Consider the following 133,338-nt stretch of genomic DNA (forward strand, 5'->3'; position numbering starts at 1 on the left):
GCCTAGGGGAAGCTCGTCTAATTTATTTTTACGTTCCTCTGAAGAGAAGAGATACCTTTTAGTTCACCGTTATGTGGTGCGAGTCATCGAGCAGTCAAAGCTGTATACCTTGTCATAGAGTCATCTTACTATGCTTGGAATTTCTTCTTCTCAAAACCCTTCGGAGCAGAACAGCGATGCCTGTTTCGCTTCCATTGTTGGATGTTGTACGTAGACGATGATCTCTTCACTTCCCGATTTAGCATACATGCAGTGAGAGCTCATTGCAGAATAACGCCAAGATAAGAGAGGGAGAATAAGAGAATGCAGTCGGACGTGCCGAGTACAGGGGGCCATTGTTGTACTCCTTCTTTACTCGCGCAACACACTCCCCTGTTAGATCTGCTATTTATTTGCAATGTGGAGAACATGAATAAAGTATTAATTTTGAGTTCAAGGAAAGGCTCGTATACTGCTTGCGTTCGTCTGCATTGCTGCGTCAGGGCAATCAGCGATGACTTGAAGTTCGCCGAAAGTTGCCGTTCCAATTTCCGAAGCCTTCCGCCTTAGCTCCAATTAATTCCGAATTTGAGATCCGATGGAATCAGACAAAGTCCTCCATGGGACGCTTCCTTCGATCTCGGTAACACCTCAGCCGAGGGAAAATCAAAAGCCCGGAAATCGTGAAATTTTTCCTCCTAGGAAAAATCTCCGAGGAAGAAGGTGGGTGATCTTATCCTGTTCGTTCGGAACCCACCGCCAGCAACGATGAAAAGACCTTTCCAGTGACCCGTGGAGATAACTAACAAGTAAACATTCTTTTTAGAAAATGACAATCGCCTGGTTTGACATGCTTTTCTGGAAGTTTCCGAGCCCCGGAGCAACCCCGAGTCGTTTTTCCCTGCTGCCCTGCATTTCATACCCCTTTCCTGCAGGCTCCGAAACCCGGAAAAAACACCATTTACATTGAAATCCGGGATATTTTTCTCGGATTTTGATGGAAATGTTTTTTCCCCAGGTTCCGAAGCGCGGAAAGACTCATTCCCATTGATATCCGAGCAAAATATCCCGGATTTCGATGTAAATGGTGTTTTTTCCGGGTTTCGGAGCCTGCAGGGAAGGGGTATGAAATGCAGGACAGCAGGGAAAAACGACTCGGGGTTGCTCCGGGGCTCGGAAACTTTCAGAAAAGCATGTCAAACCTGGTGATTGTCATTTTCAAAAAAGAATGTTTACTTGTAAGGTCGGTGGTGCCGTGGCCACTGAGTCAGAAAATCGCCGGAATCAGGCATGAATGAGTTTATTATTGATCCCTGGCCGCTGCTGCTCGATCGATTAGGATCTGGCAAGTCACTCTTTACTCTTTAGATACCGCCGTTGCTCAAGCATCTCTGCACACTCAGTCAGACCCGACAACGATTTCGGCGACTATATCGGGCTCCAGTGAAAACGAAGATTTATTTCTAAAGAATGCGGAGTGCCAAAGATCACGAATATGCGAGCCCCGATGCCAAGAAAACAAAGAAATCAATAAAGGCCCCTACGAAACCCTGTTCCGATGAAGATGCCGAGCTCGAGGTGCACCCGTCTAAGAAAGTGACGACGTGCGGAGGATTCCCCATGATAAGTGATGGCGCGTTGACTCTCTACCTGGCGTTGATGGGATGTGAATTCTTGACGATCCTCGTTGCAAGCGGCTTATCTCCGAATGTTTACTATGCGCCCCTGCTGAGAACAATAACATGGTCTCAGCTCTTCACAAATTGTCTCGTCGTCGTGATTATGCAAGTGTCCGAGAATACAAGTGAGTATTGTAAATTGAGAGCACTGACTCAGTGCGTATCGAAGGCCCATTCAGCGAATTCGCTCCCTGAGCTCTCCGATTTGAACTCGGAACTGAACTGATCTGTAGCTTTCGTTGCAGCAATGCCGGAGCTCTACGAGCTGATGCATCATTTGAATGCAGTCGTGCTCCAAGCGATAGTTTTCTTCTTCGTCATTGAAACAATATTTTTTCGTTCGGTAGTTTGATGCTCACGCTCTTGACTGTGGGCCAATTGGCATTATCGATTCTATTCTTGTCCCTGATACATCCGATCAACATCGAAGTCCAAGAGCCCAATGGGGAAGCACGTCAGAGGAATTCAAAGACGAGTAACACGATTGAGGATACTCTATGATATTCAATTTGTTGCTTTGTATGATGTTCGATTGTACATACATATTCGCTGTGGACGAATCGTCATATCGTGATTGAGTTTTATTATTCTACGACCAGCTATCTTCATTTGATGAAAAAAATTTAATGGGGTAGACGAAGACGTATAGCTGCTCTTCGACAGGAGTCAAGATCCGTTAGAATCCCTCCATTCGTTTTTTTCGGGGTTACTCCAAGAATAACACGATCGCATTGTGTTCGATCTTCCCTTGCTAGCTGAAAATACGTGGGATTTTGGTCCTGGGAACTCGTTGCCGCAATCTAATCTCGGCTTCTGACGAGCTCTCGTTTTAGAGTCTCCACACGCCTTGACGGATCCGCTCAAGGATATTTTCGTCGAAGGGCACATACTGCTGTCTAGTCACGTCGAGAATAAAAAGCGGATCTTTCACTTTGTCTAGGTCGTAAGCTTCTTTGACGAGCTGTGTCTTGATGAGCTTGAAGGTGCTAGTTGCCTCTAGCTTCCTGGTCAGTCTGACCATGATTGGGATCGCGTACGAAGGTAGTTCGGTTTTGATTCTCGCCAGTAACTCCTTCAAGTGTTCTCCCTTGGCATAGTCCAAGTTTGGATCGAGCAACGCCACCATGCCGGCCTTCCCGTCAACACCGGGAACAGAAATGCCGTACACGACGCAATCGTTCATGATGGAATACTTGCTGATCACGTTTTCGACTTCTGCTGTCGATACGTTTTCCCCTTTCCATCGGTACGTATCACCAGTCCGGTCCTTGAAATATAGGTTCCCAAGCTCGTCGTACTCCAAAATGTCACCCGTTGCGAAACACAGGTCTCCCTTGACAATCACGTCGCTGTAAGTTTTCTTCGAAGAGGATGATTTGTCTGTGTACCCGTCGAAGGCGAGTTCCGGTTTCTTCGGATTTATGGTCGCCACCCACTCTCCAGCTTCCCTCGGACCGCACAACATGCACAATCCGTCCGGACCCCTCAGGGGTTTGCCCGTGAGTGGATCCACCTTGATCAGAAATCGATTCCACGATAATCTTGCTGCGGTCATACTCAACCGACAGATCGTCGGTATGCATCCAACACTCCCTACAACGTTATCCATGTTCATGATGTTGGCGTTGCCTTCAGAGGCGCCGTATAACTCCTTGATGTCTCTGACGTTGAAGCGCTCGATGAATTTCGGCCATAGGGAAGCTTTCATGCCGTTGCCGTACATCATTCGTATGGAATGAGCTTTGTCCTCTGGCCTCGGTGGTTGCACGTGGAGATATCGACAGATTTCACCAATGTAGTGACTGACAGTACAATTGTATCGGATACAGTCACTCCAGAACTTCGACGCGCTGAACTTCGGTGCCATGGCACCCGAGGTCCCGAACAGAATCACGGGACCGACTCCCATAATTCCGCCGGATGTGTGATACATCGGCAAGTAGATGTAGAGCGTATCTTCCGATTTCAGTCGAGCTAGATATTTCGCGACGGCTGCGCACATGAGATACCGATAATTTTTCACGATTGCTGCTTTCGGAAGGCCAGTCGTTCCTGTAAAGAGGGCTTCCGATGAGAAGTTACTCAATGAGTTCTAGATTCTAGAGCGGAGGAAAAATCCGAATGAAAAGCCCGTGAATCGCGGGATGCAGGCATCGAAAGATACCTGAGGTGAACACATAGAGGAAGCGGTCGTCGAGTTTTCCTCGGTAGGTCGGGGGCGTTGCGCTCTGTTGAGAGATGAGCTGTTTGATCTCTGAAGCGCCCAAGTCCTCTACCGATCCACACATGCCGTAACAGAGCATTTGTACGCCGCCATCGGTCGAGAGCGATTTGATATCCTGTCGTACTTCCATCAAGGAGCCAGCAGTCGTGGGAGTGAAAATTACGGCTTTCGTTTTCACGCTCCGGATAGAATGCAGAAGTGGTGATTTTCTGAGATTCGTGTTCACCAAGGCGGAAGCCACTCCGATCTTGGCTAGTCCTAGGAACATGAAAACCATTTCTGGACAGTTCTCCATGACGATCGCAACGTCGTCGCCCGCCTTGAGGTTGAGGTCTTTGAAGAAGTTGGCGATTTGGTTCGTATAACGATCTGCCTCCCCGAAGGTCCAAGTTCTATCGCCATAGTAGAACATCGGTCTTTCCGGGTGTTTCTTGGCGAACTCTGCGAAAAACATGGTCGGAGTCTTCTGCCTGAGCTGCGTGAGCCTCAAAAAGGAAACCAGCTGCAAGTATCTCTTGATGGCCACGGCATCGCGCGGCAGCGTGCGAATCACCAGCCATGCGGTCTTCCAATTAAGAAAGACCGAGCTCGTCACAAGTAGCACCAAACCAGCGGTCCATCCGACGATGTAGGTGATCGCAACAGCGGCGAGGACAGAAATTCTGGACACGAGTCTAACAAGATCGACAGACATGTTGCCAATGACGGCCCGCGATGATTTGATCGAAAGCTCTTGAGAGGACTGCATGCCGAGTTGTGTTGCGGAATCCGTCATTGTTCCAGGCTATCTCCGCATGCTGCACTTTGATGCTCGGTCCCCACTGGAGACAACGAGCTTATAATTCAGAGAACTCAATACTCGGGGACAAGGTAGTCACAGTGGCTGACCTCGCATGAGAATTGATACTGATACACAAACACGGGAAAATGGAAGCTTTGCGCAGAAAGTTGACCTTCGGAATTTCAAGGGTTCCGGTAGAGGCGGTCGTGACTCTGGAGTATGGCAGTGGATGATTGAGATAATCGAGCTAACGTAGGATGGTCAAGTCATCGGAGAATTCTTTGAGACTCATGAGCGATTCCTGCGCAGGAAGAAGTCCCGTTCCGAATGAAAGGACGAATACCCCTCTGTGGTAGACGACATTTTCCTTATGCGAATCCCTGGAAATCCCTCTGCGAGCCGCTCCAGCCACAAAAAATGACCACGAGAGCACCGCTCATCAGAAAAAGAAGCGCTTCGGCTTGATTCTCTCGCTTCCTTTTGCATATTCGATCTTGACGCCTTGCATAGAGATGATTTTGATCCATCGGAGCTTTAATCTGAGTCTTCTTTTGAAATGAGTTTTGAAAGCGGAACCAATACCCCTCCTCGAAGCGTCTCCAAAACTCACTCAGTAGCGGAGAAGAGGGACTGGGCACGGAGGCTCCGGTCGTCCACAATCGTTCACTCTCGAGAACGACAGTAATGGAGCGGGAAGCAGAGAGGAGGTCAAGGACGATATGAATGCGCAGATAAGCTACTCATCCACTGAGCTGCTCCGGTGATGGACCGCGCTATCCGTAATCCCTTTTCCAACGATGAGCGAACCCCTTCTCGGGTAGAGACGGATCCACTGCCGTGCGGCGACATCGATTCATCGTCGTCTAGATCGAGTCATCCTGGCTCTTGACCCCTATAATTGCAACGCGACGATCAATCCCTGCGGGTCGAATTCCTCGCTCTCGAGCGGGCCCACGTGTCCCGTCTGTCGAGAGCGTCTTTCACTCTGCCTCGTGGGTTTCGTTCGATTTTAATGGAAAAGGTCCTTCCCTCTCAAACCGCTGCATTGACTTACGAGGGAAGTCAAACGTTGAACGGTTTGGATGGTTGCAAGCGAGAATTAGAACGCATATTTTCCTAAAACATATATTTTTGAGCTTTCGTCTCCTGCTAAGTGTATACAATTATTATTCACAAACTTGAACAGGTCTCGCCGAAGATAAACACTCCGAGCACCGAGAAGGATCTACGTGTCCGGATGTATACACAAAATAGGTACTTGCTCTTTTCAGAGCCTCCAGACCCCTTTGTGCATCTGCTCTAGAATATCCTCGTTGAAGGGCACATACTGCTTTTTCGAAATGTCAAGAACGTAGAGTAGGTCTTTCACTTGCGTGAGATCGAAACCCTCCTTGACAAGTCTTGTCTTTGGCAATTTATAGGTGCTGGTGGCTTCGAGTTCTCTAGTCAAACGAACCATGATCGGAATCGCGTAAGCGGGTAGTTCACTCCTCATCTTCTCCAACAAGTGCGCCAGGTTTTCTCCTTTAGAGTATTCCAGGTCTGGATCAAGTAGAGCAACCATGCCTGCCTTACCCTCCGCACCCGGAACAGAGACACCGTAAACGACGCAATCGTTCATGATCGAGTACTTATTGATAACGTTTTCGACTTCTGTCGTGGACACGTTCTCTCCTTTCCATCTGTACGTGTCTCCAGTGCGGTCCTTGAACGACAAGTAGCCCAGCTCGTCGTACTCCAAAATGTCCCCCGTGCCAAAAAATAGATCGCCTTTCCTCACCACGTCGCTGTAGGTTTTTTTCGACGAAGACCCTCTGTCGGTGTAGCCGTCGAACGCGAGCTCGGGTCTCTTCATGTTGATGGTGGCTACCCATTCCCCGGGCTCATTGGGACCGCACAAGATACAAAGCCCGTCTGGGCCTCTCAGAGGTTTGCCCGTTTCGGGGTCGACTTTGATTAGGAATCGATTCCACACCAACGCCGCGACGGTCGTACTCAGACGACAGATCGTGGGGATGAAGCCCATGTTTCCCACGGTTTTGTCCAGGTTCATGGTGTTGGCGTTGCCTTCGGTCGACCCGTAGAACTCTTTGATATCGTCTATGTTGAAGCGTTTGATGAACTTCGGCCACAGCGAGGGTCTCATTCCGTTGCCGAACATCATGCGAATCGAATGATCCGTATCTTCGGGCCTTGGAGGTTGCAAATGCAGATAGCGACAGATTTCGCCGATGTATTGAGTGACGGTGCACTGGTATCGCTTACACTCACTCCAAAACTTCGAGGCACTGAACTTCGACGCTATGACACTTGTGCTCCCGAACAGGACCACCGGAGCCATAGCCATCAAGCCACCGGATGCATGGTACAGTGGGAGGTACGCGTAGAGGACGTCGTCCGGTGTGACGCCCGCGAGGTATTTGACGACAGCGCCGCAGAGTATGAAGCGATAGTTTTTCACAATAGCTGCTTTCGGCAAACCCGTCGTTCCTGGAATCAGAAATAATGTACCAGACTTAGTCGGACTCTTTCGATATTACGAGCTTGTAGATACGGATAGATAATATATGAATCATAAATGATTTCTTAGCCTCGGATCGTGCCGTCCAAGCGATTTTTTCCGTACCTGAGGTGAAAACGTAGACTAGACGGTCGGTTACTTTTCCCCGGTACGCCGGTTCTTCGGGACTTGCTTCAGGAATCAAATCTTCGATACAGGTCGCATTGAGATCGGCCATATCTTCATGACTTCCGTAGCAGAGCATCTGAACGCCCGAGTTCGCGAGCGATTTCAGTTCGTCCTTCACTTCCAACAGGGAGTCGGAGGTCGTGGGAGTGTATATGACGGCTTTGGTTTTCACGCTCGAGATCGAATGCAGGAGAGGAGTTTTCCGCAGATTCGTATTCACCAAAGCTGTCGCCACTCCGATCTTCGCGAGTCCGAGGAACATGAGGACCATCTCTGGACGGTTTTCCATCACGAGCGCGACGTCGTCTCCGGCTTTCAAGTCGCGCGACGTGAAGAAATTCGCTACGCGATTCGTGAATTGATCCGCTTCCCCGAAGGTCCACGTTCTTTCGCCGAATCTGAGCATCGGCCTTTTCGGCTGCTTCTTCGCAATTTCAGCGAAAAATCTTGCCGGAGTCTTGTCGCGTATCTGTGTAAGTCTCACGAAGATGATCAGTTGCAAAAATCTCTTGAAGGCTGCGGCGTCGCGAGGTAGCGTCCGAATGAAGAGCCATGCTGTCTTCCACCGATACAGACAGCCTCCCAATGCGATGAGCAAGAAACTTGTGGGGCATACCAGGACGCAGATGACTGCGATCGCTACGAAGACGGGGATCCGATACACGAGGTCGAAGAGAGCCATGCTGCCAATGACGGCCGGAGACGTTGCAGGCAATGTTTTGTTGCGAGGATTCTTGTCGGGGAGGCTCACGGGATCAGTCATTGTGTCGGGCTATCTCCGCGTGTTGAACTTTGACGGGATAGGCTCATTCAGTGGTGCTACTTAATCCAGTACACAAGATAAAGGTACTACTCGTATTGAAGGCGTAGACTTGGCCTTGGCGCCAGCATCTAGCAGCTGAGACAACAAATTAGAACACGCACGCTAGGCTTCGATCTTTCGTATCGTTTTGGAGGGGAAGGATGAAGGCGCTGAGAAATAATATATAGGCTGGCTGTTGATCGCAGAGATACCAAAGAGTTTCTTTGATATGTTCATTCTGCTGGCACGAGCTCCTGGAAACGGAATAAGTACTCACGCAGTTGAGTCACTATCTCGCGCTCGATATCCGCGTCCCAATATTGCATCTCACCATGTTTTTATCTCCTCCTCAGGTCGACATGAACTTTGAAAGATTAGCTCTAAGGCTTGCTCACCTCTCGTGTAAAGTTCAATCCTTCTGACGAACGCAATAATTATCAACGCGTGATCCGTATTAGGCTTCCTCGGCTGATGGACTTTGAGATGAGCTTCGGTGATCGTACGAGCACTTGACTTCCGAAGCGATTCATCCGGATCTATTGTTGCGGAATTCGCTCGAGATAATGACGGAATTTTCTCCAGCCCATTGCGGAACGAACGGGTTCCCGTAATGCGAGCTCTATCCCAGCGTCAGTGGATCAAGAAAAGCTTGAAGAAGAGCACAAATTATCCGAGAAAATCCCTACGACTGATTCTCAGGAACGACACTGCGCTGCCGATAGGTACGCTGTCTAAGTATGATCATGCGAGCCTCGCTCCGACTTACCTCCTGTCCATGAATCAACACGAACGCTCGCTTCCGATGCTACGCCGGTATAGGCCACACATGGATCCATGGACAAGACGATTGAGCTGGAAAGGGCCTCCTGTTCATCGTCGTTTCAAAGATCCTATCTCACCGATAACGGAAGTATTCGAATCGTTCAGTTTCGATTCAGTACATTCGAGGTAGCATTTCATCCGTGACGGGGATGCTCGAATGTTTCGCATGCTTGCGGAAAATTTGCCCCGAAAGCCAAGCTGAACTCTCCGAAAACCCACGGAGCCGAAAAACGTCTGTGGATGCCACGGATAATTGGAGCGATTGGTGCGATTATCGCTCGTTATCGGGACACGCCTTCAATAAAAAGGATGGATCCATATCGGGTTCCTTTATCTTGTTTCAAGGCTCTACAGAGCAGTGTCCTCAACACAATAAGTTCAAGCAGCCATGAATCTTCTAGCCTCAGCTGCCGGTCGATCCTACCGCAGAAGTGCCATTTGAGAACTTCCGTCACCGGCGCGAACGTCTCGATCTAGCTGTGAATTGTCGACTGGGGATGGAGGCCCCCAGAGCATTGCTCTTTGAATCAGTCCGAGAGCTGTGGAGAAGCGCTCAGGAGATCGTCATATGCATGAGGAACAGAACAGCGACACCGAACCAGAACGACCCAGAACAGCCACTGACATAGGGCTGACTCTCGAAAGTGAGCCTGACATAGCCCTATGCATATCATAAGCACTGGGCGTTGCCTCGACTCGAGGCGATCTGCCCGGACACAATGTTCCCGCCGAGTAAACGTCAAACGAGCACATACTGTGTGACTCCGCTCTGACACTGGTGACGATTTTCCGGGCCACTAGAGGAGATGATTCTCCGGGCGCGAAGCGAATGTCTTCCCTCACAAGGTTCGTCACCAATTTCCGACGGGATCAGAACCATGGAGGGCTCGCAGTCATCCCTTGTCGCCGCCGAGTCTGGTTGACACTGTGTCCTGAGAGAAATACGCGCCGCAGAGACGCGCGGTTGCCGTTTCTGCGCGCCTACTATTGAACACCACGTATTGCTCGTATGACTCAGGCGATGTCTCAGCGGGATGACTTATCGGAGTACTCTCGTGACCGCACGCTACATGGAGGCAAAAATTTTGATCACTCCACCCTGGGTCGGCAGTATTCACAAAGATTCATTCGAAACCTGAATCACGTGATAGCCGAGCTCTTTACCTTTCTCTCTCGCCCCGGACGGCTGTAACTTCTCCGAGGAACTTCAGATCGCTAGGTTCCGCATGATCAAGCAGGCCGATTGATAGTCCCTAATGCATAATAATGCATCACAGAGACTCACGGGCTGAGATGCACACAACCAGTGCTACACGCCTCCGAACGTCATCGAGGGAACAGCGCAGTAAAATGAACCATCAAGTCGACACTGGTACCGTTGCCAGAACGGGGGTGAATCCAACGTCATCTCGCGAAATAACACGAAGGACTAGGTAGTGTAATTTATAGGACAGGTCGTAAGAATCGCGGAAAAATCACGATCTCAATCCGGGAACGCATTTCCGCAGCATGGATCCGCGCTAAGAGAGTACGCCGAGAGGCCGCGTACTAGCCGTTGTCGTATACACTGCTTCCGGAGCAGTATGTGTATATTTACTTGTATCTACTTTTATTCAACATATTCTTCAGTCATGACCTTGAGACGAGCATCCACATGTTAGTTGTGTTATGAAAACAGCATATCTACCGTTCCAGAAGAGGACGATCTCTATTTGGCGGGCAGACACTAACTGACGGGCGCTCTCTGGAGAGTTCGGGAGAAAGACAAACGCTTACTCCAATACCAGAGTACTCTCTCGGCGGCGGCCCCTCACTCATCAGAGCATTGCTTTCGGCCCGAATCAAACATCGAAGCGCTTGACCAGTACATCGGAAGCTCTCTAATTTTTTTTCATAGATACAGTGCGGGAATAGATGACCGAACCTTTTGAAATCACTGCTTCTGAGCGGTGTAGGCTTGTATCAGCGCATCCGAATGTTGTGTGTCGCCTATCCAATAAGAGTCCTTCCTTTCGCTTACCGGCACGACGTTTTCACGGCTGCTTCAGGAGGCGGGCTACGCCGCAGCACATGCGAGCGATTACGGAATCGAGAAACAGGAGAGAGCTTCGGAGGTTGCGTCTCGCGAACGAGTCGGAGCTTTCAGCATCGTGATATGATGAGATTCAGCAGCGTTGCCTAGGGGAATCGGGGGGAGGCGCGGAGGTCGCGTGCGCCGAGCACGAAGTATGAGGGCGGGAAATTGAAACATCGATTCCTCAATCGACCTGATGATTGAAGTTCGAGACGCCTTGTTTGCGCCCGCATAGATTTGACTGAATAAACGATTCGAATTTCTCAGTTGCGGAAGCCCAATCTGTGGGAGTTCGCCGGGAGCGTCAGCACGCAGCCAAGCTCAGTCAGTCTGACCGACGGCCCAGTTATGCGATACCACGGCCTTGGAGTTGGCTCCATAGCCGAGCGGTCCGGAGTAGTTATCAACTAGAGAGCTTCATTGTGAGCAGATCGATTGGATCACCCCCGAGGCTCAAGCGTCCACTATGATCGAGTGGGTGTGGTCGAATCAATCGAGCAGGAAGAACCTACCGATATATCGGAGCGTCAGAGTCCAAATCGACTGCGATCGGCGAAGATGGATGAGCTCATTGACTTAACGCTCACCCAGCTCGGCCACGGGAACGATGATTCATCATATCATCAAACAATCGAGGAGGAACAAACGGCTTGTGGAATTCCATCTCGATACGTTTCCGGACGTCAAACACGATCATTTCTACTATTTCTCCTCTCATCTCTCGATATGTCCGCGGAAGTTTGCTAAGTCCTGCTCATTAGTCTTCCACGGAATCTTTTGAGGCTGGCTTCGTTGCGCCGGCCGGAATCTCGCTGATCAGAAATGCCATGAGGCTCATTCTCGCCGTTCGACGGCTTTCAAGCTCATTGCCATCCATGGTCGAACCCTCAGCACTCTGACCCGGGGCTCTCCGATATCGCGCTTCATATGACGTGGAAGAGCTGGTATGAATCGGGATCTCGTGATTCCCTATTGTTCTGATTGTACATCAGATGAATTTTGAATTAGACGCAGAGTTGCCATTGATGCGGCCGCTAAGGCCGGGAAGGAGCGATAGTCGCGATTGTCGTCCGATGCGAGGCGAGATTGCGGCGGCAAGACGCCTGGATTTCCTCCGCCACTGGACTCCGGCGCCACTGGAAGGGGACATCGACGGTCGCTTCGAGAACTTACTGAAGTGTAATCCCGTAGGCATCGGACTCTCGGAGATCGAGCGGGAGCGATTCCATGTATAACATTATTTTGAGGGCGGCAAACCTTTCGTGGTGGTCCTATCAGGTCAATGCGCGATCGCATTGACCGCCATTGACTCTGACGCTCATCCTAATGAATTGGATTTCAACCGCGGCCATCCGTCAGGCGCTCTGCCGAAATATTTGCGGAGTCGAGGAATACGGATCCTGGAATTCGAAGCATTTAGAAAGCTTCTTTGCCTTCGACAGATTGAGATTGATGACTTTTTAAGTTACCTACTCTGTGGGAAACAAGAGCGCAAGGATGGTCTACTCGCATCAATATCGAGTGAGCTAGCCAAGATGCAATTGCTCTCCGCTATATTCCTATCTGTGAGTTTGACTTCGGCTTCAGAGGTCAAACTGATGGAATCTTTTGACCACGACAAGGTGAGAAAGAGGTCTCCACCTCACAGCACGGAAACGTGCTCATTCTTTTATGATCAGCTAGGGGTTCTCCCCCTCCACACACGAGAAAAAATATCCCAATATGGCAGCTAAGCATTTCTCTCCCAGATCACCGGAACTTGGCTGGTGGCGAAACGAAATGCCCAGCTCCTAAAGAAATCGTACCGCTGCGTGAAGGTCGAATTGGTCCATGCTGGCGAGGGAAAAGATTTCGTTATGCACGGGAACTGGATCGATGAAGAGTTCGTTTCTTATGTTTGCTCAACGACATTTTCTCCCCGATGTCATCGGAGAATTCCCGTCTGGTCGCTGCGCTCTCGTCTTGAGGAGACGATGTCTCGCAGAGTCCGCGTGGGGACGTGAAAGTGCGCCCCCACTGAAGGTGTGCTATCGACATTCGAGAACTCACAGATATCTCTTCCCGTCCCTACAGGCAGACAGTGCACAACAACACGTTCATCGTTATCGAAGATCAAAGCCATCCAGCCCAGTTCGTCTTCAAGTCTGACGGTACGTAACCCTTTACGACGAAATTCATGGAAACATTGCCGCATATTTCTCCTTCCTGGGGAAACCGACCCGTTCACGGACGAGTCGAACTTCGCAGTTGAGAAAATCGCGCTCTCCTTTCTGGGCTCCGACTACACTAATTGGGCTGTGGCTTTCGGGAAAGTCCTCCTGAAAGGTAATTCCGTCCCAAGGATCATTCCGCACCTATCAATAGTGAACTCTCATCAACACAAAATTCAAATCCTCAGAGTCGTACTTCGTGGCATATCGGAAACTTCCCGCTGACCCCGCTTTCGCTCCTGCGATCGAAGAGGTTCTCCGTGCTAATAATGTCGGTCTGGATTTTCTGACAATCGACCATTCGAATTGCTGAGTCCGCTTCGAGGAACCCAAACCCTTAAAATTTCCAAGTCTGACACTTCACGACGGAATTATTCCAAAATAAAAAATCTTCGACCACGCATTCTTGAGATATCAAGTCATTCTGGTCTGAACTCAGGCTTTCAACAGAGGCCTTGTAGGAACGGAGTCATTTATTCTCTCAAAACGAATTTCCGAGAATCGGGCGATGTCATCAACAAGCCGAAGGGACAAATCCTGGATCTAGAATTGTGAGGGTTTCGGCCCAAGTCGGTGAGCATCTTTGTGGCAGCTCGTGCTTTCGCCGCGATTGTCCAGATCAGGTGGAGGGACGGCTGTCTTTGTCCCCGAATGCTCATCGTTTCATTGAAAGAATTGGAAAACTTGCCGGGTTCCAAGGTTTTGGACACCCTCACGGACGAAAATCTGGATCTATATGCGCGGAAAAGTATTCGAATATCACAGTGGTCCATCCCTCGTTGTGACTCGGTTCTCAGGTGATCCTCCGGGTGGCCGACCTAAAAGTGATGTTCCCCAAGATACTTCACATATCTCATTTCATTGCGATAGCTCTCGTTCAGGTCAGGATTTTTCCAATATACATCCGAAATACACAGGGAGCCAGGCTCTTCTTTCCTCGGTCATCGGAGTCTCCTTCCGAGAGACGCTCAGCAGGCTGTTGCGGTTTGAAGTCTCCCCCTCGGTATAGCCCGAAAGTGAATTTTTCATCGTTAGGGTTTGACGAATGGTGTTTTACAACTAATCACGGCAGCGACACCCGGGAAATCCACTCGATCCGCTCCCGACAAGGTGCCTGATTCAGCGTTCCTCCACTCGGCTCTTCAGATCGGTGGAATCATATCATGTATAGCAGGTGAGAACTCGAACAGCCAATGGGCTTCACGATTCGGGTCACCTTATATTGCTCCATCCCGGCGCGCTAGGAGCCGAAGCACTTCAGTATTTCCATTGCAGTGATGGTTTCGCCGGATAAGAAGCCGATACCGATCCGCACCGTTGTAGCTGGGTCGCTTGTGATCCGGTCAATAATCCTTATCTGTCCAGTTGCCGTCAGAGACCTACCGATCTCGCTGTATTTGGCCGGATTCCTTGGTGCGATCGATGTCATCGTGGAGATTGGTTTGTGTCTTAATCATCAACATATTACTGCTCGTATCTGCCAGTCAGAAATTCTCTCCGTCGACCGGAATACCTGGAATCAATTATGAGGATGCGGATTGGGTTACGTAGAAACTAAATCATCCTCGAATATCTGAACCGCTGAAATCGCTCAGGTGTCTACTCCAACTCGATGGCTCTCGGTCCTAAGGTGGTGCACCTTGTGATATTTCTATTCAATTCTCTGGTATCTTTCGGCCAGCTCACATCTGCGATTGCTGAATTCCTGCGAGTATTCAACGATAGGTTTGTACCTGGGAGCCTGAATAGAAATAGTCATGAGGAAGCATGCGCGTTCCTGGATCTCGATTCTCTTCCCCCGACAATTCCGTCCCCGTCTCAAGTCAGTATGATTGGTTCTCCTACAGCCCGTCCTCACCGAAGTCCCTTCTATTCTCAACTTCGATTCTGACTCTGTTCCTTGGGATGCTCTCCTTCTTCATTCTTCTCCCATCATCAGAAGCAACTCCTCCCTCACCAGCATCGAAAGCACCCTTGGTTTCGGCGGCGTGCGGCAGCTTCTTCAGTTCCGCTCTCGTTGCAGTGGTTGTGAAAGCTGTGCCCTCGCTCACAGCGAGCGGAAGTCACCCCCAAGAAATTCCTTCGATCGGTATTTTTTTCTGGCGTTCACAGCGTCGCGCATCATTTCAACTTGTTTTCTGATAAGTAATAGCTACTCCGAAGCTTTCCGACTTTTCGTCTCTACCTTTGCTTGCGTTCTCTCGTCGATCGCTGCGAAGCCATGCGGTGTTTCGTTCAATGCCGCAGCTCTTGGATTCGCGTTAGGACCATTATATCCAGCGGCAATTTGTTCCATGGAAACTCCGGCAACTCTCCTCAATATAAGTCTCATTGTAATGTTAGATCGACTCGGTAGAACGGCGACACACGTCCCTTCGATCTATCACCGTCCGCTACTGTTGATTCTTTCGATCCTGACCCTCACCGTTTCTTGCGTAACCTACTTCTCCACGCGAAGGCCGAAGAGATCTGCCCGACTTGCCGTCATGAATGCGTAGTAGTGTTATCCGGGATTTCCTGCCCCACGGGTGCTCCGCCGACTGAAATAAGTGATTAGAATCCTCCGCGATGTGAGACCTGTCGGAGTATCCGCCTCATCTTCTCCGTTACTGTAAGGAGGGATTTCGAGTGACACACTGGGGCGCTTCCAAGTGAGACAATTCTTCAGGCTCTGGGAATCGCCAGCGGCTGACCGAGCAGGTCAATGAATCGGTCCTCATCGTTCACAACCTTACCCCCAAACCACATCGTTTGAGCAGGGAAGAGAATGCTGCGCATCTTCTAGATTGACTCCTGGGACCGAGGGGGGAAAAGGATCCGACATCACGAAGCACGGATCGTCCCATAAACGGGACAGAAACGATAAGAAGGAGCAGACTCGCTTGTTTCGAGGTTTAGATCGAATCATTACAGCGGAAGATTAGAAATTCAATTCGTGCCCATGGAGCAGTCCGGATCCAAAGTCAGCAGAGCAGTGAAAGCCGGAGAGTCTATCCGAGCTTCATGCTTCGTAGTCAATACATGGGCGTTCTATCGGTCACCGTACCACATGTGCCAGCCGATTGACGGTGAAGTCGTTGGGAGATCAAATGACGATGATGTCGAGCTCCCCTTGGCATCATATGATACCCATCCGATTCGAGGCCCAGGTCATCCGAGCTGGAACCCGATTCTGGCGCCTCCAGGACTCCAGGAGGGTATCTCAAGAATGAGAAGCCTGTCCCGATTCGGAGAGTTTTTTTCGACCGGAGTTATCCCTCCTTCTATCTGGACAACGGGGTGTTTCTGAGGTCTGACTGTCTCGATACCGTCGACTCTCGCTTCATTCTCGGATTTAAACGACGCTTCATGCTGTTAATTTAGGTATCACCATGCTGATGAAAAACTCTCGAGAAATAGTGCAGGAATGGATGCGTATCAACCATGAATGATAGAAATGCATATGTACCCTACACATTGTCATCCATGATTGCGACCGTCAAGCGAAAGGCTCCTTCCCCATTTCCGAGGTCGTTCTCTTCCGGAGCTCCGGATCGATGTCCAGGCTGCGTAATCCCCAAAGTAAGATACCGACGTCCTGTTCCATTTGGGAACCTGCTCGTCCCCGCCCGAATACTATGATCCGTATTTGACTCTGTCTCGTCAGTATCGAGGTGGAAAACAGCTATGTACTAAATAAATTGGATTTGATTTCCGGGGCTAGGGAACTTTCGTGGGAAAGTTCCTAGAACATATGTACGAGCGTTCTCGATTGATGCATGCATATCTATCGACGCATACTACGGTTTCGGCGGCTCTAATAGCTCTAGACATCCCTGAGGTACGATAGACCCTCGTTATAACGGACCCGGATACAAAGGACACACGGCTACGACGGACCGATTGCTCGGTCCCGGATGAGCGTATGGGATTTCAGATGTTGAGTGATCTGGCTCCAGCGGACCCGGTAACGGACTTTCGAACACAACGGACTGATTTCCAGACCCCAACCCTTTCACAACCATGCTAATCGAATCGATGATGAATGATGAGGGATCTACCCTTGCGAGAGAGAAATTCTGGGACGGAAGACTTGTGCGCGATTCGCTAGGTTTCTCGCCCTCAATAAGATTTCACTCGGGTTCCGGGTCTCGATCCCCCGGCCGTGAATTCAGCAAGAAGTCTCACTCGTTGTCGAAGTCGCTGCGCTTGCGAATGGCACGGTCCGACACCACCCTCAAAGCTCCTATCGGGGCCATATCCTCCCGATATGAGGAAAGAACTTTTCTTATTAATCCCGCATCCCTAATGAAGCCGAAGGCCTTTAAAAAAACCCTATCGACATGTCGGCTGGTGGGGAAAGGGAGAATGTACTCCATCGATGGTTCAACTTGTGATCGTTTTGGCGACCTCTGCCTGACTCGAGCGACAACCCATCCCCGTGAGACGTGACGTATGTTCGAGAGAAGCCCACCCCTCACTGTAGTTTCTAGATTCGAAATGATTGGAGCTCGAGTGAATCGCTAAGCGTATCCTGGATACGAATACCACGTCAAGGTGTGAAGCCCGCCGTCGTAGATGGAGTGCTCAAGACGGAGCAGCTTCACATTCAACTCGCAGGGATGGGAGAAGGCAGACCTGCAGATGAGATTGCAGATCAGATTCTTAACTTACACTGGCTGAGCTCCGGAGCACATTCACTCAGTCTGCTTCAGACAAGAAACAGATGTCTAACACAAGATGTCCAACTGATCGATTGGGTTCTCCCTCCGCGAGGTCGTCTTCACATCAGATTGAAACGCGCTCTCCCAGCGCCGCGCCGGGAGCTCATGAGCAACGGCAGCATGCTACAGGTGTGCGGCCATGAGTTTTCCGCGAACAGCGAGGTTCCGCGTTCTCTTCTGTTGATGTTTAACAGAGAAATCGGGCGCGCCCGCAATGCTGTTCATGGCGCGTGAAGTCGTCGCAGGAAATTCAAGTCATTGCCGTAAGGTAACGCGAGTTTATGGACCGACTTGAACTGTGAGAATCTGGACTCCTCTATTGAGCCACCGGAGCACAGAATCCCGATTCCAAGGGATAGTATCTTGCCCTAGGAAATCTTCCTCCAGAGGAAAACCCAATATTTCATGGAGATCGTCCCATGCCCTACCAAGAATTCGCATGCCTGTCTGAAGCCGGTTTGGGATTCCGATGGGCATATCTAGCGGGGCAATTCCTACCAATCATTGTCTGACCTCCAGGGGAAAACAGGTACATTAATTCGTATATACCCCTCTCAAGCGGGAATATGGATTTTGAATCGAGCTACCGCGAGACGGGGAATGGGATCTCAATCTGCTCAATCGATCAGCTCATTTAGCCCCTATCTCGACCTGAGCGTAACGATCTGGATGTGCTGACCAAATATCCTTCTCAGGATTGAGCTTTCGCGACCCTTTCCTGAGCAGTGGGTGTCATCATATTCAGACCCGCTCCGGGGTTGTGTCGAGACGTGCGACCTCAGCAATGCACCTACGCATCGGTGTCATCGATGTGAGTTTGGAGAGACGAGTAGGCACTTCCTGCTTGAATCCAAAGGGATAACAGAAAAGTTGGGAGGATCACATCTTTGTCTCTTTCCAGCTGGTGCCTTTCGCTAGATTCGCGAAAAAGGCAGATGGTCGCTTCTACGTCGCGGAGGGCGGTTACGGACTCACGATGTTGCATGTTCTCGCGTCTCTAAACATCAGGTGGACAACGAGGCCTTATGTCTGTTTCTGCTCTTGGGAGGAACACCGATATTCGGGGCAAGGAATGAAATCATCGAGTGTCGTTCCTCTCACTTATCGAATCTTCCAGCCTGGAATTCAAGAAAAACATTAATGGAATCGGAACGGTGTTCGAAAACGGTACCGGAAACGGCATGCTCGGTGATTTAGTCAAGAATGTGCGTAAGAGGGTCACATACACTTAGGCATGATTTGCTCGGGCAGTGAGCATCTGCTCAAGGCATTTCTTCTTCCTCGCTCCCGACAAGGTCTCCGATATCGTCTGGGGACCACTGGCCTTATCGCCAGACCGGCAGAGTGCCGGAATAAAGGGATCCGTAGGACTGGTGCCCATACCGGTAGGACGTACAGGATCTAAATCATCTAATTGTAGAAGTCAACGATGAATAATGATAAAATGATATGACGGTCTGCTGTGCTGATCGTAAGCTCTTGTTTCACTAGTTCAAGCTCTACGCGGCACGTCGACGAAGTCACACACAGAACGTGTACGGGATTCTCTCCACCCTCCCCGTAGAGGTGCGAATAAGAAACCCTCATGAGGGTCTCTGCCGGGTCCTGACTAGAATGCCATGAGATTCAATGTGAATTTGACTCGTCAGATCTACGTAAGCGTGGTCATCACGATGTTGGTCGTCATGCTGACCCTGCGAAGCCTGCTGAAGTCGTCTTCGGTCTCGATTATGCACTTCATAGCCTGGATAACCGGGGAAAGTGAGGCTAATCCACATTCATATGATCTTGATTTACGATCTATGGAGCTCGTAGTCTTCCGCAACCCATTCACGAGCGAATCTCGCTCCCTGATTATAAACTTCTCAAATCGAGAGTCTTCAGCCTCCATTGAGAGCCTTGCTACGGAGGTCTTCGTGTGATTGCAGGTTTGTCCCCCGCGGAAGCCAATCGCTACAAGAAGAAAACTTCGGCTGCCATACTTGTCGGGCTCTATTTATTCTTCGGCATAGTGATCTCAAACTTATTTTCGAGTGAGATGCGAGCCTCGCTAACCCTCCAGGACGGATCTCCGAAGATTGAGTCTTGGTTTGATCTGGCTAGTACTTTCAAGAAGACTCGAGTTCTGGTCTGGAAGTACTCCGCCCCCCATAGGACGATTCAGGTGTCGACATTCACATCCTTTTCCGTGCTTTGTCCATCAATGAGAAACAGGGCCTCTTTCGTATCCCTGAGCCTCCGACATTCCGCAGATGACACGCGATAGAACCGTGCAGGAGGTTTACCGGAGAATCTTGAGAGAAGGAACCCTCGTCGACCTGGTTGGCTTCTACACCAGGACCAGAGTCGAAGATATTGCTCGCGGAAGATGCGCTTTCTTCGGAGATGCTTTCTCTCCAATCTCCGGCGTGAGTGTTCGAGATGGAAATCTGTCCTCGATTATTCTCCAGGAGACCATTTGCGCGTCGGATGACCCATGAAGCTCATTTGCAGCTATCGAAGTTCTGCGGCGAGTTTTCGAGCTTCGCAGAATTTTATGAAGGATTCGTGATTGAAGAATTGATGTCCGGAATGTTCTACGCTCCGCATATACCCGAGCGGACGAGGAGGATGATAGACAAAAGGTTTGCTCTTCAGATTGCTTCGATGCAGCTCATTTTGACTCAGGCCATAATTAAGATCGTTCTCGATTACAGCATTCAGCGAACCTTTGAGGCTCAATTGATGGCGCACACAATCGATGACCGCGGCTCAAAAATGAAATACGAAGCCTGTTCCACCTCGTTCTCAGACAGTGGTGCTGACATCCAAGCTTTATCCTTGAATCAACTTTTGTCGGTGTTCATACTCTACGGACTCTTGACATCGATTAGCGTACTCGCAGTGGTGCTCGAAATTCTTAGAAACCCGAGATGATAGGATTCGCTCAGCCCGTCGACATTCAAATGAATTGATTGACTCGCCAATAATTGCTCCAATGCTTCTCCTGGCATTTTTGCTTTCCGAGCCCGCTCGGAAACATTCCTTACAATGAGTACTGTCTCGACTGGCGCATGATGGAGACCTTGGCGAGGTGGGGCCTTCGGGATCGTCGGCGAGTGATCAATAAGCTCTCGGAGGATCGAGAGTGAATCGAGCTAGCGGTAGATATATACTCGAGTGACCGGAGCTTCTATCCCTTGTCACTCGTTTGAATTGAATAAAGTGGATAAGCGTCATTCGTTTGCCGGGGAGAATTCCTTAGAAATATAGGGGTTCACACGGTCACACGTGCTGTATTTATCCGCGCGAGCTGACGTCGGAATATACCTCCTGTGATAATAGGTGCCAGCAGTAAGTACTTCTTCACTCGGAAGCTTCTAACCCCTGAAGGAGCCTCCGGTAGCCTTTAATTTAGACAGGCTTCGCTTTTGCTGATTCTGACTGATAACTTGGGATATCTCCGATAACTCGTAAGTCATGGCGATTTCGACGCCCCATTTGGGAACGTATCGGACTCCCCTCGTAATTCATCAGTTTCCATTAATGGCTCCCGAAAATTCTGAAGTACGAAGCCTTGACTGTAGCTTCACTTCGACTCATTGATCCGAAAGCCTACCGTCCGCTTATCACCAGCCTAGCCGTGGAGTATATAGAGTTCGTTCATATAATCAAACTTTTTTTCCCGCTGAACCTTCTCAGAACCCGCCCGCTCAGGGCAGAGACCTCACCCTCATGGTTAGCGAATACTTCTACGCGAAAAGCTCCTACGTGTTCGATTTCTCCGTCATTGGGACCTTTCCCGTGAAGCGAGTCATAACGTCGGCGGCTGTTGGTCGGTGGGCCACCGTGGGTAAGGGTGAGACACTGACAGTCGGCCGAGGCGCCTTCTCTCATCGATGCTGCATCCCTCTCTACCGTCATCGACTACACCAACCGCGGAAGACAGCCCACGGTAGACATAACAGACTTGAGCAATCAGCCGGCTGGAATACTAGTTGAAAAAACCTCCTAGGGTGAGTCACTTTCTTAAGTCGCTGTTTACTTCCTTGCCAGACGTTCCACGATCTTCGCCGGGCACCAGAGATCTTGAGTGGATCGCGCCTCTACTTGGCGAGTTTCAGTGGAATTTCAACCGATCCGCTGAGTCTTTGGATAAATGCAATTCCCCGACGGTTCAGACTCGTTCATAGGGTCGAGCCCGGGAACCGCAAGACGAGTGTGCTCACAAGACCGAGCCGCTAGCGGAATGAATTCGCGGAATATCATGGAAGCGGGAGGTACGATCGTCAACATACGGTGCGGGCGTCACAGACTGCCCGCTTTCGGTGTTGCTCCTGTGCTTCTGTCAAGCTGCGGGCTTCATGAGCAGCTCACGGTACTTCGAGCTGGTGCCGAAACCGACGTCAGCATAATCCCGCGGCTCTGAGGCAAGCAAACTAACGACTGGCTGGATCTTTCCCCGGGCGCGGAAGTCAGAGTCGGAAGTTGGTTTCGCTTTTTTCTCTCAGTCTAGTTTTGGTTCCGATGGTGACTCGTCCGATCCCGATGCATTATGGGTGGCTCTGATTTTTCTGCGGTTTCGCCGGAAGATGCACACCACGAGGTGCGTCTGAACAACGTGGGTGTTTTGAAAGAACTCTTCCGGAGATGCCAGCTGCTCGCTATGCCTCGATCTAAGAATGCTGCGCTATTGAGTCTATCGCGGTATTCAGACTCTATCTTCAGTCGTATGTCTAGATATGACTCGTGACATTGGGTTCCCCCACAAACTGAGTTCCTGGAGTCGCGCTGTCCGGAGTGAGAAATGAGGGGATTACTCCCCTTTTCATTCTCGCCTAAGTCGGAACTTCAGCGCTTATAGGACTCCGTCGTTCCAGATTTTCAAAACTGGCACCATCCCTCAATATGGGTGAATCATCGGCAAAGCTGCCGAGCTCAAGGTTCTGGGAAGGCCGATGATTGGCTTAGACCATAGAAATCGAATTTATTCTCTTCTCCTCACAAACGTCATCCGAGTTTGCGGCGACAGAGCGATGGATCAAACCTAAAAAGTCCACAGTTTCTTCCACCAATCGAAGTATTTACTATTTGCTCTGTTCGGAATTCCGTACATCGAGTCGTTTCTTGCGAGGCGGGGAGCGAATTCAAGCGACTCCCTCCCTCCACGAAAGTCTCATTGATGTATTACTGTACACACGCCCATCTGATCGAGGTATTCTCATTCGTTTCCCATTCGGGCAGAGATGATTCTCGCGAATACGAGGAGCTTCTCCAGCGTATATACCTATAGTTAGAAGAGCTCTGTGCTGATCGCCGACGTTATCGAGCGATATCCATTCCGACGCAGGCAGGAGATCCGAGTAGCTTCGTCGTTTTCTTAATCCATCTTGGTTTGCAGAAGAAGTTCGAAGCCGACTCACCATGGCCACAATCAAGCCAGTGCAACCATTCACTCCGGATGTCGACGCGAAGGCCTTGCGGAAGGCGATGAAAGGTCTCGGAACCGACGAAGCAACGCTCATCAACATCTTATGCGCTCGAACCGCCCATCAGCGTTCCGAAATTCGCACGCAATACAAACAGATGCACGGCAGGGTGAGTCGTCTCTGAAGTTAGGGGATAGTTTTGGTAGTGGAGGGGGAAGTTCGTTTCTTATCTATCTGATTGTGAGTCTCCGCGGGATGAAGACTCGGGGTACTCGATCCCAAGCGAGCGGTCTGCCAGCGGTTCCATGACTTCCAAAATTTCTCTGGGGCCTTTCTGTCGGCTCAAGAATCACGGATGCCCGACACAAAAAATGATCGGATCAGAGAATGACCTCGAGGAGGATTGTCTGCGTCAAAACACTGCAGACAATCGCAGAAAGCGAACTCATAGCCGCCTCCGCGGCCTTGAATCGTACGGAGCGGACCGAGTCGGCAGTAAGTCGGAAGGGAAAGATACGTTGCTCGCCCCAGCCGATTCGACAGCCGAGCTTTTCTCATGATCGGAGAGATTCTCCTGCGGTAGATAAGCAACAAAAGAATGAACGATTGCGATAGCGAGATGACGTCACCGAGAACTCTTTTTCTCTTGAATGAAGCCTTGTCGCCGCTGTACACTAGAAGCCGGGATTCGTCATACGTTTCAGTGTTGCGATTGCTTCTTTCAAAAAGCAGTGACTCACACATTGATAACAGAGCGAAAATTCAGCGCTACGTTTCGTAGGCGAGAGGCATCGCTTGGCATTAGGTGACTTCCGCCGAAACTCGAGCTCTTCGTGGCTGTGGCGGACTTCTGAATAGAAAACACTTGGTCCCCAATTGACTGAGACTTCGAGGTCGGTCGACTCGTGCGAATTCCAATAAGGACGGGGCGTAGCAGTCGAATTGACCGGGACATATTCTTTCAGGATTTGATCGAGGATCTGACTAAGGAAATATCCGGCAACTTTCGCGTTGTCATGCTCGGCCTGATGACACCCTTGGACGAGTACTTGGCCGCGGAGATCAAAGCAGCGATAAAAGTAGGTTCCGTACCCCTTCGGAGACGAGGGTGTCGCCGATGATTCCGACGCAACATCGAGAGATCTGCCGATCCTAAGATCCTCGAACTATTGTTTGACAGGGAATCGGAACTGATGAAGACATCCTCATCGAGGTGCTGTGCACCCGCACAAACGCCGAGATCCGAGCAATCAAGGATGCTTTCCAGAGACGTAAGCGCGAGTTTCTGCGGATTTTGCGAGATTATCTGTGGCTGTCGCTAGAAATTCCACCAACAATTTTAAAATTTTAGTTTACGGACAAGACATGGAAGAGGAGGTTTGTGGTGATCTCTCAGGCCATTTGAAGCGAATGATGTCCGCTCTGATGACCGCTAGACGACCCGAGAACACGGGAATCGATATCAGGAAAGCCCAGCGAGAAGCCAAGGAGCTCCTGGATGCCGGTGTGAACCAGTGGGGTGAGTTCTGTGGAGAATAATCATTCCCCCGATATCATTCCCCGAAGAATATCCGATGTTGATCCCGGTCCGAATATGTGTTCCAGGAACCGATGAAGAGGCCTTCATCGCCGTCTTCTGCTCCAACAGCTTCGAGCAGCTGAGAGCTACTTTCCATGAATACAGGAACCTCGCTGGCCACGATATCATGGAGGCTATCGAGAGGGAAACGAGCGGAGATCTCAAGACAGCAATGCTCACTATCGGTAATCCATTTTCGTCAGAATTTATTGGGCGAGCTGTCTCGAATCCATTTGGAGGGCCTCCCTGAGGGTCTCGTGCTCGCGGCATCATGCGGAGAGAGAGGCCCAGAATCAAGAACTTCCGCCTCACCATTTCAGTCAAGAGCGTCTTCAACACCCATCTCTACTTCGCGGAACGCCTCCATAAGGCGATGAAAGGGCTGGGAACCGACGACACGACTTTGGTAGGTGGAAACCCATAGCTGACTCGCAGCGTCGATCCGCTATCGAATGTTTCGAAAAGTCTCCCTAACTATACTCTTCTCCATTTGCTCCGCTCGATCGACTCTCCAGATCAGAATTATTGTGTCGCGCTGTGAGATTGATCTGGCTCATATCCGAGGGGAATACATGCGAGTTTACGAGAGTTCCCTGGAGCATGATATAAAGGTTCGTATCTTACGTCTTCGTGAAAGAGAATCCGGTCCGGCTGCTCGACGTATATCGTAGGAGAATAGGTATCGCTATCCCCGACTTGCCCGCGAGGCCGAAAACTATCGAGCTGACTAAGTTCGCCCATCGTGCCCGGCATGATTTCCGCATGGTCGCTGTGGAGCCGTTGACAGCGGCCATCGAGCTCCTGTTCGGAACATGAGGGACTAGGCACGAGACTTCTCTTCCGTCTCCGGCTTGGTGACCGTGGGTCTCGTCTTGCCTCAGCGAGATTTTCATTGCGGTTTTGGCTTTTCAGAAGGAAACATCTGGCGATTTCCAGACCGCCCTCATGGTGATGGTCCGTCAGAACTGAACATCTCTGATCGAGACTTACATCTGGAGGTTTAAACAGCACCGGCTAATCGAACACCACCTCTCTGATCTAAGCTGGGATCGCTCCTCGATCTTTGCATTTTATTTCGAACGAGCGTTTGTTCTATTTCGGTTGCCCTTAATGAGTTCGATGTTAAGTATTGTGAAGCTTGGAGCGATTCCACGGCATTGCCCGCCGGCACTCGGATCAGCCATGAATGGCGGAGTCCACGTCTTGTCACGTTCCGGCGATCCATTCTTGACGGAGCACGTTTCGAGCGTGCAGTCGCTCCTAATTGGAAAGATTGGGACTCGGTCGATTCTCTTCGAATGAAATTAGGCTCGAGTTCCATTGGGACCTCATGGCTCCGGCATCGGGTGAATGGCTGCGCGATTCAGTTTCAATCCTTTCCCACTACTTCGGGCCCATGTTCTGTGAATTTCGGCATTGGCTCTGCGGGGATTCAATAAAGCTCTCTTCATTTTCATTCGACTTCACATGCCGTGTTGGTCTCTTATATCCAACCTGATATGCTTGGGATGCGATCGCCTCCTCCGATAGATACCTCGTCCCATTCGCATATGAGACCTCGAATGAGCCGTTCCGTAGAGATTAAAAAATTTCTTCGCGTTTTCAGAAGGAGACTTCTGGAGACTACAAGAAATCCTTGTTGACTATAACAAGTGGTTCATCTTCCGACAAAAGCAAATCGTGGCATTGAGAAACACTTGATATCGATCGTCATCGAGATTCCATGTGTTGTCTGCGTCATAATGAGTAATCTCGGGAATTCTGCCAAGTTCTCATGGAAAATCGGCTCTCCAGTGCTAAAAAGGCTGCATTTATTCGTTCGGTCGCTTTCCGAAACGTTTCTCTGTCTACCTCTATCTGAAGCGTCACCTTGGAATTCTTAAGCTTCAGAGGAGCGAAGGATGTGAACCCAAACCCCGATCATCTGAATTAAACGCAAGTCATCTCTGCAAATATACTGTAAATTACATAACTCGCGTTCTATTAAGTTTGGTAGATGCGCTGAGGCACACCGAGGATGCGACTCGCTCCACCTGCAGTTGGTCTTGGAAGACGTATCTGAGTCTAAGGAATCCTCTCTCACCACGAAAACTTTATTGTTTACTTTACAAGAGGAGAACAAGGTTTTCTTGCGAAAAATCATTCTCACATCGGAAACAGTCACTCATATCTCAAGAGTCATCTGTCAATCGAGCTCTTTTAATGATAGCTTGGCGGGCTGCTGGTGCTGGAAGTCGCTTGACAGCATGACTTATGATCTGAACGGTCGACGTCGTTTGACCTGGAGCAGGGTGTTTCAGGACGAAGCGTTGTCCCGGTTTCAACATATGGCGGGGCATGACAAGGTTGTATCTCGCTGGAGCATTCGGATCCTGGGAATCGTTGCATGGTTATCTAGAGGATGATTTTCCTCGCACCGAAGGAGGAACTCCATTGGTTTCATAGGCTATGTCCATTCTTACCCCTAAAGGAAGAGAAGTTAAATCTATTTCCCGGCTGTAGCTACTCACATTGGGGTTTCTGAGAATCGATACATAAGGCCCTCTCGGCCGTGTGGTCACGTTCTTCACCACTTGATCCACCATGGAGCGAACAACGGCTCCGACTGCCCGATCCACGGAGTTGTCCCGGACTTGAGTCTGTGAGAAAGGACTTTCAATCTCACACCGAAGTAGAGGGCAAGAGCTCAAGATAGCTTCTCGCGAAGCAAGGACTCTCTGATTCGATAGGATCCCTCGATCCAGCGCCGGGATGACGTACCTCATTGCCCTCCTCAAGCTCCACGCCCTGGACTTCGTCATTCTCCTCTTCTTCCTCGTTCACTAATCTGGACACATCCGCATGCGAGATCACAAGCCCCAAGTTTTGAGACAGAGTCGAGTCGTTGGCTTTGGACAGTCGGGATATCTTCTCAGCATATCCTCGCTCCTGTTTCCTACAATATAGTTTTTTTTTCGAAGAAGAATTCTTCTGAATATACGGGTCGAGACAACTCATGCTTCCCTCTCAGATCAAATGCTTCAATCAGAGCCTTCTCTAAGGGAGGTCCCCGACTTACGTCTCAGCTGGATTCTTGGGAGTGACCACTTGTTTCTGGCGCTGGAGGTTTTTCCGCGTTACGGAAATCGAGTACGTCACATCGTTTGCAGTGAATGGATTGAACGTGGTCAGTTTTGGGTTCAGAGGCTGAGATCGACCTTTCTGAATAACACTGGAAAATCGTGATAGATGGAGAATGGATATTATGGTTACTTTTCATCTATTGCATGGAAGAGAATTTGAAATGAGGGCTCATGAGTCCAGTCGAGTCTCACTTCTGTAGGGTGTGGCTGCTTGGTAAGGGCAATTTCAGGGATAGAATTTCCTGATAGCCTTGCGGGGAGCACAAGAAGTAGAGTTTCGCAGCTTTTTTCAAAGTCGCGTCGTCCCAGCTGGATCCCTGCGGAGTTTTTCATCTCTTTATGACGGGAGCTCTCAATTCCGAGAGAAATCGGATGAGAGGTTCTCATTTGTCTTATTTCCCATAAGAAATGATCGACTTCTTCCACGGGAGACGTGATTTGAGGGTAGCGGCTATACTCACACCGCGACGTTTCAGACAGTGGCCGGTGAGAATCCGAACTATTTGGTCGCCATTGAAGATCTTCGTGATGTTGTTCAGGAATGGTTTCTCTTTTAAGTGATACTCATCCAGGAGTCGTTTTGAGAAATCCAATTTCTTCTGGTAGATTTGGAGCATCATCTCCAGCTCTGTCTGTTTGAGATCCTGTCGAGAAAGGAAACGCATCAGTTCGAAACTAACCAGTCGGCTCACCAAGCGTGAGGAATGAGATCATTTTCTGGCTACACACGTATCAATCTTCGGAGGTACCAGCTCACCATCTCGTCGAGCTTTTGGAGTCTGCTGTGACATGATTCACAGTAGAGAGAATCACAACCTCTTTGACTCTCACCACGGACTCTGGAAGCGGCGACGCTCTGGAAAGAATCAGAATCGAGGACATTTGGAAAAAAATCGGGCGGGCGTCTGCACAAGGGCGAAATATCCGTAGGGGAGATACTCACCACCACATTACTGAGCAGTAGTTTCTGCGGTGTGCCCTTCAAACAAACAGAATATATAGTTATGATTATGTAATTGTTATAATTGTGTTCTTCTCCTTATACTAGTACTGAAGTCTCTCATTTTCGTGCAGTAGAATCGATTTGGGGAGCGTAGCATGCGATTGCCGTATCCCCTCACATCCTCGATACTAGTCCTGCAGACGGCAAAAACGACTCTGGGATTTAAGTGCTCACGTTAAGAAATTTATTATTTTTCTATCTAATTTGTCGATCAACCTGGGATGCCCAACAGCAACGGCATGATTGCGATGGTTGGCGATTTACATAATATTCACATAATCGATTGAGGACATTCGTAACATTCGTACCATCATCCGGACTATATACAGCGAGAAACAGGATGCGAGACTCTGGCGATTCGGCTCGTGGCTACTATACGATTGACTTTCCTTGATTACCGCCCAGTTTATCAACGACCGTACTTATCAAAGGCAAGCTCAATATAGTTCCCAACAGTGGTATCCGCCGAATGAAGTTGATTACCACCGGGAAAAAGCCAGAGAACAGAAGGACGAATCCGTACAGCTCGATGCCCATGCCGATGAGGGGCCAGCCAAGGAGCACGATGAATATTCCACCGAAGAAACAGCCTGTCGCACGTGCTTTATGCCGTTGGAAAAAGAACGACAGCGACCGCTGAATACCGACAACCAAGGCGAGACCCGATATGAACATGATATTACCTAAAGCCAGCAGGCCTTTGTCGAACAAGAGTAGCATCCCAAGAACGATGAACGTCAAGCCCATTCCGGAGAGGCCGACCCCAATCTTCTGCATGTCTGTGATTTCGAACATGGTGGCAGCGTTCTTCCTTCACTCGCTCTTATCCTGGAATACGAGAGTCTTTAGAAAATGTTCTTTGTGTTCAGCTCCTGAAGTCTTTCCTGGAATTTCGATATCTCGCCCTGCGGTCTTCCCAACAGTACGGTGTGTACATATAAGCCAACCCGCTCGTGCGGCAGTAGTTGTCATCGGAAGCAGCTGTTTTGACACGCGGAACCAAATGTCGGTATCTGTTTCTAAATGAATGAGGAAAGAAATCGATGTCTGCGCAAAGACCTCGCGCTATTCAAGTCCACTCTATTCGCTGCTCCTGGGCTTTCGGTAGTGTGGTTGACGGAGAGACAGCTAGACCCACTCACACTCGCATGCCGATTCTCGACGCCCTCTATTCAAAACAATCACCCGATCTACTCGCCCACTCAATGAGAAGCTACCCTGACCAGGGAATATGAGTGGCGAACGGAACAGCTGTCGAATTCGCTCCCAATAAATTTCGTACAGTTCCGCGGCAGCAGGAAACATTGCTGCGACGGCTGCCGCCGGTTCACCCCTCCACTCGGGAATCATCGGGAGCTGTTCACCCGAATGGGGATCGACCACGCCACCTTAACGGGTCAAGGAGTAAAGTTCTGCGATTGAGGAGAGTCGCGAAGTATATTTTTAGGTCTTGACCGTTCCGTATAGTGCTTATGGTGCTTCCCCGAAGGGACTGTTCGATGGAACACACCGGTTACGTCGAAAGGGAGGACTTCGCATCTTTCGATGAACCGACTACGGGGACTCGGGTCTACCTTCAGGCTACGAGAGGTACCCAGACGAGAGGAACGATCGAGTTTCGGGAGTTGAGAAATTCGTTTGACACGACATCGAATGACTGACATCTCCTCCACGTCACCATCCGGTGGAAAATTCGAAAACTTCACGCCGGAAAGGCTCACTCACCTGCTTGACGAAGTATAAAAGATCCTCCTTGCTCCAGGAGTTCCCTCGACGGAATATCCGTGGGGGTTTTCTGCACGATTCCCACGAAAAAGTCTCGCCAAAGCTTCCTTCCAAATTTCAAAACAAAACCTGCCGATGATTGCCGGTAGAAGACGACGTTCCCTCGAGATCCTAAGCGGCGGAACATCGGCTCGCTCAAAAACGCGGGAAAAATATCTTCACGGCAAAGGATCCGTTCCCAGCACGAAACTGGAGGAGATCGTTGTCGTGGAACGGGATCGAGTCGACAAAGTCAAAACATGCAAACAAATTGAAGAAGGCGCGCTCGGGCAAACCGTCTATTGTTCAGAATAGGCTCGCAGACTCACTTGTGGCGATTCAATCGCGACGAGTTCACCTCCGATTTCCCCTTCGTCGGCTATTGTATAGACGACATTCCTTGGTGTCGATCCCGAGGTCGACGCATACATCGTAAGGAACGAGACAATCTGATCTGTGGAGAGATTGGAAAAAATGAATTCAAACCGCTTCCGACGGCGCCCTTCCCCCATGCATGTGCTCCCTCGGAGATAGGTGATATAATGCCGATGAACGACGAGCTCGCCGGAGAATCTTCTTCTGGGTCGCTCGGGATCCCTCCTGGACCCATAGACCATGCCGAATTGTTTCGGCGCAAGGAAGAAAAACTTAGGCGCCGTAATTGGCACTCAGGAAGCATAGGAGCGACGCGAAAATGACGGGTAGCGACGCAGGACCTCTACGGGGACCCTTTTTCTACGACGCTGTGATGTCATGTCTGATTCCACGTGCGGTAGCGATTTACGTGGGTCTATCCTCGACGCCGCCGATAGAATTCCTCTCCTCATTGTACAATTCTGCATCGATATTCGAGCAGTACATAGATGGGTAGGATGGAGGAAGGAGGGAAAACCGTCGCCCATCATCGGAGCTCGACAGCACCGAGTTTCTTCGAGATTATGCGGATCTCGAGGCACGGATTGATTGATTGAGTGATCAATGAATGCAATTAGGGTGTCTCTTAGGCAGGGAGGAAGGTACTCGATTCCATCGATATCTCTGAGCAAGTTTTATCCCGGCAGTGTCAGGGCGGAGATATTTTTCTGATACAGGGACGGATTTCGAAAGCGAGAATAAGGATGCGATCCGACCCGCAACATCGCCATGAGTGTTTGGTGAGTAATTGATCTGATTCGACCCAGCTACGGAGGACTTCCACATCGGGGCCCCGTTGCTGCACAATTCCCGTCAGAACGTAAGCTGAGAGATTCTGCTTGCATCGCAGGGAATTCCAGATCGAGCTCATGATCATTCGTATTCAAGATCAGCTTCCAACGAAATGAAATCTCGCCTTGGTGAATCTAATTACCAGCGCTGAGAATTAGCGGCACCAGGATCGAGTTACACGAAGAATATGTTTAAGCTACTCGCTCTCGGATCCTCGAATTCCTAATGGTCGTTCGAATTACAAGACTAGATACGTCGCGTCGCGACGGCGGCGTCGCGTCACAGAGCGGAAGCCGCAGTTCTATTCCCAGTAATCTACAAGTCCCGATGGATCGATTGTTCGACCAGCATTCATTCAAGTAGCGGCATTTACTTCGTATTGATTGATTGAGGTCACACGTGAGCCGAGACCCATCTCTCTCGAAGAACTCTCTCGTTGCTCTGGGCTCGAGGCAATCCGATGCAGAATTGGAGTCTACGACCATCACAGCGAATTCATGCCAAAAAACCGACGGGATGAGAAGCCGTGCGAGCACGAAACCCTCCGAGGCGCGGAAGTCGGCCAGGAATGCCGATATCGCCGCCTTTGATTTGAGCCCGCCTTCACGTCTCGGACGTCTGAGCCATCCGCGCGGATTCCTGCTCAGTCGAACGATTGCTGAGACGTCATCCTTGTTTCTTAAACACCGAAACGATAATAATCTCGCTACCGAGCTTCGAGACTCATACTCCAGACTTCGCGGTATCGGCGGAATTCCACGTCACTCACAATAGTGACTCAGAATCGCAGACCGCAGCTCTCTAACAGCGATCCGAGACTTCGCGGTTGCTCATCTCCGGGTCTCGAGCGGCGCCAGAACTCAGTGGAACCGAAGAGATAGATCCCCAAAAGCGAGCCGCCATCTTTGACGTTTGCGAATCTCTCTTCATAGAGCTATGAAGACGGACAGTCTGAGAAAATATCTGCGAACTTCATCAAACGTACCTCACCGCGATATCCACTGCCCCTCCGTGAACTCTCCAGTCGGATCGAGCACTCCCTCTTCCGATATCCGGGCGTCTCAGCAGCAAATTCTCATCGGCACAAGGAAACATAAAGTTAAAATGGCGCTCCCCTAAAGCTCGGAAGTCGTTCCGCGAGTCGTACCGGTGATATCCGGCGCCGTCTTCAATACCGGCGCGTCGGCGGTCCTGCGTCTAGCTTCACAACTCTCCGGTTATACGTCGATGATTTCGACGTCCCCTCCATCCCAAACTGAAATGACGCGCGATTGCCCGGAGAGCGGACTATGTTTCCTGAATTATCCGTCAGTATTGTCAGTATGAAAACCTATATGCGAGTTCGAAAGGAACATGGGGTGAAATTGGGGTATCTCTGCAAGAGTTCTTTCAGGTCATCATGATCGTCTGCGGTCCCCCCTCTAACTACAGGGAACAGCTTGAGCATCTGAAAAGGTCCTCGAAAGTTTAACCCTTTGCGGACGTGTGGCTCCAGAGGAAAATAAAAGGAGCCCTGATGAGCTTAAAGCCTATGATGGGGATTCCCTGGCTCTGGATACAGCCGGATCCATCGCATGCTGGTCGTCAGCTCCGCTAAGGACCTCCATCCTCATTTTCTCCTCCCCCCCCACATCCCGACACAATGCTGATCCTAAGTCCCAACGGGAAAGAGTCCGCTCCCACGGTCTTGTGACGCACAGAAGAGTAGTCCAATAGCTCGCTCGAAACCAATGTGAAGGATCCGAGCTTTGGCACGGAGTATCCTTCCTCAATATTGGGAGCGGACACAGTGAAGAGGTTCAAGGAACAGGCCAATCAATCGATTTTTCTACTGGAAAACTTCTAAGATACAATTAGTGGAGCATGCCTCCACAAATCTTTGCGAGAATCTCTGGTATGAATGCACACGTTTGACCTTAGCAGGAGAGAAAAGCAGAGACCGAGAGTTGCCGATTTCCCCGAGTAGACTCGTGACCTCGAAATGAAGTCAGGGATAAACAGTCTCAAGATGATAATGGAGAGAAGGATAGCTTCGTGCTCAGAACGGGCATATTGTGAGTGGAATATGCGATCTTCAAAGACAGACGCTTCTGTAAAATATAGGGGAAACATGAGAACTGAGCCTCGAGGAAGCGCGAGCCTCGATGGCGATTGCTGGCTCCGGCTTGAAGCTCTCCCGCTCATGGCTCGCGAAATATTGAGCTCATACGGGGAAGTGAAACTCGCGCCGCTTGGAAGGAGCCCCGCTCATCCCCGATGCTCGAGCGACCAAGTATTGATGGATATGTTTTAAAACAATCATTTTCCTTCCATAATCATCGACGTGGAAAGAGCGCGATGCACCGCTGAGAACGATGCTACCATGGATCCCTCTTCTGGGAGGCTGCCTTATAAGCTTTATATAAGTAATCTCGAAGCGCGCATCGTCCGGCGGCGGCGAAGAACTCTCACTCATGTTGGCTCCACGACAAACGAATAGGCCGGTGACCGTATTTTCAGAAGAAAACGCAGTTTCCTGAATATTCAGCGCATACCCCCTCCGAATGGACAGGGAAGTTCCCCGAGAGCAAGGATCTTGGTGGACGTGCGTGTGATCTTGAATCATGTGCCGATCAAAATAACTACCGCGGACTGAATCATTCCCGCGGTCAACATCAACTGACAGGTCCATCGAGCCGCCTTGGACGGTAAAAGAACTGACACAGCGAAGTCGAGCTCACACCGATTCATGGAATCATCCACTTTAGAGCCTCGAGAGGAATTCTCGATCGCTTCCGTTTAAGTTGTTCGTTCCAGAGATAGCTCGAGTCAGTCGATAGGGTTTAGGTGAAGAACATCGATCGCCAACATGGGCGAGTCGGGGGTAGAGAAGATCTATCAAAAGAAGACTCAACTCGAGGTTAGTGTTCGCCGCCGGGAGTGATACGAACGGCTCCTTTCTGAGCCTGACACTAGTTCCGCCTGCGTTGATCCTAAGTTTCCCTTGCGAGATCCCGAAACCATAACCATGAACCATAAGGCTTGCTATCTGAATATTTCCGCAGCACATCCTTCTGCGGCCTGACACATACATCGGCTCAGTCGAGCAGGATACGCAGAAGATTTGGGTGTACGATGGGCCGGAGCATGGCATGGTCTATCGGGAGATCACTTACGTCCCAGGCTTGTACAAGATTTTCGACGAGATTCTTGTGAATGCGGCGGATAATAAGCAACGCGACAAGAGTCAAAACATGATCAAGGTAGACCACACTTCGGGGCGTGATGAGATCCTTTGCCCTTGTGATACCAGTGGAATATCCATCGGATCGTTGGTTTTTCGTGGAAAGTGCGCTCGAGTGATGTTCAATTCTTGAGCTCTTCCCTTGACAACTATCCAGCAGCAAGTGTCCTTCCATGCAGGTTGACATAGACCCGGTGAAAGGAATGATCTCAATCTACAACAACGGCAAAGGAATTCCCGTAGTCATGCACAAGGAAGAGAAATGCTACGTTCCGACTTTGATATTCGGTCATCTCTTGACCTCTTCCAACTACAACGACGACGAGAAGAAGGTCACAGGAGGGCGGAATGGATACGGTGGGTGAGAAGCTCGCCGTCATCAGAGCGACGTGGGCTTTAGCGTCTGCGGTTTCAAAATCTGGCAGATTACCATGATCAGCTTTCCAGGAGCGAAGTTGTGCAATATTTTCTCAACGAAATTCACACTGGAAACCTCATCGAAAGCCGACAAAAAAGCTTTCAAGCAATCATGGTCGAACAACATGACGGTCACAGGTGAAGCAAAAATCGTCGAAAGCTCGCAGGTCCGTGCATAGAATTCTGCGGGCAGGCACCCGAATTACAGCGACCATCTTAGCTTGCATAAAAATATTTCCGAGTGCCCATCTCTGTATTCGAAATCCTCGACTTTATGGTGTCAGAGTGACTTGATGATTACCTCGATCTTGCAGGATTATACGAAGGTTACCTTCTACCCTGATCTGAAGAAATTTAATATGAAGGAGCTGGACAAGGATTTCGTTGCCCTTGCAAGCAGACGAGCTTACGATGTTGCCGGTTGTACCCCCGGAGTCAAAGTTCAATTGAACGGGGAACTGTGAGTCGATCGAGTTATTCCGGAACAAAGTTGTCACTGCATGGAAAACTCATAGGTTCATGAGGTTCCTTCGCGAATGAGCGGTCTCGTCTCGCCAACAGTTTGCCTGTGAAAAACTTCTTGGACTACGTGAACCTCTTCACCTCAAAGTGCACAAATGAAGACGAAGACAAACCGCTGACGGTCGTTCACGAAATTGTCAGTTCGAGATGGGAGGTCGCCTGTTGTCCCGCACCGGAGGGCGAGTTCAAGCAGATGTCGTTCGTCAACAAGTGAGTGCGTCGGAAGTCCGCAAGAGTGGGATGCCGTCGTCTGGGAGCGTCATCGTTGCCCGAGTCGGGGCTGAACTGAGGGGGACAAAGAGGGAATCTCGGGCTCTGAGCTAGGTAATCATCTTTCAGCATCGCGACAACCAAAGGAGGAAGTCACGTCGAGTACGTGGTCGACGCCATCTCGAAGAGACTAACTGATCAAGTGAAAAAGAAGAACAAACAAGGAGTGAACATCACGAAGAAACAGATCAGAGATCACATGTGGATCTTCGTCAATTGTCTCATTGAGAACCCGACATTCGACTCGCAGACCAAAGAAAACATGACGCTCCAGGTATGAGTATTATGAGGGGAGGGTTCCACCTTCCGCTTGAGTACGCACGAGGTTGCAGAGCGCGTTGCTGAGGCAGCTGCTACGAACCGATACGCTTACGATTTTTCCAGGTCAAGAAGTTCGGCTCAACTTGCGACATGTCCGACAAATTCTTCAACGGAGTTCTCAAATCAGGAATCATCGACTCCATCATGATGTTCGTTCACTTCAAAGCGCAGAAAGAAATGAACAAGAAATGCTCAAAAACAAAACATGCGAAGTTGAAAGGTTCGAAATCCTCGACATTCCAGACATTCAGATCCAGGATCCTGGGTTAAGTTGTGGATTTCGAGCAACGATCTATTCCCAAAGGTATCCCGAAACTGGAGGACGCAAACGATGCCGGCACGAGTCGTTCGATCGATTGCACTCTGATACTCACAGAAGGAGATTCAGCCAAAACTTTGGCTGTGTCCGGTCTCGGAGTCATAGGCAGGGACCGCTATGGAGTGTTTCCACTACGCGGTAAACTCCTCAACGTTCGAGAAGCTACGACAAAACAACTTCTCGAGAATGCAGAGATCAATAACATAATCAAGGTAAATCAAATTCGCATGTTTGAGAAAAGCATCCAGAGGCCCCTAGAGGCCGTTCGGCAGCACAGACTGTGGGAGATCTTCTCGATTCTAGATTGTGGGACTCCAATACAAGAAAAAGTATGAAGCCCCAGAGGACATGAGGAGCTTACGCTATGGAAAAATAATGATCATGACCGATCAGGTGAGCTATTGTCCGGCCAATCGGGTCGATGTCCTTTCGAACTTGAGACGGAATCTAGAGCCGGCGTTCCAATCCACAGGATCAAGACGGGTCTCACATCAAGGGCCTCCTGATCAATTTCATCCATCATAACTGGCCATCGCTCCTACAAATGAATTTCCTTGAAGAGTTCATCACACCCATCGTCAAGGTGTTCAAAGGATCAAACGAGCAATCGTTCTTTTCGCTTCCAGAGTTCGAAGAGTGGAAAGTCGCTACCCCGAATTGGGAATCTTGGAGAGTCAAGTATTACAAGGGTGGGTCACTCGGATCCCGAATCCGGAGTCCCTAGATAGCGCCGAGTAGTGATGCTGATGGACTAATCGGAGGAGGAATCTGATTCTGGAGAAGCCGCGGGAGTTAGATCGATTCTTCTTCTAGGTTTGGGTACGTCTACCGCGAAGGAGGCGAAAGAATATTTTTCAAACATGGGCAGGCATCTTATCGCCTTCAAGTACACTGGTGCTGAAGACGACAGTTCGATCACTCTAGCTTTTTCCAAGAAGATGGTCGAAGAGGTGGGTGCTCCCCAATCCTACATCCTCGCAGTTTCGAGATTTATTCGTCGAATGATTATACCTTTCGGGAACTCGAGACAAAACTCACCTTCGAACTCCAGCGAAAAACCTGGCTCACGAACGGGATGAAGGAGCGCAAAGATCGCCGTGAATTGGGAATGCCAGAAATCTATCTGTACAACAAGGATACGAAAAAGGTCTCGTATTCTGATTTCGTTCACAAAGAACTGATCCTCTTCTCCAACATGGACAACGAGAGATCCATACCCTCCCTGGTGGACGGTTTGAAACCCGGTCAGAGGAAGGTGAGTGTCGAGAGCAGCGCAATCGATCAACTTCTTGAGCAATAGGGATAAGAGCTCGGGCTCGAGGACGAAGGGTTCAGGTCCACAGAAATATTTCATGGTACGATCTCATCCTATCCGGACGCTGGCTTAAGTTCTCCGCTCAATTTCCAGGTTTTATTCACGTGTTTGAAGAGGAACGATAAGCGTGAAGTGAAGGTCGCGCAGTTGGCGGGCTCGGTGGCTGAAATGTCATCTTATCACCACGGAGAGCAGTCACTCATGATGACCATCATCAACCTCGCGCAGGACTTCGTGGGCTCGAATAACATCAATCTTCTGCAGCCTATTGGTCAATTCGGAACGCGACTTCAAGGGGGAAAGGACTCGGCATCCCCCAGGTTATAGTCAGCGCTCTCGTCGCATGTCGAGTTCTGAGGAATTTCCTGGAGATGGAATCTCTCAGAATGAAACTCATTTCAAAAACTTTCGAAATCCCAGATACATCTTCACCAAATTGTCTCCATTGGCGAGGAATTTGTTCCACGCGGACGATGATGCGGTTCTCGATTATCTGTACGATGACAATCAGAAGATCGAGCCGAACTATTATCTTCCAATTATCCCGATGGTTTTAGTGAATGGTGCAGAAGGTGAGTTTGGATTCGGTTCGAATTCGACGTGATCATCATCCGAATAAATTGATCAATCAGATGAGATATTAGCTTCGATCCTGGAACCCCTCTCATCATAATCATTGAATCAGGAATCGGAACGGGCTGGAGCACGAAGATCCCGAACTACAACCCGAGGGACGTCGTCGAGAACGTTCGCAGACTACTCAAGGGGCAGCCCCCGAAGAAAATGACACCGTGGTATAAGGGTTTCGAGGGGGAAATCGTCGCTCTAGATTCGGGTTCGAGAATCGTTGTACACGGGGAAATCTCAACCCTCTCGAACAATCGAGTTCAGATAACCGAACTCCCCATCAAAGTTTGGACTCAGGCATTCAAAGAGAATGTCCTCGAATCGCTCTTGCACGGTTCAGACAAGGTTTGTGCCTCCGGCTCCGGCCACAGTCCCAATCTAGCCCCTCTCTCGACCGCTCCCCCTTCTCGACCCTATCCCGTCGATTAGGAACTCATTTACGAGCGTTCCTCGCTGCTCCCCGTTTGTTCCCAGGTACCGGGTCTGATAACGGATTACCGGGAATACAATACCGACACGAAAGTCAATTTCGTAGTCCAGATGGACAGTGCCCAGATGGCGAAAGCCCAGTCGGAGGGGCTCCACAAAGTCTTTAAGCTCCAGACTACATTAGCGACGACTTGTATGGTTCTCTTCGATGCCGCCGGCTGCATCCGCTTCTACCAGAGTCCGGAGGAGATTCTCGAGGAGTTCTTCACCGTTCGACTAGACGGATACGTACGTCGACGGAACTTTCTCTTGGGTATGCTCGGGGCGGAAGCATGCAAACTCACGAACCAGGTGAGAAGGGTGGACTCGGTCTGTCCGTCCAGCCATGGATTCTCTACTAGCCTGTAATGATTCCGATTCTCATGTCTCGATGTCTTGAAGGCGCGCTTCATAGTCGAGAAATGCGAGGACAAAATCCGCGTGGAGAACAAGAAGAAGAAAGTCATGATCGAGTTGCTCGTGGAACGAGGTTACGATCCCGATCCCGTGCTCCGTTGGAAAGAGTCTCAGAAGTCCGAGCAGGAGAAAGAAGCTGAGGCCGGTATCGAGGATGATGAAGCCGAAGGCTCCCGAGAGGAGAGTCAACCACGTTCCGACAGCAATCAAACAAAGGACTACGATTATCTTCTGAGTAAGTTCGATAATCGTGATTTCATCTCAACTCCGGTCGTGCATTAGCACCGGTTCCACGGCTACGGAACTATCCAACTTTTGAAGCTTTTCCTCGATAGGTATGACGATGTGGAGTTTGACTTTCGAGAGGAAAGAGGAACTGCTGAAGAAAAGGGACAACAAAATCACCGAGTTGAAGACGCTCGAGGGAAAAACCCCGAAGGATCTGTGGAACGAGGATCTAGACGCATTCTCGGCAAAACTCGACGCGTATGAAGCACAACAGCGTGAGGAGAACAGAAAAGCAGAAAAGGTCAGTCAGTACCCATCTGGGGGCACTAGCCCCGATCAGCGATAAATGAACTGCTCCGACCGAATCGTTCGTTTTCACCTACTCACTATTCATTCTTTGAGACCTGAAAGTTTTGAGACCGACGTGCCTCTCCCTCACAGAAACAAGCCGCCGTGAAATCGCAAAAAGGGGCTAAAGGCAAGGCCATTAAAGGAGAGGCCACCGAAACTGGCGATCGCATCAAGCCAGAGATAGATAAGGAGCTGCTCGAAAAAATCGAGAAAGCCCAAATCGCGGTAAGTCCTAAAGGAATAACTCCTCGGACCGAACAGAAGTCCTCCAATAATTTCGATTTGTCCAAAAAAATTAAATCGAGACTTCATGCTCGCCATCAGGGACAAAAACGCAAAGAACCGAAAGCGGAGAAAGCGCCGAAGGCCGAGAAAGTCAAGAAAGAGGCGGTGAAGAAAGAGCCCAAGGATCCGAAGGCGAGCAAACAGGATCCGAAACAGAAGAAACTTGATTTCAAGAAGAAAGTCAAGAAAGAAGACAGTGGCACTGACCTGAGCGATGGAGGGTCGGAGTCTGATTTTGCCATGAGCGATGATGAACCTCAAAAACGCGAGATGCCGCAGAGGAGCCGCGCGAAACCCATCATCGATGCCGACTCGGGAGATGAGGATCAGGAGAACAAAAAGGTACGGAAACCTCGCCACGCCATCCCAATCGACATGATAAATTGATCAACGCTCTGAGAGAGTCACCGTTCTCTCCCAGGAAACGTCGACATCGAAGTCTGCTCGAGTGGTCGAGCAAATCCTGAGCAGCGACGACGAGCTGGTTTCTCTTTCCAAACGAGCTCCCCCGAAGAAAGCGCAGGCGCAAACTTCAAGACGTGAGTCCATTTTTTTTGAGTGAAGCAACCTTAACTAAGCTGCGCATGAATAACTAATTTTGCTCTCGTGTTCCAGCCGTACTTTCGGAGAAGAGTTCCAATGCTCCGAAACGCAAGAAGTTCCATCTCTCGGATTCGGAGAGCGACACAGAGCTCCAAAGGAAGAAACCAATCAAGAAGGCTGCGAGAGCAGCCATATTGTCGGATGATTCGGATTTCTGAGCTGATACGCTCGTGTTGCCGAACTGAACCGAAATCAAATAGCAGAGCTGCCTCCGATATGGATCGCGCGGTCTGATTTGTCCAATAATTCCGCGCTTATCGATATCTCTGGATAGAGATATTTTTAGAATGAGTCCGGTAGTTCCTCTCTGAGCCTCGAGGACGAGGTTCTGCTGTGCGCATCTTATCCAACGCTCGACGAATATAACTTGTTTCTGAGAAAAAAAACATGCGAGCTGCTTTCCGATCTCCGATATCGGAGCGCGACTCCCAGACTCGAGGGATAGTTCGCCCCTCAAGACGAGTCGTATCCAGAAAAGGGACTTCATAAATCCGTCTCTTCGCATCTGAATTGGGATCGAAAAACCGGGTCGTCATTCGTGATCCCTATCCTTTTATTCAGGACAGGACTTTTCTTATTATTTACGCAGGGTGTTTCGCGGATAAAATATAAGCGAAGTTTCGAAATAACTTGCGACGAAAAAATTAATGATTACAATAGATTGCGGGATCATCTCCTCCGATCCCATACTGGTATCAGTCCGCTCCCTGATGAAATGAGCCGTCCGCGTTCTGGCTGAGCTCACCTAATGTGAATCCCAAGTTTCGTACCCAGCCATCAGCGACGATGATGATAGAGAATAATTTGGCTAGTGTGAGTTGAAATGGCCTCCCTGAGCCCCCTCCGGGCTATAACCGTGCGAAAAAGCGACCAAGCGGTCGTTGTCGATGTACTTCCCGGACTTGATGTACACGCAAGCGCCAACGGACACTTTGCGCCTCGGGGTACGCAGCTGGATTTCTTGCAAGGCCGGGCGTGCCGTCGCAATCACTTCCGGGCAATGGTAGACTTTCGTCGCGGAGCTTACACCGCCTGCACAGGGAGGAAAATTGCAGCCGTGAGCTGATGATGGTGAATCAGGTCGAATAATTCAATCTCAAGAATTTTGAATGAGCCTTACATTGGTCTAGCAGATTGAGTTGAACTTTGTGTCGAGTGATCTCGACGACTTTTCCTCGGACCAGCTCTTTCATTAGTTCGATGAGAACTACCTGGTCGATCTTAAGCGAGCGGAAGGGAAGCTCTCTCAAGGATTTTCTGGTCAAGGTTCTCAACATCGCTTGGATACTCTGTCTGTGTGCGAAGTCTAGACCGAGGAACGTCTCCCCGGGTTTCACGATGAGCTGAATCTACGAAGTGGAGGACTGGCGGTAAGGAAGAGATCGGTCGTACACGGAAAAAAATCAGGAGCTCCGGTCCGGTGCGGTAGCAGAGCTTGGATGCGAATACTCACCACGAAATATTGCGGAGAGACTACGTCGGCTGCGAGGAGGTCATCGCTTTGAAGGAGAATGTCCCCGTCGGCGTCAACGATATTCGGACTCGCACAATCTGTTAAGTAGGGCTCCACATAGGAAGCCTCAGAAGCGGGCGGGCTGCCTATCTTCTTCTGGATTGTCTCATCATACATATCCGGGTAGGGGAAGGAGTTTTCTCTAGAGACAGCCGATAGTCGGCTGCTACCAAATCGTCGACATCTCGAATGAGTGATCACGCTCCGTGTGGAACTGTCGGGGTCTCGATCCCTCCAAGAGTACCCTTCGCGTTCCCGATTTCCGAGGATTCCAAACTGTGGGTCCTCGAAGCTTCTGCGACTTCTGACGGATCTGGTATTCCGGCAGCCTTCAGCGGAGACCGCTCTGTTTTCCTTGAAACCCGAATCCGTCACCACAGGAGGCTTGGTGAGGATTTTCTGTATGACTCGGGAAATCTTCGGAGCCTCTGCTAGCGGAACATTCGCGTCTTGGGTTCTGTCGCTTGAATCTAATCTTTCCGATTTCCAGCCGTTTTCGGTCAGAATGCCGTTCGGGGTTATTCCGGGAGTTGCTTCTGCGACTTCGAGAGTTTCGTCGTTCGTCACGTGCCCTGTGCTGTCGAGGCTGTTCTCGGAGACAGCCTTGATGTGGAAGAGCGATTCCGTTTGTTGTTCAACTGCTGCGAGCTGTCCCAGCGATGACGCCGAGGTTTCAGAGGCGACGCATTCGGATGAATTATTGAGCTCGTCACCATCGACAGTGTTCTGGTTCTCCGCCCGCTCCACAGTCGCAGTATAGGATTCCGGCGATCCAGTTGTGATTCCCTCCATCTCAGTACTCTGGGACGCGTCGGAGGTAAATACTGAATTGCAGTCCGTCGATATTTCATCTGAAGTTTGCAGCAACGGGACAACCGCGTCCTCTTGGGCAGGAATTTCGGAAGCGTCGATCTTCGGCGCCGTCATACCGTCGACATGAATCCTCCTCGACTCCAATTGATCTGTCGGGTCGCCGATCAAGTCTGTCCAAGACAAGAACGACAAGAGCGTACCGGAAACGAATCAGAAGGGTATATCATTATAATTCCGTCGGAGACGAAGTGAAAGTTGAGATTTTATTCACAACCAAGGATTCCGACTCGATCGATTGTCCACTCGAACGTATCGACGACTCACCTCGCGCATGAACATCTGCCAGAACGAATCCAGTGTCCCTGTCGAATTCCATCTCGGTCAAAACGAAACGAGAACACCCATAAGGTATGTCCGGAACCTTGCTCCGGGATTCCACGCGGAGCTGCCATGAAGAAAGAAATTGTGTTTCACGTACAATCACGCACGTCCCGAGCTTCTCTTCTCGCATTTCCCCGCCAAAACATTTCGGATGAATTCTCGTTTCCATTGCGGAGCTTCATCTCACCCCGAATGGCGGCAATCTGTCCGCGAGCTCTTGCGGCAGAACCGTGAGACTTGTGTTGAAGCGACTCACGGATATCCCGTAGTCGGGGAGTAGAATTTCGGAAGTGACCTTTCCAGGGCTGGAGACGCGACCTTGAACATCGGAATGAAGGAAGTCTCGATTTTTGAACACGAGCTCGATTCATGTAAATACATACCGAGCTGACTACAGTCCCCCTCCGGTGCGCTGCGATGTCCGCAGCGGGAACGGTGGGAGGACTGGCGGACACCTATATGAATGTCCCTACCTCGTACAGTCTTGTCGTTCCACTGGACGGCGACGAGATCATTCTCCAAGGGATCATCTAACGAGGGCAGACTTTCCAGCTCTGAGAGAACCGCGAGCTCGCATTCTAGTCGAGACAACTCCTCCGCGGGGAACCTCGTCAGCTGTACCCCGAGAATACGGCCTTCGATCCTGACGATGAGAACTTCTTCCCAAGCGTGCAGATCCACGCCTTCGAGCAGAGCTGCGGGAAAAACTCAGTCTCGTGTATTCATCTTTCTCTTTGTCGCCGATCCTCTGTCAGGTGAGTCCCGATAGAAACGGATTCGGAAGGTCTTCGACGAGAGCTCTCTCTCATGGTCACCTACATGTCTGAGTCCGTCCCGAGATCGAGGAGCCTCCCAGAAGGGGCTCGATACGCTCCGAGAAATATTCTCCGGTCGGATTGTACAATGCTTTCATGACTTTGAATCCCGGATCGGGAGCGTCCTCGATAAGTGTGTTTCCATCGCTTTCCGGACGTTCTCCGATCCACAGGTCAGAGTTGATGCAATCTCTCACGGAATTCTGATTGAGAACCTCAGGATCCGCTATCTGGAAGCGGAGCGGGTGGAGTCGATCCAAAAAGAAAGCTTCGGCTCCCGGACTGTGTGCGATTGTTGAACAGAGGTTGTCGATATCATAGAGTGAGCGAATCGAAACCTGTAGACAGGGAAGCGGTCAGTTTGCTCGGATTTCGGAATTTGTGCGTCACAAGAAATCACCGCATATCTGCATTTTCACGGATGTCAACCTTCTCGAGAAATCGACCGACGTCGATGAGAGTCACGGATGCATTCTTCCCGTGGAGTCGCTCGATACGAGCGCGGTACCTGTAGCGAAAACGGCGGAGTGGCATAGCAGCGAAATCCACCCGACAGTATCAATGGTAGTCTTGGCCGCAGTTTCACAATAATTGAATAAATAGCCGAGTCAGGTTCTTCGTCACGGTGCTGAGTGACTCTCTCACCAATTCCCGAAAACTTTGATGAGAACTTTCGAATTAAGAGCGAGACTTCCTGGAGGTACAGGTCGGAGCTCAGACTCACAGAGCTGCGACAATTCCCGATGAACCAGAGCGAGCACTTGGAAATCGTGGATGAACACTGCGACGCTCTTGTTCCACCACACAGTTTTCGTCGTGACGACGAAACGGGTCTGCCGCCTGACCTCATCGGGCACCATATCTGGGGGAATACGAAGGGATCAATTGCGCGGTCACAACGGTGCTCACGAGGTCATGCTGAAGACCCCAACAGCTCAAGCACAGTAGAAGCGGAGGACCGGAGGATATACCGCACCTCCTCGAAGCGTTCCTCCGTTCTCTCGTGGAGGAGTGCGCGTTTCCTCAGAAAGAGACATTCGTTATTCTAGGCGCGATGCGGCAGTTCTTGATCTTGTTCCGACCGTTGGATAGGATCGTAAGCGTCTTTCCGTGAAACAAGAGCGGCTTCGTTCTCTTCGTCGCGGCTCTCAAGACGGAAATTTCTCTTTACAGACACGTGCTCCTCCGCTGTCGTTCGCATTGAACCCATGCACCACCGACTGAGGAAGGAACACGTTTGAATTTTGTTTGTAAAGAGAAAGTGCCGCTTGACGAATTTCGCGTCTGCTCTCACCTGAAACTCGATCGGCGATGACGAGGAGGATGGAAGGTCGCCTTGCGGAAATTGAATTTCTCGATCGATGATTCTCGGTCACGTCGATAAGCTCCGCGGGGTCCGGATCGGGGGCACCCAGACCTGGGGAAAGCGCACTCGACTTCCGACTCGACAGCCTAGAAATGCTGAGTGATGATTGGTCTCCAGCTCAGAAGATTTCTCCTCTCGTTTCCTGGTGTCTGCGTATCGGGACTTCTGGACTTCAATGGACACCATCAGGGAGATTAAAAAGTTCTCATAAAGAGCGACTTCTCCGAGCGACGAAGAGGCTTGAACAGATTCAGCGGGAACTATCAGGCGCGAATGAAAAGGGATCGGCGAAGCCGATCAACCAAGCAGCGGGCGATAGGGCGGAGGCCGCGAATTCTCGACTGGGGAAATGTGAAGCAGGGATAAACGAGTAGATTCTTGAAGATGCGGGGCAGCACAAGGAAACGGTGACGTCTGGAGCCGAGTTAGGTACTTGGACTGAGAGGAATTTCAGCTTTCGTCCGGATTTTCACTAGGGGTCAGCGCTTTTCAACTTATTCCTCAGTCATGTTGTGAAGAACGTTGGCGCGGTCATCAGTGGGCATCATCCGGGGCAGTGCGGGCTGCGATCCCCAGATAGACTCCGAACACCGAAAAACTCGAAACCCCCCTCCCCTAGAAATCTCCCGTCTGAACGCTGAGGGATAATCTATTAGAAGGCGCCCACATTTCGGGCCCTTGTTCACCTCAACGACCGTCACAGAAGAGGAACATCTGACGAGGTCGAGGCGAGCGAAATGAACACGTTATCATGCAGGTCTTTTCGGGTGTGCCATCTGACGAGGGACCTTCTTCTTAGGTACAGGCAGGCAGCCGTTCCTAATTGGTTCGGTTGATATGTCCTTGCCTAACCCAGAACGAGAACTTCCCTCCCGGATATTTCTTTTATCATCAAATTGGGCAACAATTGAACTCGCCCGGAAGTCCGCTCCGTGTAGGCTCATTCGACTCGTGGGGTCGCAGTATGTGAACGGCGGAAAACCTGATAGATCTGATGGAATAATCTGATTGACCCTTACTTCCAAATCGCAGACGAATTTTCCCCAGTTCCAGGCGAACGGATTCTTCGAAGGAAGTAAACAGACGAAACGACAGCTCTTTCCCCGCGCTACAGGATGCCGATCGGGACACGGCCAAAGATTAGGACCGAGCCGATGCGATACCCTCGTCCCGACTTATGAGGGTTTCAAAATTAGATTGGAAATATCGGAAATGAGCGATATTGAGACGGCTGTAATCCCTTGAAACGTATTCAGATGTCAAGAGTGACGTGTTCATCGGGAAGCCCATCCAATTCTCTTCAATTTGAAAAAAAAGCGTCCGATTCGGTAGTCTTTCTAAAAAGTTACGGACCTCCGAAAAAAGAAGAAGTTTTTAGGTTGCTCTATTATTTTGACCGCCACTGTATCTCGGAACCGAGCAGCCAGGGGTTTGCGAGCAGCTTCAGCCCTGATGGACTCATGCTTGCCAATGTGCGTTTAGCCAACTCCAATAACATCGTAGACTAGTCAAATATCAGATCTGGGCTCCGAGATTCGCGAATCGAGCCTTGCCTCGAACAACCCCGATCCGGGCCGGCAAGCCGCAGGGCTCCTTGAGATTGTAGAACTTGCACCTTGACGTGAGTAGAAATACACGCAAGCATCGATGCGAAGCCGGAAGACCCTCGAGACACATTGATTCGAAAGGAAGCACCAACTCGATCGTGGACAATTGATTTTTATTCGTGGTCACCATGGACATTCGTAGGTACAAAATTTTCATCCTTCCAGCGGAGGCTCATGCGGTTGACCGAACAATGATTCCGCTCAGTCACAATTCCAGTCGACGATTACGACGATACCGCACATTCTCTCCAATTCTTATCCGAGTAGTAATGTTGCGCCTTGGAATCGAGTCCGGAGCCAGAATAAGCATCAAAGATTTCTCTCACCACGACTGTATACTCTTTGAACGTGCATCATGGACTGCGATAGCAGTCCCCGTACTAAAACCATTTCTCTGACTCTGTCTCCCACACTTCACGCCCCAGCGTAACTGAAGGCTGTACGACCCCTGTCCTTGATTTCCTCAGTTTTCTCTCTAACCGAGCAAGTTCCCTCATACACCAACTCAAGACTCGAAAGCTATATAATGTAATCAAGCTGGAGGACAATGGGTCCCTCCGCTTGCAGAGTGAGCGAACTCAAGTTTATGACTGGATGTAAAAACGGGAAGCGCGAGCTTATAACACGATCCGAGAAAGACATAAAAAGCGTCGAAAATAGAATATGAAGAGCATTGATTGAATTGCAAACGAAAAACGAAATATTGCGATGCAGGACGCCGTTCCGGATCGCGGGTATACAAGGGTGTATCACGGCAAATTGCGGGTCTGAGATAAGGTCAAGAATAACGCCATCAAGAAGATCCGATCCCTGCTCGATGTGGATATCGGTGAATTTTCTCTCTGGATTATTCGAACGTTCACATTCGAAGACGACACCCTGGGAGCATTGCGGCGCTCTTCGGTTCTATAGGATGGGTATTTGTAGAGTTCGGTGATTCAGATTCTACACTTCTTGGGGTCTAAGGGAGCGAATTCTCGTCGCCATGCTTTTCGACACACAGCCACGTGCCTCGAGCAGGAACGATGTCGCTATGGGTAGCGTGGTGACCTTCGGCCCCCGCGGCCCAATTCACCGCTACCTGCGATCGCACATTCGATCGGGATTGCGAGATTGCTCATTTGGATCGCTAAGAAAATAGGAACTTTCCTCCCTAGTTCGACTCCCCATAAATTTCGAAGATGGACGGTCCGGTAATTCAATTCGTCGGTCAATTAGCCTCTTAGTTCGACGCAACCTCCTCGGATTTCTGCTTGGCAGCTTTTTTCGCCTCCTGGAAACGAGAAGGGTTGCCGTGAGAGGGATCCGGCGCTATGTTATCGTGAGGGAATTCCCGTATCGGTTGAACGCTTTTGGGGTGCGTGAATCTCACCATGAGTCTCTTCCGCGCCTCTTCGCGTTGCTTGTCTCCGCTTGCGCCGTTCCTTGGCCGTAGAGGATTTGGAAGCTTCTTCTTAGCCGGAGACGAAGTACTTCTAGTGGGGGACGAAGACGTGGAGTTCTGTTCTGGTTCTTTCCAATTATTGGCACGCATTTGCTCAATTTCATCGAACGTGTCCAGCATCTGTGGAAGGAGGAATATTTGAGCGAAAAAACATCGAGTATTTAGGAAACACCGCTGCTTTACGGATTCCCCCCACACGGAGGAAAATAGTTCGGGCCATTTACCTGATCTATTTGAATCGTGATCATGTCCCAAAAACCTTCGAGATCACCGCGAGTTGTCGGGAATTCTCCCTCTTTGGGTTCTTGTAGATTTTTCTCACACAGGCCTCGGAATTGGGTGCATTTCTGAGCGATCAGAAGATTGCCTTTACCGATCGCTGCTCTGAGTATTCCGTGGATCTGCGGGGGAAAATGGGGAATTTGTTCCGAAGTTCTCCCCAAGTCTGTTGTTAATTTTGCTCCTCTGATCTCCGAGTTCCCCGAAGGGAGATGGAACGGACGATTACCTCTTCCGAATGTGTGTCCTTGAGATACTCCTCCGTTATTCTGACTCTCTTCCTTATTCGTTCCTCTGCATCATCAAGCATAACAAGAAACTCTCGACCCGCCATAACTCCTTCTGTGTGTGTTTTAGGTGCTAGAGCCTCGGAGTTTTCCCCCGAAGACCGGGATGCTTTCTGGAAGCCCAAACAATCACTTCTGAAAACCGGCAGTGAGTTTGCTGCAGAGCTACCTAGCACCGGCATCGAAATCTGGGAATCCCTTAGAGACTAACCTCCTGATTTTCGTAGGTGGCCTTCTCGTCGAGGGACTCTGCCGAAGCGACCTCGTCGATAGACTCTGGAACTACGGAGAAGATCCGAAATGAACGATAAAGCTCGTGACGAGGAGTTGTCTGAGGATGCTCATTGCCTACATAAAATCGACAATAGCGACACCCCCCCCCCCCGATACTTACTGAGAACCTGCTCTACAACCGTGAAGGTTGTCACGCTCGACGTGACAGAGTGTTGATTTGCGATGTTATCGCCCGCCTGCTCGCTGGACTGGACGGTCGTGGTTATGGTTTCTTTGACCTCTGTCTGCTGTCGCGATTTCTGTTCTTCCGGAACAAGGATTTCGGATCGATCGACCTCGTCGGCACCCTGGGAATCGAATCGACGCTCAAAAAACTAAATCGTGGAGAGTCGATATCCGTCCCAAGGATCGATCCGAGTACGAACCATGATCGAGCCAGGACCGCTATATAATTTTTTGCTCGAGACGACCTACCGCGCTGTCAACCTGTTCCGGTTTCCGGGAGCCTGTCTGCTGATCGAGCTCTGCGAGCGAGTCGTTGCTTCCGAAACTCGTATTCACAATAACAGTCTCAACGATTTGCGGTTGCTCGCACTCGACCTTCAAAGGAAATGATCGATGAGACTTCGAAAATCCCACCGTGGATGAATTCATGAAGCTCCCGCATTTGATTGAGGTGGATTCTGAGAGGTCGAACAAGAACCCTCGGATGACAGGAATCATGCTTCGATTCATCACTGACCGTTGTGTACTGAGGGATGGTCTCCACGTGACTCGCCCGCTCTTCCTCGTCGCGTCGTCTCTGCTCTTCGTCACGCCGACGCTGTTCTTCTTCGATTACCCGTCGCTGCTCAGCTTCGACCTTCTCCTGAGCTCTGCGCTTCTCTTCGGCTTCTTTCAATCTAGAAGGAGATTCGACAGGTCCGATGGTCAGATGGGATCTAGGTGGCCTTGAATACTTGACCCGCGGATGAGATACCGACTTTTCGACTAACCGTAAGCTGAATTGGAGCGCTTTCTGTTTTTCGATCTCCCGCTGTTCTTTGTAGTATTCGTCGGACTTTTTCCGCGACGGTATCTCGAATTTGGGTGGCTTTTTCAACTCCTCCAATGGTTTGATGCCCTCTTTGACGTCCTTCTTCAAAAGTTTCTCTACGAACGCTGTCTTCTCTCGAACGCTACCGGGAAAATTCGAGGGTTTGAGCTCCTCCTTCTCGGGGTCGAACTTCTCCGCGAGCTCCAAGAGACCTTGCTTGTAGCTGAAATGATGAGGACGGATCAGCTGCAGAGCTCCAGAAACTGAAGACCGTCTTAGCCTTCCTCGCTGTCACTAGCGATATTCGGGAATCGATTGTTGGAGTTGATCAGCATCAGCACGGCCGCCGAATCGCAGGGTAAGACGTACTTTGGCTCGTAGGGGTTTCGTTGCAACGGTCCAGCACTTTTCGATCTTTTCTTGAACTCTTCCTTCGTTTTTTCCCCGTATAGTGATTGAATCCTCTGCGCTATCATAGACGGGCGGTCGGTTCCTGTCGAGAATATCGGAATATCGGTCAGTCAATTCCACCTGAATCCATCTCATGGGAGCTTACTCACTATGTCGCGACGTTCTAACAATCGATAAGGGATGAACGCTTCGAACTAACCTCCATTCTGACGCTTTGACGCTGCTTCGAACACGCCCTCGATCCGAATTTCATTCGCGGGTGAGCAGATCGCAGTCTGTGAACGAATTCCGGTTCGAATATTAGTTAAGAAGCGCGATCTATGGCACGGCAAGGAATCGAGACCTCTACGAGTGATATCATTAGGGGCTCGAGACTCCGTCTTGAAAATGTTCGATGGTCGAGGTCGAATAAGTTTTGAGAAGTAATCGAAAACATTCGCGGCTACGATTCCTTTGGGCTCAGTGCCGACACCCGGAGGAATCGCGCATAGCGGATCTTCGCATGCGGTTCCCGACGGCAGTGAACGCGTGAATTTTCGACAGCGAATCTCGTAAATCGAAGATTCCTCCATGGGAACGGAATAAACGGATTCATCCGCCCAAGCAGAATCCCGCGGCCGTAAATCAAGATGCGCGGCGCAGATGATGAAGCGACGATATGCGAGCTGGGACGCAAATGGAAGAGGACTAGCTACATCAGCAAAACGGTCACTCACCACGCTGTGGTAGCTGTTGTTTGTGAGAGCTGTCGCAAAAGGTGCGCCTTCCGCTGGCGGATCTAAGGGCACTCTGCTAACCGGACTGAAGTTTCTGCTCTGCCTCGAGTAATCTGTGTATCCGTAGTTGGTGCAGCTGATGCCGACGTAAGATGGGTCTTTCCTGAAATGGAAGAATAAAGATTCCGGTGACAATGATGGAAACGGATCCATGTCCTGTAGGATCGATAATTTTTTCAACTCTGTCGGGGGAATGCCTCCACGCTTTTGGAATAATTTAAGAATGAAGCGCAAATTTCTGAGTCATCGACCTACGTAGGTCATACTCTACAGTAAAGCTCATTGATCTGAATTTTCAGGTCCGACTGCAACTCGGTAACCGAATGCTTTCAAGGGCCCAATGACTGACTCGGGTCGAGAGTCACACGAGCCGGGACTCCACCCAAAGGGGAGCTCTTGGTCGGTAATTGGGCGCTTGCTGGCTGGCGCGGTCCACTCTCAACCAGAAGAATTTCTCTTTTAGACACCATCTGCTTCGACGACGCTCAAACATGTCGTTTCACCGACCGGTAAACACACCCGCGCACCGAATGCCCAATCCCTGACTGTCTATTTCGACACAGCTTCCGAATTGGGTACGGGCCGGATTCGCACCCTTTCTTCGCGAGCCTATTCTGTCAAGCAGAATATAGTGCGGGAAAAATTCGTGAAACCGAAAACGCACCAAGTCTCGCGAACTGTCAAGAATTTCTGCGATGGCAGATACGACACCTCGCAAGGAGTTTCTGTGAAGACTGGGAACGCCGTGGGACGTACTTCATCTTCTAGGCATCGCCAACTTCGTGAGGATCACCGCGGCGCAGCTGCATCTAATTTTTCACCTTCAATTTGCAAGTATTAACAGCCATGCGATGATTGCCATCCCAAGGTCGACAAGAAAGTTCGTGACCCACACGATGACGCTCAGCTTAGGCGAGAGACGTGCCGCGGTAGGTACCCGACGTGCCTTTCATCGAATCGGGGATCATGATGCCAGTCTTCACATCTACTCCCGAGTCGTCAAGGAGGGGGTGGGAGACAAATCAATTTCGTAGAGCACCCGAGCCGAAGATCGAAATTCGGGAGGTATATTTTTTTCTTATGGATTCAAGAGAATTACTGTGATAAATTGAAGGCTCGTGGAATAACTCTTGCTCTGCAATGATTTCACTCGCTGTCATTGAATCAATTGAGGACAGCGACATTTCCGAACCGATTCCTTTCTGTCTGAGCACGTCATATCTCTGGCTCTCCTGGCTGCGTAGAGGCAGCACGACCCGATGGAGCCTTCCAGTTCTCGCCTCGACTCCACTCGGTGCCTGCACCCGATCGTCTCACGTCATCCAGAGAAAAGTGTTGACACCGCCGCCGTCGAATATACAGAAAATTGCTGACTTGAGTCGCCGCTTCTACCGGAAGAGCAATATTGCTGAGAGCTCTGTGTCTCCCCATCACTGCCTGCATTTCTTTCGATTTCTACTGTTAGTTGTTCCTTGTCTTCTAATATCGCGACCCATTACGCGGACAGGACACATAATCCAGTCACGATACAACGGCTAGTTTCCCGTCAACCCACTGAAGTCTTAATTTGACGCCAACGGGATTTTTGGGCGCAGAGCTCGCGCTTCGATCAGATGCAGTACGAGCCGAGGTCAAGCGATAAATACGGCAGTGAATTTTCAGCATCCTCAATCGGCAATCATCTCCCCTGCGTCGACTGTCCGACGTACTCTTTGTCCTTCCAATCAACGCGCGGCCGCCTTGAAGCTTGTCGACAGCCTGAGAGTCATAGAGAGGCTCCCTGGGAATTCCGTTGCACGCCAAATGATAACAGAACGGAACCGAATCGCGAAAGTCATCAAACAATGCCGTCCGGTATCGGTGGCGATCCTTGAAACGGAAAGTGAGCTCCACAGGCAGAGGAAAACAAGAAGAAGGAGAGTTTCGGGCTGCCCCGAAAACGTCCCGCTCTTTCGGCGTTAGAAAACTTCCGTCTTGCACGTGACGGTTGTTTCTCCGAATAATTTTTCCCACGAACTCCCGAAAACTGTCTCTTCCCCTCCGCGACGACTAGATCGTCGTTCAGAGTCACAAGGACAGGGACAACACCTCCCGAATTAGCGCAGCTTCTCCGCGAGGATCGAGAAGCCGTGATGATAAAATATCGGGGTAGGCCCCTCTGCCGGTCTTCAAAAACGTCAGCGACGTCTACAACAACGAAACTCAAACAAATTCTTTAGCACAGTTTGTCTATCGTTCTTGTTCGTTTGTTCCACACAACGGAGAGAGACGGCCGACGAAACGCTGGCTTCCCGTTCTGGCAAACGATTGCGAAAGGGAGTAGTCAGGAGAGAAAACCCTAACGTTGAGTAACAACAATAAGAACAACACTGTCCGGCTGAACACTGTCCTCATTTAGCGCTTAGGGCGGTGTCACAACTGCGGAGCGTGTCTCGAGCACGGGATCGAACATTTTCCCTCGAGACGACCGAGTGTGTCTCCACATGATCTCCGAGAGGGCTCTCCGCCCGAAAACGGAACTTCCTCGAGGCGCTCGAGAGACACCGCCAAGGAACACGAAACCCGGAAACTTACAGAGCTCTGACATGCTGGAACGCCGAGGCACAGCTTTCGTCCACCGGTCGGGGTGTTTGTGAAGTTTAACGCTCCAGCTCTGACCACACTACCAGTACTGCTAACGCATACGCGGTGCTCCCATACCGGATCGGCCTTACCTGTTCATGTGCGTGGGTTCTTTCGCCGGGCTCTGGCCCACGTCTGCCGAAGACATGCTGCTGTCTGGCAATGGCTGTCACGGCTATTGCCGCCGCTCGCGTATCTGACGTCCGAGCGTACAACAGTACCAAGGATGACGGCGACCGTGTCGGTTCGTCGGTGAGGCTTTTCAGATCGGCGCCGAAAACTACTCCCACATCAAATGCTGGTTTCACCGCACGAGTTGATCAATTGGAACGTTCACGTCTCGGAGCAGTCGACTGTCGTATTATTGTAGGAAGTAGAACGAATAGCTCACACACTCGGCCAGGTCGGCTCAGTCAGTCACTGAATTGGTTGCTCCCGCCTAGTGCTCCTGATGGTCGTCGCGGCTGCTGTTACTGCTGTTGCTCTATGGGGTGTTGGCCTTCTCTCCGCAGTCTGTCCGTCTGTCCATCGGGTAGTTTGCTTCGTCCTTACCGTCTGGTCGTCTGTCTGCTTTGTTATTGTGGTGGTGTGGCTGGCCGCGTGTGTCTGCTAGCGCGACTTCTTTTTCTATGTTGGGATCGCTTCGCCTCACTCGACCTACGATGGAGTAGATGGACGTCGCCACCAAGTGCTACCGCGGTAGGGGGCTGTTGTTAATCGCGGGATTAAGCCTGCGCCCTGGGGGGAGCTTCAATGTTTTTTTCCCACTTGAGTCGGAACTCTTTGGGTCTGAAGCTGAGCGCACCTAGAAACAGAAACCAGATCCTCGCTCCGATGCCGACCTAGGTTTCAGGGAAAGAAGTCCGCATTTCCCCTCGTCTCGACTCCCTCGTCGGTCCCCGGGGCTCACCCGGGGATGGAACCTCAGATGAACTTCCACTGCATGCGCTCGAAGACCGCTTGCGATAGCTATACCTATTGTATCATAGGGAAGCGCAAAATGAAGAAAAGGCGGAATAAGAGAAGAAGGTGACTGCATGAGGGGTGCGAGACGGGAAGATTTCACAGAATTTCCCTTCGTGTCTCAGAATGCTTTGTGCACAGTGGGGCCCTTCCAGGGGAAGGGGTGTAGGCGGTCGAATAACCGCCCCCCCCCCTTTCGGGAGTTTCGACTGCCTATATTCCCGATGTTAAAGAAAACCAGAGTATCGTTCGGCCCCTCCCTCGATGCATTGACCGTCCCTTCGCCTCCCGAAGGATTCCTGAATCCACCCCTGCTCAATGGACTCCGATATGCAGAAGTCTTAACAGTTATCGTTATTATGGTTCGACGAAGCGAGGCCGCACGATCGAAGTGAGTCGCCCCACTTTCCCATATGGGGACTCTCGAGCGAAGAAGCTATTTTCTCGTTGCTTCAAAGAGGTTCCCGATTCTAATAATATTTCCATCTCATTCAATACCTTCGGGGAAAACATTGAGGTGTTACATTGTGTGTAATAATATGTGTGGAAGATAATAATCAAGCAAGGGGACCATGAATGCAGCGAAGTATCCACACAAATTCCGTGATTGCTCGCGGACAAAGATTTACTATGAATGAAGTCTATTTTCCTTGAGGAGCCCAATCGCCAAAATGAAGACCTCCCACCCGAAGATTATGGGCCTGATTCTGAACGACTTTCATCGAGCTGTCTATTCTCGATCGATCACTGCAGGGGGAGTCTTCCCAATCAAAGGTCCTCGAAGCGGTAGGACCAGTCCACGTCGTCGGCGATCTCGAGGGGATCCGTGATCATTTCCTTCGTCGGCGAGTTGCCTGCCTTTATTTCGGCTACTGCTCGACAGAAACCCGGAGAGCAGTACGTGTAGAGATTGGAATGATCTGTCGTGTCCTGGGAGGGGTGGAGAGCGTGCCACCATTGGAGGATGCGTCATTGAATATTTTTTCCTCCTTATCGAATATAGCTTGAGTAAACCCTGAATTGCCCCTCCTCCCTCATGATTACCAATATCTGATGCGGGAATAGAGCAAATCTCCGTCGTTCAGCTTCGGGGGAGCCGACGGGCGAATAACCTGCGTTCGTTCTCGTCATACATCTGTTGATGGTGTGGAAATCCTGAGGAGGAAAAACGGTTGTCGACTTGGATCCCTCATGCTCCCACCGTCTAGGTATGCGAGATCCCGCGCTCGGAGGTTTAGGAGTCGCTCACTTTCAAGAAATCCGCTGTGGCGAGCATTTGCCAATCGAGAGCACAGAAGAAACTGTGAGAGCGGAAGTCGGAGTACGATTTTGAGCAGAGCCGTTCTGTTGATTCGGAAAGCGAAAATTTTAGTGTCCCGACGGCTTCGCGGATTTATAAGCTCCGAGTCGATCGGGACAATGAGGGACGTCCTAGAGGTGAGATTTTGAAGGTTCTGGACCATGTCCGAGCTTCAGCCATGAGTGCGACTCACCGTGCGGCTTCACAGTCAGAAGCTCGGCGACAAACTGTACCAGAGGAGCGCTGAAAGCCCGATCGTTCGGCCACACATACTGCCCGGAATTGATTAGGGTCTTGAGCTCATGCTCCGATCTGAAGTTGTGGAATGGGAGACGTCCTGTGGCCAATTGGAAAGCCGTGACTCCCACGGCCCACCTTGAACAAAATAGAATTTCCTTCGATTCCAAAATGTTAGATCTCCCCAGTTAGCCTGTGCTTATCCCCATGAGGAGGCGAGCTCGTATGAGAATACCGACTACGAACCAGTCCATCGATCGACCGTAGAGGTTGTTCATGTGCGGATTCAAGGGGCAACATTCCGGGGGGAAATAGGGCATGGTACCTGCGACCTCATTGTCGTTGAACTCGAACGCGGTTCTCCAATTGAATGTACTCTGCGCTTTAGCAACGTATTTGCCAATACAGGCCTTCGCGGTATCGAAGTCGATGAGTTTTATGCGGCATCCGTTCATTATTATCATGTTGGCGGGCTGGAGTAGAGAGTTACCCTTGGAGTCGTCAGCACGAAGAAAAGCAATTTCGATGCGCTTGAAAGTTCCCGAGCCCCTCCCGACCCACCTTGATGTCTCGATGAATGAAACCTTTCGAGTGCATGTGCGCGAGTGCATCGCCCAACTGCGCGATGATGATACGAGTGATTTTCTCGGGGAAGTAGACAGCCATGATAAGAACCTTGTTCAGATCACAGCCTTTGATATATTCCATCGAGGTGACGAAGGCTTGTTTCGTCGCGAAACAAGCATAATACTTGACAACGAAAGGATGATTCGCCATACAGGCAACTAGTTTATCCATGCAGGCGTATTTGGGTTCCAAAAGTCGGTCGCACGGCACGAATTTCACGGTGCAAACTACGTTTCCCAAGTAGGCTTTGTACACGGCGCCGAAACCTCCCGCACCCAGCAGTTTATCGAGTTTGAAATACTTCATTTTGGCAGGGACGTACGGAACCGAATGCTGGCTACAGGCGTAGGCTTCTTTCTGGAATAGCTCAGCGACTTTGATCCAATTTGTCGGTTTTACATTGCTGTAGTCTTCCAGCAAAGCCGCGATCTGCTCGATCGCTAGCACTAGTTTCTCCGTTTGGAATCCCAGGATCTTAAACGAATGGAAAAAAAGTTCGAATCTCGAGTCATCCGGTGGCTCTCGACGAGTCTCCCCATCCATAGATCATCAGACGGAGAGTCATGGTTGTCAATTGATTATGTGGATTCCATGAAGGAACGACGCTCGCTTGTCATAGCCTTCCATCCCGGATGGGCTTAAGAGAAGGATGGATGTTTTAGCTCCTGGACCGTAACGCTCTTACCCCTGCAGAGCGAGGATCGTCTCGCTTCGAATACTCCATCAGACCCCAGAGGTTCTCGAGACCTTCCCTCACAACAACATACGTCAAGTCGAAACTTTTAATGCCCCGATTCAGATCGATGGCGAGCAGCTGGACTTGAACTCTGCAGTGATGCTCCCTCGGAAATCGTTTCAGATCCACCTGCCCATTATCTTTCGCGTACACGTGCAGTAATTTTCGTGTATGGAGGGCGACTCTGAATATCGAGATGGCATTGAGTGAAGGATATCGTGCGGCTCCACGGATTTCCGGACCTAATGTATGAAGTCGCCGGATTTCCTACCCGGGTAGGGCCATATCGACCGCTTTCATTAGCGGACCCGTATGCTTCCTGAATTTCTTCGATTTCCTAGCAGGACCCATCGTGGAAACATCCTTGCCAGCATCGTCGATAGCTACGAAAATAAAGACCGACGATGCCCGAATTGAATCGCGTACTAGTTTCCACGATTGCGATTCCTGAGGTGAGAGCTCGGGCAGTGCCGAACTCCGTGTACTCACAGGTTATTGTGTCTAGAGCGGTGTTCTCTGTGTTAATTTCTGTGAGGAGTTCAAAATAATTAGATCGAAATCCGCAGCCCATTTTGATGCATTCAAGCTGCCGCGACGAGGGACCGGGTGAGAAAGTATCCGGGACAGTCGGGAAAGGCGGAAGAAGAGTGATTCTGAGCCTTCAACCAGGCAGTTCTACTCACTGCTGTTTGCGGGTGCCATGGGGCGCTCTGTAAATCGGATTCAAGTCGAGTTACTAATTTAATCATTCCTCGAGGGTGCATCGTACAGTCGAGGAGGGTTCATAGGTTTCCAACGCTACCCACTTGTCAGCATTAGCTCTTTCCGAGTCTCGGTAGACATGATTGTGATCGAACTTTCCCCCTTCCCGGCTAAAACCCCCTTCCGCGAAGCCCGGATTATGGAACGGTAAATAAATGCAGAGCTACTTCGTTTCCATTCATCGAGAAAATACGATAGCGATGTACTTTCAATTCAGTGTCCGAGTCGCGTGCTCGCGAGTCCCGAATGGCATTTTGAGCGAAACGAAAGAGAACCGCGGGAAGTAATCTTGAGTTACTGAATAGAAAAGAGGCTCTCAAATTGATTTCGTCGGGGCCGTGGCATGCTCAGCGGGTCCGACGGCCTGAGTTTGAGGTTCGAAATCCCCGTGATTCTGTCAATCCGCTCTGAGGCTTCCGATGCTCGTTTGATAAGTCGGCTTGAACCGGTTGGCTTCACCGGACCGGAACAGAATTGGACCTCTCATCCAAGTTTCTGATGACTCTACTTCGGGCTGGTCTTCTCGAGCGGTATCTTCCATCTCGGTTTTTCCTCTTCTTGTCTGATATTAAAATTGAATTTATTCCCTGCTCCCCTCCGCTTCTCCCATATGAAGTTTCGAGGGTCTGCGGCGCTATAGAAGATTGTTCCAGGAATGGTTTCAGGGGTTTTACCCGGTTTTCGCCCGGATGGAACGGGGCTTCCTGCGGGACTTCTGGGGAAGTTCATCGGAGCCCCTCCGGAGATTTTTGGAGAGCCCACGGAACGCCGATGGGAAGGCCACGCTCAGAGTAGCATTCGGAGCAACAAGCTTCTGCGCGATGAAGCATCGTTCTACGGTATGCAAGCGATGAGCTCAAGTCGGCCGCGGTGAATTCCAGATGCCCTCTGGGAGGTCTCAATGATGCATGTATCTTCTGTCTGCTGCTTCGTGCAAAATTCGAATTTCTCGATCACTCCACCCGGTAGCTGGATCAGAGGGTCAAAGTATTCTAAGCTTGTTTCAGGTGCTCACGGGCCTTTTCTTCGGTGACCCTCAGGGCTTGGCTCGTCGGTCCCGATCGAAAGATTGGAGTTCCGGTCACTGAGGGATCTCTCGCCGTGCGTTCGTCGCTGTCCGGTTCCATCTATCCAGGCATCAGGTTCCTGGTTCCAACCTTATTAGCCCAGGGCGATCATGCTGCCCGCATTGGTGTTTGGATCAGGAGCTCATCTCAATCACTCAGAGGTCCTACGTCCGCGTCGTCTGGAGGGCCATCCTCGAAGAAGTTCACTGGTCGCAGACCTGGAGGTCCGAGCTCCCTATGAGAAGCCCTGCGAGCTCTCCGATCGAGCACGAGCGGCCTTTGCGATCAGGTTTTATCCTCCGCTCATTGCATATACTTGATTTGCGATGTAATAATTAGGATGGCCTCCACATCCTGCGATGTGAGTCGACAGGGAGAATTTCCGTCGAAGGAGCGGAACTCTCTCTGCGGTGTCGTGACAGTCACCGTAGAAACACAACACGGAACATGCCGCGCGATTTTTTGGTCGAGTTGAAACCGCCGTCCCGTCGGTTCGGTCTAGGGTGACTGCGTTGAGATGACCTCTAATACGGAACCGAAGACGTACGAATCTGTTCCAGCTACGATTTCCCTGCTTTTCAGACCCATGGACGGACGATATGACCGCTGAGTCCCCCTCCACGGATCGCGCAATCCAGATACCTAAGGATACCCAGGAGGGTCTCGATTCTCTGGTCCCGGAAGAGCGTAGACCTTGAGACTCAGTATTGCGGAATACCTGGTCGCGATGTTCTACTCGCAAACAGAGACAGGAGTCCATGGTTCCGACTTCGGCATCGTCTCGTACAGAAGCTATTTCAACCGATTCGACATCTAATCCCATACTCCACTCTCAGATCCCCGAGATGACGACGGAATGTTCAGGAGGAATCCAGAGACCATGAGAGAATTTGTGACTGCAGTCTTCTTCGGAAGGTTTCGCATCGTATGCCTCGGCCGGGAGCCATGACTAGTCTGCCCAGGGAGACATCGGAGGAAAATCGACTCGCGGCGGTTCATGGAATCCCCGGTGCATTTTTCGATCTACGCTCAAACCGATCATGAATAGCCAACACGCCGATGTGAGAGAAAGAAGAGGGGCCGACGAGCGGGAAGGCGGGCGGTTTGACGAGCCCTCACGCAGTCTAGGTGAGTGACTGATACAGCAAGAATGGATGCACTAAACACCGAGACCCTCTCTCCGAAGATCTCCTCTCAGGAATTGTGCCTCTCGCGTGAACTCGTGTCTCGTCGACACGCTCGTCAGCTTGCTGATACGGACACCTGGTTTGGGTAGTGGAGACGACGGTAGGTGTACTGCTTGGAAGCATCGATCTCGTAGCAGGTGAGCCCCCCAGGAGCGTGTTCGGAGAAGGGCGCCTGGAGTTTCCAGAGCGGGAGTCCAAACACTGACTAACTCGAGTTCGTACGGCAAATGCTTTGGATAGTGGTTAGATTGGAATCGTCGGAACGTTCGCCCGCGGCAGTCGCGATTACGTGGTACCTCAAGTTGGATGGAACATTATTCATGTCAATCCCGCATAGATATGATGAATGATGAGCTAGCCGAGTCGCATTCGGTCTGCCGTATTCATCATGAGAAAAACGACGAATGCGTCTGATTACGGACATAGTCGACCGGAAAAGGCAACGCCAGTCGGAAATTATCAGTGAGGCCGCGAGGAATCATCGAGGAGCCCTACATCTGAAGGCCCCGCGGGTCAATATGAGTTCGTTGAAGTGAGTAGATTTTATGCTCGGCTGACTTAGTCTGATGAAAGGTAGGCTCGCGCCTCGATCCCGGTGGGTGACCTCCGCATCGAATCAGCTCACGAGCCCACTACATTCCGATTCAGCGACCAATCCGATTGCTTGAGCTGAACGGGAGAGTCAAATAAGCTGCTTATCCGGCTCCATCTCCGGAGCGGGAGTCTATCCGGGGGAAATACCCTTTTTGCGGAAACCGTGCTCGATGAACAGACACGCATATCGCACGGGGGCGTTCATGGGGAAACAACCCAGTCTTGTGCATCTCTACAGCTGATGCGCGGGGAATGATTCGATCATTGCGCGGGATATCAGCATATTCTTCAAAGTATTTGCGTCGTACCCCACCTGTGGGATTGAATCCTAAGATCGGGACCGAAGACGAAGCAGGCACATCCCTTCCATTCACGTGATTCTGCAGGCGTACTTGCCATCCGGATCGAGCCCGTTCGAGATGGATATTTGAGAAACTCTCGACGGAGTTTTATCGGAGCCATCGCGTTATGAGCGCTCACTGGTCACGATCTGGCACGAGTTCATCGCCGAGAATTAAGATCTCCGAGCAGTCTTTTCAAATTATCAATTAATTTCTTAAGTAACTTATAGTTGAGCACGGAAAGCAGAGTTGACGCAGAAATGGCGATGGTCATTCGATTAGACAGAGCAATATGAATGGAGTAGGTACTTCGGATATCCGGCGACTGGTTCGAAGAAGCGCACGATACGATGCTCCGGTAAACCCATGAAGATATGCGCGCTGGAAGGATTTTCCGCGCCGAATCAACCTTTTGATAATCAGAACCAGCTCTGTAACAGGTCGCGAAGCTCGATGACTTAAACTTTCCGGGGACTGTGGAAGCCTGGGGAGCTCCGAGCGGGGGGAGCAGCGGATTTTCCGCGACGAACAACTCGGGCTTCGTCTGAGAGGAACCTCGTTCTTCGAGGAACTCTCCCGTCATAGTGGCTGCCCGCTTCCCTATTCGATGCGAACGCCGCATCCTTTTCACTCACCAACGTGCTCATGGGATCTCACTGATAATGTTCTTATTATTCCCCCTCAGAGTCATACCGAGGAGGAACTTGTCCTCTTGGGCATCGCCTTCAGTCCCGACAACGAGCGAAATGGTTTTCGATAAACTGAGGATTCAGAAGCCATGGCTCAGAGAATTTTTGTCAGAATTCATGGGAACCTTCGTCGTCATGGTAAGTGAGAATCCCCCAATCGACGTGATCGAGCATTCCGTGAAATTCATCGATTCGATTTTCCATCTCGGGTGTCATTCGGACCTTCGATTCTATTCAACACGCTGGCGCTTATATCGACTCGCGACTATGGTGATTCTTTCGCTCGATTGACGAAAACAGAGCATCGAAAGAAGATACTTGATTCTACAGCTATTCGTGGCAATCTACTTCTACTCGGCTTCGGCACAGTCGATGTTTGTAATGAGACAGTCGGGAGTTTTTCTCGAGTCCACTAGTCTGCCTCTCGGCGGCATTCCTTTGTGCCGTGCTCGCGACTCTGGAGATCGTAGGTTATCTGAGTCTTAATTATTCATCGTAGAAGACCTTTCTCGCGCTGTAGACTGAATGAGTCGTTCGAGCTGACACATACAATTTTTATTCGCGGAGATCGATTCTCCATCTTTCCAATACGGAATCGATCAATCGTGGCAAGCTCGAAGCAAGCGAATACTTTTGTGGAAAGGCTCGAGAGCGCGAGATTTCCTAGCTGGAAAAGACCGTCGAGGAGTTGATTGGTTCCACTTTAAGCTCGGAGCAAGACTTTTCCACGAAGTTCGTTTGCTCACGCTTCCACGTGACAGTTTCTCCGCGCGCGATTCGGGAGCGATTCGCGCCACTGTTCTCCAATCATTGCCCTATCCGTCACCATTTCGCATGATACAGACACCCGACTGAGGTGACAGCCGTGGAGAGCACAGCAAATTAGGTAGCGCTCATTCGAGTTCCGCACGGGACGATTGAATTCTCGACGGAACTCCTAGATGGCTTTCGATTCAATTCATGCAGTGACACAGAAGGAATTTCCGTTGACAAGTCCATTGAATGCGCTTTCGAGCTTTTGTCACATTTTCGGCGATCTTTCTCGATCAAGAGAAAAGGGAAGTCCAGCCCCAGATTCCGAAAAGCTGGCTTTCTTCAAGAACTAGAGACAGGTCAGTACACCCGACGCTCAGTCCTGTTCGTTCGTCGAGTCGGAGATTGCCAAGGTTGCTCCGGGAGCTCGGGAGATCGAGAGCTTTCTCGCTTCACTCCAAACACTAATCCGACGAGATCCATCCTGTCAAAGTGAAAAATATTCGGTCCTCTGTCCTGGAAACTCAGTTGGAACTTCATTTCAAAGTTGATCTTAATTTCAAATTATCCTTCATCATTGATTTCGCAATCAAAGCGCTACGGGTTCTCTGCTCCGCGAGCACACGCGAGCGCCGGCGCCGTCTCTATCAGAGGAGCGAAAGAGTATCCACAAGAACGCTGCCGCAAAAGACACGAATCCACTCCAGAACTGTGCTTCGGGATATCCCATTAACGTCCTCTCGAATAGAGCAGATAGACGAACGAGCATCGAGTGGGCACGAATTTCCCGACTCTCCCTTCGAGAAGAAACATTGGGACGTCCCACAGGTTCCGCATTGCGCCTATCGAAGATTCCTTGAAACGTGCGGTCGATGTCTCAGTCCGAGAAAGGTACTCGGCTCTCAGTGACGGTCATAAGATCATGACCAAACAGCTGAGCCATAAATGTGGGTATTCGGAGATGAGCCGAGAAGAAAGTTCCTCTGAGTTAAGGAACGGTTACCGGTTGAGGCCAAGACTTATCGCTCCTTCAGGACGCTCTAACACGACACCTTTCGAGGCATCGAGTGCCTTCCATCTCTTGCGCGTGCTCGCATCCGCATAAAGTAAACATCTTATCACTAACGACGCTATTACACACTGATTTCGCTCCTCACAGTCGAGTGCAACGTGATATCATGGGAATTATCCACTCGGCCAGTCATTTCGCTCGAATATCCATGAGAGAATTTTCATCGACTTATGCCCCGAAGCAACTTTGTGAACCGCAGTATTTTCTCATCTGAACAAGAGAAGCGATGACCTCAAACGACATGTCACGACCCTACTTGTAGTGAGCACGCTCTATCTTCATCTGATTCTACCTCTCGAAGTCGGCAAACTCAGCTCTCGAAAGCTTTTGTCGAAAGCACCATCACGGTTGCAACCATTGAGAGACAGCCTGGAAGCCTTGAGTGCGAGACTGGGGAAGCCCGTCAGGGAAGCTGCGGCTGTCGCGCAGGGCAGCGGCTTGACAGTTGTTTGATGACAACAAAAATACAGGCGACCTCTCTGCGTAATTCTTTCCCATCAGTCACGTACACCCGAGAAGGCTTTGTCACGCTTTTATGTCTTCCTAGGACCGTTTTCGCCCGAATTCCCAAATGTCAACCGAAGAGCGAAACGGACCGAACTCGATACGCTCATCCATTTGGACCGCTTACCGTCTCACACATTTATCTCATAGCTCTCTGAGGGCGCTGGTATGCGGAGGAATCCTACATATGATCTCTGCCTCGTCCGTCGAGCGGTAAAGACGGAAACGGATGGCGGGATGGCCGTGCAAGACTTGAGAAAAAAAAACTTGAGTTGATACCATGCCGGTCCCGGAGCTCCGCAAAGCTATCCCAAATCGGGCCGCGGCGTCCTCCTATGATGCGAAAACGCCGTTGCATAAATCCATGGACTGAGGACCTTCCATTCGTTCTCAGAGAACTGTTCGTCCTGAGATTTGGGTTGTCATCCCTGAAAGAAGCATTGTAAGGGAGAATATCGCTTACAGATGATAGGTAACAGTGCCATGGCTCACATGCTCCTGAAGGGACAACATGACTTATTTGCCGTAACGTTCGCGTGGGGTATCGCTGTCATGATGGGCATGCTCATCGGTGCATCAAACTCGGGCAAGTTACCAAGGAAACCTCTGAAGTATATCAAGAGCATGCCTGCGGAACAAATGATGAGATGCCCGACTTTTTCAGGCGGTCACGTCAATCCCATGGTGTCGATCGGATTCGCCAGTATCGGCTTGCTCCCGTGGTCCAAAGTTCCCCACTATGTTGCCGGGCAATTGTTCGGTGAGTCGATGAAGCTACTCATCGCTCTTTTTCTGGTTTCCTCCATGTCCAGCCCTGAGGTGGGCTCTTTCGTTCGCAGGTGCTTTCACATCCTGCTTTCCCCTGTATTTGAATTATCGAGACTTGCTGCATCACTTCGATAATGGCACCCGACAAATACTCGGCGAGAAGGGTTCAGGGATTCTCTGGACGACTTTCCCGGACCCCAACGTCTCGATGACGACGTGCGTGCTCGACACTGTGAGTTGCCATTTTTTTGTTCGACCGTTTCTTCTTTCGTGCATTTCTCGGATCCAATGAACTTGAGCAAGGGATCAGGTTCGAAACGGGCAGCGAATGCAGAAAGCACTCCGCTCGAGTCGTCTATCTTGAGGGTCGAGACCACCTAATTGGATAAACAAAGTCGGATTGCGTCGACAGGGCTGTTGAGAGGGATTTTTATTGAGGCCGGCTCGTGCTTTCCATGAACCTCCTGATGGAGCTTTGAGGCTTCTATGGAATATCCTGGGAAGCGAGCTCCATACAGATTGAGTGGTGAGATATATCTGGTGAACACACGTATTAACTAAATCTTGACGAATTCCGTAGATTATCTGCACTTCAATTATCATGTTCGGTATACTTGCGATCGTTGATAAGAACAACGCTGCCGTTCCCGGATATCTTCACAGGTAAGTCAATCCTGCCCCGGGCTGCCGACGAATGGCATCTCGTTTCTTTCTCCTACGATTAGACGTTTTTCTCTCTCTTATCACGCCTTATGTCGAATTCCATTCATTGGAAAGCTAGGCTCTAAGTGCATCGATCGAAAGAAGTACTGAGTCGCATTCGGGGTCTCCGACCTCTGCGTCTTCCATTCTTTGCAGTTTCTATGTCTCTCTTCTGGTCATGACTGTCGTGTGGACCATGGGTTCGAACTGCATGTGCGCCATCAATCCTGCTAGAGATTTCGCTCCTCGAATCTTCGCTGTCATGGTGGGCTACGGAGACGCTTTCAGGTGAGAATTCGCGGGATAGATCCGAAGAGAGAAAACCCTGGGCTTGAAGCGTACCATTTAGTAGGAAAGAAGACTCGTAGGTTCTGGCTGAAAGTGTCAAAAAGTCAATTCAGTCGATTTAGTAACGATTTTTGCAGTCATCGAGGCTTCTGGTGGATTCCTTTAGTCATGCCTGTCATCGGCGGAATCATCGGATGTTACGCTTACGAATTGACCATAGGGAATCACGTTCCGGCAAAACAGAAAGGCGCTGGAAGCGAGACCAAAGAGCTGGATGTTTTGAATGAGAAGGACGCCAAGAAGGAACTACCGAAGAGAGATGAGTCCACGCCGATGGTCTAGAGGATTCCCTCTCTGCCAAAGCCTTGCGTGAAATTGGTCGGAAAGTAATCTGCAGTGTGACTCCAATATGGACGAATGGGGTTTTAAGGATGTCTGGTGGCCGAGGACGATCATGCCTGCGCGTCGAAGTCACTCCGACGACGGAAGACAGTGTCTGCGACGCTGTGCGAGCATTCCCCGGACTGTTTCATTTTTAGTAAATTGTGCTCATTATATATCTCTGATTTTATCCGGAGTCTCGTGCCCGGACCCACGAGCTATCCCTATAGGGACTCATCCATGTGTCTACCGAATCTGTTGTAGGTGAACCAATTATACCACTCCGTGAAGATTTCCTCAATGCAAACCCGATTTGATTTCCGAATCGAAAGGATAGCAAAAATATTCGAGTCTATTTTTAGAATAAAAAATTGTACTCCAGAGCGTCTCACAGCCGTACACTGCTAGGCGTACGAAGGTGAATCATGCGCCGTTTTCCGCGAACGGAAGCTTTTTGGAGTGGCTGCGCAGCACACATAGTAGATTTTCAACAAACTCGATGACCGGCCTTTTTTCCATCTTCAATCCGATTGAGCCCCCAGCGTTCCGAACGAAATAGATGCGTGCTCCACAGAAAATTCTCATGAGGTCGACAATCCTTCTCGTATCCTCTCCTCGGGGAGTTCTGCGCGGACTCCAGCTTTCGACTTCCCCCAGTCCTTTCTGATCGTATTGGAATGACTCACTCAATTCGGAGGGGAAGGAATGGATGTACAGCTCTTATGAACAGTTGGGAATACCCATGGAAATTTATCATCTCCGAATCTGGAAGAATGCGAGCGCATGTGTTCTCCGGGAATTTCTCCGAGAAGCCGAATGTGTGGAGAAGACAGCGCTAGAAGATTCCCCAAAGCCCGTGAAGCCGGTCATTATGAGTTGAAGCTCTCTGCTTGCTAGACACGAGGCGGATTTTGCGTCCTTCCTTAGAGGGAGACGGTGAAAACGAATTCACGGAGAAGATCTGGAACGGAGGGATTACGGAAGCCCCGAGACGTCCTCCTCTGATTTTCTCCATGAAGACATGCGTTCTCACTTCGTTCCTGGAACAGCATCGGATTTGGCGATCAAACGATCGACTGCCTTCTCGGCCAGCGCGGATATCATCGCGAGCATGTGTCCACTAGTCGGGTATGGAACGACCGAGCCATCTGCGACCATGAGGTTTTGAGCTCCGATAACGTTGAAGTTTTCGTCGACGACGGCGAGTGGATCATCTGCCTTCCCGAGACGACACGTACCCGCCATATGCCATGCCGTACGGATGTACGGGACTGCTTGACAAGTTCCGTATTCGATCGAGTCCCGGTCCCGAATATTCTCGCATTCGGGGAAGGTTTCGTCTACGAACTTTCCGCTCAGTCCGCCGAAGGCTTCATTCGTGATATTCTTGACCATTTGCCACAATTCACCGAAAAGTTTCATGTCCCTTTCGTTCTTCGTGGGGTCGAGGTCGATAATGGGTTTGTCCAAGGGACTGGCCGAAGTGAGAGTGATCTGACCTCTGTATTCCGGATGGAGGAGGGTCGGCGTCAAGAGGAGGCATTCGGTCTGTTTGTTGTATATATTGATTTTCGACCTGTCCTTGCGCTCCGGCCTGCCTGCTTGATAGAACATTTCCAAGCCTTCCTGTGTTATCCCGTCGGCGTAGTAGTGGTTAGCAGTCAGAGGAGTGTTCTGACCGATAAACTGTAGGATCAGCTCGAAGTCGGGCTGGCATGTTTCCGCATCGTTGGGATCGGGACAGGTCGTGAGGTTTTCCATTCGTGATCTGAAGAATCCCACGCTTTCTACTCCGAAACTCGTCCCCAGCGGTCCTGAGCCATCCTGAATGAATTGGAACACCCTTTGGAGACTGAGATCCTCGTAGCCTTTCGTGGGTTCTGAGAAGCAAACGGTCGCTTTCCCGATATCGTAGTGATCGTGCAGATTCTGACCCACGCCTTCGCGGATTACGACAGGTTCGACTTTGAGTTTTTCGAGCACAGGTTTCGGACCCACTCCGGAAAGGATCAGCAGTTGAGGCGATCTCACCGCTCCAGCAGAGAGGATCACAGCTTTATTCGCAAAAGCCGATAATTGCTTCGGTTCGAAGAACGAGTGAGCGACGGAGATGAATTGCACACCGTTAGCTTTGGGAGGCTGAACCGATGTGTCGAAAAGAATCTTCTGCACCATATGCTCGGTGAGAATGTGGAGCTTCTCCGGTACGTCTCCTTCGAAGAAGGCTCGCGTCGGCGTGCTGATGTACGAGGTATTGCGCCGATGTTCCACAGCGGTAATTATCTTCCCGAATCCCAGAGCGTTGCTGTTATGGTCTTCGACGATTGCAGTTTGCGTCACTCTGGCCGCAGTCTCTTCGAACAAGTTCTGCAGTCTCGCGAAAGGTGACCAAGTGGGAGAGAATCTGACCTGAATCTCGCCCTCGCGTCCGTACGCGAAATCGGTGCCGTTGATTTCCGTCGCAGCGTCCTCATGTTTCTCCCCGAACTTCCTCAGATTCGCGTAGTCGAAGTCCGGACTCAGATTGTACAGATCTTTCCACGACCTGTAGTCCCCTTTCTTACCATAAGACCACATCTGAGCGCTTAGTACGGCGGAGCCGCCCAAATCTGTGCCGGAACTGTATCGAGGGGTATGGTTCCTCCAATGCGTTTGCGGAATGTACGGTCCGTCGTAAGAAAAGTCGTGTTCGGGATTGCCGTGCAACAGAGCGTTGAACAGCGGAACCCTCGGAAGGGCGTTGGGCAGAGAGCCCGGCCCATGTATGAGGAGCGTCGTATAGTTAGCGGCGGCCAAACGCTTCGACATCAGGCATCCTGCGATGCCGCCACCGATGACGATGTAGTCATATGATTCGAGGAGCATCGATGGACTCACGAGGGGAATGTCCTGGTTGTAGAAGTCCGGAGTACGTCCGTTTAGAGTGCTCAAAAAGGCGACAACAACGTTGAGTAGCTGCCCACCGTAGGTCGGAAGGAAGGACGCGCTGAGTTTCACAAGCGTCGTGAAATAGGGTTGAACGAGCAGCTGGAACGCCGCGAAATCCAGATGATCGAACAACGACCTACGAAGGAAAGGGAACCATGAAACGTTTGATACGATATTTTCCCCGATCTCCAATATCTTGTTCCCTCGGTAAATCCCGGACTACGAAACCCCATCGCAGCTGGAATTTCTACTCCCGAAAAAAATCCCCGGGGTTCCCGAGTCAGGGACTCAGGTGGTTTGTGGGCGTAGAACTACGTGAACACGGAACACGTAGTTCCGTGAGTTCGAAGATCTGCGAAAGATTTCCGATACTACCCTCCGGTCGACGAAGGATATCACGAGATTTCCTCTGGCCGTTGTTCAAAAGACGCTTTTTTAGTTTGAGGAAAACGAGATCAGAGAACTCAACTGCGGGAACAGGATTCGGTCGGTAGCAACCTTCGAAGACTTCGGCAAATTTTCTAATCTCAGAAATGTTGACGAATGACATCAAAATCTACTTATAACTCAACCGACAAACTTCAATCGAATATACGGTCCGATATCTGCACCGAGTGCGGCGTCGTTTTCCGCTTGGCAACCCGCAATTCGGACGGCAACCGGTACGTGACCGAGTGCCACACTTCCTCGTGGAGGATATAAGGATTGGAGAACATCGCGACTATGCGTATGAAAGGTACATTTAGATTCCATGACCATGTCCGCCTAGGAGAAACGCTGCTACATGATGTGCTCTCCCGATGAGATCTCATATTGCCGATCTCAAGGAACAATCATTGCATGTCCGATGGAGGATTTTTCGAGTATCGCGAGGCCGCGCATCCGCATCTAGACGATGATGGGGATGAATTAGTTGAAGACTAATAAAATTAGGTTCTTAATGGAATGTCGAAACCTTAGAATGATCATGATTCGGCATTGTAAGGATGGATTCCCTTATCCTCCTTTTCGAGACCATCACTGGGCGGCGGCACTCAAAAAAGAGCTCTTCATTCTGGAATGATTTGTCCCAAGGCGATAGACACACGTTCATTCATTAACAATGCTGCGACAGGACGACAGCACCGTTTAAAAAGTTTATCGTTGGGTGAACCACTCCCTCCCAACCGTCCGCTAAGCCGTACGGCCCGCCGTGGCTAGATTCTCTTAGCACCACGTTGCGTCCTGCCTGATAGGAAATTTCCTGAGGACCACTTCGGTTGAAGTGAACTACGACTTCTCGCCCTCGTTCGTTACGGGAATCTGCTTCGTATCGCTTGTCTGAACACTGTTTGTTTTCTTTTGTCGGGATTATGGCTGACGATGTATTAGGCGCAACTCGTTCTTTTTCTTTACGGAGTCCGGCATCCTTAGCTTGCTAGTCAGAAGGTTCTCCGCCAGTGTCCTTCCACGACCATTGACATCGACCAATGAGGAAAGGAAACGCATGAATGTAGTAGCCAAGGCTAGAATGAACGACGAGAGTCCATTCTCATAAGAGGAGATATGAAATGAAGAACGCGCGCACATCGTTTTCCGCTGTCATTATACAACCTCAACCGGAGGTGTTAGTTGTCTTCAACATCGTCGCGGGGTGGAGGAAGAATTGAGGAAAGTTTCAACGATTAATTTAGCAAAAACTGAGGCGATCTTCAAGGAATAGATCCATCTCTAGCGGAGGAGAGATTCTCCGCCAAATATAAATTAAAGTCAGAAAGAGGGAATTTCTGGGCCCATCAATCGACATAGCGTTTCCAGAACAGTTGATTAGGACTAATCAAGGTATGCTGAGGGTTTCTTGCCCTCAGTTTTTTCAGCCTCCGAGTCTTCGTTCCGACGTTCTGCGAGAACGAGCCTACTTCTTGGCCTGTATTTTATGAAATTATAAAGATAAGGGGGAAACTGTGAAGCATGAACGGTGCCTCATTCTCAGCCGGACATATTCAGCCATCACCATTTTCATTGTCAAACGCTCTGTTTCAGAGAAATAAGCTCGACAAGTTTGTTACACAGGTGACTCGCATAGAAAAAGTGCGTAAGCCTCTAGCAGACGACCCCAGCACATACGCATGCTATTTCCGAAATTCTAATTTTTTCGAGCTTTGGCCCCCCAATACTCCCCATTGAAGTTGGTGCCCGTTACCGGGGGCTATAGCGTAGTTCTACGCTAAAAACATTGTGATTGAGAAGTAGAAACATCGATCCACGGCAACCCTTCTCGATCCCGCATCCGCGACTCCCGGCCAGGGAAATCACGAGAGATGTCAGGTAGGGAAGCTGGGACTCTAACAGTTGCGAGTAATCGCCCGATGTATGTCGAATTCCCAAATTATTCTGCAAAACTTCCCACCAGCCTCGTTGTGAGAGGCGGTCTCGACGAAACTCTTAACCTGCGTGACTTGCCTTCGGAATCCCCAGCACAGCGGATGCCCTCCGGCTTCAACGCAAATGAGGCATTGTCGGAGTATAACTCACATGTTTTCTGTTGTATCACGGACTTCCCGAAGGAAGGGAGATGCTACCAGGTCTCGTCCGCTGGACCTCACTGAGGACGGGCTGGCCCGAAAAAGAGTTGCTCAGCAATGAAGGATCTTCTCATCCGGAAAGCCGAGCATCGGGACAGAGTCATAAATATTTTGGATAGGCATCGAGACTTCTTATTTTAGCCTGAGATAGAACTTCAGCCCGATGGAACAGCGATAGATATGATTGAGCTAAAAGCACGGAGAGAAGACGGATCTCTGATGAGCGATCCTGATGTCCCAAGGGTTGGGATTACGGGAGCAGCTTCATACATCCGGTGCTTCGCATGCATCTCGTCAGGGGGAAGTTGTGCGACATGATACGCTTCGCGTTTGAATCTCGGAACGATGGACGAGCGTGCTTCAAAAAGAGAATTTCCTCCTCTTGTATCTGTCGGAATCACCGTCCTGCAATCTTCGAAAAATGGCTTCCGAGTGGCTTGTAAATTTCATTTCCCTCGGCGAATGCGTCGGCCCGAGGTAGGAATGGGGTGAGCTTACATTGGAATACGACACTCAACCTTGATCGTATAAACATTCTCGAGATCGGTCCCTATATTTCCTGTAACCGAATACCGCCTAGGTCGTAATTTACAACCCATCCGATAGACGCACAAGTTTCACTTTGGTTCGATGATCTGGATTGTCCGCTCAAGAGAGGGAATGGCCTCCGTGTGGAGATACTAATAGCGAAGGTACCTCAGCTGCCTTGGATGGAGATTTTAGAGCTAACATCGTGTCCTCAGGATGTCCAAGACAATCACAGGATCCGACGGAACAGGAAGCATCGAGGAGATTGACTTACTCTCGTCCCGCGACAAGGATCGAATTTGCGTTCAGAGACCCCTGCCGGTGATAGCCTTCCCCCGTGCAAATCCTGCTCATCCTGGAACGCGATTCAGCATCCCTCACGACTTCCCACTACCATCGCGGTAGTCCAAGGGATCGGTGAGTCTAAAACGCTGGCTTCTCTTCGTAGACACCGGAGTCCGAATGGAAGAATGGCGTTTGCTCCACTGTTTTCCCTTAGAGTCCAGCATGTGCGAGCGCGGGAAGCAGCGCCAATAACTATTGTTCTTGATTGATTGTTTACGAGTTGTTGTTGTTATTATTATATTATAATTCATAATTTTCTTCCCGGCACCGCGAGAAGAAGCCCCGCTCTGAAGGCCCTGGCACTCATTCCGACATGCAGCAGCATTATATCTGCTGGGTACTCGTCTCGCCCGTCCCAGTAGCGTTTGCAGGGTTTTTTTCGGGGGCCAGACTAGGTTTTTAAGGGCCAGAGGTCCAAAATGATGAGAGAGCTTGTAGTCATGCACTACAAAAAAAAATTGGGGGAGTAGCCCCCTCCCTCCTGGGTACGCCTCTGATCGCTCCCAGGAGACCTAAACTCCGGACTTCGGTGAGACTCTGACCAAATTGGATCAGAGGATTCGACGTTTCATGGTGAGGGGAGTGTTGATGTCTCTTTGTGTGTACTATCCGCTGCGCTGACCCTCACTCAGTCCCGCGGAGGCCACCTTGATCAGAGCGAATATGGGCGACTCTTCCGAGTTGTCATCACATGGAAGCTCCCAGGACGTCTCGAGAGCTTTGAGATAGGCTTACCCGAGAAATAATGGATTTGCGTTCGTTTTACACAGCGTTCTCATATCATTTATTTATTTATTTACATAGCACGAGTTGTTCACCCAAGTCTGAAAACTCAGCTCCTCTCGAGCTCGACAGACGATAACTGGGGTCGAAGGTCACAACGCCACCTTCGTCTCGTACACTGAAATCAAGGATCTATTGTCCCCCTATAAAAATTCTCATTCAATCACTAAAGAACTGGATGTCTCCTCTCGTGATACGAGTCGCTGACTACGGAAATGTGTACTGATTAAAGTTATCGTTTTCGATATTACATCTGCCATTATTATCATCATCATCCTCATATAATTGCTCTATTCAACCTATTACAAACCGACATCCGGTTCAATTATTGTACAAAAGTCTACAAAAACGGACTCATGATCCAGGACATTAGACATACGCCACACAATGAGCTCTCAGCACGTCTCACTCTCGCTTTGTCATAAGAAACATCCAATTGCGAGCGTCGTAGCTATCTCCGAACCGAAGGTCTAACAGGAATTGAAATTTCCGAGGATCTGGCGATCCATCCATTTGGATACATACCTCTTCCGTATTGCTCCAACATTCTCTTCAGCCCGACTGAGCTCATCGTGACTCGCAGGATTTCAATTTGCTCCGACGGGGAGAAAACAAATGAGAACAAAGAGGTAGTCTTTCTGGATTAATCCAGCGGCATCCGCTGGAATATTCCGCGACCTCTCTCGACGCCATCCGATGCGAAATGCGTGGCGAAAACAATCCCGAGTACAAGTCAGTCAGGTGATTTCTGAGGGAAGAGCTCGAGTCACCGGTATTCGACGATCGAGCCAAAACATGGAGGGAATATCAAGGGAATCGTTATCGGAAAGCGAATTCTTTGAGTTCGCTCGAGGCGTGGACGCGGTGATTGGAATCGAGCCAGAAAGACCGCGAAAACGTGCCTAGAAGGCTACGGCTCAAGCCTCGATGCCCGATTCCTCTCCCCGTTTTTTTCCATATCCCCGCGGTGAAAATCTCTTTAGAGAGTCGGATGCAGAATAATGGGGAGAGATTCTGATGGACAGCATGCGGAACGACTACCTTACCGAAATTACGGGAATCACTATGAATTAGTTGCTCGAGATGAAAAAAATTATCACTCAGACGGATTCGTCCCCTCCCTGATGCTATCGTCGCATTATCGTATTGAGGTACCCGTAAGCAGCCTGACCATACATCGTTTGTTGGGCAGGAGACGGCGAGGGAGGGTATTGTGTCCCTGGGTAATTGGGATCTCCGTGATGATGATGGTGATACCAATACGCTCCCTGCGGTCCAGCGTTCCCGGCGAGGTAGGTGCTCGCCGGTGCGGGGTGAGGGGGTTGTCCTGAAGCTGCATGACTCGGATGGAATGCTGAATGCTGCGTGCTGGGATGCTCTAAACCCGCGGTGAGATGGTGCAATTTTCCCAGAGAGGAAGCCGACACGGCGCCTGTTCCGTTCTGCGAAAATTGAGAGTCCAATTAGTCCAGAGCGTCGGATCTTTACAAGCTGTGCAGCTCGAATATGCCACAGGGAAGTCTCCTTATGAATTTATCCATCGCGGATTTCTTCCAAGACTGACGGCCACTCACCGTCTGCATGTGTTGCTGCTGTTGTTGTTGTTGCTGCTGCTGCTGTTGCTGGTGATAAGCTAACCACTCTCGGTGTTGCTGGTGCTGTAGTTGCGTCAAGTGGTGTTGCTCATAGAGACCTTGATCGGATGGCGGTGTTGGGGTCGGATAGCTGAACGCCGATCCTAGTGGGGTCAGGTGACCACTGGGGGGCGGATAGAGAGGGCCGCACTCCGCCGGATAGAGGTGAGCTTTGCTCTCGCGGTCCTCTATGCTGAGGAGCGATGCGTCCGTGATGGTGAGCATCGCCTCCTTGATTGACGATGACACGGCTTCTGGGGCGGAGATCGCCATGGTCTCGACAGAAGAACTCGGAGTGTTGTTTAACGTAGGATTCACCGATTCGGACTGGAGAGCTAGAACCTCGCCCACGTTCGGAGTTCGAGGGGGAGTGGGGACGATATCGGCGGCTCGATGGTGTTCCAGTGATTCTTTACCGAAATTATTCTGGAGGATGCTCCTTATCACCGAGTTCTGCTTCAGGTCGAGTCGTTGTGCTTCACTCGTAGGAACGGTCTCGACATGTTCGACTTTCGATTTCCGGGCGATCTCCCGGACCTCTGGGACGCGGTCAATTTCTGGCTTTTCCTCGTCTCTGCTCTCAGCCATCTTGCTAGGAACTACGGGGGCGTCTTGAGCGGGCTCCTCAACTTTCTCCTCCTCACCGACTGATGCTGCCTTCGACTCGATCGGAGCTTCCGTCGGCTTCACACTCGGCTCGACCACCGGCTCGGGCGATTTGGCTGAGCTCAGACTCCCCCTTTAGGAATGACGAGGAGGGGAATTAGTCAGGAAATATTTTCGAGCGATACAGCGACGTTCTGTAAATTGAAAGGGAACATTTCCCTACCTGTAGTCCTTCTTTGGCGGTCGACTTCTTTTGCGCTGGAGAGGTTCTTCGACCTCGTCAATGGGTTTCTTCGGTGGAGTTTCCAATGTGCTCCGCAATGTATTATCGTGGTTGGTTTCGGCCCCAGCTGCAGCAGCATTCGAATCCTTCTCCTTGATATCGCAGCTCTGATCAACCCTTCCCGATGCGAGCTCCTGCTGTCCATTCGATGTGACTCGATTGATCGCCTCGATGGCCTGATGTTCATCCTGGCGTTCCAATTCAAGAGACTGCCGAGTCCTGCGACCAATGCAGGCAGGACGGACAGCTTCGAGATTATTATCCTGCGGAAGAGCGGAAACTATGATTCCCAATCCTCACCTCCAAGCCCATGGGTTGGCGAGAATTCTTTTTTGAGCTCATCACAGAGAATCAACGCGGACTCACTTTGCTGTCTGTGCTCTTTCTCCGGAGGAGAGCGTCTTCGAGGAGTCTCCGACGGCTTTTCTTGGGCGGCAAGCAGACCATGGTGGTCGGGGCGTTGGTCATCGGAGAATCGGCCAGCGACGGTTCCGGATGACCGTTCTTGGTCTCGGTTATCTCCTCGGGTGGAGTCACTCGTTCAGCTTGCGTCTTTCCGGCATCATCCTCAGTAGCATCAGAAACAGGTCGATCCATTCTCAAGGGCGTTGATGTAAGCGGAGTTTCTATAGGCGTTGTTATAAGTTTCGGCGAAGGCACGACGAAAGAGGATATCAGGGTCTGCCTGGCTGCACCACCGCCAGCTTTGCCTGGGAGAACGTTTTTCGTCAAATTCCAGATATGTATTCCTTCTGAGGGCTTTGGCGACACTAGTTTCAGGAGACTCACCATTCGATTTGCCATGAATCGTCTTCTCTCCAACACTAGTGCTACCGCTCAGCCCCTCATGGGCATTTCCGGTGCCAGCAGCAGAATTCGCCAGAGGCCTCTTCCGTCTTCTTTTCGCCGTGCGCATCATCACATGAACCTTCCGGGGGAAATGGTGGAACGTCAATGTTTCGAACCTACTCTCTGAGAAGCGCTCACGAGAATTCCAGCTCCCGTGGGACCGAGAAGAGTCCCGCGCTTGAATCGATGGAAGAATGGCACCCTCCCTGTGCTACTGTTCTCACCTTTTTCTTGGCTTTCGCATTCCCTACCGCTGATTTCCTCACGACCGGAGGTCTTGACTCAACTGATGTCGACCCGAAGAGAAGTTCGTCTTCCTCTTCCGCGTCAATGTCGGTCTTGTCAGCCTCCGACTGCTTCGATGAGTCCACTGTGATGTCTGTCGATGTTTCTAAAGCAGTCGATGCGTTTATATCTCCGCTCACTTTCACGTCGGGGTTTCCGTCGGCGTTGAGAAAGTGTCTGTATAAGGAAAAGAGACGATTTGCCGAATAATTAGATACGAATCAAGCATAATTCTCATCGCCAGATATTGACCGCGCCAATTGACTCCGGCCACTCTTCGCATGATGATGATCTTTGTCAGGGGATCGAGTGGGCAACTCACGTTCGCCGTTTCGCGCTCTTCGGGGGCGACGCGCTGTCCACGAATGGTTTACGTTTTCTGTTGCTCCTCAGAGGAGAGCACAAATCTCCACCGACGTCTTTCTTCTCCGTCACGATTTCGGGACTGCTGACAAGTTCACGTTTCTCCGTGACTTCGGCATGCAGTCTCGAAGCATCGGTAATCTCCATGGAATTGCAATCACCGTCAACTTCATCTGAAAAGTTCATTAAATCGTCACGGCATCGAATCAGAAGCTGATTTTCGGATGCGTCGATCAGGAGCTCCGTAGGGGGCTCAGTCGAGCCTTCGCTTCAATAGTCAGGGCGACTCACCTTCACCGGGCTCACTCGCGGCAGTTTTCCTCCTGATGCGCTTCCGAGGAGTTCTGACTCCCGGAGAGGTCTTGCTCGCTTGGTTGAACGAATCATCCTCGCTAGTGGTTTCATCATTAGAATTGACCAAACCTCTGACGGAATTCTTCTTCCCACGTGGACCGGCTTCGGCTTCCATCGGCTTTGGCGTTCGTGTTCGCGCTGAGAAAGTGAGAAAAGTTTCAGAATCCCATGCTTCTTCGAACGAGGTTCCTCCCCCTCTTCCCCCCCGAGTATAGTCAACGAGCTGCGGATTCCTCCTGAAGGGATCCCGATGCCTATAACTCACAAATTTTGTTGGTCTGCGGCTCTTCCGGGTCCTCCCCGTTCTCATTCGCTGAAAGTATTTCTTCTTTGACCTCACTCTTGATGTCTCGCTTGTTAGACGATCGAGGCCTCTTGCCTTTGGGTTCTTTGGATTTCCTCGACCGGCTCTTAGCCGACTCGGAAGCGCCGAGCGTCGACTCATCGTCGTCTGCCGGGACATCCGTTTCCTGCGCAAAAAAAGCGAGGAATAAGCTCACGGATCCCGCAACCATGACCAGACTTTCTCCCGTCACGTCCAAGTCTCAAGCCGTGGACTACGCTACGGACTTCTGATCAAGCGACCGCCAGATCTCACCTCGCAACTCGCAGCTTCTTCTATTTTCGGAGGAAGTTGTTTCATCCTAGGTTTCGCAATTGTGGTTCGCTTCTTTACTTTCTTCCTCCGCGGATCGACATCCGCGGCATCTTCATTCCCAGTTGTATCCTGCAAAGTTCGGAGGGCGCTCAGCACAATCACTGAGGGAGACCTCCCAGATAATGGGCAGCTCAAACTAGAGCTGATTTAGCTACTGTTTGGAAATCCCCGCTAAGGACTCAGGATTCATAATATAGAAAGGCCCATGCCATAGAGCATGAACGCGGCAGTAATGAGAAAATAAGGGGCAAGGTATGACTTACACCCTTCGATGATTCGAGCAGGCTGGCTCCGAATGGCAGAGGCGTCCAGCGAAGAGATTCAGGATGTAAGGGTATACGATACTTCCTCTTGGGCTCGAGTCTGTAACGGACGGTGAAAGTTTTCTCAGAATGAATTCCACGCACCCGATCGTCACAATCGCGAATCATCCCACAGAACTCACTTCTCCATATAGGACAGGATAACGTCGGCATCGATATCCAAGAAGAATATCCTCCGTTCATAAGAAGATCGGTCTTCCTTAATCATGTCCAGCAAAACCAACGTGGCAGCAATGTCGTGCACGTTGAGGCCCGTATCGTTCGAGATCTGGAATGGGGAATTTATCCTTGTAGTTTCTAACTCCGAGATACTACTTGCGAAGATCCCAGATAGAAGATGATTCCGCGGAAAATTATGGAAAACGGGAGTCTACGGTCGCCCTGGCATGGTCGGCCCGAACGGGACAGAGTTGGGAGAGATGGGGCGACGAACCTTTGCGATTGTGATGCACCGGTTTTTATTGACGAATATTTCCTCGTGGAGATACTCTAAGAGACTACTTCTCCAATAGGCCTGGTAGGAAACACGTCCGAGGTCGGAGAGGGGTTTTTCGGGTGTGCCTGCGACTCCTGGAACGACGATCGAGTTCATAGCATCTTCTTCCATTTCCAGTCCAATCGGAACCGGAATCGATCGGAGCCGATCGAGCTGAGTCGAGGGATTCTCAGAGCGAGCGTGGAGGAAAAATTTGGAGGAACTCACCTTCCGTCCGACTGAGCAGGTAACTAAAGTCTATCAGGAATCGACCGAAACCTCTCCTCTGATACTGTGGCATGGTCATGATGCAGGAGACATTATACCTGGAATCGGACAACGAGAGCTGAGTATCCGAATCGCGATAGGATGAATTCGATCGCGGCAAAAGAAAAATTCCATCTCGGTACCTCTGTGCGCAGTGTTTTTCTTTTGAGAAGTATCCCACCAAATGGGCTCCCTTCGAATCCCAGGTGGTCAGCACATAAAACAAGAACGGCTCGACATCGTAGTACAGCGTTTTATGGTCCAAAAAAAGCTTAGCAAGTAGACAGAGCTGAAACAAATAAGAGATGCTGAGATCAGGTGGATCTTGTTGATGAGATTCATTTTAGGCCAAACAAAACCGATCACTCGTGAACTCTCGGTTCCTAGGATGGAAATAAATTGGTACCTGTTGACAGAAGATCTTGTTCGCTTGTCCGTCCACTTCGAAGACCGATATGTCATCGTGCCGGTAGATTTCAGTTCCGGGCGGGTGCCGTAATGGACATTTGAGCTGTAAGGAGGGAAATTTTCTCAAGCGGCCCTTTCTCAATGTTCCGGTCCACGTGAGCCCGACGCTAAACCTATGATGAAGATTTACTCACCAGGTGCCGTTTGAGGGTGTCCTTACTTTTGCAGTACTTCAAACAGAACTCGCAAAGGTACAGTTTTGGAAGACGCGCATACTCCTGAGGATACGGGGAGGAGTACCACGTCTCAATGGAGTAGGGTCCGAACTGAATCGAGCCGGGACAGCTGTAATCGCGATAAAACGTATGAGCGAAGTCCGCACTCCACATAGAGCACCTTGCCGGCCAGGAACCGAAGGGACTGTCTTACCGTTGCGAAGGGTCCAAGAGCTCAGCCCCTATGTTCTTCAGAGCGAGAGACTGTGCCAATCGGAAGAGCTCCGCGTCTTTCGAAACAGCTCCCGGGGGTAACGCTGGAGGATCCTGGGGAGGAATAAGAGGAACTTTTTGAACCCTCGATCAGATCTATCGAGTCGAGGTTCCGAGATTCCGAAAATATTCGGATGGCATTCAAATGCCTTCACCTACCTCGCTTATTGAAGTGCTGGCTTCTTCCACGTACGAGAGCTCGGAAGGCTCGGAGACGGCGGAGTCAGACGAGAGTGAGGCTGATGAGGAGAAACAATAGGCTTTCAGTAACGATAGAGCAGGTCGTGTGACGGCGAAAGCTCAAGTGAGAGATGATGTAGGGAAATAACTAAGCATTGTGATCGTGAGGAGTCGAAAACAAACTACACATCCATTCTGTGCTCAGGAGGTCGGCGCGCGACCCGAAGTTCTTAACATTCGAAGATTTTCAGTTTTTTTTATTCCAGGCTTCGACGGATGTCAGTCGGGGTGAGGAGCTTCCTGTACAAATCTCGCGGATGACGACCTCTTCCCTCTTTCCGAGGACGTGAGGTGTCCGCACCGAAGATCTGATCTGAAGGCAGCTGAGTTGAGACTGTGATGCGTCGGTCATAATCAGTCAGACAGCCAGCCGGTCAGTCAGTCGGGGTCGTTCAATCGTTCGTTCGCCCAATCATAACAAGCCGAGCCGAGGACAGCAGACCAAACGTTGATCAGTGTAAGCAACGAAACATCGTAAAGGAGAAAAATCAAAGCATCGCGGGATCTCGCATTCGGGGCGGGTGGGGTATGTGCAAGCTTGAGTCTCGAAAATGGGATGCCGCATGACAAGTAGAGGGCATGAGAAACAGGGTGCGCGGCAAATATCTTCATTCACGTCCTGCCAACGGCTATTTACCATTTCGAGCTCTCCGACTCTTCTTTTGGCCGCCGTTCGCACTGTGGAGTTCCGGTAACAGCTTTTTGATACGTTGTACGACAAGCTGATGGTCTCGCCGCAGTATTCCTTTCTTCGTAGTTGGCTCGTGACTTGTCTTTTTCTTCGATACCTTCACCAGCTGCAGGCCCGCAAGGAAATTGTCGGCCGTTTTCTTCGATCCCTTCTGCTTAGTGCGGCAGCCCGTCTTCATGTTGCTCCGGGTCCCCATGATGTCAGCGGGCATGGACGGGCCCAAACTGGCGTCCGTGGCAGACGAAGACATCGTCCGATCGTCATCGTCGTCATCGAAAGAACTCTCAGCGGTTTCGTAGTGACTGCTATCGTGCGTGTCATGCGAAACTCCATTGCACTCGTTTTTGGTGTTCTGACGGGTGGATTTATTCCCTCTGGCTGTCGCGTGCTTCTCCCGCGCCTCTTGATCGTTCTGCTCATCGTTGTTGACTTTGTGTTTTTCTTCATGTACCTCTCGGAGTTTCGGTGGTTTACGCTTATCGCTAGGCGTAAAAAACCTCGATAGGCCGTCATTAAGTTCCACAGTGAGTTTGAGAGAGATCTTTGGCCGTTGAACCTCCGCCTTAGATCGATGTTCTGTTGAGAGCCCATGATCATTAGTCCAAGGTTGAGAACGGCAAGCTCGCCTTCTTCCAATCGGGTGTTAGCTCTCAGGCAGGCAGGCAGACACGCAAGGCGTTAACGATCGGCAACCATGGCGGTTCTCGTTATGAAGCCAACGGTGACATTCAGCATTCAGTCACACGGGGCGAAGTTCGAATGGGGACTTCTGAGCAAGACTCTCGATCGATTTGCACCGACTTCCCCTCGTGGATGAACTCGGGCTCGATCGCATCATCGACAGAACCATGTGGTCTGGCCAAGAGAGGTGCGGATCTCGACTCGCGGAACTGTCTCTGGCTTCATTCACATCTATCTATTCCGAAACCGAGGACTCAGATCGATGATTCGCCCTCCGTCACACCGTCGGCGATCTCCGAGTCCTATATTCTAAATTACTCCGGACCTCGGAGTACTTCGGAGTACTACTACAATCTAATTCTCATCTTTGGATGATCTACCCTAATGATCGGGCCGGTCTGCCGACAGCTATCTTGAGCATTCCGAACTTCATCATCTAGCGAATGAACCTTTCGTACAAACCTTTCTTCTTCTTCTTGATCGATGTGCGAACAGTCGTGTTCTTCATCGGAACCTGGAAGAATGATTTTTTTTCTTATATCAGAAGCTGAGGACAAACCCTCGGAGTTGAGACGGTGCTATATATTGACGACGGCTTCGACCGATGCCGCGGAGGAGACTGCCGATCTCCATATATGAGACTAGGGGTGAACAGAGCGCGGCTCTCAGCGTCTTATCATGCGGCCGGCGACTCCTGTGCGAATGATCGCCACAACGGGGTCGGAACCCGGTTCCGAGCTACCCAGCATTCCGTTGACATGGGCATTGAAAGCGCTCGAAGAAGGTCATCTTCGCAAGCCTATTCGACTGGGCATATTTAGCTAAAACTTCGAGATCGATTCAGGCCCTAACAAGGAGAGCTCGTCCCTCCGAAATCGGACTGTCGGCGATGCCTGCCGTCCGCTGTATTTTTTTCGGACTGGAAGAGTGCCCTCCGATCCCCTCGGAGCTGTATACCCCTGTCTCGGACTTCCGAAAGGAATCGATTGGCCTCAGGACTTACCTTCGATCTGGCGTTTAATTTGGAAACCTTGCGCGCGTTGCCTCCCGCGAATTGGTTGCGAGCATTCTTCTGTTTGATTTTCTTGGCCAACGAGTTGACGATCGAGCGGGCTTTCTTCTTGGCGCTGGTGGCTGAACACCTGATTGCGAGCGATAATCATATTGGAGCAGAAATATCATTCGAGTTGGAAATCGCGATGGATTAGATTTGGTGGGTGGGTGGGTCTATCCACTTGACTATCCAGAGTTAACTCGAGGACTTCTCGCTGCCGGGAAGCCGCGAACGTACTTATTACATCTCCAGGCGACGCGAGGGTGCTTCTTCGAAGGTGAAGCGGAACCCAAGCAGTGTATATGACACATCGAGTCACAACTGTGACAGTATAGTAGCTCCGAGGCCTGTTCGGATCCGAGCTGATTGCATTTGAGGCAACGCTTGCATTGCGAGCATTCCCAGCGGCGTCCCGCCACCGTTTTCTGAGCAATCTGCGTTTCGAGAAACATGGAGTGATTAGCGATGTGCAACGAAGACGAAGAGTACACTACATCAGACCGAGGAGGGCAAAAATGACGGAGGTTGATGGAGCACGAACTCACCTCGCCAAGCTTCAAACACGCTCCGTGACCGGCGAACGAGCACTTGGAACACACGCACATTTGAGCGCGGCGATCCGTTTGGCCACAGACAGCACAATCGGCCTCTCCATCGGCCGATTCTGGAACAGAACGTTCGATGCTCTCAGAAATTGATCAGAACGAAGAACATGGAGCACAGACCGTATCTCCTAGACTGGCGCTTTCCGAGAAAGAGGCGAGTGGCCCTTCGGAAGGATCTCCTCTCTTCGGTGTGCACGCGGAACTGATTCCTGTCCGCGCCTTGTTCCAATGCTTTTCTTCTACGATGGAATCGAACAGACGATTTACGAAATTTCGGCTTACCAATCTTCCCGGAGGAGAAAGTTTTCGGTGGTGCCGTCGGCGATCCAAAAGGAGCGATCGCCTTCAGAGGTGATGCCGGATTCTGCGACTCTTGATGAATCGTTGGTAAACCATATGTTTGGTCATTGTACCTGAAGGAAGGAGCACACCATCAGCGTTGAGAACCCTTTCGATTGTGTATACCTCTGGGTCGCTGCTTGTTTGGAGCTCAACAAAGAAGAAAATGCTCTACATCAGGAAGTCTGATGTGTCACATCGGAATTCGGAATGGATGAGAACTTATCCATTTCCATCACGCACAGATGGACACGGTGCACTCGGATCGTCCAAATAATAGAATTCTAAACGGAAGCCCATGAGCCGCCAATTATTCGGTATTCACCTCACGAGACGCTTCTTGATCACTCCTTTCTTCGCGGCCAGACGTAGCCGATTAAGCAACTGGTTACTACTGATTTCAACCAATGTATACTGTCGTTTGATAAACTTTTGCAGTCCCACAATCGAAGCCGATTCGCCGAGGGACAACAAGACCTGCAAGGGGGAACATATTCTGCATTCGCATCGAGCATTCTCTGTCCCATCTAGAGGTCATGATCGACTTCACAATTCAGTCAGAGAATGCGATGGGACGGCGCCGACTCCGAACCTGTTCAACGACGTTTAGCAAGTTGGTTGATCTATGGATGATGGCGTTGTCATCGTCCGCTTCTTTCTTGGCATGCCCACTTTTGATTTTCGCATTGAGTTTTGAGCTCGCCGGTTTCCTCTTCACGGGCCCTAATGTATCGTCTTGGACGCGGTAGCACCAGCCATTTGGTCCCTCAACCTGAGAAATGGAACGATCGTCACGTTGAGAAACGAAGAATACGAGACGAGCCATTTCGCTTAGAAGGGGCCGCGGAATGGGTATTATTTTCCACCGAAAAGAAAAGTTTCCGAGGCTAGAAGTTTACCCTTAGAAGAGTCCCATCGGCAGTGGCCTTCTCGAGAAATCCCAACGTCTCAGCTCGCGAAACTCCATGGAGAGTCTGTAAAGGGAAGGAATACATGTCGCCTTCGCTTCTACGAGATAGAGGACTATTTGGTTCCGATCCGGAATCACCACGAGACTTCCAGGATGCACGGAGGACAGCTTGCCCAATCAGAGAACACATACCTCGAGAATGTGGCTGATCCGATCCTCCGAAGGTCTCTGCTTGTGGCCCTTTATTTTTCGGATGGCTGAAGTCACCAAATTGTACATATCAACGCCCCCCATTTCGGGGGGTTCTGAAAAAGGCGGAGAAACGTTACACAGGGTCTGCTCGAACGTATTCGCGTGCCTTCGGACTGGCCGTGTGGTCCTCTACATGAAGAATCTCGAAAAAAACACAAGCCGAACGACGATAGTATTGTCTGTTGACGCAGCTGATTGCGAAAGGATCTACACCTACGCTCTCTGTGCTTCACGACCAATCTACACCTGCAGCGCCAGGTGCATCAGCAGATGATAGCTTGAGCACGGGCTCACAATCGAAATGAAAGTCCTTCCGCAATACGGAACGAGGCCGGCAAAGGCAGATCACTGATTTGGATGTGAGAGAACTCATGGAGTTTCTTGAATGAGTTCTCAGATTCCCCACAAAATCGCTCGATTCACCCACGCTTTCCGGCTTCGGAATTATCGCGGGTAGAATCGGACGAAACCGCTCTTGGAGTCCGATTCCACTCCTTCCGTACGACTAATGGACACTTCAGACAATCGGTTATCGATCGGTCGCACGAATAAAAATTTGAGGACGGGCAACTTTTCCCCGAAGCTCAAGTACGGACCGAAATGACCCAGAGAAGTATTCCCAATCGCGGGAGTTTCGAAGAACGACCGCGAACCAGCCAGGCAATAAGATCATCTGTAAAACGATATTTGACATCGTTCCGGCTACGTCAGAGCTGTCCCGTCAGATTCGACCCGACTCGGACCGGAAGCCGGAAGACTTCTTCCGACCGATTTGAGCGATAGCACATCCTAACAGCAAGGCGAAAGACTCTCGAAACCTTAAGAAGTGATCACTCGAATCGCTCGATGGCCAATGAAGAACTCTTTGTGTAGCACAGTGGTTCCTATCCGTTGAGGGGCCATGTAGGCCTCAGCGACTACTGAGCGATCTTCGCGGCCATCGGAGCGCACCGGACAGCTCTACTTGTCTCATGAATGAAATAAACTCACAGTTTGCCCCCCTTCGGAAATCCAATGCAACGCAGCAAGGTCCAAATGCACCGAGATTATCTCACAAATTTCAGCGTCGCCATTCGAAATGTTGATGTTGTGGACATGGCGGTAGCCGCCACACTGAATGGATGAATTGGCGCCTTGATTCTGCAGAGCGGTGGTCCCGTCGATTACTCAGCCGCTGCTGGTGTTCCCAGAGGCTTCTTAACATGAGAGCTGAAGAGAATCGGAGGCCGCAACGAGCGGCGAGCTTCCTCGACTAGAGAACGAGGCATCCGTGGAATTCCTTGGTCCGTCGAAAAGGAAGCGATGCTTCCAGTGGCGGATCGCCCGATCGACGCTGGTTCGCATCTCTCTGACGGAGCAAGGACCTGTCGACAAGGCTCGCATCGCTCAGACAAAGAACGCCGCTTCGCGAATCTTGAATATGCGTATGAGGCGGTCTCCTTTGCGCTCTCTTCTAAGCGAGTCCCCGCCTGCGAGATGCCTGGTCCGGGAAAAACTTCGCAAGTTACAGGATTCGGCGGAGATGAAGAGCGATAAAAGTATTGTACATCGGAGACAGCCCACGGTGGTCGCGCTTGCATCGAATACCCCGGTAGGCCCTGTTCTTGCAGAGCTGCGAAGGGTTAGGCGTCCTAGATTTCTGATGGATTCCATCTCGACGAAGTGAAATCAGAAAGATGTCAAGATTTCTCCTGGGTCGACTCCATACCCTCTGTTAGAGATATAATGAGATCTGACGGTGCTTCCCCAAAATCTGCCGCCAATTGAGACTGAAGCGAAAAGCTTCGTCTCAACATCTTGTTAGTCATGATTTTCATATGACCGATGCCTTCCCTGTTTCCCTCGAGCTTCCCAATATTCTCGAGAAAGAACGAAAATTCCATCCCAACAGCCAGGTCGACTACTCGATCGATTCTTATTCATGCCCTGCTCAGGGAGGACTTCCTCGGCCACACAAGCGAGACTGAAAGGACCTGAAGGCGGAAGACAGAATCGCCATGAGCGTGAGCTATATCGGTCGCGATCTCTAGAGATACGAGCTTTAAATTCTCTCGATTCTGTGCTCGTCGATTCTGAGATCGCGGAAGATAAGAGCTAGTACTGAACCGTTAACGCCTCATGGCAAGCTCCGCATTCAGTGGAGATCATCATCATCAGTCTCCCGCATTGTGCGCGTGTGCTCGGGGCTGCTGAATGCTGAAGTGTTTGCAAACATTCCTCCTCGAAAAAATCTCCACTACTTCTGCGGCGCGGGATCAGCGACCTCGATCTCGGAGAGGCTCCTGTCGAAAGAGGCTTCCGAAATCTTTTCGAGGACGGCGACGGATGTGGAGAGCATGCTGTCCTCGGTGCTAATGCGGGAGTCGGTCGGCGATGCCTTCGTGATTTTTTCACTAGAAAATGATGCGTCGAATGACATGGTTCTGACGCGGGGTCAGCGGTTCAACTTTGAATTGATAGGTCTCATCGTGAGCCTATTAGAAAGAATGCCGGAGAGGAGTCTGATCGCATCTCATAGAAGTTGGAAACTCGAGATCGCACTCTTTTTCTCTCAGCATGATCATCCTCGATCAGCGCAATCTTTGCGCGGTGCAAGATGCGGAGCATGACGACCTGGAAACTCTCGAAAAGCGGGGATACCTTCCAGATACCAAGGACATCCATTTCCCTGTCCATCGCGAGTCCAGACTCCTCTTCGCTTCACTCGAGATCCGCCTAGCCTCGCTAAGGCTTCTCGAAAACGACTAACGTTCGTGGGGAGCACTTGGACACTGCTGTGCTTGGCGTCGGCATATGGGAGGACCCGAAGAACATGGACGCGTGCTCCCACGAGAACCGATATTGAACGACCGATAGTCAAGCTCTGCCCGTTTGAATCCTAGAGAACCAGCCTCAAGTCCGAGGATTCTTGTCCAGCTCTCCGCCAAGAAGGCATCCGTTCCCCATCACCGGAAGAACGGGAAACGATGAATTGGCTCTTTGGCTCGTTATTCGGGGAATGCGCTACTCGGAAGTCTATGACCGCTGAATCTTTCCTGAAACCTTCGGCTGGTCGTGGTATCGTACCAGAAATTCCTTCCTTAGGAGTAGACTCCCTGACCGTAATGAAGGTTTTCTCTACAACAAAGGAGATCGGAACTCGGAACTAAAACCTATTGAGAGAGTTCAGTTCTCGGTGGACTCCTGGGACCGTCTTCTCCTCGGAGCAATGGGGGCGCACGGGATCACTAGTGCCCACAGGAATTATGTCAATTTAAAAGAATGTATGATGCGGCGATCAAGCACGTGGCGACAAAATGAGTTTTAATCGAGACCCGATTCGTCTCACAGAGCTGTGAGGGGTGAAAATATTTACAGAATGTTGAAATGTTCGAATCTGGCAGCTCGTCCGTGGGGGAGGAAAGGAAAAAACAGCAGCAGCCAGAGTCTTGCGTTGGATTCCAAGACAGCGTTGAGCAGCGCATAGAACCCCCGTAGCGTCTCGTCGCACTCACTGGTAGGCCGAGGTTCCGGGGAAGAGAGCGTCTTCGAGGAACTCCAAGCTCTTCTAGCTCGCTCAATGACACGCTTGCAACTTTGCTCATCGCATTCGCTCTTCTCAACAGGGGAGGCGTATTCCACGCCTCTTCCAAACCCTGAACTTGGACACTTGGGTCTCTCACACTGCGACGGTCGAAACCGGATGGAGGCGAATTTCTCCGAATCCGAGGGATGTCTCACAATTGTCCGCAACGGTTATGCAATAGTGGTTCAGTAGCTGTTGGAGGAGCTCGTGCTCGTCCATAAACTCGATAGATTCAATGCGTTTCAACTCGGACTGAGGGAGCGACTGGTACACCTGCAGCATCAGCCAAGACCGGACGTTGCTGAAGCCGCACCGGTATAGTCGAGTTTCTTGCGTCTCGAGGTTTTGTGACGCCTCCAGGCCCTGGAAGTGAGAACGCAGATCCAACTATCCAACCTCTGCACTATTATTGATAGAGTTTTTTTTCCATGAGAATTCCGAGATTCGGTACGAAGCCGTCGGTAATCAAAATCCATCATTGAGCTCACCAAGAAGTGGCAGTCGCGATGTTTAAGATTCTCCAACATGATTTCTGCGAACTTGTCGTTCATGTTGACTGGGTCGTAATTGAGTAAGACGGCCTTCTTGAAAGTGTCTGCGGAGCGAGCGGAGATTATGATCAGCGCCCAATCAGGGACGCCTTTTCTGCGCTCCTCACAGATTCGACTCGGTCGCTCCCAGAAATAATTCTTCCGACCAATCGAATACGATGCATCAACACCACTGATACATACCAGTTATGTATTTCAGTAGAGCTTCACAATGATCGGTGGCCATATACACTAGGACACACTCAGATATGAAGAGTGTGGGGAGCTGGGGATCCAGTCGACAATCCTGTGACAGTTTATTAGACAGAGCATTCATATCTTTCAGATCGACTCCGATCAGGTGATATTTCGATGAGTGTATGTCACACTTCGAAAGGCGAATATCATCATCTGCAAAGCAAGCGAGGATAAGCATTACATCGGATGTTATCCGGGAGCGATTCGGCGATGCCATGCCGAAGACTTCAAAGCTTATCCCTCATCATTGTGTCGATCGGGGTAGGAGAACTGTCGTACCTTCGCCTTGTGCGATTTTCTCAAGCAGTTGTCGACGGAGACGTATGTAATGAACTTTTCTCATGGTCACCGCCGGGTAATCGACTTCGACGTAGGCCTTCAGGGGACGATTGTCGTCCTGAAGTCTCCAGAACAAGGTGTCGAATCCGGCGCCCAAATTGACGATTTGGGCCTGGCTGCTTGAGATCTCTAGGAATTTGTCTACGAGAAGCTTGATAGCCTGCAGGAAACGGAGGAATCGTGTGAAAATCGTCGAGTCCACGGCTGATGTCACTCACCGATTTTTTTCGTCGCCATAAATGTCGATAGACCGGAGCCGAGGAGACTCATTTGAAACTCTAAGGGAATGCGTCAATGCGGTCGATGTGGAATGGCTCACTGCGAACGAACCTGAACTCGGGCAAAATAACCTCGATTGATCTCAGGAGGCTTCCGGTCGCAACTCTTGATGAAATGCTGGACATATGGATCTGACCAATATCCTCTATCGACAGCCGCCCTCTTACACGAAGTTGCATCATCATTTGTCATCATTACTGGTTCCTCGCTCTGTCTAGAGGGGGGCGGTTTGTAAGGATCTTCGTTCATTATGGTGGAGCCGTATATCTGCAAGGGGTAGAAGATATCAGAATATCGATACGGGAATAGAACGAGCGCTGCTCGATGGTGGGGAAGGTCCAATATCGCGAGTGTCGTGGACGGCGCCATTCGAACGACCGACGTATCACGGTATCTGGGTTCGCGCACGGATCTCATGGAACCACAGGGACCCACAGTCCCTAAAATGAAGACATTCGGGACGAAATTTCGAGCCGGATCATCCAATGAGACTCCGTCTGGGTGCGAGAGAATCGTAGCTCGAGTTCCTATTGTGGGACAGCTCATTGCAATATTCGTATTTTCATTAAATAACTCCAGCATTTGTTGACCTCTGCTTCGATTCATTCTCGGACTTGCAAACTCTCTCGAGATTGCAGCAGGGAGCTCTTTCATTCAGTGTTTCCGCCAGGCGGAGAAATCAGACCCTTTTCTAGGAAATCGGGTCGAATTCGCATAGAGCCAGTGGTGAGGAAACCACCTGAAGACGAGAAAACAACAACAGCAGCAATGCAGGTGAAGGGAGATGCGCGGTCTCGCGCCGTCGAGAGCGACTCTCGTAGTTGTGGGAAGTCTCCACCTGTTACGGCGAACTTTTGCGAACAATTATTTAGTCTGCAACTCACCCGATCGATGGAACCGTACTCCTGTCAGAAGTACGCACAACAGGATCCTTCTCTACATCAAGTGCGAACTCACCGAGTTCCGAGCAGCACTAAACGTCGGAACGTTCGGAATCCCAGAGTTTGTTCTTCCCATTGTGCGACTTTCTCCTGGCGCTTCTCCCACTCACAGTCATCTTCTGCTCCACGCGCTTATCAACGCTGGGGGAATCGACACCAACAATATCGGCATAGATTGTTTCCGACAGTTTCGACTGGGTTCGCCTTCGGCGGAGTTCCTCAGACTATATTCGGTGGAGCCCCACCGCGACCATAAGAATGTGAGTACGATCTGATATCTACCGCCGCAGTATATCGCGCGACTCTCACTCAGTCTACTGTCATCATATCCCCGAGTATTTGTCACTCCTTCAGCCATTGCCGACCGGAGCTTATGAATGCACCGTTTCTTTCCCAGGGCCAAGGAAGCGCCTCCAGACTGTACGGCCTGTACCGTGCTGACCATGGGTGTGCTCTTCAGCACGGCAGCCTTCGTCAGCTATAAATCGCAGAAGTACTCTCGGCCGGCTGCAGTAATTTTGAATCTATGGTCAGCGGGTGCCTTATATACAGGAGTCGCTTTCGGTGCAGGCCTGTGGCCCTTCGACGCAGAGAATGTCCGGCGGAGGAGAGAGGCCGCGAGGAGAAATCAGTAGAGTCGCTTGTTGTTTAGACGAGGTCTAGGAACCATTGCTTTGGAATATAAATTGTAATCGAAACTAACTGCTTCGGTTCCCTCTGTGTGAATGCGCGTCAGAACCATGTCTGACTGTCAACTGACTCTCTTTTGGGAGAATTGACTGATACTCTTGATAGTCCATTCAGGACTTATGCGGCTCGTCGTGAATTTTTGCTGATCCACACTTCTCCGCGCTTCACGATCTCGGGCGGATACTCAGCTTTCGACCGGGAGGGGCGGTCCGGACTCTGAATTTCCATGCGATAGGACTCCAGCCGAATGACCTTGCAATTACACAGAGCTCCGTCAGCTGCGCTCAGCCCTACAGCTCCGTCTTCTCGGTATAACACAGGGATCGGTAATCGAACTTGGCTTGCTGAACTCCGGAGTTATGATGGGAGCAATCGATGGTCCTCTGACTGACTCATCCATGGGCTCGAATATTGGAACCCGACCCCGAATGGAGTTCCGCCGAGCTTGGAGTAATGAAAACACATGATTCCCTAACCCCCTCCCCATCCTACGGGAGACGAATGTCGCCTCTGAAGACGATTCCTCGCCGCCCAGGAACGCAATCAAGGAGCTCTGTAGTTGTGATGACCCCAGAATCAAGATGAGCTTGTCTTTAATTCGAACCAGCGAATACGACACCGAAGAACGTCTCGCTATGGAAATTGAGCGTGAAGAGAAATGTCCGCCTGGCGCCTATAGATGATAGAGCCGATAAGAGGCGACGAGCAGTCTTTCCTGCGGCCCGCGAAGTTCCGAGCCATCTTGCTCGTGTTTTTTCGTTTCGAGAAAATCGCTAGCTTAATCCATATCTAGCAGTATAAACCAAGGTCGGCCCTGGTTTTCGAAACGAGTGTTGAGTTTCAATCTTTCGTTGCCCTTCAGACCTCCTGGATCTCGCCGTAGAATCCGAAGTTGAGGTCACATACAGAACTACATACAGTCTGCGCTCGATTCACTCAGAATGTTCAAGTCAAATTTCACTTCAGCAAACCAATGTCCTGGTCCCGAAAGTCGCATCGGTTGCACGATGTGGATCTCTTCCGATTGAGTGCACCGCTCGGTATGTTGAATGAATTTCCAGGTGTTCAGCGTGTTTATTGAATCGAGTGCCAACTGTGTAGTGTTTCTGAAGTGGAGAGAGAGTCCCGAGATCCGCATCCCGAAGAAGCCCGTCGCCATCGGAGTTCCGTGGACCATGTTGGTGGATGATGAAAATACCCGCGAGGATTTCTCGGCCAGAGCATTATCCTCCGGGCAAACGGAGCGTTGTTGGAGCTGACAGCCGATCGCTCCTCCCAGCAGTACCACGGAGACCCCCGAGAACTTCACCCGGAGAGCTTCGCGAGGGCGACGAGCGACCTTCCGAGTTCATAGTATTCGCCCGCGTCGCTCGGTCGCAACGACAGCGGAATATTTATTTTGAAAAGGCTCGGAGTTGTAGACGAGTCGATGAAGAACTTCAGGTCAGAGAGCGGGAGTTTTCGCTCGGAGTTCAAGCTTGTGACATGAGAATCGGACATGATCAAACAATCATAATCCTCTGCCATGGACTTCGAGATGCCGAAACAGGCGTCTCTGAGATTGCTCCCTGATAGCGGTAGGTCCCTTCTTCCAGCAGGCAAATCAAAACTGGATTTGAGTGAGGAGGAACTTTCCCGATCCTGGGACTCGAGCTCTCCGTGGCTCGCTGCATGCTCCATGGGAAGCTATCAAAGCTCAACACTTGAACATCGAGGAGCACTCGAGCTGTCGGTAGCCCTTTCGAATAAACACTGGATTAGATTGTCTCTCCAAGATGATTCGAAAGAGCCATGCCATGGCATGTTTCGAAGAAGAAAGGACAGCAACCTACCGCCTTTCAGATAACGTACCTACCGTAGGAATATGATTCGCGGCTCAGTTCCCGCTGGCACTGGCTGACAGTCGTTTGGACTGGGACGATGTACCGCGGGTATTTGCTCGCACTGCTTGTTATTCCAACTCTGGGAAGCTTCGATCCCCTCTCGATCTTCGAGAACGCCCACTCGCCAGGGACCGTACGCTCATTGAGAGCCAACGAAACTGTGCATGCTGCTGGAAGCGACATCGTCTTCAGCTGGAAAAAATGCGCGTTCTGCGATGGGTACGAAGCTCGTCTCTACTCGAAACACGTGTCTGGGACACGAGAGACATCCTACCGGCTAAGAGCTTCGGTTACAGCCCTGGATGTTCCGGATTTCCTGCCGAGGACAGACTATAGATTCGTGGTCAAGCAGTTGCCCTCGAATTCCCCGGGCTCAGAAGTGACGGGTCGCGCTTTCTCTGTCGAGACTCCGCCTCCGGTCGGAAATCTCGAGGTCCGAGTTCTGACAAACTCGTCCATTCGGGCCGAATGGACATCGGAGGATGCCGATGGATTCTCAGTGCGTTTACTCGGGAACGGTACCACGGTGACAGATATCAGCATTCCGTATTTTCGTAATCATTCTATCTTCGACGTAAGCGACCTCAAACCTGAAACGGATTATCTGGTTCTCGTGTCGGCCTTCTATTCTTCGTCAAAGGGGGAGATGATGTCTACGGTGTCATCTGCCTCGATCAGAACGCTGCCCACTGATCTACCAGCTCTCAGTTTGGAGTGGGAGTTCGATACCGAACTCAAAATCTCCTGGAAGAATCCCGAGACCGTTCTCCCATTCGTTCACAGTCTCACATGCCAGAAGGACCACAGCGAGACCGTCTTCTATGCGCGATTTGCCGGGACTACCGATTCAGTCGTCATTCCGGGCCTTGGCAGTCTGAGACATGTCGCTTGTACGTTGATAACGTGGTTCTCTGAAGACGATCAAGCTCAGACCCAATCCAGGGTCGAGGCCTGGAAGCCCGTCCCGCCGTCGCGTGCGAAATCATCGATGGATACATTTCGGTGCTACTACGACAGCTACGAGTATGGGGCGAAAACATCTGCAACTCATAATGTTGAAAGAGTGAACGGCTCAGATATACTGAAGGTGGCGTTTTCCGAGGATCACGAAAGAAATTTGCACTTCGACGAGGTGAGTCTCGCGCATCCTCACGAAATGTGCTTCGCGCTCCGTGAAAACGCGGAGTGCGCTGCTCTTTCAGGGTGGGGGGGCTGCGATTTCTAGTTCCTCTTGCCGACGAATCCTTAAGTCGCAAGATATGATCATGACAAAACAATCAGCGTTCTGAATCCGCCCGCCGATTGGCTGAGGCTCCCACCTTCGGCTGTGAGCTCCAGCTCCGAGAAATGTGCGATTCTTCGATGAGCAGCTCCATTCCTAATCAACATCTTTTCCCCTCGAAATTAGTTGCAGTATAAGCTATGCGAGCATGGCGAAAGTTGTGACCGGCAACGATGGCGAAGTCTCCCGGGCTCAGAGAACCCTAAACTGCGCTTGATACCGGGCGAGCAAGTGAAGGCGTGGACACCGTACACCTTACAATACCGCTCTGTATTTATGTGAGGAGAAACTGAGCGCGTCGATTTTCGGAGTTCATCTTCAGAGGCTCGGAAGGAGGGAGGGAGGCCTTCCAAACTGGCTCTCTACAGTCACTGAAAGGAGATAACATTCCAGCTGCCGAAGGTCTCGCGACGAGTCTCGAAAGTATACGACAACCCTCGTATTGAATATTCCCTCTTTGATCGGAGCCGTTGATCCGGTCACGGAAATGGCTTGGAGAAACTCTTGTACGTCGCCCAGTGCTCAATGAGAATTTGCGATTTGCTCTTCATTAAGATACGTCACTCCGAATCTCGAATTATTCCAGCTGTTTCCTGGGAGTATGGTGGTCATCCAGCTGCTCCAGACTACTTTCTCGTAACTCACTGCAACGAAGAGGACTGTACGAGTCACAGCGTGGCGGGAGAGAAACGCTCTCTGAGTTTGAAAAACCTCGAGGACGATTCGGTGTATCACCTCACTATACAAGCAGTCATCCTGCGCGATGGTCGGCCATTCGAGAGTCCGATCGGGAGGACCTTGGTTTTCTCGCCGAGGCTCGAATCTCCGGGGGCTCTCTCTCTGACTTTTGAAGCACTGGCCGATTCCCCGAAGGTGAGATGAGAGGAGTTAGCTGCCTTAATCGAAGCCGGCTCTATAGAAGTCTAACTGGTCGAAGAATCGGAAACGATTGCAATGAAGAATAAGCTTCGGAGGCTCAATATCTCCGGAGGACCTATGATGGGGACGAGGAGGATACGGACAGAGATGGCCTCCTGGCGTGCATTCTCTTACGTCCAGCAAACGAATTTTTGACTGTAACGCGTGAAATGAAAATTCACACCTTGTTTCCTAATCGGACGAGATCTACAGAATAATCTCTTCACCTCTCCCCACCTAGGTCCACCTGAACATTATCCACAACGAAACCGCTGAGGATGATCTGATCGCTGTTCATCACGTTGTCGTTTGTAGGAAACCTCCCTCCATGTCGCTCAACCCTTACCCCGGCTCTTTGTCCACCCTCTACTCTCCGTCGGAGAATCAAGGTGAATGTGGATCCTTGGGTTTGGTAAACTCCTCCGTGGAAATCATGAGAGAGCCGTGGACTTCCTATACAGTCTCCGTTCTGACATGCTACGGAGAGTTCGATGCCAAGGAGCCTGTCAACTTGACGCTGCCGGTGTTCACACAAGCCCCGCCTCGCCCCACGCAACTATGGTGGAATGTAGAGGAGAGGACGTTGTTCTGGCTTTACGAGTCTAAATATCTGAGTGGATTCACGTTGAAGCTCCACACCCGACAAGGAGAAAGCTTCAACTTCCCGCTCGGCCCGCAGGAGCGAAGCGTAAGTGCAGATTCGACTCAAATTTAGCTGCGAATTCTCTGAGTCTGTGCGTCCGGAGGGGCAGTCTAGAAAATTCCGACTGGGTTCGGAGACCGGCAGAAGCAATCAGGATTATTTTTCCTCCATTGATTTTTTTTCAGTTCCCTCTGATCTTGAATGTGGGCTACGAGTTCACCGTAGAACTCGAAGCCTTCGTGAAGTATGAGGAAATCGAATACAAAGAGGACGCCGCGAAGCTCTCGGTGCATATTTTGGAGCCATCTCCCGAGAATGACGAGTCCAGTGAGGAACTCATCCGCTAAATCACATGCTCACATTCGTGAAAATTTATCTGTGGGCCTACTACAGTCTATCTGCAAGCTTCTGCCAAGCGGAGCTTCCGTCTCCCTCTGCTCCGTTGAGAGACCTCATGGTCAAGTCGGGCGGGGCGGACGGAAACAGAGAATAAAGAACACTGAACAATGTATACCGACCACCCTCCTGGACTTTCTGCTGGGGTCAACTCGGACTTCGATTATTAAACGCTTATAAATTCTATTTATTTACACAGATAGAGATCGCTCGGAAGGTCTCCGAAGGCTGAGTGCTCAGCAGACTGACTCGGATAAGCATTTCGACAGCTTTCTTGTATCCTCTGATTTCCTCGGATGGATCGCGGTGCTTTAGAGTAGACGAACCAGTCCGTACGACAGGAGACTGCCGACGGTGCTCCCTGCACCTGAGAACCAGGACACCATTCCGGCTGAGACTTCCTGCAGCTCAACGTCGACGGTCCTGGAATACCGATTCTAAATGCAGTGCTCGATCGAATAACACTTCCGATCATTCGATCACAGCTCCGGGGAAAAATACCACGTACTTGGGGGCGAAAACGAAGGCTGCGTTAATGAGGTATCCACTGGAAGCTCCCAGAACGCTCATCAGGACGATGAAAGCTGTGTCGCTTCCCAGAAGTACTGGAGTGAGAACTCGATTTTTTGGAGCTATATTACAAAAGAGCAGAAGAGGTACCAGGAGAAACCGGAGAGCGCACAGCCAGAGCAGCAGATTCTTGCGGGACGGGCTCTTTAATGGAAATGTCGATGAGAAGGGGGAGGCCTTTCAGGTGAACCTCGGCAAGCTATATACATACATAAGTCTGCAATGCGTCGAACAAAGACTCACGATTTGGAATCGGTTGAAGAGCAAGCGGCCGATGCAGTCAGCGACGTTGTACACGGTGAAGCACGCTAGTGGAATGAAGAGCTCGACTGAAAGACAAGATTTCCCTTTCAGGGCTTTCACCAAAAAGCAGGAGAGACGGACCCATTTTTTCCCGCGAACGGTCCATTCTAGAACCCACCCGCAAGTCTACCCCCAGAGGAGGCTCGCGTAGAGACGGCATTGGCAGTGATGGCGGGGAAGACCGAGATGTTCACGACGAACACAGTGAAACTGCAGGTGTGAAATTGCCAGCCCTGCAACCAATGACATAGAAGTCACACTTGAGTCCTCCCACAATTTCTTAAATTCGATAGAAGATGTCTCTTATTCCCGGGGAAGCGTTTCCGAACGCGGGATCCTCCGGCTCGACTCTCTTGGAAGTTCCGGAAGCTCCAAATCGATAGCTCTCACCCGTCGGAAAATATCCCAGAACGGAACGCTCTGTTCTCTGAATGAGAATGAGTCGTTGTTGTCAGCGAGCTTCCTGTAGTGCTCGAAAAAATCCTGTTGAGAGAAAAGTCGATCAGACCCGTTGCCGCAGACTTAGCGAGGAAGATGGAATCGTATCGCGAATCGATGGGAGACCCAAGCCCGCTCACCGATCTTCGCATGGCGAAGTATGCTCCCACGGTCAGCAGCAGCATGAGCGTCGCTGCGGCGAAGTAGATGAAGGCAGCGTCCTGATAACCAAAGTTCAAGAGTATGCAAAAAATTTGGATTCCGCAGCAGACCAATCCGCCCACGGCTTGCCCCAGGGAGCAGCTCTCCATATATCGGGGAGGGAGGTATCCGCAGACGCCGACCGAGGCGCCCATGATGAAACCGACCAAAACTGTGGAAGACAAAATTTCAGAATCAAACTCGGTCCTGGGGAGGGAGATTCGCGCGCAGCATTGCATCCTGAGAGTTATTCGCTCATAGGTGTACGGCCGGAGGTAGCTCTTGGAGGATAATAAATGCTTATCAATGCCTTCCATTGTGAGGAGAACCCACCATTTAAGAGAGCCACCGTGGCCAGCGTCAAGATGAGGAACGGTATTTGCCCTGGAACACAGCGCTCGTCTAAGAATCAGTATCTGGATCGGAGGAGATCGCACGTCAAAAACCGCAAAAAGCGAGTGCTCCCTGCGCTGAGGCTGCTTACAGTCATCAGTGTTCACTTCCACGAGAGTCGTCGTGGCCACGAACAGAGCTGCGGTTATTGAGAGCGGATATACGATCCTGGAAATCCAAAAATGAATGGATACGAGCTAGGGCTTAGTTTTTTGCGTCGGCGCCGAATGAGTCCGCGGAATTCCCAAGACGACGCTCAGGGAGCAGTCTCTGATCTTCAATTCCGAGGACTAACGGGGAAATCACCTCGTGTGGCTGGAAACTCGTTTACTGATGAGAGCGTTCAAGCCCAAGAATGCGACGAAAACGACATTGGACGTGATGGAGAGATAAGCGGCGAAGAATAATTGAGCCTCGTTGCGTTCCTGGTCCGGCGCGAAGGGTACGCTGGTATTCCTCAATTTGAACATCCAATACTGAAATTCCCGGCGTCGACGAATGTTAGGGGCGGATGCACAATTCCACATCATGAGATCCGATCATCTAGCACAGTGGTTCCCAAACTTTTTCTTCCACGGAACCCCTAGGGGTACCGACGGGGTTCCGTAGGGGTTCCGCAGGTAGACTTTGGGGTTCCGCGGAGCCCAGTTTGGGAAACACTGATCTAGCAGTTGATCTTTCCTTATATCCATCAGTCGAGCGCATAGTCGCGGGATTCACATCGTTTGCTGTGGTGAAGAAGTTCCATGGTGTGAGCGAGGCGACTCCAAGGAGAAATAGCGTTCCGAGTGTCACCCAATTCCTGAAATCAGGACTGCATGTCACGGATCGAATCCAACCGCCGGCAGAGTTCACTAATGGAAATATTTCCGTGAGAGCCCGCGCCCTGGAATTCCCGAGCGAATCGAAACAGAGCCGTTTTCTGCGCTTCCCCATCTCCTCGATATGCTGGCGCCGTTCTCCCTCATGAATATCATGGAGGACATTGTAATTCGGTTTCCTGACGATCCGATTCAAATTAGAGGCCATCGTCTCCCTTCGGAAGAGAGTGAGCCCTCTTTTCAATGCTCTATCTGGAGCTTACCGGTCTCGGGGCAGAGGTTGCTCCATTACTCGAGCGAACTGCTGGAACTTTTCTCAAAAAGGTCAAGTCGTCATCATCGGTTGGACTCTCCGCCGCTTTCACTTCCCTGCGCGTGGTGTCCATAAAAGAGCGACTCCATCAAAAACTCCACACCAATTTCAGTCACCGCGCTCGAGAGCATACACAGGAGAGACTACCGTACTCTCGGACACATTCTTTCATGATCGTGACAGTCAACGGCAATCGGAATGCGCACCCAGAGCATCCGAAATCGCTCCTCGAATGGAGTGCCTTCCGACCTTCTGTCGTCGGCGTCCCTTTCATGCGTGGGCTGCCGGCGAGTGATCGAATCGGGGGACCAGCTGATCGTGTTTACATCATCGTGCCTGGTGAGGGCAGACAGGCTCCGCCCCTCATTTTCTGAAACGTAGGAATATTTCTTGGTTAGACGGACGCTTACAGGCCGGAACTTAATCCTGGGAAGCGAATGCTCGACCAGCGGTGGTTAAGTTCTCTGAGACGCACCTCCGCCACGACCTCGCTTCCAGCAAAGGCGCTAGAGTCCCGTGACGCATGCAATACGATAGGTTTCGATCTTTCCTGATAGCGGACACGGAGACTGCAACAAGTATGTCTATCGAGCTTTGCGAATGTTTCTCTCCATCCAAACTCATATTGTGCACCGACAAAGGGACCATATCTCACTCAGTCAGCGAGCACAGAGCTGCCTTCGAGAGGACTCACCGCCACTCGCTACTGCGCTTAAAACTCCGATGTGATCTTCATGCTCGTCTGGAGATACATACAAAAAATTATGTTTCTTTATCATGCTTATGTTTCGGACATGAGTGAAACCGGAATACGCCGACTCAGGAAGCTCCTCGAGTCCAAGTCCAGAGTGGAGGAATAGAAAGATCGATTCGTGAAAGCTTGTCACTGTCCTCGTAAGATCATACGGAGCCCGTCGGAAAAATGTTCTGCGGCACCATCGGGCAACTGTAGGGCTCAGGCGTCATTTTTGTTCTGAAGGACCCCTGTAGGAGGTGGAGGAGGATGATCTGTTTGAGGCAATGAGGAGCTCCCGATTCGCATTTCACTGAAAGTCGCGCTTGCGTGAGACATTATACCAGGGTGGATTACGCAAGCTTCGAATCTCTGATTTTCTTCCGAGAATTTTCATTTGACGAATCTTGAGATTCAGCGTGGGTCCTTCTGTATTTCGTCGCTCCAGGTTCAATGCCTCGAACTCACTCGAGGCGAATGAATGAAAGCTTCTTCATTTCGAAGGCAGTCATAGCCCAGGTGACGAGACACCCCCCAGGCATAAAAATTATTTACAATATACGCACGGGCTCGTACTTTGGGATACAATGTGCGCTTGGAACGCCGGTTATTTTCAGAAATGGAGAAAAAGTAATCCAATTCGCCCATAATCTCCAATTTTCGGAGAGTACGGATATCGATGAGACGGTGGAGAGATTCTATAGTCGGCGAGCCTGCCCATCGATGAATCCCTTTTCTTCCATCACCGTCAGATTAGGTCAATGAACGGAGAACGCGCCTTCCACTCCACGAGGCTGGCTCCGCTTCTCGCTGGAGGACGTGGACCCTGACGAGGGGGAATTCATTGCTCAACATGCGCCCCTGCCGGGGCTGGATCAGCTCGTGGGAGCTTCTCAGTCCAACTGAGCCTGTGACCTGATCGATTGTCCGTTAGGTCCTGATCGCGAAATTTTTTTCGATACAAGACGGCTGAGACATGCCGTGAGTTGGGGACTTCTCAAGCAATGGCTCCGAGAAAAATAGAGGTCATTTGACTCGCCCTCTGCGGCGCAGATGTATCTTCTCCGGTTTATTATGAAAAATCGATAATGTTATCGATCCCAGGGTAACACAATGAACAGAATGTATCGAATGTATGTGAGGAATGAAAATCGTCGTATCAACGCTAGTATGAAGGAGCCGATGGAAGAAATCATGACACGAGCTTGTGCCTCGAATAATGTACATAACTGAAGGGTCCGCCTCTCTTGCCTTCCATCGAGGAAAATACATTTCCAGAAGACTTGTGCCCCCCGCCCTCTCGGGTGTCACGAAGCCCCCGAGAATTTCGAGGGACTGTGTCCGATCGCATGGATATCCACGAGCGAACTATCTCGCCGTTAGTAGCGCATCGCGATAAGAAAAAGCGCAGTTGAAACACGGACGACAGCGCGTATCGAGATGCCTGCTGGGACGGATACGTAGCTTAGAATACCCCGGCGCTTGGGGACATAACAGCGGATCATCTTTAATTTACGACAACCCTTACGACTCTAGGATCCGCGTTCCGTTCAATTTAATCCGGAGAGTGGTCTTCAGTGCGCAATCCCTCCGATCCGGTTGACGGGTGAGTTGGGCATCCTCATATCTGGCTGGTCCGTAATTCGCATGGTGGAACCGGCGTCCAGTGAGCTTTCGGAGCTCGTCGCGGTCCGCAGCACAGTCTACGTAAGCAGCATATTAAGCAGCCCACACTGCACAATGCGATAAGCACCAGAAACGAGAATGCAGCGTATAGTCATAAGGTTGGCGGAACGTATTCTCTGGGGAATGAACAGTACGGAATGAGCGCCTCAAAAACGTTAGGAATATTCAAACCTGCTCTCGGCGCAGCTTCCGGAGCTGATTTGGACTGATTCATCATGGGGAATCAGCGGGACTCACACGAGATATTTAGCGTAAAAGTCGATGCCGTTTACGTTCACGTCTTCTGTCTTCCTCTCTGAGAATTTCAAGGGCTCGTCGGATTCGGTAGTTGTCGTTGTCGTAGTCAGCGCGAGAGAATACTTCCCTTCGACATGATTGTTGAGTATCATTATATCTGCGCAGGATTTCAGTTGACCTTGAGGTACGTTGCAGTCCTGGTCCAAACCGCAGGGTGAGCCTGGAAATCGCGAGGTTTTGCCCCTAAATATAGATACATAAAACCTCCGGATCGCGTACGAAGCGTGATCGGATACTTGGAGATCGGCCTCGAGATCCGGACTTTACAGGTGTCACTAGACCCCGTGCTAGGTCTCAGAACTCTCGAAGGACGCTGGCACCGTAACCCGTACCGCTTGCCCCGCGAAAAACAAAACTCACCCGTCCAATACTCCCACACGAGAACGCACCAATGACACTGATATCTACGGGGCAGTTTAACGCGGAGTTTGTAATAGTTCCGCGGAACTGTGATCGAGTACAACGGTTCGCCCGTTTCCTCCGTGTCCAAGGGTCGTCTGTAGTAATCGATCCAGAGCGAAAATTCGGTCAGTCGTTGAGAGCGATATCGTGAGAAATCGAGGACATAGCATGATTAGATTTGGTGAAATAAAGTGAAATACCGGCTTCTGCACTTGATCTGTTTCACGGCTCGCTTTCGGTCGACTGGATAATCCTCGATTTTGCACACCGAGAATTGGAAGTAGCCCCCGAGTTGTCCGGTGAAGTTCAGCTCTACATCTATGTATTGGCCCGGCTCGTATCTCCGCGTAATCAGACCTGGGAAGGTAAAACGGCCGATACGTACTGCGAAATTTCCCGCGGCTTGGGTCCTGCAGGATATGGCGCTCTGAGCTCTTCTGCTTACCTTGCCCGTAAACGCCACCGATTTCGTGGGGTCGCGGCACTGGGAGATCGAAAGCATCCCCACACATTCCACAATTACCTCCGTTCAGGTGCCAGAGGCGCTGCAATGATTGCAAGCTAACCGAGCGAACGAGGACATACCTCTCCTCGTAAGGGTCGCCTCAAAAATCCTCGCGAGCTTTGTCGGAGATGTAGTTGTAAGTATCAAATGAACAACTAGCGCTAGTTCGATAAACTTACTTCAGTACCCCCGCAGTCGGTGTAACTGTCGTTGACATTGACCGGCGAATCGTAACCGAATCTCCACAAGGAACCTCTCGCTGGCGGCTCTTGCATTCGGCCCAGAGCCCTCGCCGCGCACACGGTGTGTGCTATCACGAGCAAGCAGCGCCTCATGTCGAAGAGCTGAAGACGACTGACTTGGCGCCGAGTTGCGCCTCGCTTTCGAGGAGGTAGAGCGGACGTTTTTTTTCCTCTCATTCAAATGAGACCGAAGTGAGGGCGTGACCGTCAACGACTCTTTCCGTAGCCCCGAAAATGCAAATGTACATGTAGAGAATGAAATGGGCATGTAGAATGGAGAGCGACTGCCGGAGAAGCGACGAGAAGCTGATAGAGAAGATATCGAGGTTGAGGGCGGCTCCCGTGCTCACAGATTTATGATTCGAATCGCTTTTTCTCACGACGCGACGTATCACTGAATCGGAAGACACTCAGGGAACGATCGTAAAGCGACAAGTGAAACCATCGATTTGTTCCACACCGCGTGGCGTCGTTGGGACGGTGTCGTAATCTGGGTCTTTTCAGTATACCGTTGTTTTCACGTAAATGATTCGATCGATAATAACTCCATACTACTGAGGAAGAAGTCAGCTGATCCGTCCCAATCGGGACCGGGTTCACCTGACTGGTTGGGCGGGCTCCGTCGTATGTACCATCGGAAGCGAGATATTGTTCCGTTCAATTTTGGGATGCAGTGTTCAATCAAGTCGCCATGGTGGAACGGATCTCGAGCATCTCGATTGTCAACCGGGAAGCAAAACGAAAACCAAGCTTTCCCACATCGAGGGTTCCCTTGACCAGTGGGACTGACTGACTGACCGCTCGGTCTGTCTTCACGCGCTTTCCGATTCTTCCTCTTTCCACGAGCACCTTGCGACAACCGAAAGCCGTCAAAAGACTTTCAGTCGCAGCGCTCGAGGTGGAGATGTCCCATTTGAAGAAGAAAACTCCGATTGTTTTCGTTCTGAGTGCCCTTTTCGTGATTCTCTTGGTGCAAGCTTTTGGTGGCGATGTACCAGCGGAAAAATTCCGAGTTAGGGAGAGAGTCGTGAAGAGTCGAGGCTTGGAAGCTTTTTACGCTGACTTGAGAGATATGGGTTACGCGAGGGGAGATAAAGGTGCGGTTCTTTTTCGTGAAACCGTGATTGAGCCTCCATGTATACCGTCCTTCCTGAGAATTTATGTCGCATCCGCGCCTCGGAACGTGGAGCGCCGGAAGGCGATTCGCGAAACCTGGGCCGTGTGGATTCAAAACGTCACGGTGACTTTCGTGATCGGCAAAAGTGATTCGGATTTTGATATTGCTCGAGAGGCCGCTAAATTCGGTGAGTTCTCGACTTTGGCCATTTGTCTTCATGCCGCAGTAATTTTGGTTTCAACAGTTTCTGAAGAGATGACGGATTGCGCGCCTTCGAAAACGTTGAGCGGAGCTGCTTCTTGATTGAGTGCTTTCTGGAATTTCTCGAGCACGTAGTGCTCCCTGAGTGGCCGGTCTCAGTGACCATCAAGAGAAGTATCATACCGCGCGGAGAGCTGCTGAGCTCAGCGTGCGGGCCATGGAGGAAAGGAAGACACCGGAGGAAAATGTCCGAACTGCAACAATTCAAGCGGCACTTCGCAACTTAGCCTCAAGGGCATAACGAGCTATCCGAAAGCCACGAAGGATGCCTGACAATGGCAGTGTTAGGAGCCCAACGCAGCAATTACGACATGCCCATCGACAAAAACACTAGGTCGGCAGAAGATGAGGTTGATACGTTTTGGAGCTACGCGGAATGAAAGACGCTGTACCATCAGAGTAGAATAAGATCGTTGCACGGGCAGCGACCTGCCAGAGACGACGCTTGACTTGGAATGAGTGATTGGGTCTTCGCCTCGCATGGTTTGATCTCTTACGTCGAATGATTTCACTTACGCGGCGCACTTTCGTCCGATCGAAATCGAATAGCCATTGATCTCTTGCGCAACTCTGAGGAATGACTCTTCGGCACTTTTTCAGGAGATATCCTTCAGGGGAACTTCAATGACTCTTATGATAATCTGGTGTTCAAGTCCGTCCTCATGCTCTCGCATTTCACGAGTCGGTGCTCCGCTCCCTATCTCCTGAAAACGGACGACGACATCTTCGTGAATGTTCCTGAGCTTGTTCAATTCCTCATTCATGGTCGGCCTCAAGGTGAGGGCGATTCCCAGACATACAGACATACATTCGTCATTTCGATTTACAGCCCTATCCACTCGCTCTCAGAAGAGGCATGGCTGAGCAGAAAAAAAATTCACGAATCGCTGCCCATCGTGTGCAAGCCAGAAAACCGCCCGCAGACCGTAATGCTGCCAATGGGAACCGTGTGAAAGACCTCTGACCTACTGAATAGCCTATGACCATCAGAGTGGCGATCAGACACCGAAGCCCAAGATTCAGGTGCTGAGACGTTTCACCAATAGCCGAATGGACTGCTTACGCAAGGCTCCTTCGGCGTCTCATCACGGGGAGATGCGGAGAAGTCTTGACTTTCCTCAGGGAAATCACTCACGTATTGCAAGGAAGGGGGTCCACCATTATCTGAGCGGGAGGATCAATCTTGCTAGAGGTCTCTCTCCTCCAAGTTTTGAACAATCAGACGTCACCGCTCCTCCCAAATTCCAGGAATCGTGGGCTGTGATAAGAGTCGAGAGACGAAACCGATAGCATCTTCATTGGCTTCCCTACAAGCAGTGAAGACGTTCCGTAAGATCAAACCAATACGCTTCGTCGCCGGAGCTGGCTACCTGATCGAAAGTAAGGAGAGTCCTCCTTCCCAATAACTCGTGGACGGAGGTCCCAGGATGGAGGTGGATCTGTATTCGGACTTGCCGACAAATACACTGCCCCTTACCGAGTTCTTCCTTACAGAAAATTCTGCATACCTGCTGAAGTCAGGATGTTCGCTGGCAACACCCATACCGGTCGAAGACATGTTCATAACGTCAAGATGCGCGAAAAAAGCCAGAGTGAAGACTGCACATCATGGGGGCTTCAGCTGCGGTCGTAGACTCCAGCGACCGTGTGAAATGAGCCACGCATTCACAGGACACCATGTCAGTGCCCGGAACATGGTCATTGTTTTCAGAGCACTTGTTGCAGGCAAATGTGACAGGTCCTCAAGATGAACGCGAAAGCGGGTCTACTTTCTGTTCCATGTGTTTCCGGGACGACTGTGTATATATGAAGTCGTGATTACGCGGAAAGAATCCCCTTTTTCGAGCGACTTCGGAATGAATCCTACTATGCATATGATGTACATGGAGTCTCGACCCCACGGCGAAGGATCAAAGAAACTGTGATATTTCCAATCCACTTGCTTCGTGTATTGGAGGGATTCCGCGGAAATCCATGGAATTCGAGCGTCAAATATTGTGATCATAACGAGAGTTCAATCACAGATCGGAACTTTGGGTTTTTTCCGAATGTTTCGCTCCGGATAACTCGTTTCCAAAAACACCGTTGAGGGTTCAGAAAGATAAAGTGGCGAGTGATTAGCCGGTCGCGACGGTGCTCCACCGTGAATTAGCCTTCCCGCCGCCGAGATATTCGCGGGTGGTGGCCCCGAGCCGGCCTGCTCGCGACTGAGTTTCGAGAATTTTTCAAACACCTAGCCGGACCTTCCACGAACAAACTCACATGAGCAGAAGATATAAACCACGGAATCATCCTTCTAATAAATGCCATGTCACGAGTGATAGTGGGAACCATTTCTTCTTCGTGTTATTCCAGTGTGGTGTACAATTAATACCTTGCTCTGAGGCGAGTCCGACTGCGAATGCCGAGGAAAATGGAATGCCTGATAGAATTCGGATAGAATCGGCTCGTCAATTCTTCGTCCGGAGTAGCTCAGAATAGTTTCGACTCGAGGCAGGGACAGTCAGCTGATCAGATGGAGATAACTTTTAACAAGCGTACGGGGGTCCGAAACTTCTTGACTGTTTCTGCTCTTCGTCGAAATGGTTCGTAAATCTCACTCGCCGTGCTCCTCTGAAGCTGTTCGTCCCATTCGTAATTGTCGCGAGGAACAGCGGCGGATTCACGAATTTGCCGCCCCAGGCTTAATCAGGATCGCCGCCCTGATGCAACCCATCTGGGAATGAATCCCGGTTCTTCCCGGCGCTTGCTCCAAGTTTTAAAGATTTCTTTTCTATCCCATGAAAAGCCTAAGGATCCGTGGACATAGAGATCGTCGCCACTTATTCAGAGAAAGAAATCAATCCAAGAGAAAGAAAAAAACGCCTTCTCAGAATAATTGAAATCACGTCTGGCTGCTCGTTTTTGAGACGGCTCTTCGCCCTCTGAGAATTAGAGTCGACGTCCTCGTCTCGATCTCGAATGATTTCACTGAGTGCGTTGTCGAGGATCACAGAAGATCCAACCAGGATTTCGCCGCCCCCCGGAAACTGCCGCCCCAGCCTACTAAGCCTACAGGGTAAATCCGCCACTGACCGGGAAGGTCAATCACGGACGCCCCCGGATAGCGCGCTCATGCCAAGCGCTAGAGCTCTCGATTGTTTTCCCGTATCCTCGCCGAAGATCATTCCTAATTGTTTATCAAAATGGTCCGGGAGCTGATCTTCCACCCTACAGGCTCCGACTCCGTTCGGGAAGAGCCTGAGACCGCTGGGAAAATAAGAAATCCGCTCATCGAGAGGAAGCACCTGGTGCTGCGATTCCAGCCTCGTGGAACTCGCGCATGATGGATCGGAAAGCGTAGGGATCGTCGCCGGCTCTGAGAATCGGACCGTTCTCGTAAGCCGTGGACTCCGCAGACGACAAAATCATCGAATCTGCGAATATGTCGCTGCGTGATACTTCCCTTCCGACTCGATCTCCAGCGAGACGGCTGATTCCTGTGATATTGCTTTCACATTGAGGCTAGATGCCATTGTATAAGTATTTATTTGTGTTGGGCGCCGTCCCTCATCTGCTCTCAGTGCCGAGCTCACTGACCGAGCTCTGATCAGAGCACCTGCCAGCAGCGAAATCGTGCTTAAGACCGAATCCGTCGAGAATCGGTCCGCTAGCTCAGCTTTCTCAGGAGTCTCCAAGAATTGTTGAGGACTGCTTCACGAAAGGACGGCCTGCCAGCAATCTCTAGTTGACTCCACAACCGATGGCTGCATCGAGTCATCCACGGCGGCTGTTCGATTTCATCGAGGGATACCATACAATCATTTCCGATGGTGACGACATCGATGTGGCGTCCGTCTCCCTGCCTCAAACGAATTGGCGTTGAGCGATGACACTCGACGCTGTACCTCAACTGCCAAAAATGGGGCTGACGAAACAAAACTAATCTTGCATTTTTCTGCGACAAAGGAGCTCCGAATGAATGGCACCATCCTCGTCAGATGCAACATATGCGGTTTGCACATGTCAGACATGTGACATGACGCTTCTTGCACCGCTCAAGCGCGCCGTACACATATATAATATCAGCGCGAGGCTATAGACTCGGTATTACAGGGATTCCACAGTCATCGCCAGATGTGATCAAAGAATCGGGAGAGCAGCCGTCGAATCGCTTCCGAATCGTCATTTAGTCACGAGCGCTGCGACATTGGCCTCCTAAGTCTTCCTCCGCTTCTGTAGAACTGCCAAGCACTTCGAGCTTTCAGTCGGAGGTCGCAGATCGAAACCAACGCTTTTGATGGTTCCTTGGAAGGGCGTTGAGGTCTCTTTTCGTGCGGAGACACGGTCATATGCGAGTCGTTCCATGAAAACTCCGTCCGGAGAGCGGCCTGTCCCCTTCGATTCCTCTAACCGCTAACTTCTCCGCCAGCGTGAGCTCCGAGCCTCTCGAGGCATTCAGATCAGCGGGCTCCTGGAGCGGAAATCGCTGATCCGCTGCTCAGTCTCTATAAGGCGATTCCCGAGCTATCGGCCGAAGGGTGGCTTGACACTTTTCCGAGGATACGAGAGCCAATGAATGACTCAATCCGACCCGCGGCTACAGTGACTCAGACTGAAATGAGGAGCTTTTTATCCATCCCGGGATTAGACATCCTGTCGATACCGGAACAAGAGAAGTCGCCTAGAAAGTTGTCCCTCGGCAATGCCTATCGCTCGTTGGCGGATTATCATCAAAGTTTGGAGGCCAATGGACGGAGAGATCGACCTTTCGGGAAAGAATCATACCTATTCCGTTGTTCATTCCGACAAGATCGAATCGGAGGTACGCGTGAATTTTTTCAGCGCGGAATCGAGAAGCCCGGGTGCTTAATCAAGCTCTTAGCTCCTCCCCAACAGACGTAGTGTATTAAGAGTCTCGGATGACGCGAGAGGTACACAGCCTCTCCTCCTCGCATCGGCACATCGTCATGACCGTCCATCTCCGGAAATAATCGCTCTGACCCTGTGGGCATCTTCAGACTCGAACGGCGAGCCGGTCTCTCTCGCGCCGGCATGAGGGTCGATTTGTGGGTCACGTCTCTGTGCGTAGAGATAAGGTACAAATCGATGATGTAATGTCTCAAAAAATCCACGAGGAGACGACACAACAGTGTGCATCCTCTCACGTATCCTCCGGCATGCCTATCTGAGGTCTCGCCCGTTCCCTTCCAATGACCCGCGAGCCACTGGGAAATCTTGTTCCACGGCATTCTAGCATTCCGCGGCTTCCGAGGGAAAGTTTCGCCCTCGCCAAATTAGAGGAGGCCGGAATGGTCGCTCCGGCTCGCTGCGATGAATTACGGCAATCTCGAGACGCTGCTTTGGAAACGCTCAAAATGGGGACCCTCGCATCTCCGCCAATAGACCGGTTCGTGGAAAAATTGTTCATAAATAATATTTCGAGCCCTGCCATCGATCATTGAGTGTGAATTCTCCCATGGAAAATTTAATTTTTCCTCTTCTGTAGTCGGAAGTCCCCAGACAAATCGTTCATTTCTTTCGAGGTGTTCCTAGTTATCGCCCTGGAGCGGCCCCTCTTTCTCCCAGGGATTCAATACGTCGGTATTCCCACGCAAAATGAACCCCGAGCGCCGCTCTCTGTTAGATCCTCCTATCGCGCCTCCAGTCGGAAATCGGTTCGTCGAGTAAATGCCCACAGTCTTGGGATGATTTGTGACAGCCTCGATCGCCTGAATCTCCTTGGCACCTTCCATTCCCGGGGTCGAATCAACAAGCAATCGTTTGTGATCTGTAATCTGCCGAAATCCTCGAGAAGATCGACTTAGGAGATCTATGCTCGCCCTTCTCGAATAAGGGCCGATGATTCCCCTCTCCTTCGATCATTTACGGGTATACCTCCCCCACTCGGCAGCAGCTTCGGTCTTCCGCCTTGTCTCCCGAAAGGACCCTAACTAGTTTCTTGGTCAATCTCAGATTCAACCTCTCACTATGCGGTTCATTCCTTCTCGGCTTGGTAGTTTTGGTACCGTGGAACTTCCTCGTGATGGCGGACGACGTGAGTACAGCACTTTGAGTGAAGCTTCCGAGCTCCGACCGAGCAGACCTCACCTTCTCAACTTGATGGTCTATTTCAGTATTGGAAATACAAGTTCCGGAGCGACAACGCTACCGATGGGGGAAACAGCGGAGAGATAAACGAGAATCAGAAATTCTTCATCTCATACCTCAGCTCGGTTTGCAACGGAATTTACCTAGTGGTTCTATTTTTGAACACTATTTCCACCGTTAGAGTCAGCAGTGTCTCCAGGTGCGAACCTCCGAAGCACCGCAGGCTAATCTAGTAGGATTCTGGATAAGCTTTAAATTGTCGTCTCTGGATGAACCTCAACTTGAATTCCAGGATATCCGGGTCCCTGATCGGGACGACCTTGGCCATGATCCTCACGACGGTTTTCGTCGAAGTCAATACCGATTCGTGTGCGTTGCACTACTTTGTGGTCTTAGTCAGCGATTCTCTTAGTAGACTACGATGCGGCTTTGCGCGGTTGCAGACGAGCTTCATGTTGATTTTATTCTTATCCAGGGAAAGACGAATTCCTGGTGCTGAGCTTGGTGATCGCGGGCCTGACTAGCTGTAAGTCGAAAGACGATAGATCAGTGAGTGGCACTCAGCTCCTGCTCTCGCACGTTGTGTTCCTTATTTCCGATACTGAGTCTTATGTGAAACGAGCAAGACTGAGGCGCTCCCTAGGTTCACCCGCCATGATCCCGACGCTGAACCTTCGCAATATGAGCAATCGAATTCCCCTTCATGAGTTGAAATGAGGCATTATTCGAACAGTCCTCGTCGCGATCCTGTCGGGTTCCTCAACCGGGATTTGTGGATTTTTGCCGCAACGTTTCATGGCGGCTTGTTTGCTCGGGCAATCAGTCGGCGGCGTCCTCTGCGCATCGGTTCAGATTGGATGCCTCGCGTTCGGCTTCTCGTCCCAAAAAACGGCTCTCTTGTTCTTCAGCATCGCGATCTGCATTCTACTGATAACGTCCATAGTATGGCCGCTTATGAGATCCACGGTAAGCATCATTCCAAAGAAATCGATAGGTAACTCAATCTAACTTGGATTACGGAGATTCGGCTAACAAACTTCCGAAATACAGGATTTCTTCCGGCATTATCAGCGAATAGCTTCATGCTCGGATGATGTGAGCGTCTCGGATGTCTCGTGCATGCCGTACGGGGGTTCCCGGCTGACTGTTTTTTGGCGCGTTTTCCTGCAGGTAATTTCTGTCCCTCCTCCCCGAGGACAACCCGAGAGAACTTGAACTTATTGACCGAGCTCGTCATATAATCGGGATCGGGATAATCGTTGACGAGCGAGAAACCTCCATGGCTCGATTCTAGCGCGACGATGCTCTGACGGTTTTTCTCCTGATCGAGCTCTGATTTCAGGGATGGCAATTCCACATCACAGCTCTGATAGCCGGCACCTTCTCTATGCCGATATTCCCCAACCTCGGATACGCAGGACAGTCAGTCAACGTAGATATTTCTCCTTTCTTGAGTGAGTACATAACCAGCATCATACTTTCCGAGCATTATGCGGAGCCTTTTCGTTCATTTGTAATGATATCCGATGAGAATGCAACGCGAAAATAAGCGAATGACGCTCCTGATATGCGCAGCCGTCCGGCTGCTTTGATCACCCGCCTCTCAGCGTATTCGAATGCCTATGATTTGGCACGAGTCTCGCAGGGAGACACCGCGGGATGCCATATTACGGGCGAGTCGTATCTCAAGTTCAGCCTGACTTATTTGTAGAAGTTACCCTCGTCCATCGCAGCACCAGCTCGGCTATTGCATCGCGTGAGAAACCTCTGAGACGCGGTGGTAGTAGTTTCTCCGTTCGTGGACATTGAAATCGCGCCCCAGAAAACTGGGTGGAAGTTTTTCAATCCTGAGACGCACGGAACAGTAGCGGGTTCATCGACCAATGGAAGGAATGGATGATCTGCAACTTTCACGACTTCGAGAAGTTGATCCAGGATTTTCATGCGGCAACCGTGAGAAAGGAAGAAGACTCTGTGCAAAGCTCTCAATAGGCTCAAATAGAAGCAGTTGCCTCGTAGACGCCAGAAATTACACGAACCTCCGTCGATCTTGGAAGCTCCTCTTAGCGATTTCGCGGTACAAGGGCACATCACTCGTCTCTGACATGAAGTCAGGCAAGGCAATCATCGCATAAGCTCCCCGACAGACCGGGGATCAAACAGAAAAACTTTTGATTGCAAAGTCCCATCTTAGTGATCATCGAAGCATGGTGCTCGGCGAAAGAATCAAGATCAGGGAGTCATCGCTCCTGAAGCCTGATTCCTTGCTCGTGCAGGACTTCGATACGAAGGAGCACAATCCTGGGAACCATACCATACCATACCGATTAGGATTTGCCTAGAACTGATCGTCATTATTCGTTGATCTCCTCATCAAGCAGGTTATCTTTTTCATTCTTCCGATGCATATTCCGTCGCAGTGACAGTCTGCTTCATCTTCCAGAGACCTTCTTCTTGCCCTTGGCTTGCTCTCTCACGTACAGCTTAGCAGATGTTTCCGGAAGATATTTCGAGAACTTACGTCCTTACGTGAGTTTTCCAGATCCCTGCTGTCATATCCATGTTGAACCCAGGAAGTGCAACCAGTCCCGGTAGTGACTTCCACCCTGCGATGTCGGCTGATTCTGCTCGCATCTTACAGAATCCATCTCGAAGGAAGCTCCTCTTAGCTTTGTCCTTTTCACGAGTGCTGCTCATTCCACTCTTGTTGGTCTGCAACCTGAATCCGTTGAAGAGGAATGTGACTGAGGTCTTGATCAGGAGCGACGAAGTGTTTGCTCTCATAATGCTGGTCGCGGGCTTCTCAAACGGCTTTCTTCTGAACGCCGCATTCAAAAACAGTCCTGGGTGAGTTCCGACCGGGAAAATGAGGAGACTCCTCACTATGGAGTCTGATTGAAATTTTCGACACCATTTGCGGATTGGGTCTCGCACCATATGAAATGGCAGGCAGAGGTACCGAGTAATCAATGTTTGACTCGATTTCATTGCAGAGCAACCTCTCTGGAGTATCAAGAAATATCGGCTACAATAACCGTGTGTTTCTACGGAACGGGTGCTACCCTCGGATCGTTACTTTCGATCCTTCTCTTGAAGCTGCTCTGATTGCAAGATATAATATATATAATATAATATAATACAGTATGTCGCGGAATTTTGCGACTCCGTGACCGAGAATAGCGTCACTGCGAAACTGACAATTTTTTTCTGAAAATAGTGTTTCCTGGGTACCAGGTTAAGTAATCAAAAGCGTCCGAACAGAGTCCTTACAAAGCGTTGACAAACGAGAGCTTGTGCAGAGCCGCTGCGAACTCACTGCCGTCGATCACCCCTCTCGAACTTCATCCGGGTAGGTTCTTGGCTCTCGTTAAGACGAAAGACTTGTACCCGGGCCCTCAGCCCCCCTCCCCCACTAAAAGATCCGGGTTTGAATTCACACGACCGATCAAGATAGGAGGTTTCGTTTATACCGTAGTCGACTTTATTTTATCGGAAACATTCATTGGGTCAAGCTTATGATACAGGTATGTTCAGGTCATGTAGGAACAATCGCTAGCAGCTACAATCTTTCAATTTCAGCCGTAGTAACCACCGTAGCCTCCGTATCCGCCATATCCGCGACCGTAGCCACCGTAGCCACGGCCGTATCCATAGCCGCCGTAGCCTCCGTAGCCGCGGCCGTAACCCCCGTATCCACGGCCGTAACCTCCGTATCCCCCGTATCCTCCGTAGCCGCCGTACCCACGTCCATAACCACCGTAGTATCGTCGACCACCTCCGTAGAAAATGGACTCAACACTGACCACCGCCACGACAACAACGAGCAGAAGAGCGAGGCAAAGGCGGGAGTTCTGGATCAGAAAGTTGAGATTCGTGTTAATCCCCGTTCAGAACTTCGAGCCGAACGTAGTCTTCAGCCGAAGATCGAGGAATGCTTCTGGATTCGGACCAGGAACTCACCATTGTGTGGACTGTTGGGAGTTGCTGCAAATCTATGTCTCCAGATCGAGAACGGTGCCTTTTTATATCCCATGAGAGGGTTGACACCTCGATGACGTCAGCAGCGATGTTCTCGTCCAACCGAAAGTACCGAACCAAGGCCAGCAAACGTCACTGTAACTCTCTGCAGCATTCATTGATCTATCTCTCACGAGACTCCCCGCGACTTCAGCCCTTTCATCGTCCAACGACTCAATACGAGGAGCCGCATGACGAGAGATGACGCGTTTGCGGTCAGTGCTTGCTCGCTGCCCATGCACAAATCTCGATGGCGATGTAGCAAAGCACGTGGAACACTTCACTGACAAAATCGCAGAACACACTTGCTCATCTCTATGATAATTCAATCGCGGATTTTCCACAGAAAAGAGGAAGACGAAAAATACGCAAACAATGAAGATGAGGGGGAGAAGAAGAGGAAGAGACGCCGAAAAGATGTCCTGCTTGAATGCACGAAAAGTGACAACACACTCCAGAATCATCTACACGTACTTCTGCTGTCAAAGATGAACTTCGATTCTGATGGCTTTCTCGTCGGAGAATTTGCGTCAGTGTTCCTTGACCTTGATCCGTCGCGCAACTCGACGGGCCCGAAGACCGGACCCAAGGAATCAGAAGGTTCAAATCTCACTCCGATCTTCGGGTGGATCACAGAACTCGAGCTTCAAGCGGATCCGACGCTTCCGAAAAAGATTTGCCTTGTATGTCTTGACATGTCTTGTATACGTACAGGAACGCTCAAAATGGGTCTCGAAGTTGCCTCCCACTCATCGTCCGGCTCCAGAGCAAGGTATGAGGAGGGCAGGCAGGTCCGCCGCGCCGTCCAAGCAAGGACCAGCAGAAGCGAGCTGCTCTCACTCAGAAGTTTCAACTAGGAGGCCAGCGACGATGCATCTCGTGACGAGAGCTTAACGGTCACGTCTGTCACGCTTCGATACCGGTCGTTCACACTGATATCTTTATGCTGGGACTTGAACCATATCTTCCGCTGACTGTGCATGCTTCAAAATCGGTCACGGAAAGTCACCGAGCAGAAAGCTCGGGCAGCCTCGGATCGGGACAGAAACGATGGATACCTGCCGTGGTGATTCGTCGGATTCAAGTTCGGACTCGCTCCGAACAAGGCAAAAGATCGGTCCGAGCCCGAAGCGCTCCTCTAGAGCTCCTCGCTTCATGACGCATGTTAATGATGCTTGCGATTTCTATTCTGGACTCATGTAATCGCGGGGATTCACTCTTGATTAGGAGACGATCCGGTTCTCCGGCAGTGCGCAATGAATCGTATGCCGCTCGCAGTACATTCCGTTCCGCAAGGATGATGACAATCGAACTGTTCCGATCGAATCTAAATGAAGATGTTCTCATCACTGCGTTGCATCAGAAATCAGAACAGAAGAAAGAATCTGGGAATTCCTCAGATGGTCTGTCAACAAACGATATCGTACACAAGAGTGACAGTCTTGTCATAACGCCGAAAGAAAGTGCTCGGTAAACACGTTCCGGAGCTTGACTTCCGAATCGAGCGGCTGGTTCTACTTGGTTCCCGAAGGGAGTCTCGAGAAAAGGCTGGAACTGTCGAAAGGAAAATCAGCCGATGGTGGTCCGAATTCGTTCAGAACGTCTACCTCCTTCTTTCGAATAGAGCTCCGCGATCCGACCGAATCATATGACGTGAGCGAGAATCACCACAATGTTCGGAGAAGCCAATTTTTCTGAGCGGGACCTCCAGAACGTAATACGTCTTGTACTGCAATCGGAACATGGTCATAGTCCACGCAGTCAATCCATAAACTGAAGTCCCAGAATATCTTTTCGCGCGCCTCGGCTCCTAGGTTGAACAAGACACGCGATGTCATTAATCACATCTTAGGTTGAAGAAGATCGCTCCCTGCGGCCTCATACTCGACGTGAGCGTAGGCTCGCGAGGTCTTGTTTCGGGAATACCGGAGCAATGCTTGAGTCAGATCTCACATGTCTTCGGGATTGTTTTCGTCAACAAACGTTGCCAAACTCCTCTTGCGCGATATCTAATCCAACGTCTGTCCTTTGGGGATAGGGTACAGGTTTCGTTCTACGAGCGGAGATAATGAGTTGTCGCGTTCAAGTTCAGGGCCCCGAAGAACACAAGAACATATCTTCTGGATCTCACCCGGAGACGATAAAATCTCAAAGCAGTCGATGAGCGGCGTGCGGTATCCTGCTCTTGGCTCCCGAGACATGGCAGTGTCGAGCTCGTCAGGCTGATCTCCTCTTTGCAACAGACACGTGCATGCTCGAGCGATTCCCCAATCGATCTTCAACGGCGACGAAGATCGCAGTGTACGTCACCATTCTTGTCGTCCCGTTCACCTGGACTCGTGATGAAGGAAAGATGGACACCTATCGAATTCCGATCTGATGATGGACCACCCCCTGTTTGGTACGCTCAGCAGATCGGATGCCCCCCGACGTCTGACGTGAGGAGGAGGGGAATCCTTGATTTCTCAGTCTCCCACGAATCCGCGGTGGTGCAAAATCGATGAATAGGGACTGTTGAACTGTTTCGGAGGCTGCTCGCGACGAATGTACCTTCTGAGAGTCCGCACGATTGGGCTTGCTTTCACGACGAATTCCGCCAGACCTCCATGCTCTGTCAGCTGAGTCTAGCGGGCGACTTAGGATCGGGCTGATTTCCGGAGCTGGCAGCGACCTCGAAGGCACCGGGAGGCGTGACCAAGGACGATATCACAGCGATTGCGATGTTTCACTGAAACACACTCATTGACAATGAAGACTTGGTGGAGACGACGGCAAAGAATATCTCAATATTCAAGCTTGCAACGTCATGGAAGATTCTGTGCATGTCAGGAGCTTCCGCCGGAATGAAATCATTTTCCGAGGTCTTCAGGTTGGAGTTCCTCGAGGCAAGGAACATGGACGACCTGCGTTCTGTCTTCGTTTTCTGCGCATAATCCAACAAGAGACTCCCCGTGCGTTGTTCGGATCTCTCTCTGATTGAGATGCTGTATAGAAAGAAAGAGAGCGAATGGAGGCTCGACCTCAAGCGGATATCGTTTGTCTGCTCTAATTGCCAGGAACGACAGTTTATGGGCTTGCACAAGCTTCTTCGGCACGGAGAATACTCGGAGGGAGTCCTTACCACGGTATCAGGAAGAATCACCAGCGGAAAAGATCGCAGCTGACGGAGAAGTAAGTTGAGGTCATCAATCTAAGAAAAACTTGGAATCGATACGTCTCCATGGAACAAATTGCCGCTTCATTTGATATATCTATCGGTACAGTCATAGATGTGGGTCACAGAAACTCAGGCGTGAATACACATATCGAGTTTGATTCCACGGAATGCTCTCAGGGGCTAATAGGGAGTCGCGAATAGAGCGGTGCTTGGAACCCCTGAGATCCCTCAGGAACAAAGCGGCCGGATGCATTCGACTCTTTCCGTATCAGAAAATATTCAGAGCTGAGGTCAACCATCATTGCCAGGAGCGAAGCCAGTACGAAGCTTGCATTGGACCGACGGCGGACCGTCCGGCGAAGTTCCCGTGTGCTCGGGGCGGTCTCGAGCGATGGCGACGTTACCAAACCGCCTTTCTTCGAGGAAGTCGAATCTGTGTGCAAAACCAAAATAAGATCGACGACACCGATGAGAGTTCGAGCGAAGGAGGGAGAATCGGTATATCATTGGTGAACGGTGATTTTATTGATGACATGGAACACATTCGACGTGTCATTATTATGGAGTTCATTCACTACAGAGTAATACGAGAGATGGGGAGCGGCACATGTAGTATGGGTCACACCAGATCCATCGTTTGTCGCTGTGATGCGATGGATCCTCCATACTCTCGGCTGTCGCACATCGGAAACTCTTTCAATGGAGTCGTTGGTTATCCTCGAATCATAACAATCGTCCTCTTAAGAGATGTAACATATCAACGCTTCGGCGGCCTCCAACTTAAAATATTTAGCGGTTCTCGGTGATTCTCGAATCGATTCATCCTCGACATATTCGACGTGAAATTTCGGAGTTCAGGGGTCGCGGTCACACGGAATTCATCAGCTGGGCTTTGGCACAGAGGCTTGGAACCAGAGGCAAGAGTGTTTTCTGCAGTGGTTCAAAAAAAGAGAGTGGATTCAGCGTAGAAGTCGGGGAGGGGACAGTGCTCTTCGATTATCAACGCAGAGTCTTGCCATTGTCACAAGACGAGCGTTTGCCGAAGTTGTTCCTTGGGAAGCAGAAAAATCGAAAGTTCGCGCAAAAAACACAACGGTGAATGACGGGTCACGGAGACGTCACGCTGACTGGCATTCTTCAAATGCACGCAGGTGTCTCTCCGGTCGCAGGTGCTTGTGAGGGCATATGTATGCAGGTGGAGTGAAAAAAGTCACAGTGGCTGATTTTCTGGATGATCGTGGTGATGGGCATACCGGCTGAGGTTCTCGAATAATTTATGATCAAGCCGTCACGAACGATTGGGGCTGAGGCGAGGTAGAAAGAAAGCCCGAATCATCAGCAGAGAGATTTCCGCCCGTCGACGCATTTGTGTTGGCTTCGGGGTAGAACGTGATCTTTTGCTCCTTGGGCTGTGGGTCCACCACATCCAGATCGGTGTCCGAGTTCGCCTTCTCCTCGGCCTTGCTGCACTCAGGTTTTGTCTGGAATGGTCATATGAAGAGACATGAGATTCCGAGAGAAATAAACGAATTTTGAGCAGAAATGAGAGGGATCCGGGTGAACAAAGACTCCTAAATCTCCAAGATGCAACATGCCGATGGTCGACACCCTCCGAACTCGGAACCCTCTAAGTAATTTAAACAATGGACCGTGATCCATGATCCGATACAAGTGCACTCCGGTGGTCCCGTGCTGATAACGTGTGGGGTCTCGGAATAATTCAAAGAGTAAAGACTTTACTCCATGACTAAAGACCTACAGCACGACGGGGACGATTCGACCGCTTGCTAAAATGTTTTCTTCAACACTCCCGCGACCTTTTTGCCAAAACACACGTTACCATACTGGACGATTTTATTTCTAACAGACAATGGCCACGCTCTTCTTCTCTGAGTCGGTTCAGTTGCATCCTGAAGTCGTTAGGAATGTTTCTTTGGGTTAGTCAAAGCTTTGATCGAGCCCGGCAGTCTTGAGGAAGGAGCTCGAGCTCGATCAGTGTAGTAAGAGGCTCCAGGACAGCTATCCACCATCAGATCAAGCCACAGTCAAGCCACAATATGATTAGCGCATAGCAAAAGGATTTGTGGAAATGAGCTGAGATCGCCGGAAAGGCGCGCCTTATCACCTTTTCCACCTTCGCAGCTGGTGTCGGACTCTCCTTGGGCGAAGCGCACACTGACGTCTTTATGTTTGTCACAGTTCTGCCGTCAACATCGGTGACGACGTTCACGTCAACGATTGATTTGTAGTCTGAGCTGGACCCGGTACTTTCGCGTACCGTCGTGCCATCGATTTTCTCAGAGATTGTTGTAGTGGTCCGAGTCGTCGTCGTACACTTCTCTTTCGGCAAGACGTTGTTCAGTGAACGCAAGTAGGCGTTACCGGTGTACCTGTATCGTGTTTTGAAGAATGATCGATGAGGAATCTCATCGGACCGATCTGTTTGCAGAGGTGGAAGCTGCCATACGCAATAGTCCATCTGATAGATTGCGAGTCTTCTCTGCCTTTTTCTTTTACCTGGGAAGCTGGGTCCTGGAGTTTCTCAAATTGTTCGCGTTCTCCATAGAATTGGTGACCGTCGTTGTGTGACTTATGGTCCCGTTCTTAGGCGATGCCGTTATCAACTGGTTGACCTGGGCCTTACCGTCAGCGGCGGTCAGACCCTTTATTTCCTTCTCTGTAGAAATCATGGCCTTTCGGGGTAGCTGCGAAATCGAAGTTGGCCGTAAGTCAGTTATGTCACCCGATAACACCATTCGATGCAATATGTCGAGGAATCAATCACGAAGAATCAATTGACGCAATGCCCGAATAAAGTATTCCATCGCCGTGGAAAAAATATATATATATATTCACGCGGGCTTCTGTGGAGCTAAATAGTCACCTGTGGCGAATCTTCGTCTGTGCTGTGGAAGAGCACACTGCTGTGTTGTCTGAATCGTTCGGTTTGACGGTAGAGGTCGGTGTTCGGAGGCGGTGCGGGGGGGAATAGTGGGGGTCTGTTCAGCCTACAATAGCAAAGCATTGCTGAGATGTGTGCTTATACGGAGTATATGGGATGTAATGGAGAGGGTTCCCGATGCGATCATGCGAGAAACCGGCCATCTTTTCGCTCGAGGGTAGCATTATTAGGATATTTACCTGTACAAGCCACTCGTTGGGTACGGAGGCAGTGTTGGAATCTTGCAACCATTAGGCGGCGCAGGAAGATATCGTGGATGAGTTTTGCGTAGCTGCAACGGACTCACGTCACTCATAGCCGGAAGCTTTCGGACCTGGTTTTTCCGCCGAGGCGGAGACGAACTGCGATGGCGACAACAAATCTCCTCCGAGCACTGTCTGCGGTTCCGGTTGGACCTGCATCGGAAGAGGACGTGTCATTCGGAGCTCAGATCAAGCGTTGATTGCAAGACTATTGGGGGGAGCAAGATATATCGAAGAACAGAGTTCGATCGCGAAAAGTCAAATCTGTCAGTAATACGAGCTATAGGATGAAAAACCTGGAGTTCGATCTGGAAGAGGATCTTCGTCTAGAATGCATTTCTGTTCCGCTGTCCTCCAGTGTGCCGTCACTGCAACACGAACTCTGTTTCGCCGTACAATGCCGGGCCAAACTCAGAGATCGCGAGGGAATCTGGAAAATAATAATTCTTGAGTGTGCATTGAAAAACGAGAGATGCTGCAATTCTATCTCGGGCAAGCTGTAGGAGGAATCCGCGTCAAGCTACTCCAGATAGACACGCGTCGCGTCCAATCACTCGACAAGGAGTGGGAAGACATGAGCAGGTGCTCGTGCGATCCCCTCTAGTCAACAATCAATACTACGGCGGAGCTCACGAAAAACCGGGGAGGCGATTCTCGTGGAACAATACAGCGCGGAGTCAGGTGCCCAAAAATGGATGCGAGCTTCACAAAAACTGTCCTAAGCGGAAAATATCTTCGGAGCCGAGCATCTTGGCTACCGCGCCGTCAGAGCGGAGCCTTCGCTCCAAAGGAATGAAGCAATCGAATCAGCGCCGAAGATCTCATTGCGACGCTTCCAGGGAAAGCCATACGTTGGATGTTTTGAATATCTCACCCGTCGGTCGACGGTTAGCTGAAGAGCTCAGCTGTTCGAGGGGGTTAGACAAGAATATTGCTTCCTTATCATGATTTCCCGAAGCGACCGAATTTCGCTGTTTCTAAGCTGCAGAGGCTTCTTGAATTAGTGGAGCCCCGCGTACGATACCGCTCTTCATTAAACGGGAATCCGCAGATCCCAAATGATTCGAAGGACCAAAGATTCGAAAAGATCATACTTGAGCGTTTCAGCTCAAGGACGACCGATTGGAGGTTTTGAGGAGTCAAGTTTTCCTCCCGTTGGACCGTTGTGCCAACTCAACAGTTTCCTCCCCTCCCTGCATTGTGACAGCATAACAGCATCCTATCTGACGGCTTGTTCGCTTAGTAGAAACTGATAAGCGTCTAGGGATTCTCCTCTTTCTTGGAGCAAATTCGGGCCAAGCCAACGAATGTCGGTTCGTCAATTCACTCAAGGTCTGTGATGAAACATCGATAGTTTTTCGTTCTCTTGTCGTCTGACGACCCAGACAGACTGCTAATATCGTCCCAAGAGAGGCCTGAACTAGAATGTTCACTAATGTAATAGTGGATATAATAGAGGCTCTGATCGCGAAGTCAGCTCCAGTTGAAGAGATCTCTGTCGTCGAGAATCGGTCCCGAAGCGATCGGCTGCTGAATTGCACTGAATAAACGTCACACCAACCTCTGCCTTCGTCTCCTGAACTTGAGTCTGTTCTGGTTCGAGATTAGTCTGCGTACTCCGCGAGTGGAAGTTCACGTAATCTGGATCCCTCCAATCTACGGGCGGGAATTGAGCCGCGAAGCTCAGTCTCTGTTTCGGCATCGATGTTGGAGGTGAACCGGAACTTGACGAAGAAGTCGTCGATGTGTGATGAGTCGTGGCCGTCGTCGAGACAACTACGATCTCCGGAGAGCTCTTCTCTTTTTTGCGGAAGAACCTGGAGAACATAGAAGACCGCTTCGGGCTGTCACCTGCGATGGGGCAATGAGGTTAAACCCGATGGAAATCCCGTGAGCGCTCGGATGCGAAGAGGAAAACTGTATTTTCTTTCCAATGGCCACAAATGTGTTAAGATCTACAGATTGGCATACCGATCAAGCGGCTTGACTTGTTTTCTTTCTCTTTTTTTGTTCGCGTTCTAAATGATCGGCTCTGTGCGCTGAGAGTTATCGGACGCCAATGTGATCGACCAAACGAAAGCTCACATGTGGAAGAATTTGAGCTTCCACAATACATATGGCGACACCCACGTGTGGCGGAGGGGCCTGGCTGGAACGCCGGAAGAAACCCGGCCTAGAAACGACGAACCCTATTCACGCCGTCGGCCAAAGAGCCCAATCAGTCACCATGAATCAAAGGATGGTCTTTTCAAAACACTTTCTTGAATACTTTCCTCGTGTCCCTTCTTTTGGAAAGGGCCAGGAAAACTCTACCGCGACGAGGTCTATGTCGAGAGCTCGGAATATATATATTAGAGATGATGGAGAAATCTCCTCCTGAGACTGAATTCTGAGATAGGACATCTCGACCAAGATCATACTCGAAGCTCCGTGTCTCTAGCGATCGACAATCTCTCTGTCAGTCCAATTCGCACATTCGATGAATCCAGTTGATCGAACTCGGAATCGAAATTCAACGACAAGCCTTTATAGCGTTGCCTGTGAAATTCCTCCAGCCAAGGCTCCGTGCAGAGTCCACTTACGCTTAGCTAGCTGAGGAGTCTGTGTTTGCTGTAGGTGCCGGTGCTCGGGATGATCGTTCAGGGAACTCTTGCTCCGGTTGTAAAGTCTCACCGAGGCGCTCCGACAGAGTCCTTTCTCGCGATCTCTCTCGCGCAGCAACCTCATCGATGCGGATCGTTCCAGCGTGCTCTGACGAGATTCTCCACTCGAAGAATTCAGAACCTGTTCAGACACAAAAATTAGATACGTCTCTTCTCCCGAGCAGCTGGCCGTGATCAAATCTGCAGGTATCACAATGACGACCACGACGTTCGTTTGAAGATGCCGCCAGGCCAAGGGTCCACAAACGAAACACTGAGACGAGTCCAGCGAACCAGAGAAATTTAAAATGCGCAATGCAGCTGCCCAGCTTTTCACAGCCTGTGCTCAGCAGCCGATGCAGCAAGTGACTTGTGCCGTACGTTTTGCAGATCAGATCATATGAACACGAAGGTGATACCCAGTTTAACCCCGAAACGGAATAATCGACATGGATGAAGAGGGAAAACAATCAGAACGAAGAAACATCACGTGGGACGACGATTGGACCCCTCGGAGAACGACATGCACTCGGATACGAAAAAAAAGAAGAGGAGATAGAAGAACCCTCCGCACAACTGCCACCACTATAAATTACGACACACAAAGGTTCTTACACGCTGGCTAGTCCACTGCTGGAAACAGAGCTAAATTAATTTCTCCACCGAGCTCGAGCACGCTCGCAATAAAAGGATGAAAAGAAACAAAAGCGAATGAAAAACTATCTAATCTATCGTCAGAGAAATCGTCCCTCGCAGTGAGACCGACCGGCGGTCTGACTGTGAGGTGTGTCCGGCAAGCAGCTCTACGAATAGCTTATCTGTATTGGAAAGAAATTAAAACTATTCTCGACAAATGAGCGAGTCGGATGATATAAGTTTTTTTCTTCTTCAATTTTCTTGAGCCGCACCTTGGCTGCGTCGACTCCGTTCGTGAGAAGACTCGCTCTTTTCAAAGTGGGAGTGCTTTTCATGAACTGTTCGGGTTCCGCAACCCTGTAGCCGTTCCCGGTGTGGTAGAGACGTCGCTCTCGGATCAGTGTGCCCAAAGTTCTGCGGATAAAACGAATGATTGATCAAATTAGCAAGGAATCGAAGTACGCATCGGATGAAAATTCATAGTTCGAATACCGATACCTATACCGATTGAGTAATCAAATGTACGGAAATGAATACTGAGCGGCTCCGTTCCTCGGGTCGTTCCCATCAAAGAGAATTATAACTCCGTCTGTTTGTATGCGGACGTCGTAACGGAAGGAAAACTTGCTTGCTCGATCACACTCACACCGCTTGTTCCTACGACATTTGATTTAATAACATTCAGGTGCGATTACATACATAATTATCGGAATTGTTCGATTGACTCCAGCTGCCCATTCATTGATTCAGTCACTTAGCGCGCCGCGGGATCCGGCACCGGACATCCGAAACCGTTCAACCAGAAAAGTCAATGGACAGCGAGTCCGAAATCGAACCGTTTGATGATTGGTTTCGCTTGCTTCTTGCCGCTGGTGAGATGAAGGCGAATGCGTTGTCGTCTCAACACCGCGAGCCGGCACGGGAAACGACGCACCATCTCCGAGACGAACTCCTGTTTAATCGTTCGCTTGAACTATTCACGGATCGATCGATCCAATCGGTTCGTGGTGGAATAATTGATTATTGTTGAATTCTCTACCGAGTCGCATCCCGGCCGGGGATGCGACCCGGGATCGTAACGAAAAGCGACAAGCGCAGACACGGGAGCTGGAGCAGCTTCCATTGACACTGTCGCGCAGGTCTTCCGGAATAAACTTGAGTGGATGTCTTTGATCGAAGCAGATGCGACTTTAAACAATCAATGAACCGATGACGTCACGGGATGAGACCGGTTCACGTCGATCCCTTCACTTCCATCTTCAACTTGGTCATCCCATCCCATGACAATTATGAAGTCTATCATTGAAGTGATTTCTTTCCGTATCGTCAATGCTGTAACCAGATAGCATGAACAAAGAGTACGAGCCTCCGCCCGAGGGATTTCGGAAGTTCCGCTAGGAGTTCGGCTTGGTCGATTCTGACGGGGACTGAATTTCATCGAAATTCTCGACAATAAATTTGAATGGTAGAAAAACCCCAGGTTTCAAGCCGCACTGAGGCGACCGATGCCCGGACCGACGGAACTTCTGGTGAATCGAGCACGACATAAGAGCCTAACAGCTGCGCATGACCTCCGCTGAGGTCATCCGCGAAAGGTGCGCTATGATCGGCGATGATTCCATTGCCACTACAGCGGCGACAGCAATGGCGGCCGCAATGATGGCTATCCGATGAGGTTCGGACAATAGAGCCTCATTAATATCCCATAGATATTAATTTCATTTCAGACGAATCGAGTTTTTCGCTCAATGGTAGTTTACTACGGGGAATCGGGGTGCAGCCAATCGCTACAAGCTTGGATGGTGTCAATTAAAGCAGTCGACGCAATTATCTCGTCTGTTCCGTGGACCCGGTGGAGTGTTTCCGACAGTTTGTGAAAAGCCGAGGTATTGAAATAAGTACACTGACTTAATAAATTCTGTTCACCCGTTCTGGTACACGGGGAACGTTCACGCTGGAGAAAAACAGGATCTGACACCCTGGATCCGGAGCGGCTCAGTTCACTGGGACTCTTCTTGGAATATCGAGAAACTCCGGCACTTTCACCGAACGGTATTCGGCGATGGTAAGTTCGCTCTTCTCACTCACTTGTAAACTATGTCACTAGGTGGTTTCTCCATGCCTGGGTAAGTCCTCATGAGCTCCACTGTGAGTGAGTCCAAGGTGGCAACATCTCCTCGGTTTGTGAGGTCGAAGACCGCCTTGCATAATGCTTCAGCCAATGGCGCGAACTGGGTTTGCAGGACGCGAACCATTTCAGCTTCGGTTATGTCTCCTGGAAAAAAAAAGCTCGAGTTAATTCGTCGCTCGACAAGCTTTCGATCACCACACAAAAAGCTCCGCTTCTAGTAGGCTAATTATTGCCGGTCGGTCGATCGTCAGCGAGCCTAGTTCCCTTCCATACGATGATGGACAGCATCGTTCCTGTTTGAGGGGCACACTCGTAAATTAGGCTTTCAAAGCTGATGTTCGTGAGAACTCCTGTAAGTCACCCAACGACGATTGTCAGCTTACTTCGATCTGCAATTCATGAGGGTTGCGTTGACCGCGGCCGGCCCTCCTCCGGTTTCGAAAATGGTGCCTCGCTCATCGAAGATGAGACCGACGGAGCCGGCAGCTGAGTGGCTAAGGCGTCATTTTCTCTCAGTCCGACCGCTGGTCGGTCGCTTCTCCGAATGTTTCCTCGGCAAAACAAGATTCCGATGCGATAACGAATGATATATTGCCTCGCGAGAATCAAAATGCCAAGAGCCTTGCCAATGTGTGAAGTCTCGGGGCTTCCGCCCGGGAGTCATTGAGCGGCTGAGCGCGACAGCTCCCACGGGAGGAACCCATTCCCGACACAAAAGATTCCGCTGATGAAGACAAAGACCGTGATTGAATTTTCTTTTGTGGCGCAGCGCGTGTACCGGCGTCGGAGAGAAAAATTAGGATCAATGGCGCCAACGGTATTTTTCAAAAAGCGTCAGCAATCCATACGGTTCGGTGGACGGAAGGCGTCCGGGCGATTCCAGCATGGGATCGACGGGGAACAGTCCGGTCAGGTTCCGAAGCCAGAGGGATCCGGTGGGGATCATACGCTTGTGCAAGCATCGATATCATTCGGTATCAGTCTCGTGAGAACATCGCGAGGGGAAGACGACCCGTCGTCGTATCATCGGAGCATCTACTTTGAGGTCATGTTCTTCTATCCAAATACGTCTGAGCACGGTCGGATGTAGGAGGGATACCACCGTCCCAGGGTGACAATTCGCCACATCTGCCTGAAGAGTGGTAGGAGTTCCGAAGTAGCACATGAGAAACTCGGGAGAGTGTGCTTGGCTCAGCGACGCTCTAGACTTCGGGATACGCCGTCGGCAACGAGCTTTCAAGCAGTATTCAGAGCTATTATTGACTCAGACAGCAGTTTCTAGTGATGAATTGTCTATCTATGTACGTCTCTTTTCCCTCACAGCCCAGGAAATCCTGAGACCCTACTTCCGACCATGCCACGCGGGTGCAGAGCTTCCCATTCGTGGTTTCTGCCATGTCGCTTTGAAAAGATTTGAAACAAATGGGTATTCGTTTTCAAAGTGAGTTCCGCCCAATCGCGTAGACTCAGAAGAACGAATGAATGCACACCAGTTTGTTAAAGGTTGACCATCGATTTGTTTAATTTATTTTCCTGAAGAATGGGCGACCCTGGATATTTCATCAAGGATCGTGTTTCTTTTTTCGTCGTTGCTGCCGCCATTCGAGGAGAAAGCCACTTTCTTTCATGGCTTTCGAGCTCCGAAGCTTTTTTATCTATTTCTTCGACTTTCTGTCTTCGGAAGCCATCAGTAGCTCTTGAAGACAACACTGAAAATTAGTGGGTCGTGGAATTCCGCAGGATTCGACGCCTGCCGGATCCCGTTCCAGGACCGCGGCTTCGCAGGGGGGCCTAACAAATGGTGTATCTATCAGTCCATTGGAAGATAAGTCGCAGCGATACTTTTCCTCGCATGGAGAAGAAAACGAGATCGCTTAGATTTCAGCGGGGAAGTATTTTTGCTAGAACAGCGATCGTCCTTTCTATATAGAAAACTTGGTTTGAATCGCTGCCTTTCAAGCTTTCCCGCTAGGTCTCATTCGAACTCGTCATTCCATCTCGTCTTTTTCTTTCTAGATTCTGTTGTCACAAGTCCGGAAGTCCTGCTGAACGGTCCTTTGATCGGAGCAGTTCCGAAAGAGAAAATGCCCCGGCGCGGCATGGAACAGTGCAAAATCGTCCACGGACCGTCAGATGTGCTCGCCAGTCAAGCGGTTTCTTGTTCCCCGGAGACACGTCGCTTCGGCGAGCCTCAAAAATCAGTGTTGCTTACGACGCCGCCGTTGATTGATGGATGAGCGCCTGTACGGATGCAGTCAATAGATGGATGTGCGATCGATTCATTGATCGATCTTTCATTCGATGCCCCGACGAGTAGATCCAGGGGCTAGATGCGGAATGGATCATGGTCTTCTAGCTCAATCAAAAATGATCGTATCAGCTGATGATGCGTCTGTCCGCGGGCGTTTCGAGATGATCGGGTCCGATGGCCTTATCAAGATAAAAAAAAGAAGAAAGACAAAAATCGAGACGCGCCATCTGTTCCAGCGCTTCTGGCAGGCTATGACCGGAGATCGGGGTTCTGAGCGTTGGAGGGAATTTTTGGGAAACTTCAAAAATCAGACCAGTTCAATCAGATCCTACGCATCCTTCACCGATGGCTCGAATACACGGGAAGACTTCGGTTCTACGAGCGTGCAATCCGGAGAGCCGGATCGCTTGCTGCGCTCTCGCAACCGAAAATGTCTCAATTGTTGACAGAATGTTATCGCGTCCCGTGATTATTGCCGACATATGAGTACTACGGTTGAACTAGACGATGCTTACGCGGGGGTCATCCCCTACTCGCTGCTCGGAGGAAGATCTGCAATGCAGGTGGCATTTGTCGAAGACGTCGCCGTCTTCACCGCACTCGTATTGCGCAACGTTTAAACACGATTTTGTCACCAGCGCGAGCGACCGCAAAGACAGAGACATCCGAATGAGTTCCTATAGGGGTATGTGTTTGTCCGAGCAAGTATAATTCTATCGACCTGTCTGTTCGTCTGTTTGTTTTCTCCGCCGGCATCGGCGGCATCAAACGCGAGCGAACCAGTGACTGCCTGTCGACGCAAGGCTCAATTTCAAGCGACAAGGCGAGTGTCCGACCGGATTGACGAACGACATTCGTTGCAATGAATAGTCGGATAAAGAGAAACTGGTATAAGCGGATGTTTGTTCCGGTCGGGTCAGAGGTAAAATATCTTCAGGAGCGACCTCAACGAGCCACTCAGGGCTGCGTTGTCGGCAATCGTAGGATCTATTGTTCTCGGTTACGAACACACGGTGATTCGACGACTGGCCGTTTATTCATTCCTCAATTCGTCGTTCGGGCGAAGCTTATCGCTAATTTATCAGAATGCAACCAATCCTGCCTGCCTCGCTAAGCGTACTGAGAGCAATCGGAACAAGTGAAGTCCGATCTGCAGCCGCTGTGAGTACTGTACGAGGAAAATTACCATGCTCGAGCAGGAAGGGCTCACTTCCCCCAACGCTGCGGAATTTCCTTCCCTGGACGATTTTCTCTTCTTTTTTTGTTGTTTCTCACTAGCCACAGACGTCTCGTCTCGCATTCGGGGGAACAATGGCGAATTATAGCATTGCATACAAAGCGCACTCTCATCTTTCCGTTTGCCACCGATTAGTTCTTTTTTTAGGGGCGTTGGACTTTTGTGAGCCAATAGAGAATTCAATTAGATTTGTGAGTTCGTGTTCGTTGCGTGTGGTCGACTCCGGGCTTTGCGTGCCGACTTCGTCTCGCTGGGAGCACCGAGAGAAGTCGCTTCAATTACGATCCTTCCATTTTTTCATTGTGCGACACTCCTAACCTTTTTTTGAGCGCTTCATGTCTAGAAGATGATACCTTCTCTTCTTCCACATTGTCGCTCTCACTGCGTTATGAGCGTTCGCGCTCGGTCAGTTGACGATGCCTTCGTAGGAGACGCAAACTGGCTGTTACCGTCACCGTCTCGATCCTTCACCGCATAGACATGAGGGGAGATCCGAGCCCCAACGACTGCGGATTTATTCCAACCAGGTAACAGGAAGCGGGAAGAAATTCAAATAAATTGTTCGAAGCTTCAGCTGCGATTCGTACTTCGTCACCTAACCGGTCGGATGAGCTCTATGAAAATATCTCGCGTCGACTCAATCGATGCCTCGACTTGTTGTGATGCGTATCGTTCCATGGCGCTCATAATTGATCCAAAGGAAAATCAGCTCGGCCCCTGCACCATTCTTGCAGAGCCCCCGCAGGAAGAAGCTGAAGACCGGTTCGGGATCTTAACCGCCCGCTTGAGACAACTCTATCGCCGCGCCGAAGCCGGATCAGAAAATCAGCTTCTAACCCTCTGGGCTAGGCTCTGGGCAACTCGCCTACCATGCCGCGGATATTTTTTCCGAGGAACTCGCCGCGTATCGAATGCTCCTCTTTTATTAGTCGACGCGTCCATAGTCGTTGACCGATTCGTTCTTGCCCGTTGTCACAGTAATGGTTTTACGATAAGAATTAGCTGTGCGTTGAAAGCAGCGCAATATATATCAAGATTCAATAACTGTCTCGATTGATTGCGAATATCACAAATCATGTTTATGCGTA

At 50.5% G+C, this 133,338-nt stretch overlaps 20 protein-coding genes across 20 annotated transcripts in view; 7 read left to right on the plus strand and 13 right to left on the minus strand.

Annotated features, from left to right (window-relative positions):
- Positions 1–2,352: 2,352 nt before the first annotated feature.
- Positions 2,353–4,579, minus strand: LOC100908940 (long-chain fatty acid transport protein 4). The gene is made up of 2 exons (XM_029112037.1): positions 3,823–4,579; positions 2,353–3,710 (listed from the first exon to the last, which is right to left on the minus strand). Exons 1-2 carry the CDS (start codon positions 4,574–4,576, stop codon positions 2,488–2,490), a joined length of 1,977 nt encoding a protein of 658 aa, XP_028967870.1. The 5' UTR covers positions 4,577–4,579; the 3' UTR covers positions 2,353–2,487.
- Positions 4,580–5,781: 1,202 nt separating this feature from the next.
- On the minus strand, positions 5,782–8,037 carry LOC100909087 (long-chain fatty acid transport protein 4). The gene is made up of 2 exons (XM_018640303.1): positions 7,290–8,037; positions 5,782–7,153 (listed from the first exon to the last, which is right to left on the minus strand). Exons 1-2 carry the CDS (start codon positions 8,032–8,034, stop codon positions 5,931–5,933), a joined length of 1,968 nt encoding a protein of 655 aa, XP_018495819.1. The 5' UTR covers positions 8,035–8,037; the 3' UTR covers positions 5,782–5,930.
- A 4,548-nt stretch (positions 8,038–12,585) lies between these two features.
- On the plus strand, positions 12,586–13,573 carry LOC114828329 (uncharacterized). Its single transcript, XM_029112015.1, has 5 exons — positions 12,586–12,672; positions 12,799–12,932; positions 13,124–13,200; positions 13,298–13,375; positions 13,449–13,573. Exons 1-5 carry the CDS (start codon positions 12,586–12,588, stop codon positions 13,571–13,573), a joined length of 501 nt encoding a protein of 166 aa, XP_028967848.1.
- Positions 13,574–21,278: 7,705 nt separating this feature from the next.
- Positions 21,279–26,406, plus strand: LOC100909228 (annexin A13). The gene is made up of 10 exons (XM_003745230.2): positions 21,279–21,296; positions 21,645–21,958; positions 23,344–23,540; positions 24,337–24,450; positions 24,552–24,642; positions 24,723–24,890; positions 24,977–25,135; positions 25,271–25,356; positions 25,466–25,561; positions 25,863–26,406. Exons 3-10 carry the CDS (start codon positions 23,367–23,369, stop codon positions 25,917–25,919), a joined length of 945 nt encoding a protein of 314 aa, XP_003745278.1. The 5' UTR covers positions 21,279–21,296; positions 21,645–21,958; positions 23,344–23,366; the 3' UTR covers positions 25,920–26,406.
- A 672-nt stretch (positions 26,407–27,078) lies between these two features.
- Positions 27,079–33,160, minus strand: LOC100903848 (uncharacterized). Its single transcript, XM_003745275.2, has 10 exons — positions 33,031–33,160; positions 31,169–31,293; positions 29,016–29,051; positions 28,830–28,928; positions 28,534–28,716; positions 28,265–28,389; positions 28,009–28,161; positions 27,711–27,885; positions 27,461–27,589; positions 27,079–27,322 (listed from the first exon to the last, which is right to left on the minus strand). Exons 2-10 carry the CDS (start codon positions 31,268–31,270, stop codon positions 27,122–27,124), a joined length of 1,203 nt encoding a protein of 400 aa, XP_003745323.1. The 5' UTR covers positions 31,271–31,293; positions 33,031–33,160; the 3' UTR covers positions 27,079–27,121.
- Positions 33,161–34,808: 1,648 nt separating this feature from the next.
- Positions 34,809–41,797, plus strand: LOC100897263 (DNA topoisomerase 2-alpha). The gene is made up of 23 exons (XM_003745232.2): positions 34,809–34,944; positions 35,090–35,287; positions 35,448–35,625; positions 35,716–35,852; positions 36,000–36,145; positions 36,247–36,417; positions 36,547–36,751; positions 36,862–37,018; positions 37,103–37,329; positions 37,421–37,510; positions 37,590–37,806; positions 37,931–38,067; positions 38,169–38,372; positions 38,526–38,752; positions 38,853–39,004; positions 39,118–39,404; positions 39,534–39,839; positions 39,930–40,179; positions 40,280–40,473; positions 40,614–40,748; positions 40,848–41,150; positions 41,230–41,347; positions 41,424–41,797. Exons 1-23 carry the CDS (start codon positions 34,894–34,896, stop codon positions 41,567–41,569), a joined length of 4,236 nt encoding a protein of 1,411 aa, XP_003745280.1. The 5' UTR covers positions 34,809–34,893; the 3' UTR covers positions 41,570–41,797.
- Positions 41,798–48,698: 6,901 nt separating this feature from the next.
- On the minus strand, positions 48,699–55,321 carry LOC100904142 (uncharacterized protein DDB_G0284459). The gene is made up of 13 exons (XM_029112016.1): positions 55,088–55,321; positions 52,314–52,476; positions 51,797–51,872; positions 51,556–51,679; positions 51,146–51,409; positions 50,893–51,052; positions 50,625–50,750; positions 50,311–50,497; positions 50,128–50,198; positions 49,859–50,029; positions 49,575–49,751; positions 49,279–49,470; positions 48,699–49,179 (listed from the first exon to the last, which is right to left on the minus strand). Exons 1-13 carry the CDS (start codon positions 55,141–55,143, stop codon positions 49,129–49,131), a joined length of 1,818 nt encoding a protein of 605 aa, XP_028967849.1. The 5' UTR covers positions 55,144–55,321; the 3' UTR covers positions 48,699–49,128.
- A 1,405-nt stretch (positions 55,322–56,726) lies between these two features.
- Positions 56,727–59,701, minus strand: LOC100904283 (serine/threonine-protein kinase AtPK2/AtPK19-like). The gene is made up of 11 exons (XM_003745278.1): positions 59,665–59,701; positions 59,542–59,568; positions 59,348–59,386; positions 59,130–59,241; positions 58,808–59,042; positions 58,057–58,596; positions 57,742–57,968; positions 57,452–57,633; positions 57,208–57,302; positions 57,003–57,113; positions 56,727–56,888 (listed from the first exon to the last, which is right to left on the minus strand). Exons 1-11 carry the CDS (start codon positions 59,699–59,701, stop codon positions 56,727–56,729), a joined length of 1,767 nt encoding a protein of 588 aa, XP_003745326.1.
- Positions 59,702–61,925: 2,224 nt separating this feature from the next.
- Positions 61,926–68,133, plus strand: LOC100897405 (aquaporin-10). The gene is made up of 8 exons (XM_003745233.2): positions 61,926–62,011; positions 63,495–63,636; positions 66,293–66,413; positions 66,492–66,587; positions 66,667–66,827; positions 67,176–67,258; positions 67,454–67,585; positions 67,723–68,133. Exons 2-8 carry the CDS (start codon positions 63,556–63,558, stop codon positions 67,925–67,927), a joined length of 879 nt encoding a protein of 292 aa, XP_003745281.1. The 5' UTR covers positions 61,926–62,011; positions 63,495–63,555; the 3' UTR covers positions 67,928–68,133.
- A 502-nt stretch (positions 68,134–68,635) lies between these two features.
- LOC100904426 (oxygen-dependent choline dehydrogenase) lies at positions 68,636–73,427 on the minus strand. The gene is made up of 2 exons (XM_003745279.2): positions 73,409–73,427; positions 68,636–71,030 (listed from the first exon to the last, which is right to left on the minus strand). Coding segments are annotated over exons 1-2 (2,037 nt in total). The 5' UTR covers positions 73,411–73,427; the 3' UTR covers positions 68,636–68,995.
- A 2,814-nt stretch (positions 73,428–76,241) lies between these two features.
- LOC114828330 (box A-binding factor) lies at positions 76,242–77,336 on the minus strand. Its single transcript, XM_029112017.1, has 2 exons — positions 76,689–77,336; positions 76,242–76,556 (listed from the first exon to the last, which is right to left on the minus strand). Exons 1-2 carry the CDS (start codon positions 77,334–77,336, stop codon positions 76,242–76,244), a joined length of 963 nt encoding a protein of 320 aa, XP_028967850.1.
- Positions 77,337–77,573: 237 nt separating this feature from the next.
- LOC100904571 (histone acetyltransferase KAT6B) lies at positions 77,574–86,921 on the minus strand. The gene is made up of 27 exons (XM_029112018.1): positions 86,820–86,921; positions 86,617–86,691; positions 86,310–86,489; positions 86,043–86,194; positions 85,661–85,791; positions 85,319–85,437; positions 85,011–85,207; positions 84,723–84,861; positions 84,182–84,233; positions 82,985–83,614; positions 82,267–82,346; positions 82,049–82,161; positions 81,814–81,964; positions 81,618–81,722; positions 81,355–81,500; positions 81,173–81,270; positions 80,958–81,039; positions 80,592–80,783; positions 80,410–80,509; positions 80,087–80,215; positions 79,754–79,958; positions 79,426–79,626; positions 79,094–79,307; positions 78,711–78,948; positions 78,427–78,565; positions 78,004–78,347; positions 77,574–77,900 (listed from the first exon to the last, which is right to left on the minus strand). The coding sequence occupies exons 1-27, from the start codon at positions 86,919–86,921 to the stop codon at positions 77,574–77,576; spliced, it is 4,641 nt and encodes a 1,546-aa protein (XP_028967851.1).
- A 3,230-nt stretch (positions 86,922–90,151) lies between these two features.
- Positions 90,152–92,808, minus strand: LOC100897554 (leucine carboxyl methyltransferase 1). The gene is made up of 6 exons (XM_029112009.1): positions 92,735–92,808; positions 91,902–92,117; positions 91,512–91,731; positions 91,179–91,385; positions 90,933–91,039; positions 90,152–90,807 (listed from the first exon to the last, which is right to left on the minus strand). The coding sequence occupies exons 2-6, from the start codon at positions 92,097–92,099 to the stop codon at positions 90,538–90,540; spliced, it is 1,002 nt and encodes a 333-aa protein (XP_028967842.1). The 5' UTR covers positions 92,100–92,117; positions 92,735–92,808; the 3' UTR covers positions 90,152–90,537.
- A 2,582-nt stretch (positions 92,809–95,390) lies between these two features.
- On the plus strand, positions 95,391–97,301 carry LOC100904717 (uncharacterized). The gene is made up of 3 exons (XM_018640291.2): positions 95,391–96,496; positions 96,773–96,924; positions 97,040–97,301. Exons 1-3 carry the CDS (start codon positions 95,402–95,404, stop codon positions 97,173–97,175), a joined length of 1,383 nt encoding a protein of 460 aa, XP_018495807.1. The 5' UTR covers positions 95,391–95,401; the 3' UTR covers positions 97,176–97,301.
- A 1,502-nt stretch (positions 97,302–98,803) lies between these two features.
- On the minus strand, positions 98,804–101,920 carry LOC100897846 (equilibrative nucleoside transporter 3). Its single transcript, XM_003745235.1, has 11 exons — positions 101,593–101,920; positions 101,229–101,310; positions 100,815–100,984; positions 100,600–100,676; positions 100,449–100,499; positions 100,055–100,287; positions 99,867–99,959; positions 99,595–99,709; positions 99,417–99,502; positions 99,112–99,317; positions 98,804–99,026 (listed from the first exon to the last, which is right to left on the minus strand). Exons 1-11 carry the CDS (start codon positions 101,616–101,618, stop codon positions 98,915–98,917), a joined length of 1,251 nt encoding a protein of 416 aa, XP_003745283.1. The 5' UTR covers positions 101,619–101,920; the 3' UTR covers positions 98,804–98,914.
- A 2,374-nt stretch (positions 101,921–104,294) lies between these two features.
- On the minus strand, positions 104,295–105,600 carry LOC100904863 (uncharacterized). The gene is made up of 5 exons (XM_003745282.1): positions 105,445–105,600; positions 105,206–105,305; positions 104,961–105,117; positions 104,719–104,855; positions 104,295–104,518 (listed from the first exon to the last, which is right to left on the minus strand). Exons 1-5 carry the CDS (start codon positions 105,598–105,600, stop codon positions 104,295–104,297), a joined length of 774 nt encoding a protein of 257 aa, XP_003745330.1.
- An 811-nt stretch (positions 105,601–106,411) lies between these two features.
- On the plus strand, positions 106,412–109,151 carry LOC100905006 (beta-1,3-galactosyltransferase 4-like). Its single transcript, XM_003745283.2, has 5 exons — positions 106,412–106,811; positions 107,486–107,662; positions 108,134–108,265; positions 108,380–108,570; positions 109,038–109,151. Exons 1-5 carry the CDS (start codon positions 106,412–106,414, stop codon positions 109,149–109,151), a joined length of 1,014 nt encoding a protein of 337 aa, XP_003745331.2.
- Positions 109,152–112,213: 3,062 nt separating this feature from the next.
- LOC100897991 (equilibrative nucleoside transporter 3) lies at positions 112,214–116,159 on the plus strand. Its single transcript, XM_003745236.1, has 11 exons — positions 112,214–112,274; positions 112,841–112,922; positions 113,002–113,174; positions 113,268–113,344; positions 113,451–113,501; positions 113,709–113,941; positions 114,026–114,145; positions 114,318–114,429; positions 115,419–115,504; positions 115,617–115,822; positions 115,969–116,159. The coding sequence occupies exons 1-11, from the start codon at positions 112,243–112,245 to the stop codon at positions 116,078–116,080; spliced, it is 1,284 nt and encodes a 427-aa protein (XP_003745284.1). The 5' UTR covers positions 112,214–112,242; the 3' UTR covers positions 116,081–116,159.
- A 391-nt stretch (positions 116,160–116,550) lies between these two features.
- Positions 116,551–118,742, minus strand: LOC100905146 (neuropeptide-like protein 31). Its single transcript, XM_003745284.2, has 2 exons — positions 118,698–118,742; positions 116,551–116,826 (listed from the first exon to the last, which is right to left on the minus strand). The coding sequence occupies exons 1-2, from the start codon at positions 118,740–118,742 to the stop codon at positions 116,551–116,553; spliced, it is 321 nt and encodes a 106-aa protein (XP_003745332.1).
- A 2,586-nt stretch (positions 118,743–121,328) lies between these two features.
- The window catches only part of ko (Stork-head domain-containing protein knockout), a 64,261-nt gene continuing 52,251 nt past the window's right edge, over positions 121,329–133,338 (minus strand). The window contains exons 2-12 of the mRNA XM_029112019.1: positions 128,720–128,906; positions 126,904–127,045; positions 126,611–126,628; positions 125,936–126,137; positions 124,915–125,204; positions 123,650–123,783; positions 123,291–123,506; positions 123,034–123,157; positions 122,667–122,854; positions 122,275–122,539; positions 121,329–121,630 (exon numbers count right to left, since the gene is read on the minus strand). Coding sequence (XP_028967852.1) covers positions 121,430–121,630; positions 122,275–122,539; positions 122,667–122,854; positions 123,034–123,157; positions 123,291–123,506; positions 123,650–123,783; positions 124,915–125,204; positions 125,936–126,137; positions 126,611–126,628; positions 126,904–127,045; positions 128,720–128,906 — 1,967 coding nt within the window. The 3' untranslated portion in view covers positions 121,329–121,429. The remainder of the gene's footprint in view (positions 121,631–122,274; positions 122,540–122,666; positions 122,855–123,033; positions 123,158–123,290; positions 123,507–123,649; positions 123,784–124,914; positions 125,205–125,935; positions 126,138–126,610; positions 126,629–126,903; positions 127,046–128,719; positions 128,907–133,338) is intronic.

Source organism: Galendromus occidentalis, unplaced genomic scaffold (genome assembly GCF_000255335.2).
Source record: "Galendromus occidentalis unplaced genomic scaffold, Mocc_1.1 scf7180000077480, whole genome shotgun sequence".
Classification (NCBI taxonomy): Eukaryota; Metazoa; Arthropoda; class Arachnida; order Mesostigmata; family Phytoseiidae; genus Galendromus; species Galendromus occidentalis.

What these genes read in the sequence shown, in the direction of transcription:
- LOC100904863 (XM_003745282.1), bottom strand. Translation starts at nt 105,600, where the DNA reads ATGAGGCGCTGCTTGCTCGTGATAGCACACACCGTGTGCGCGGCGAGG. An exon ending in CAGATCAAGTGCAGAAGCCG is followed by an intron (nt 104,856 to 104,960) that starts GTATTTCACTTT and finishes CGATTACTACAG; the next exon opens with ACGACCCTTGGACACGGAGG. An exon ending in CGTGTGGGAGTATTGGACGG is followed by an intron (nt 104,519 to 104,718) that starts GTGAGTTTTGTT and finishes CGCGATTTCCAG; the next exon opens with GCTCACCCTGCGGTTTGGAC.
- LOC100897263 (XM_003745232.2), top strand. Translation starts at nt 34,894, where the DNA reads ATGGGCGAGTCGGGGGTAGAGAAGATCTATCAAAAGAAGACTCAACTC. An exon ending in AGGAGGGCGGAATGGATACG is followed by an intron (nt 35,626 to 35,715) that starts GTGGGTGAGAAG and finishes TCAGCTTTCCAG; the next exon opens with GAGCGAAGTTGTGCAATATT. An exon ending in GAGAGTCAAGTATTACAAGG is followed by an intron (nt 37,807 to 37,930) that starts GTGGGTCACTCG and finishes TTCTTCTTCTAG; the next exon opens with GTTTGGGTACGTCTACCGCG.
- LOC100908940 (XM_029112037.1), bottom strand. Translation starts at nt 4,576, where the DNA reads ATGTCTGTCGATCTTGTTAGACTCGTGTCCAGAATTTCTGTCCTCGCC. An exon ending in CCTCTATGTGTTCACCTCAG is followed by an intron (nt 3,711 to 3,822) that starts GTATCTTTCGAT and finishes CCCTCTTTACAG; the next exon opens with GAACGACTGGCCTTCCGAAA.
- LOC100897991 (XM_003745236.1), top strand. Translation starts at nt 112,243, where the DNA reads ATGGGGACCCTCGCATCTCCGCCAATAGACCG. An exon ending in GATCGCGGGCCTGACTAGCT is followed by an intron (nt 113,502 to 113,708) that starts GTAAGTCGAAAG and finishes TTATTCGAACAG; the next exon opens with TCCTCGTCGCGATCCTGTCG. An exon ending in GCATTCAAAAACAGTCCTGG is followed by an intron (nt 115,823 to 115,968) that starts GTGAGTTCCGAC and finishes ATTTCATTGCAG; the next exon opens with AGCAACCTCTCTGGAGTATC.
- LOC100904717 (XM_018640291.2), top strand. Translation starts at nt 95,402, where the DNA reads ATGTACCGCGGGTATTTGCTCGCACTGCTTGTTATTCCAACTCTGGGA. An exon ending in GAAATTTGCACTTCGACGAG is followed by an intron (nt 96,497 to 96,772) that starts GTGAGTCTCGCG and finishes CCTCGAAATTAG; the next exon opens with TTGCAGTATAAGCTATGCGA. An exon ending in CAATACCGCTCTGTATTTAT is followed by an intron (nt 96,925 to 97,039) that starts GTGAGGAGAAAC and finishes ATAACATTCCAG; the next exon opens with CTGCCGAAGGTCTCGCGACG.
- LOC100905146 (XM_003745284.2), bottom strand. Translation starts at nt 118,742, where the DNA reads ATGACCATGTTCCGATTGCAGTACAAGACGTATTACGTTCTGGAG. An exon ending in AGACGTATTACGTTCTGGAG is followed by an intron (nt 116,827 to 118,697) that starts GTCCCGCTCAGA and finishes TTTCTGATCCAG; the next exon opens with AACTCCCGCCTTTGCCTCGC.
- LOC114828330 (XM_029112017.1), bottom strand. Translation starts at nt 77,336, where the DNA reads ATGGCTGAGAGCAGAGACGAGGAAAAGCCAGAAATTGACCGCGTCCCA. An exon ending in AGCAGCAACACATGCAGACG is followed by an intron (nt 76,557 to 76,688) that starts GTGAGTGGCCGT and finishes CAATTTTCGCAG; the next exon opens with AACGGAACAGGCGCCGTGTC.
- LOC100897554 (XM_029112009.1), bottom strand. Translation starts at nt 92,099, where the DNA reads ATGAACGAAGATCCTTACAAACCGCCCCCCTCTAGACAGAGCGAGGAA. An exon ending in GAAAATCGCACAAGGCGAAG is followed by an intron (nt 91,386 to 91,511) that starts GTACGACAGTTC and finishes CTTGCTTTGCAG; the next exon opens with ATGATGATATTCGCCTTTCG. An exon ending in TCTACTGAAATACATAACTG is followed by an intron (nt 91,040 to 91,178) that starts GTATGTATCAGT and finishes CTCGCTCCGCAG; the next exon opens with ACACTTTCAAGAAGGCCGTC.
- LOC100909087 (XM_018640303.1), bottom strand. Translation starts at nt 8,034, where the DNA reads ATGGCTCTCTTCGACCTCGTGTATCGGATCCCCGTCTTCGTAGCGATC. An exon ending in AGTCTACGTTTTCACCTCAG is followed by an intron (nt 7,154 to 7,289) that starts GTACGGAAAAAA and finishes TTCTGATTCCAG; the next exon opens with GAACGACGGGTTTGCCGAAA.
- LOC100904283 (XM_003745278.1), bottom strand. Translation starts at nt 59,701, where the DNA reads ATGTCTACCGAGACTCGGAAAGAGCTAATGCTGACAA. An exon ending in CATGGCACCCGCAAACAGCA is followed by an intron (nt 59,387 to 59,541) that starts GTGAGTAGAACT and finishes AACTCCTCACAG; the next exon opens with AAATTAACACAGAGAACACC. An exon ending in TCTGACTGTGAAGCCGCACG is followed by an intron (nt 57,303 to 57,451) that starts GTGAGTCGCACT and finishes CCGAATCAACAG; the next exon opens with AACGGCTCTGCTCAAAATCG.
- LOC100897405 (XM_003745233.2), top strand. Translation starts at nt 63,556, where the DNA reads ATGGTTTTCGATAAACTGAGGATTCAGAAGCCATGGCTCAGAGAATTT. An exon ending in CATCGGTGCATCAAACTCGG is followed by an intron (nt 66,414 to 66,491) that starts GCAAGTTACCAA and finishes CGACTTTTTCAG; the next exon opens with GCGGTCACGTCAATCCCATG. An exon ending in CGACGTGCGTGCTCGACACT is followed by an intron (nt 66,828 to 67,175) that starts GTGAGTTGCCAT and finishes CGAATTCCGTAG; the next exon opens with ATTATCTGCACTTCAATTAT.
- LOC100909228 (XM_003745230.2), top strand. Translation starts at nt 23,367, where the DNA reads ATGGCCACAATCAAGCCAGTGCAACCATTCACTCCGGATGTCGACGCG. An exon ending in ACAAACAGATGCACGGCAGG is followed by an intron (nt 23,541 to 24,336) that starts GTGAGTCGTCTC and finishes ATATTCTTTCAG; the next exon opens with GATTTGATCGAGGATCTGAC. An exon ending in AGATCAAAGCAGCGATAAAA is followed by an intron (nt 24,451 to 24,551) that starts GTAGGTTCCGTA and finishes ATTGTTTGACAG; the next exon opens with GGAATCGGAACTGATGAAGA.
- LOC100897846 (XM_003745235.1), bottom strand. Translation starts at nt 101,618, where the DNA reads ATGGAGCAACCTCTGCCCCGAGACCG. An exon ending in GGAAGTGAACACTGATGACT is followed by an intron (nt 100,500 to 100,599) that starts GTAAGCAGCCTC and finishes GCTGTGTTCCAG; the next exon opens with GGCAAATACCGTTCCTCATC. An exon ending in CTCTGGGGGTAGACTTGCGG is followed by an intron (nt 99,503 to 99,594) that starts GTGGGTTCTAGA and finishes CTTGTCTTTCAG; the next exon opens with TCGAGCTCTTCATTCCACTA.
- LOC100904142 (XM_029112016.1), bottom strand. Translation starts at nt 55,143, where the DNA reads ATGTCTTCGGCAGACGTGGGCCAGAGCCCGGCGAAAGAACCCACGCAC. An exon ending in AGGACACACATTCGGAAGAG is followed by an intron (nt 49,752 to 49,858) that starts GTAATCGTCCGT and finishes TTTCCCCCGCAG; the next exon opens with ATCCACGGAATACTCAGAGC. An exon ending in TCACGATTCAAATAGATCAG is followed by an intron (nt 49,471 to 49,574) that starts GTAAATGGCCCG and finishes CTCCTTCCACAG; the next exon opens with ATGCTGGACACGTTCGATGA.
- LOC100905006 (XM_003745283.2), top strand. Translation starts at nt 106,412, where the DNA reads ATGTCCCATTTGAAGAAGAAAACTCCGATTGTTTTCGTTCTGAGTGCC. An exon ending in CATTCATGGTCGGCCTCAAG is followed by an intron (nt 107,663 to 108,133) that starts GTGAGGGCGATT and finishes CCCAAATTCCAG; the next exon opens with GAATCGTGGGCTGTGATAAG. An exon ending in AGCTGGCTACCTGATCGAAA is followed by an intron (nt 108,266 to 108,379) that starts GTAAGGAGAGTC and finishes TCTTCCTTACAG; the next exon opens with AAAATTCTGCATACCTGCTG.
- LOC100904571 (XM_029112018.1), bottom strand. Translation starts at nt 86,921, where the DNA reads ATGGGGGGCGTTGATATGTACAATTTGGTGACTTCAGCCATCCGAAAA. An exon ending in TGCTAAACGTCGTTGAACAG is followed by an intron (nt 86,195 to 86,309) that starts GTTCGGAGTCGG and finishes TCCCCCTTGCAG; the next exon opens with GTCTTGTTGTCCCTCGGCGA. An exon ending in GAAAAACACTGCGCACAGAG is followed by an intron (nt 81,271 to 81,354) that starts GTACCGAGATGG and finishes GTCCGATTCCAG; the next exon opens with GTATAATGTCTCCTGCATCA.
- LOC114828329 (XM_029112015.1), top strand. Translation starts at nt 12,586, where the DNA reads ATGCAATTGCTCTCCGCTATATTCCTATCTGTGAGTTTGACTTCGGCT. An exon ending in GTTCGTCTTCAAGTCTGACG is followed by an intron (nt 13,201 to 13,297) that starts GTACGTAACCCT and finishes CGAACTTCGCAG; the next exon opens with TTGAGAAAATCGCGCTCTCC. An exon ending in CGGGAAAGTCCTCCTGAAAG is followed by an intron (nt 13,376 to 13,448) that starts GTAATTCCGTCC and finishes TCAAATCCTCAG; the next exon opens with AGTCGTACTTCGTGGCATAT.
- LOC100903848 (XM_003745275.2), bottom strand. Translation starts at nt 31,270, where the DNA reads ATGTATGCGTCGACCTCGGGATCGACACCAAGGAATGTCGTCTATACA. An exon ending in ACTGTCTGAAACGTCGCGGT is followed by an intron (nt 28,390 to 28,533) that starts GTGAGTATAGCC and finishes AAAACTCCGCAG; the next exon opens with GGATCCAGCTGGGACGACGC. An exon ending in CGATTCTCAGAAACCCCAAT is followed by an intron (nt 27,323 to 27,460) that starts GTGAGTAGCTAC and finishes AACGATTCCCAG; the next exon opens with GATCCGAATGCTCCAGCGAG.